At 42.1% G+C, this 121,896-nt stretch overlaps 2 pseudogenes across 2 annotated transcripts; both read right to left on the bottom strand.

Moving 5' to 3' along the window:
• Positions 1 to 285: 285 nt before the first annotated feature.
• LOC308609627 (putative helicase senataxin) lies at positions 286 to 62,040 on the bottom strand (annotated as a pseudogene). Its single transcript has 24 exons — positions 61,655 to 62,040; positions 60,184 to 60,394; positions 58,104 to 58,213; positions 54,372 to 54,591; positions 53,479 to 53,598; positions 50,646 to 50,817; positions 50,424 to 50,511; positions 46,765 to 49,926; positions 37,162 to 37,261; positions 30,268 to 30,441; positions 27,715 to 27,947; positions 26,487 to 26,654; positions 25,666 to 25,816; positions 20,403 to 20,501; positions 20,098 to 20,234; positions 18,828 to 18,899; positions 16,983 to 17,132; positions 15,698 to 15,805; positions 12,253 to 12,440; positions 11,543 to 11,635; positions 9,691 to 9,855; positions 6,138 to 6,236; positions 5,446 to 5,533; positions 286 to 1,443 (listed from the first exon to the last, which is right to left on the bottom strand). The product of its transcript is annotated as a putative helicase senataxin (transcript).
• A 16,700-nt stretch (positions 62,041 to 78,740) lies between these two features.
• On the bottom strand, positions 78,741 to 100,405 carry LOC308609670 (transcription termination factor 1-like; annotated as a pseudogene). Its single transcript has 10 exons — positions 99,200 to 100,405; positions 97,646 to 97,872; positions 96,347 to 96,532; positions 95,335 to 95,410; positions 91,923 to 92,053; positions 88,623 to 88,857; positions 85,801 to 85,890; positions 84,145 to 84,210; positions 79,846 to 79,931; positions 78,741 to 78,964 (listed from the first exon to the last, which is right to left on the bottom strand). The product of its transcript is annotated as a transcription termination factor 1-like (transcript).
• Positions 100,406 to 121,896: the final 21,491 nt, after the last annotated feature.

Raw genomic sequence — 121,896 nt, 5'->3', positions numbered from 1 at the left:
TGCTGACTACAATGGGCAGACAAACTCATCACAGAAATGTAACATCCTGTGCCAAGGTGCCTCGTCTAAAAAGGTGCAGGAGTGGAACTTCACCTAACAGAGCTCTGCTTCCCAGGGTCTTGCCCAGGACACTCCAGTTGGTTTAACAGGACTCTGACCCAACACATTGACTCACTTCTCTCAGGCCACCTGGGCTGTTAAAAACATCTGTTTGCTACAACAATCTCTGAAAGGAACTGCCCTGCTCCCATCTTTTTTTTTTTTTTAAATATAAGTTTGGTTCCGTTGAAAATGATTAACATTTTAAGCAGGGGAAAGAAAAGCTGTCTACCAGATTAAATTTTAAGAGGATTCTGTTATTTGCTATACAAATATACATTCCAACTTTTACAGCATCCTCTTAAAATCCTCCAGTCTGACCTTTCCTACAGAAGAACAAGAGATCAACATTTTAAGTCTTCGACTTCGAGGACATTATTACTGATACACAAATGCCTTGTGAAAGCTTTTGCAACTGACAAAATGTACTGAAGATGACCAAGAGGCCCATGTGTTAGGATACATTTTCTGTTTTCCAACAGCACACAAACTCCTTTAAGGAAAAAAAAATAATCTTATCTGGACATTCCTACTAGCTGGTCATCTGAAATGTGCAGTAATGCTTGTGGCTGACAGTCTCATTTGGCTCCACTACAAAAGCTTCCTCTTCTTCAAGCTACTGTCCTCCTCCTCCAGTCCCCTCTCGTCCCAGCCTGAGTTCCTCTTTGTGTGGTGGCTCAGAGAGCCACGCCTCTCCTGATCCCCCTTGGTGAAGGCCCTGGTCTCCCTCCTGTGGCTGAGTGCCTCCCCTTCCTGGGCACATCTTCTCTCACTCGTGGAAGTACTGGTACTAGCAGCTGGAGGATCACACTGCATATGAGGTCTGTGGTTGTTCACAGCAGCTCCCTTGGCGGGGGCCTGCTGCCTGATACTGGTCAGATCCTGGTGACTTCCGGGGGAGCCTGGCTCTCCAGAGGGAGGCGTTGCTCCAGAATACCGGGGGCTCGAGGGCTGCAGCTCACAGAGGCACTTCCCTTTGGCTTCACAGCCCAAGCCCATCCTCCTAAGAAGTCGTGGGTCCCGAAGCCAGTCCTGAAGGGGTGGCCTTTCAGGGTCCTTTGCAGTAACAGTGACAGTGGCTTCTTTGGACTCAGAGGGTGAGGGGTACAGGGAAGAAGCAAGAGACATCTTGGCAAATTCACTGTCTAGCTTGTTGCTGGGCACTCTGCCCTGGGGTCTGGACACCTCTGGGGTGATAGCAGGAGGGTGAGTCAGACTTCTCTGCAGTACGGGCCTGCGTTTCAGAATCTTCATTGCATCGTGTCTATAGTTTTTGTTGCAAGTCTTAATAATGGCACCACGCTTCTGCGCATCCTGAATCAGGTGGTTCCAATGATGGTTTTCCTTGAAACAAAGAGAAGGAAGAAAATTACATCCCAAAGAAACACTCATATGCTTGGGAAGCAGAGGTTCCAGCTTTCACTTCTGAACAAATAGTAAGTATACTTTCGTGAACAGATTCTCAAGAATCCATTACTTTTCAGACAAGGCTGAAAGGAAAAATAAGGTCGAATACAAAACTATAAAGCCATGCTGCTAGAACAGAACACTGGGAACCACCTCTAAGAAAGTACTTCCATCATTTTACCACTGATACTCAGGCCACGTGGTGAATTAGCTGTCATGCAAATCTGTACCAACTGCCGGTAGCCTCATGTAGCTCTTTAATCTTCAATTAAATAAAATTAAAAATTAATTTCCTCAGTTGCACCAGCCACATTTCAAGTGCTCAGCAGACACATGTGACTACGGTTAGTATCCTGGACAACACAGACACAGAAGGGCTCCGTCATCCCACCAAGTTCCCTTTGACACTGCTGACCCTAGAGTCTTGCCTGTCTCCGGCCAAGGCTAACATTCTGGAAGAGGAAGGCTTGGTTTCAGAAAGCTCTAACTCTTGAGTGCATGCTGACTGTTCTAAAAAGAGGACCACAGCTTGCATCAAATTCCCAAAGGCTTCCCAAACTCCCAAGGGCTAAACCATCTTAATCTGCTGAGATAACTATTCCAAAGATGTTGTCTCACTTGTGTCTCTTTTCTAGAAGAGCTTAAATTATGAAAAGCACATCTAAACGGAAAAACAAAACAAAAACCCAACTCACGCATCTCTCCTCTCTTCCTTTTAGAGTTTCCTCAGCAATAAATTGCTTCTTTACAACCATCAGAACTTGGGCCTCTTTAGACAGAAGAAAGAGAGAGTATGAGGGAGGAAAAAAAGACAGAGACTGAAGGAAAGAGAAGGAAAGGATAGCTCCCCTCATGGGGGCTCCTGCACTATTCATGAAGGTGGGTAAGGGTATAGCAGTGAAGCTGCATACATAGTACTGACCTGCTGTGTGACCTTGGTCAAATCACTTGACCTCTCTGAGCCTGTTTCCTCACTGTAAGGTATGAATAGTATTTTATTTAAATGACTCTAAAATGTGCGTTGAAATAAAATAAAATAAATAAAATGCACTTTATTTTCACATTCTACCATTTCTGACTTTAGGGTGCCTCTAGGCCAGACAGCAGTTTCCATGTATGTAATCCTGGAGGAATTCATGGCTGGGCGACTACAACCGCTTGACTTTTAGTCAACAAACCACTTCTAAAAAGAATGAGTCCTGGCTCTTGCCTGAAAAATCTTTCCACAGACATCCTCTGATAAGACAAGAAAGTACCAGCACTACAACTTGGAGAATGGAGATCAGAAGTTGGAAAAAACCCCGGGACCACAGTGGGGCCCTCTCATGACACGCCTCTGACTGCACAGGGAATGGTTCGAGCGTCAGCAAGGGTACATGGGATGGTGAATGGGGACGACCAGAGTGTTAGTCTGAGAGTGAGATGCTTTCAGGGGTATCTTAGTCTACCTATTTTGCTGTTTTTCCTAGGTATGAACAAGAGTGGTATGACACTGGGTTGGCCAAAAAGTTCATTCAGATGCTACAGAAAAAAAAACAAATGAACCTTCTGGCCAACCCAAAAAAATCTGTCTAAAGTCTAAAAGAGTTCTTTCAGTCACTATAAGACAAAAATTCTAAGTGAACATAAAGTGTCACAGTTCAATAGTGGAGCATAAAATAATGACGCACATTATATAACTATTGGCTTCTTGGATTTGATAAACTATGGTGGCAATGCAGACCTCACAGGGACTTTTAAAGTAAGTCACGTAAATCAAGTGCACGGTACGGTGACCGCATGCATCAGGAAGGTGCATGTAAGCAGTACCAGGCTCAGATCTTCCTGACTCAGGAGAGCTCTTGAGAGTCCTACCCTGTGGCTGGAAAGCAGATGTAAAGCAGATGGCCTTGCTGCTATTTCTGCCAATTCTACTGCACCTAAACTTGCTGTTTAATCCAATCCCTAGATCACAAAAACAGTTCTGAGAAGGGGCTATTAGTCTTGATTTCTCAGAGGAAACCGAGTGCCTTAATCACTGATTCTATCTCCATAAGGGAAACTGGGCTGAAAAACCAAAAAAAAAAAAAAAAAAAAAGAGGCTCGGGAAGGGGGAAGCCCAAGGACAAATATGCAAGTTGGATTGCGAAGTCCAAATGATAAACTGGAAGTTTTTCTACTCTGCTCTGTCGGTCTCTTTTTGTCACACTGGCTTCCCAGAGTGAAGATAATAACGTCTATACTGCAGCTAGACGTCAGTGGTCTTCAAATCTGCGTGACGGTGACTCTGGGGCTCACAGAGACTTACTCGGGGGGATGTGAGCACGTTTTCTGGGAATCAATTTCCAAACCTCAGCTTCCAAACCCCAGTTGCCTATGTCCTCCTGGGGCTTTTCTGCCCTTCCACTCCATCCTTCACAACCACAAGTCTCACCTGTCCCAAATCTGACCACAGGGCACACAGCTAGGGGAGGTAAACACGCCTGGGTGTCAAATAGAGGGGGTGGTAAACAGAGGGGTGCCCATGAAGGCTCCTGCAATCAGGGCATCTAAGAGACACAACTCTATAAACATTTTACTTTTCGGGTTTGAACATTATCAAAATTCAACTGTGTGAAAAGAGTAATTGTTAATATGTTACTCAACTGACAAGATATCATTTGTTAATACTCAGATCCTTATGGTCACAGGAAAAATATACTTTTTTAAAAAACTCTTCGAGGTAACTATACATTCATAGGAAGTTACCAAAACAGTCCAGAGGTTCCACACAACCTTCACACAGTTTCCCCAAATCGTTATGAAAACCAATTCTTTAAATTTTCAAATTTACATGTAAAGTTTTTGTGGCAGAAAAGCCTTATAGTCATATTAACAGAAAGCCTTTTAATTATGAAAATATATAAACTACCCCCACTGAATTTTATCCTAAACAGTATAAATGGCAATTCAATTTTAAAGAGCAGAAAGAATAGCACTGCTCTCTATTCCACTGGATATATTTAAGAGTGGCATAATGGATTTATTTTTAATAGCTTTCTTTTAAAATGTCAAATATTTACAATACATTAGAAACAAAATCTTTATCAACACTTAACGATGAAACATTTTCAATATAAACTTAAAAGCGGAGGATACACAGCTTTTAAACATTCTTTCAAGGGGCTACACAAACAACAAAGGTTGAAGACCACAAATCTAGGTAAGAGCTGAATGAGAAAGACTGTATTTGGGCGCCCTCTGGTGGAACTAACCAAAACAGGGGAAAATCCTACTGAGTTGGCACCTCTCCTGAGATAAAACAATGACTCTGTTAAATACAGAAATTAGAGAAACTGAGTTATTACACCTAATGAGGCAGGCAAATACATGCTTTATCTAGCTGTGGTTCACCAAATTAAGCTGTACTATTACTATTTGTCGACTACACATGTAAACTTGCCCCTCCTTCTACAGGAGTATCTGTACGCATGGATGAGCTCTGATGCCACTCACCCCTCAAGGGAAACAGCAAGCAGTGCTGCTCTAAGTGCCAAGACAGAAATGAAGATCCAAGCACTTTCCTGCAAATTCCCCCTCTCTCTGGCATTAAGCTAGGCTAATAGCCACATTTACTGAGTGTTTACTAAGTGCTAACCCATCTTCTAGCACTTTACATATATGGGTTTACATGTCTTCTTAACAATTCTACGATGTAGATACAATTTTTTTAAAGCTCATCTTGAGAGTACACTACGGATACCTGGGTCTTGGGCTAAGAAAGGGTGAGCGGTTTAGGCATTATAAAAGCTCCCAGGAAGAAGCTGCTGGAGGACAAAACAACCAGTGGGAAGAGGCTCATTATTGTTTGTAGCCTCAAAATCATTTCCACTTTGATGAAAAATAAAAACAAAACCTCAACCCGGTATCAGTCATCATGAGCAAACTCTGGAGTTCCCCGGTCCTCTAGAATGTACCTACCATCAGGGTCCTCAAATGTCCCAGGATGAAGAGGCTGTACTTGGCTCGTGTGATGGTGACATTCAATCTCTGCAAACTTGCCAGAAACCTAAGCAATAGAAGGAAAAAAAAAGAGTTACTTCTTTCTTCAGAAAGACTCGGCATGTCAGTGTAGGTGAGACACAGGCATTTCAGACAGCTTTTCTTGGGCTCCTGCTTTAAGCTCGTGGTGCAGGACCCGACACAGAAGCAATTCCCATTAAGGACAGCAAACAAACAAGAGGCCCAGTGCTTTCCTTCAAAGTGATGCATCTGTCTGTCGATTTCCTATTTTGACTTGGATGAGATATTGGAAATTTTAATGGTATGATTTTTAAGCCTTCAAAGATCCTAAAAATATGATAGTAGATCAATTATGACACATACCATGGAGAGGAGCATGCCCCTGCAAAATATACTGGATTCAATAATCTGTTTCACTCTTATCAAGTGAAACAACAGATTCACACTGTGACATGGGTTAATACACAAGGTACCAAGAGAAGCAGACCTAACAGTGGATCAACTTCACAACTTAAAAAAGAAACCTTCATGATATTACTCAATTTTTTATATAAGAAAATAGAGCAAATGATGGTATTCTCTAACAGTGATTAAAAAGATCTAACTCTGGATCATAAACAAGCAAAGAATCAATGATGACAGTTACCCACCCAATTGAGCCTTGCATGGCATTTGCTCTGACACATGTAACAATAATACAGTCTTTCTCACGACCCTGGAAGGCATCCACGGTATCTATTTCTGCTGGCCTATTTACGAAGAGAGAAACATATTTGCTGAAAAAAGATAATTATTAAATATACATATTTATACAGTAGTATTTCTTACTTTTGTAGTGCTATCTTTTATAACTGGAGTAGAATTCACATAACACAGAATTCACCATTTTAAAGCACTCCATTTGGTGGTGTTGAGTCCATTCACTACAGTGTGCAGTCATCACCGCTATCTAATTTCATAGCATGTCCATCACCCAGGAGAGAAGCCCTGTGCCTATCAGCCATCAGTCTCTATCTCCCCCTCCCCAGGCCCTGGCAACCACTAATCTACTGTCTGTCTCTATGGACTTTTCTACATGGGAAATTTCATATAAATGGAATCATAAAATATGGGACCTTTTGTGTTGGGCTTCCTTCACCTAGCATAATGTTTTCAAGGTTCATCCGCGTCGTAGACTGGTAACAGTACTTCATTCCTTCCACGACTGACTATTCGCTTGTACAGATACACAATTTACTTCTTACCTATGTACCATTTTGGGACATTTGGGTTGTTTCCACTTTTTGACTATCATGAATAATGCTGCTACGAACATTCATGTACAAGCTTTTGTGTGAACCCTTTCTCAATTCTTTCAGGTATGTACCTAGGAGTGGAATTGCTGGGTCACGTGGTAATTCTATGTTCAACTTTAGGAGGAACTGCCAAACTGTTTTCTGCAGTTTCTCATCAGCAATGTGTAAGTATTCTAATTTCTCCACATCCCTTCAAAAACTGGTTATTGTTTTTTTTTGTTTGTTTTTTTTTTTTTGTAATGATAGTCATCTTGGTGGGTGTGAAATGATATCTCCTCACTGTGGTTTTGATCTGCATTTCCCTCATGACAAATGATGTGGAGCAGCTTTTCATGTGCCTGTTGGATTTCTGTTTATCTTCTTTTGAGAAATGCTCTTCACATCCGTTGCCCGCTTAAAAAGTTAGATTATCATTTTATTAAGTTGTATGAGTTCTTTATATATGCTGGATATGACTTGTCAGATAAATATTTTGCAAGTATTTTCTCCCACTCTGTGTGTTGTCTTTTCACTCTTTTGATAGTGTGTCCTTTGAAACACGTAAGTTTTTAATTTTTATGAAGGCCGATTTACTTCTCCTTTGGTTACTGGTGCCTGGGTATCATATCTAAGAATCTGTTGCCTAATCTGAGGTCATAAATTTACCTTTGTTTCCTTGTAAGTTTTAAAGTTTTGTCTCTTAGACTCAGAGCACTCATTCATTTTGAGTTAATTACTCTATACAGTGTGAGACAGGGGTCTAAATTCATTCTTTTGCGGGTGGATATCCAGTTATTCCAGCACCATTTGTTGAAAAAGTATTATTTCCCCAATGAGTAGGCTTGGCACCCTTGTTGAGTATCAACTGGCCATGAATGTATGGATTGATTTCTGGAATCTCACTTCTATTCTATTGGTCTATATATGTCTACCCTTATGACAGTACCAGTGTTGATAGCTTTGTAGTAAATTTTGAAAGAGGGAAGTGTGAGCCCTCCAACACTGTTCTCTGTCAAGCTATTTAGGGTCTCTTGCACTGCCATGTGAATTTTAGAATAAGCTTGTCCATTTCTGTAAAAAGAAGGTAGCTGGAATTTTGACAGAGGTAACAATGAATCTGTAGATCAACCTGGGGAATGGTGCCATCTTAACAATATTAAGTCTTCCGATCCATGGACATGAAATGTCTTTACATTTATCTAGTACTTTAAATTCTTTCAACAACGTTTTGTCCTTCTGTGTATGAGCTCACACTTCTTTGGTTACATTTACTCCGAAGTATTTTGTTCTTTATGATGCTAGTGTAAATGGAATTTTAAGAAATTTTCCTTTTCAGACTTCTCTAGAGTGTAAAGAAATACAACTGATTTTTGTATACAGATCTTGTACCTTACAACACTGCTGAACTTGTTTATAAGGACCAGTAGTTTGCATAGATTTTTTTAGGTTTTTCTAGATGTAAGAGAATGCCGTTTGTTTTTTGTTGTTGTTGTTCTTAGCTTTTTGCGTGTGTTTTTTTTTTGTTTGTTTGTTTTTGGATTTTTTGTGGCCACACAGCATGCAGGATCTTAGTTCCCTGACCAGGGATCAAACCCATGCCCCCTGCGGTGGAAGCATGGTGTCTTAACCACTGGACCACCAGGCAAGTCCCAGATTATGCCATTTGTTAAGAGACACTTTTACTTCTTCTTTTCCAATATGGATGCCATTTATTTCCTTTTCTTGCTTAATTGCTCTGCATAGAACTTCTAATACAGTGCTGCACAGAAGTAGTGCAAGTAGAGAGTGGAATCCTTCCTCATCATAGGGGGAAAGCTTTCAATCTTAGCATCAAGTATGATGTGTTAGCTGTGGGTTTTTCATAGATGCTCTTTATTAGGTTGAGGAAGTTCCCTTCTCTTCCTAGTTTGTTGAGTATCTTTATCATGAAAGGTTGCTGCATTCAGTCACATGTCTTTTCCACATTTATTCAGATGATCACCATCATGTGGGGTTTCCCCCTTTAATACGGTATATCACACTGACTGATTTTCATATGTTGAACCAACCTTGCATTCCTGAGATAAATTCCACTTGACTGTGGTAAATAATCCTTTTAATATGCTGTTGAGTTCAGCTGCCATTATTTTGTTGAGAACTTCTGCATCCATATTCATAAAGGATATTGGTCCATAGTTTTCTTTTCTGGTGATGTCTCCATGGCTTTGGTATCAGGGTAATAATGGCCCCATAAAATGAGTTAGAAAGTGTTCCCTTCTATTTTTTGGAAGCATTTGCATAGGACTGGTGCTAATTCTTAATGTTGGACAGAATTCACCTGTGAAGCCTGATCCTCTGTTTTTCTCTGTTGGAAAGTGATTACTAACTCACTCTTTTTACATTTAATAGGTCTATCCAAAGTTTCTGGCTTTTCCTAGAGTCAATTTTGGTACTTTGTGTGCTTCTAGGTGCAGAAACTTTTGAGTTAATGGATTTCTAATATTTAATTTTTTATTTTACTGTTGAGGTATAAAGGAGACAAAAACATGATCTTCACCCTATACATGAAGGCACTAAAAGGGTTAAATAATTTATTGTAAGTGAAAATGTGAATACATGATTCTCAGTAGAGTTAGAATTCAGATAACAAGTCATCCAACTAAAGGTAAAGGCCTGAAGAATTTCTCAGTCACTTCCATTGTCAAGTGTAACGGTGATGACATTTGAACTGGCAGGAGGCACTCCATCTGCAGGGGCTACACGTGTAACCACACTCCCTCCCAGCACAAGTCTATGGAGCCAGGGTCCTAGTCTCCTTGTTCTATACTACCAGGGTCTAAGACCACTCCCTAGAGTTAAGTTTCCTTTGCTTCTTTCCTTCTATCCCCTCTTTCTTCTTTTTAATTCAACAGAAAAACTCAAAATCTCTGTAAAAATAGAGATGCCTCACCCTTTTCTATCAAACTCTTTGTCCAAATCCTTCTGAATCATCGTCTTCTGAGCCTTGTAATGGGTTATTATGCCAATGTTTCGGAAAGTAACATCCCTTCTTCTGTCTTTCATAAGTTTAATTATTTCCATTACCAGTTTTATTTCTTGAACATTTACATATGAGCTAAATAAGATGAAAACAAAAAAATACAACACATCAAAACTAATAGCAGTCCAATTGCTAAGTTAAGTTCCACTTTGTTTTCCACTACAGTAAAGGGTACATAGGTAGGTTTCATCTTTATTCAGTCAGCAGTGATTCAAAGAGGCTGTTATAATGACCATTAATATTGTACATATGAATAAATATAAAAATAACTGCCCAGTGAAACACAAAGTTGTAGGAGAGAAAAGTGGTTCGAGTTACGTGATGTTAAGGCACCAGTTTCTTCACTTATTAAAACAGGGATAACCACAGTGAGAACGAAAGTATTCATAATAATAATGAAGATATGACTAATGAATAGCTAACATTAAGGATTGACTATCTTCCCAACACTGAGAAAAGTGCTTCAGATGTACTACCTTCCTGCATTCCCCACCACAGGTCATGCAGATCATGCACCACATGACCGAGAGGATGGCAGCCACACGGATTGAATGTGACCCGGCTCCCAGAGATGAACAAACACGGGGCCCTACAGCAGGATCACGTCCTCTGTCCTTGCTGGCCTCATCCTGCACTCCCAACTCATCTCCTGAACTACAATGCGTTCCCTCATCACCATACCAAATGCAACATGTGTGCACACTGGGGGATGCCCTGCATGCGCAACTTTATTCCCGAGGCTACCTTATCTGTCTCACTTTAAAGCCTTAAATATTCACTATTCTAATTTCAAGACTTACTATACGGACAAGCCAGTCAGCTAGCTTTCTTTTCCATACCTGAAAGCTTTATTTGGTCACCTCTCAGGCCAACTCTCTTCCCGTGAACATCCATCTCCATAATACTTATGCGGTAAACTCTCAATCCCCTGCTCCATTCCAACAGACCCCACTACAACTTCCACAGTCCCTCTGGAATAGCAACCCCCTAGCCAACTGCTCCGTATTTCTAACTTCTTCACTGAGGGGCCCCTCCTTCCACCACTATTAACTAATATCTTATTCTCATGGAGGACACCACTTGCTTTGCAGCTCTCTCTTGACACAGAGGTGGAATTTCTATTTCTTCATACGTCATGATGCAGGGGTGGCATTTCTATCTGTGCTAACAAATGCAGCCTCCGGGCTCCTCCTCCTTTATTCTCTCACAAGAAGCCCTGGCTCCTCTGAGGTGCTTGCTAATTAGCAACCACTGCTCCTTTTGTGCTGTCATTCACAAACCACCTGATTCACAATCCAACATGCTGGAAGTATTGTCCACCCTCTGCCTCACACCTTGATTCAACTGTATCTGTACTTATCCGTCACAATACTTAACCCAACTGGAACCATTAATCACCACGGTGATGGCCTGGTTAATGTCTGTCTCGCCTGTTGGACCACAGCAGCCTTGCACTGGGGCCACGTCTGTTTTACTCACAGCTGGGATCTCAGCATGGATCTACTGAAGTGCTGACCGCATTTTAGGTAACATAACCCCCATTACCCAGTTAAGAAAAAAAAAATCAAGACTGAAATATATAAAGACATCAGTAATTTATGATTGAAAAGGTGAAGTTATCAACCCAGCTAAAAGAAAATGATTGTGCACTGGCACTAGGCAGAGAGATTTATATGGAAAGTATTTTGAATTTAAATATGAACAGAAACAATACAAAAATTCTGGGACCATCAGTGGGGACTGAAGAAAAAGGAGAACTTACTCATTATCCCGCTTTTCTGAACCATCTTCAACATCAAACACGAGGTAGGGTTGAAATGGCCAGTCAGATGAACACCGAATGGTCTCTGTCATTCTACAAAAGAGCAGCCACCATTTAGAATGCAAGTCAAATTACAAGAGAAAATGTTTTAGAATTATTATTACTATTTGTTCTTTCTGTGGAAGAGAGCAAGGGAAAGTTAAGAGGACAAGAAGGACCTTCTTTTTAAATAAAATTAAATACTTGTAAATAACATATTTTAGTGAGAGGTAGCAGGTGAATTTCATTTCTATTTTAGTACTAGGGAGAATGACCCATGTAAATTAAAATATAACAATCATGATTGGAAAGTTACTCATAATACGTAAGTGAAAAAAGCATGCTACAGTATACTATGTAGAGCATGGTGTGCTTTTTTCCTCCAGAAAAAGGAGAAAAAGTAAAAAAAAGATGTGCATAGTACAAGGACTGGAAGTAGATATAACAAAATGTTACCAGTGATTACTTCTGGGTAGTATCAATAGGGGTTGGGTTTATCCCTTTCTTTTCATTTATCTGCATTTGCTACAATCAATAGGACTTCTGTAATTAAAATTATTAAACCTTTGTGTTTTTAATAACAAGACCTAAAAGCACAACAAAAGAGCTATTCTTCCTAAGCAGCCAAACCTACAAATAAAACAGCTGAACATGCAATGAACAGAGCTCACCTATTTGTTTTCAAGTTCCTGTTATAAATGTAATTAGAAGGGAAGAGACATATGTCTGGGTGCATCCTGTACTGAATGGTGAGCTGTAAGACAGGCAGCCTGCCAATCACGTTGTGCTCCACGTTCTCTTCCAGAAGGTTGTAGAAGCGGGCCATCATCGACTGGTCATAGCCATACTCCTGGGCCTTCTGAAAGGAGGAAAACAAAACAATAATCTGCAAGAATTCATGTGTACTTTTCCCACTATTAAAAAAAAAATCACTGACCTCTCAAATGTACAAGGTATTACCAACAACCAAAGATTCAGAGAGAGAAGATATTTCCGACTCCAGCCCTAGAAAAGCCATGTAGCTTGACTACAAAAGTTAAGGTATTTTCCCCTTATTTAGAAAACCCACATACTGCTTATGAACGAGATGTGATCTTGTGAATGACCACAACTCTCGCTATTTTGGTGCTAACAAGGGTCACCTGAAAGAATCAATGATAAAAGCAGCAAAGAACTGTAACACAGATTTTAACAATTATTTCTGGGCTATGCTATCACAACTAGAAATAATGAATGCCATTGTAAATAAGCCTCTGAAAGACCACTTTCTTCATCCATCCATCATATACCAAGCAGCTAAAATTTGGGGTGCTGACAGTCTACAGTGAAGATCAAATGTCACAGAGCTTACATTCTAGTGGAGGACACAGGCAACTAAGTTGATTTCATAAATCCAAGAAAGGGTTACAAACCTGTGATCTGAAACACAGTGACTTAATTGACAAACGAAGAAAACTGTCTTAATGTTATCACGGTCGTGCCTTGGGATATACTTTTCAATGGTAGCATCATATCAAGATTCAAAAAGTATTACGTCTTAAATAATCTAGAAGCAAAAAATGTGCTCTGGAAAACCCACTAGGATGATGCAATCTTTATGAGGGACGTTGACAATATGAGCGTTGAAGATGTATGTGCAAAGTTTTAATAAACCTGTTTCACAAACTATCAGAGTGGAGAAAACAGGCGTTACTTCTTATTTATATTAGTTATATATGTGATTATTTACATATGTGATATTAAATAGGTTTGTATAATTAAAGAGAATATTTTAGTAGACATTTGGCAATTTCATCTATACCCCCCAAAGTTTATCTATTCAAGTTAGCTAAAAAACCGCATTTATTTCACTCTGTGAAAAAAGAAAGAGGTTTATATGAGGTAACACATCTACTTCCAGAAAAAAAACCTGAGTCCATCCTACAAAATGATGGAGATTTTTATGTTTTGACATGATCATATATCCCTGATCTATTTACTGACTGGAAAAAAAGGTAATTTGGTACAGACTGATTCTTCCACCTTTAAACAAGGTGAGAGCCTACATACAAGGCTTCCCTGGTGGCACAGTGGTTGAGAGTCTGCCTGCCGATGCAGGACCCAAGGGTTCGAGCCCTGGTGTGGGAAGATCCCACATGCCACGGAGCAGCTGGCCCCATGAGCCACAATTACTGAGCCTGCGCGTCTGGAGCCTGTGCTCCGCAACAAGAGAGGCCGCGATAGTGAAAGGCCCACGCACCGTGATGTGGAGTGGCCCACACTTGCCACAACTAGAGAAAGCAATCACAAAGAAACGAAGATCCAACACAGCCATAAATTAAAAAAAAAAAAAAAACTACATACATATACACAAATTTATACATTCCCTATAGCCATCTGACATTCTGAATCTAGTAACTTATTTACTGTCTGTTACCCACTAGAATGTCAGCTTCATGAGGGCAAGGATTTTTTTATTTTCTTTGTGGTATGCGGGCCTCTCACTGTTGTGGCCTCTCCCGCTGCGGAGCACAGGCTCTGGACACACAGCCTCAGCAGTCATGGCTCAGCCGCTCCGTGGCTTGTGGGATCTTCCCGGACTGGGACACGAACCCGGGTCCCCTGCATCGGCAGGCGGACTCTCAACCACTGTGCCACCAGGGAAGCCAGAGGCCAGGGATTTTTGTCAATTTTCGTCACTGTCATGACGCCAGAACTTAAAAACAGTGCTTGAATTAGCCTGGCACTCAATGAACACAGACTGAAAAAAAGTCAACACACATGCCCACAAACTGTTCAAATACTCACTAAACTGTTCATAGTACTTATCCGTAGGGTTAGAAAGGCATGCTGAGAAAATTAACTTTGGAATTATTTTCTGAATCTTCTCAATAAGCCTCTATTATTTTTGAAACAGTAAGAAAAGCCCAAATGGATTTTTCTCATTTCTGCTGTTCTTAATCAATCACCAAAGGAGACAGTGAAGTTGAGGCCTATCGACAACCCTTTTCACTAACCACGTGCTAAGGCCCTTCAGGAAGTTAAATCAGTAGGTTTCTGAAATACTGCAACTATTCAAAGAATGCAGGGCAGAGCTGGCTCCTCCTAGGTCTCCACAAGCAGAACCCCCCACAGCAGCTCTGTCCTATGGACAAGGTTTTCACTCAGGGACATGGGCGCTCCTAGGCTACTCCCTTGAACAGTCATGCACGAGTGTCCAGACGTCAAAGAACTGCACTATCATTTTGATGATTCCAAAGTCAAAAACAATACTAACCAAAAAAACCTGCTTTCTTTCCATAACGTAACAGAAATGCTGTGAAAATGGTCTGTTCTCTGGGACAGTTTATGCAGCCACTACTCTATATTTGTACAAATAATCTATGTATCAGTAAAATGCTCAAATTTCATTAAACTTCAAAACCGTCATCTAGACCTATGAAGATTACCCAAAACATCTGAATCCTGATTCTGCTGTGCATTTCTAGGAGCCATCTTTAGTGAGATTTAAGAAACGAAGTGAAGGGAACCACAACTTTGGTGCTCATCTTCCCACAAGCACAGCCCACAACCTCTTTCCTTTCACCACCTTCCCTTTCAGAGGATGTGAGGGACACCGGCATTTTCCTGTGCTATAGGATACAGAATCCTAAAATTGAAAACGTTACTGTAAGAATAATTTCTCTTTATACTGTTTTCCTCAAATTTGCACATATTGAAAGATAAATCAGGAGGTTGGATTCTATTCCCTGCTTTTAAAGTTTTTCTTTTATTATTGTTTTGGTGTTTATGTTACTAAAATAAATCAGATACAGCCCTTAGAACAGCTGCACACTGCCTTTCCCAAAGGAACAGCCCACTGCACATGGGACATCCTCCTCCTAAACTTCTGGTCTGTGACACTCACACTGCTCCTGTCACACACACATAAGCACATTATGAACAAAGGAACATTTCCGGAGACTTTCACTATGAAGGCTCTCAAGAGTGGTTCTCTTTTCTCAGCCATTCCCTATTTATCCTTGCAAATAAGAGATGATGATCCAAGAAAAACCGCCCCACCGCCCAAAACAAACAAAAAAAAAACCCAAACAAGCCCCTTCCACTTTAAAGCAACACGAATGTGAACAAACATACCATAGAAATGACTGTGGGAGGGAGCTGCTTAGGATCTCCTACAAGGATGAGCTTGTTGCAACGATGTATGAGTGGAGTAAGAGTTTCAACTTCACAAGACTGTCTGGCCTTGGTAAGAGAGTACAGAATGGAGACATAATCAGAATTATCTCTATTATTTATTTATCCATATACAGTCTATCCAATTCACAAGTGTCCTAACCATTCAGAAACATACAGTTTCTCCTTCTGCACCAAAGATCAAAAATAAGAACTTCCTTTGGTTAGAAAACAAAACAACAAAAACATTCTAAACGCCGAAGCGGGGGAAAAAAACCCACACACGTTTTGAAGTCAGCCACCACTCAGGTGCCACTACCACCTGGGAAGCAGCCCATAAGCAAGAAGGGCCATGTCATGTCCCCAGTTTGTCTTCTTTGTCCCTGCTGGGTACATGGCTGGGGGGACTGTGTGTCTGTGTGCCCCACCCCCTCTCTCTTCCTTGCTCCTAAGTAGGACACTTCAGTTGCAAGACTCAAGCTTCTTTTCAATTCAATGACATTTCCTTCAATTATTTCATCACTTCCATCTTTTCTATTCCTTCGTTTTGGTGAATACTGGATCTTGGATCTCCTGGATGGGTTCTCTGTACCTCATTTTCCATCTCTTTTGTCTTCTGGCTCTACATTCTGGCAAACAGTAGGTACCCAATAAATGTTTGCTCAATGAATGAAGTAGAAATAAAGATGTTAGCTGAAAATACGGTGGCTCAGAGCTGTCCAGAGTTATATTAAAAATGCTTCAAAAGGTCACCAGAGGGCTTCCCTGGTGGCGCAGTGGTTGAGAGTCCGCCTGCCGATGCAGGGGACACGGGCTCGTGCCCCGGTCCGGGAAGATCCCACATGCCGCGGAGCAGCTGGGCCCATGAGCCATGGCCGCTGAGCCTGTGCGTCCAGAGACTGTGCACCACAACGGGAGAGGCCACAACAGTGAGAGGGCCACGTACCGCACAAAAAAAAAAAAAAAAAAAGGTAACCAGAGATATCCCAAGCAGGAGCTAGAATAATCCTTGGGAGGGATTTTATGAAGAACAATCAGGAATCTCTAAGACTACAGTCCCAATACTGAAAAAGCAATTTTCATCGTGGTGGGTCATTAGCAGCGTATTTCAACATAAGAGAATACATATGTAATGGCAGGTCAAAATCAGATGCAAAGACCACTTTGTCAACATCTCGGCAGCCACTCTTCATCTAAGACTTACTCTTTACTCCTAGCAAAGCTGTATGGCCGACTGCTTACTGACCTCATCAACAATGACACAACTAAAGGGGACACCCCCTTGCCCACGGAAAGCAGCCTCGAGCAGCAAACCACCACTCGTGCTCAGTGTGCAGCAGATGATGTGGGACTCTAAGATGATGATGTTCTGTGTCTTTTGTGGGCATCCTTGAACCTAAGAGAATAAAAGTTCATCAACATTCAGTTGTATATAAATTCTTAACTACACTTATTATGTGGCAGAATAATGTCTAGTAAATGTTAGGTAGGAACCTCAAGCCTAGAAAAGAGAAGAAACATTCAAGATAATCAGAAGCCACCAGAAAGAACACTTTGCAGTGGAGTCTAATCTCAGAACATGAGTTAATAATAAGCACATTAAGAAAAATTTATTCAGGTTTAATTTGGTCGAAGTGGATTACAATTCTTACAGCCTGACGTATGAGGGAAGGTATCAGAATAAGCAAAGATTAAGTAATTCTACTGAGTTGTGAAGCAATTATCTGAGTAAAACCAGGATCAGAACTAAGCCTGAACATACACTTTGCTGTTAGTTTTTAAGTATGTAATATTGTTCTTTTATAAGGGATAGTACCAACAAAAACGCCTGTGAAACTGACAAGCATTCTAGTTCCACAGTGGAATCCAACAACCTTGGTCCAGACTATAATGGAATAAACTGTGATGGAGACTAACAGTATGAATGACACCTCACAATGCATATCATTCAGTGTTCAAATTAATAAACTAGTACTCTCATCATAGATTCAGGTAGCCTATCTCCCCTCCTGAAAAAGCTGTCGTGAATCATCCCTGAACATGTGATAGATTCAACCATGGATGCCAAGGCATGTATGTGAAGAGAGGGTGGCAACTGTGAGCTTCTGGTGCTCACATGTTAACTGTCACATACCTCTCCTTTCAGCTATCTAATGAGTAAAACTGCCAAGCACAATTAATTTAATGGCCCACAGAACAATGTGATCAGCGGCAAAAACCATAATACTGGTAAACATGGACTTCATCCTTAAATGTGGGAAGATTAATTTTGGGCTCAGCTTAAAGTTTTATTAAAAAGCTTTCCACATAACTTTTGATTTAAATAAACAAACTGCTAGTGGAAATACACATTAAGTTCAATTATATTTATTTAGTCACACAGAGAAGTCAATAATACATTCAAGAGGAAAACCTCAGCTCAAATATACAAATACCATTACCGGTTGAGTATTACCCTCTCTTTCCCTGACTGCTAATTCATTTCATTAAGGGCTGCATACTGGTGATGGGGTACACACCTGGCATTCTAGCTTTGACCAATATAAATGTTAGTTGATATTTTTATATCCAAAGAAAACTGGGAAAAGTTATACATGTTATAGAAGGATTTTTTGTGATCAGAAACAAGGAAAAGGAGTGTATGCTTTCAGCCAAAAACTGAGAAAAAAGGTGCTTATATTTCTTGGGCCACATCCCAGCCACTGTCACTCTACCTGAATTCAGATGTGTATTTTTTTTTTCCTGTATCTTCAAATAGTTACTTATTTATTTATTTATTTGGCTACGCTGGGTCTTAGTTGTGGCATGTGGGATCTTCCCGGCAGCGTGTGGGATCTTTTAGTTGCAGCATGAGGGATCTTTTAGTTGTAGCATGCGGGCTCTTAGTTGCAGCACATGGGATCTAGTTCCCTGACCAGGAATCACACCCACACCCCCTGCAATGGAAGCAGAGTCCTAACCACTGGACAGCCAGGGAATTCCCCCAAATTTTTAAATGTAATTGAGAAAAGACCACAGGTTGTCTGAACTATTTCATAATTTTAAAAAAGAAAAAGTAATACCAGTAAAGTGCTACAGGTGAACTACTTACCTCTTTAATTTTAGAAGAAAGCTCCTGCCTTTCTTGTGAAACTTTGGCCATTTTTTCATCTAATTCTTGCCTCTGGAAAAAATCAGAATGCCATCATTAAAATTAAATTAAGCATTTTAAAATGCTTTCCAATGGACTGCCTCACATTTCAAAAGGGTGAGCCAGTACTTTACCAATGAAAAACTGATTCGCCCAGTGTGTTTTCTCTATACCAGTCTTTCTGTATTGCTGTGTGTCAGAGTTTAGCTAAGCTACTCCATGGTACTGATGCCCTGGCATCCATTTTGTTTGGCCAAGCAGCCTGCAGAGACCCCAAACTAACACTAGGCCCCTTCACACACATGCACGCCCTAGATGGCAGCCCGTGGAGTCACCGGCCCACCAGCCAACATAAGCTCTTGTGATCAACAGTCTCCTCTGCCATCCAGTGCCTTCCCCTTATATGCCCTTTAGATAAGAGACCCTCTAAGCTACTTACCAAAACCCTGCTCTTTCAGTTAAAATTGGCCAATCCAGCCCTAGCCTGGGAACCCCAAAGTACTCCACGCATGGACTCTGATAATGACATGTGCGCCAGGGCCTGCCTCTCTCTGTCTGCACTCTCCCTTGACCTGCCTGTCATGCCCCACGAGACATGCCTTATACCTTCCTCAAGACCTGTGAAAATAAACTTCTCTATTTCGCTTTCTCTTGTGGTCTGTTTTTAAACATCAGCTCATTGTCCAGCAACCCGACAACCAGCACCCCATGCTTCAATCAGTAGGTGTTAATTTGATAAATTCTTTTATTTTTTGTGGCCCCCCTGTGCAGCATGAGGGATGCTCATGAGGAACTAGGGTTCCCTGAGCAGGGATCAAACCTGAGCTCCCTTCAGTGTAAGTGCAGATTCTTAACCACTGGACCACCAGGGAAGTCCAATAAATTCTTAATAGTGTGTATGATTCAGTTCTGTTCAGAGTACTGCAGGTACGCTTTCTGCTTAAGCAGGCCAACCCTTGGGGCATCACTTACGTGTTATCTACTCTGCCTTCATGCTACTAACAGTGGCGTTCAGTGGCTAAAACAGACTGCACGTGGCCTGCAAAGTCTGAAATACTTACTATCTTGTTCTTTTAAAAAAAGGTTAACCCCTAATGTAAGGCATACCATCTCTGTGTACATTTCTGTACACAAATTATGCTATTCCACAATGAAAGAATGGCATCAAATACTCACCAACTAGTTTATCTATGAGCTTTTAAAAAACACTGATCAAGACATGTTTAGATACCTGTAGTTCCCTTCCACCTCGGCATAAAGCACGCTGGCGAGAAAGTTCATCTAGTTGATGATCTAGAAATTCCTTTCTTCTGTGAATCTCATGAATATGAGAAGGTAAGTCTTTTTCATTAAAAAGAAGATAAAAAGCTGTTGATTCTAACAAATACACACATATGCATACAAATGAGAAGGAAAACTAGCTTTCAAAACTAGACTACTTCTAGGGTCTCCAAATTACCTTTAATGCCCATGCCATTTTCTACCATACAAAAAGAAACAGAAATCAATTTATATATACCTTTATTCAGTACTTACTCATTCTGTGGTTAACCTGGCTCTCCAAACTGAATTTTAGGACCTCAGTATTACACTTTTCTGGACCTAGACGTACTAAATTTATATCTCCACAGTTTCCTGTTGATAGAAGTCACACTTAGAGGTTAATAAGAATGCTGTCAATTTCTGTACATAATAATTATTTCTAAGCAAATATATTAACAATCAGAGAAAGGAGCTAACATGAACTATTAATCAACCAAATACCTGGAACTGCGCTAGAGGTTCCACACACATTCTTTTAGATTTGCTTCATAAGAATCCTATAAGGCAAGGATTTATTTCCACCTAATAAAAGCTACTGAGGTTGCACAAGCAGTACACTGCAGAGTTGAGATTCTATTACACTAATGCTTCTCAAACTATGTTCTATACATCACTCCATGGTAAAATGTATTTGGGAAATGGCGAGTGAAAATAAAACAAATTTCTTGACCATAGGATATTTCGAAGATGAAGACTTTTCTCTATTAATGCAGGTCTGAATTCCCCAAACAGAATCTTACAGGACCATCAAATGCTTTTCTGCAGAATACTGAGAACCACGGTTTTGAAACACTGTTCCACATCACAATGCCACTCCAGGATCTAAGGGACACAAGATGCTGGAAATTCTGGAATATGGTAATTCCAAAAACTGTCAGCATCATTTAACTGGTTTATTAACCACATTTTAATTTTAGGTTAGCACATTTCAGATATTATTTAATCTAAAAGTCTCCCAATGCTTCACTGAACTACTAAACTATAGCAATCATGCAGCGTTTATTAGCACTTATCCCAATCTGACATATCACATACTTGATTGCTATCTCCTTCCACTGAATCCAAGTCCCATAAGAACCAGGTTTTGTTTTGGTCACAGCCTAGAACCGCAGCTGGCACGTAAGTACAATAAACATACACTGAATGAATAAATGAACTCATTATACAGCTGTTCACACATATTTTTGTTCCTAGTTCAGCTCATTCTTCTAAAATTTGAAGCCATCTTCTCTGACCAACATTTACTTGAAGGTGTCAAAATTGCTAACTTGTGTTTCTACCAGAAAGGTGGATGAGATTTATAGCCACTATAAGCATCTAAAAATGCTCCAGAAATTAAAACAGACATCCTTTAAATTGCAGGGTGAGCTCAGAAGGATGTAAGAGAAATTCCTAGGGGCCAAAAACAAAGAGAAAGGTGAAAAACAGAGGTGAAAGCCCCTGAGCTGCTGTGGCTTCCCTGGAGGGAACAGGGTGAGGGCTGGTCACTCTCTAGATGCTTAGGTGTTTGTTTTTTCATTTACATACAATCAAATGCAGAGATTTAAAAATCCTTAGTTCTACAGAGTTTGACAAATATCTACATCAGCAAAACTACCATTCCAATCAACATATAGAAATTGTATAATGGGGGCTTGGATTTTAACGTCCACTAGAAAGCAAGAGGGCATGGAAGTGGTGGAGGGATGAAAAAGACATGAATCTATATTGGCCTGGGCTTAGCTGGGAAAAAAAACTCTCTTCTAGGACTTTCCAACTATAGGCCCATGCCACATGTGGACTTAGAGCTTAAACACATAATACAGAGAATGACAAAGGTGACCCAACCAAAATACAGTTGAGATTTTAAAAATGAGAATACAGTGAACAATGTTATACCAATATATTTGAAAACCTAAGGTGAAGTGGAGATTTTTCTTGAATAATATGAATTAGCAAAACTCACTCAAATGTAGAAAACTTGAATAAACCAACAATTAAAGACATTCAGCACACAGAAACTTACCCATCTGTCAAAAAACAGACAAAAAACAAACAAACAAGAAGCCCCTCAAAAAACAACACTAAAAACAAATTAACCTTCAAATAACAGGTAATTCCCTGTCATATATGAAACATCCCAAATAAATGTCTGTATAATTCCTTTTTTTTTTTTTTTTGTGGTTCACGGGACTCTTACTGCTCTGGCCTCTCCCGTTGTGGAGCACAGGCTCCAGACGCACAGGCTCAGCAGCCATGGCTTATGGGCCCAGCCTCTCTGTGGCACGTGGGATCCTCCCGGACCAGGGCACGAACACATGTCCTCTGCATCGGCAGGCAGACTCTCAACCACTATGGCACCAGGAAAGCCCTGAAAACTTCATTTTTAAAGTCTGTATAACTTCAATACTAAAACCAAAGATATGACAAAGAAAAATTATAGGCTGCCGTCAGTTAAAAAAATCAATAGCAATCCAGCAATGTGGTAAAAAAATCATAGTACACAACCAAGCAGACCTTATTCTAGGAATCAAAGATATTTTCAAATTAGTAAAGCATTGTAGGGAATTCCCTGGCAGTCCAGTGGTTAGGACTCGGCACTTTCACTGCCATGGGCCTCGTTTCAAACCCTGGTCGGGGAACTCAGGTCCCTTAAGCCTCAGGGTATGGAAAGAAAGAAGAAAAGAAAGAAAAGAAAAGGGGCTTCCCTGGTTGCGCAGTGGTTGAGAGTCTGCCTGCCGATGCAGGGGACAGAGATTCGTGCCCCAGTCCGGGAAGATCCCATATGCCGTGGAGCGGCTAGGCCCGGGAGCCATGGCCACTGAGCCTGCGCGTCCAGACCCTGTGCTCCGCAACGGGAGAGGCCACAACAGTGAGAGGCCAGCGTACCACACACAAAAAAAAAAAAAAAGGAAAGGAAAAGAAAGGAAAGAAAAGAAAGAATGAAAGAAACAAAGAAAAGAAAAGCAGAATTCCCTGGTTAGGACTCTGTGCTTGCACTGCCATATGATGAGGGGGAGGGTTATATGAATGAAAAAATACTGCATGCAGTAAAATTCAACACCCATTAATTAAAAAACTCTAATTAGGTGGGGACTTTTTTAACCTGATAAAAGCGTATATACCAAACCCCAGGAACAAACATCACACTTAATGGTGAGATGTCCAAGGTATTTCTGTAAAGGACACCCAGGACCACTGAACATAGTGAAAAGAAGCAAAAACGAAAGTACTGAATAAGAAGAAAAAAGCCGTCTTTACTGACAAGAGATGTCATTTTCTCTCTAACAAAAATATTAAAAATCCAACCTAGACACTACACTTGTGCCACCTTCGTCCCAGCCTTCTCGTGTTGTCAGCCCACACCTGAAAAAGGGCTTATTACCCTCCCTCAGGGAAAGGAAAGTGAAAACCACACGGGAACTGTTCTCGGTTGTATAATTTGATACAACTACTTTGGAGCAGAACCGGGCACTATCTAGAATCAGCACAAATCCTTCAACCCAGCATTCTCATTTCTAGGTATATATACAGTAGACCAGTGTTTTTATAAACTCTTTTGACCGTGATCTATTGTATGAGGTACACTTCACATTGAAAGCCAGTACACTCATACCTCACCAATAAAACAGGTTTCACAAAACAATACTTTACCCCTCACTACCTACACTCTAATCTTTTCTGTTCTCTTCTGTTCTATCTTATCTTGTGTAAGTATGCTGGTTCTGATCTCCCTAAACTGATTTCACAATCCACTAACTGGTCACAAGCCACAGTGTGAAAGCACTGCCCTAGCAGCCTGTATGAATACTCAGGAGACGTGAGTAAGAACACAGTACTCCAGTGTACTCCCTTCAGCTGCTGTACAGTACAACACAATACAACTCAGTCACTGCAGTAAACGTTTTCATCCTGCACTGGAGAAACAGGCACAAGTACAGGAATTAAGTTTGAAATAACAAAAAAAAAAAAGGGAAAGAACTTACATTTCTATCAATGGATAACGAATGAACTGTGCACTCATAGATGAGACAACCTATAGCAGTTAACATGAATGACCGTATCCATATACAGCGATACATAAAGTCATAGTTCTCACAAACATAATGGTGAGTAGAAAAGTTGCCGTTCACAATGCATTTTCAGTTTTAAAAGCAAATGACCGCTAGATGTAGCTAATACATGTGCAATAAAAGGGGAAATATGTGTGATCCTTGCGAAGACAGACGACACATCCTGGCTGCTCCGCAGCTGGTGTGGCCACGGGACTAAGTTCTGGCCAAAAGGAAATAAGCAGAGGTGCTACTGGCAGCGTCTCAGAACTTTCCTTAAAGCACAGCTAGTATATCTGTCCCTTTTTCCTTGCACTTGCTAGATGGGAATACTGGTGCTGGAGCAGCTGTTTCTGACCATGAGGTGCACTAAGGAGTGGGGGGTCCCACGTAGTGCAGCAACAAGGTAGAAAGACCCTAGGTCTCTGAAGACTCGGAAGTAGAGTCATCACGCCAGTATCATCCCTCAGCTGCCCATCTCTGGGCTTCTGAGTAAGAAGGAAATAAACTTCTATCATAGTTAAGCCACTGTAGTTGGAGTGTCTATTATTTGCAACCCAATTGAATCTTAACTGATTTAGGTCACTGCCAGGTAACATCAAGGAAAATAAAATTTGCTTAGGGAAGACGAGATACATGTGCTTAGAAGAGCAGCCCGACCCAGAGCCATAACCACGCCACTCAGGATGGCTGGTGTGAGAGGAGGTGTTAAGGTTAAGTGCACAGAAATGACTTTACACATTCGCTCAAGCATTCCGAATCCTCGGTGGCAATGCTCTTCAATCTGTCAACTGTACTGCAAAGACTTGTCCCTGTGGTATACTTTACATCTCAACTCCTCAGCTTCTCCGCCTATAAAATGTAGATAGGTTATTTATTGCATGGCTCAGAGGATTACTCTGAGTACTGACACATAGTGAGCACTCGGTAACCATAAGTGATGACTGCTCTAGCTTTTGTGTCACTAAACATCTACTAAGTCCCAACTGAGTGCCAGGCACTGTTCCAGGCATGGGGGTTACTACAATGAACACATTTTTAAAAGCCCTTGCCTTGGTGGAGCTCGTTATATTCTAGCTAGACTGAACCATCCACGGTTCTCTGGCTTCTGGTCCTTTTTATGTACAGTAAGTTCCACCAGAGTCCTCTCCCCACTTCACTTCCTCATTGCTCTTCCACGTTTCATCTTAGATATCATTTCCTCTAAAAGTCTTCCCTAACCCCTACACAACTGAATCAAGGGCTGCTCTAAGGTGTTTCAAACGGCACAGGGCCTGGCACAGAATAAATGCTCCAAAATATTCAGTAAACAAAGCAGTAAGTACACATGGGCCACAGCCTCAAGTAGAAAAAATGACCAGAACTGGCTTGCTCTTTGTCATTCAAAGTTACCACACTAAACACTGAAAACAAAAACAAATGAAAAGCCCACATAAGTATCATACCTAAAGGATTCTTCTTGTCTTTACACTTCTCGTTGAATTCAAGCATAATTTTTTTTGTAAGTTCATCAACAGCTGTATTGGAAGGTGCACACACAAGGACACGGTTTTGTTTGATTTTGGCATTGGAGTTCTCATCTGAATGCCCCCTCCTCTGGTTCGACAATTTGCAACAAATAAACAAACAAAAAAACAAACAATACTGATAAGCTCTATTGTGCAGTGTTATAGTTCTTCTCTACTGTCACATATATTTGAAAGTTCCCCTAATAAGTAGTTAAAAGTAAATAAAAGCACCTACATCTTACACTGATGTTAAAAAATTAACCTGGCTGGGAATTCCCTGGCCAACGAGTGGTTAGGACGCAGTGCTCTTACTGCCAAGGGCCCAGGTTTGATCCCTGGTCGGGGAACTAAGATCCCACATGCCGCATGGTGTGCCCGAAAAAATAAATTACTCTGGCATAAAATCTAACTTCTCTGAGCCTTACCTTACTATCCACTTATTTTATTCAATGTTCAATCCAAAATGTAACCCAGGAATACATTCAAGATTGTCTCCTGGGATTAGCCGTGACCTATAATAAAGCCCGAAGACCACTATTCTAGCCCTTAGAATTAGTTTCACACAAGATAACATTTTCTGTTCCTTTTATTTCTTATAACCTTCTCTACCTCTGCTACCGCTTTATCTGATATAGTTCCACACAGTATCAAAAAGATACACAGAAGTGAAGGGAAAAACACACTTTAGTACTTATTTACACGTTAAAGTAAAACAACATACTCAATTAAGGGCACAGATGCCCTCGTGCACACTCTACCTCTGTCAGTAGGCGGTACAGGAGGCCCACAATGGTTTTTGATTTTCCTGTCCCGGGTGGTCCATGAATCAGACAGATCTTGGCAACTGCTGGGGAGTGTTTCACCATGGCATATGCAGTTTCTATCGCTTTCTTTTGGTCTTCATTGAAATCTTTTAGGTAGGCAATCTATACAAAAGACACTAGTGAAAACGAGCGGTTCTTCCTGGGATGGCACAGGAGAGCGAGAGAGTGGAAGACATCTGTTTGAACTGCTGCTGACCTTTGTCAGACAGAAGCTTTGGTGATGATCAGGCAAAACCCCAAAATGACCCTTAATCTAAGAACCACTTTCACTACTGGAAAGAGCTACTGATGAGTCTACAGGCCTCAGTCCACCTACAACCACAACAACTATATTTTTATTTGTGATTCTTATAAAGATGATCACAATAAACTGTTTTGTACTTTTCTTCTTTTTATTCCGTGGTTCTTCCCATTTTAGTCAATCCTCTCTTTAGACAGTAAAAACATTCCAAGACTTCCTTTCCTAACACAAGTGATACAGTCAAAACAACAGGGATTTGGGGTCAGATCTGAGTCTACACCTCAGATTCACTCAAACGCTAGGTCTCTAAACTCCTAACCTCTCTGGGCTTCAGGCTTTGACAATCATTAAATCTGGGATTCCTTAGAGGGTGGGAACTGACTGAGAAAATGCATATGAAAGTCCTAACACAAGACAGGGGTTCAAATAACATTCCTTTCCTTCCGCCTGTCTCTGTGTTAATTTCCTGGAACTTACACCCAACTCTTACAACAATGAGAAATATGTGTTCACACAAAAATCACAACTTCGTCGTCACACTGACAACAGTACCAGTCAATGCTCCACTGATCATTCAAATGCAAAAGTCATTCCATTAAACCTCCTCTTACTCCTGTATTTAATTACCTAACAAACAGTTAAGTAGGATGTTCACCTCACATTTTAATGCTGCTCTGCAAGCATCTTTTCAATTCCTTTTTGGACTCTACCTTTTTTCCTGAGGTAAGCTGACTAACTTAACACAAAGAACTACTTTGCAATATTAAAGAAAACTAAGCACTAAAAACGTCACTGGGCACACATGGTGACTATGTCTTTGTTGTAGACAACAGGGAATGTGTGACAGATAAAAATAACATGCTTTAACATCTTGACATGAAATGTTCTGACTTTCCCTGTTATCAAATGACTGTCACTCACAATTCTCTCAGATGCTGTAGTTAGTAAATCTTTTGTACAGAAGTCCATGGGGTTTGGATTCAGAACGGCTCTGGCCAGTTGGTTCCGACCACTCAGCAAAGACATGGCTTTCAACTTCCTCTGTGTAGTCACCAGAGAGCTGATTACAAGACATTTCACGAATTCATTTAAATTGACTGGTAAATTATGTTGAGTCTGGATGGAAAGGGAACACTCAGATTTCCCATTACGCACTATTATCAAGAAGGAGAAAAAGCAATTTCAGTTACCAGTGAATAACAGTGTCCAGTTAAAAAGGTTATTCAGAACAAGGTGTTTTGTAACTTTTTTTTGTGTGTGGTATGCAGCCCTCTCTCAATGTTGTGGCCTCTCCCGTTGCAGAGCACAGGCTCTGGACACGCAGGCTCAGCGGCCATGGCTCACGGGCCTAGCCGCTCTGTGGCACGTGGGGTCTTCTCAGACCGGGGCACGAACCCATGTCCCCTGCATCGGCAGGCGGACTCTCAACCACTGCGCCACCAGGGAAGCCCTGTAACATGTTTTTTATACATCATTTAAATAATTTTCTCAGTAAGTATCTACTGACTGCCTCCTAAGAACCAGGCAACATTTCTGTCCTCTGGAGGCTTATTTTTTAGAAGAAGGGGGCAGATAAGCAAATAAACATGTCAGGTGATGGTAAGTGCTAGGAAGAAAGCCGAGAAGGGGGATGAGGAAGTGATGAGGGTTGTGAGGGAGTGTTGTTGTAGACAGGAGAGTCAGGGGAGGTTTTCCTGATATGATATTTGAGCAGAGCCATGGCATTAAGTGAGTGAGCCATGCCCGTAACCGGGGAAAGTGGGTTACAGGCAGAGAATCAGCAACTGCAAAGACAATGGGGCAGCGAGGTGCCTGGATTATTTTCACAAAAGGGAGAAGGCCAGAATGGCTAGAAGGAAAAGCAGGGAGAAGCGAGCTAGAAGACCAAGACGGTAAATGCAGCTACACTTCAGAGGGCTCTGCAGTTAACCACTCTGAACATGACTCTGAGTCAGGTCAAGAGCACAGGACAGCTCCGCGCAGGTAAGTGACACACGCTAAGTCACACATTAAAAGAATCACTTATTGCGAATGAAGAATAAACTGCAATGGAAAAAGCACAAGAAGACAACTTAAGAGGCTAAAATCTAGGTAAAAGTGAATGGTCACGTGGGCCAGGAGGCAGCAGGAGAGGTGGCACTTGGATGTAGGATATATGGCTAAGGAAGATCCGACAGGACTTCCTGATGCATTAGATGGAGCGTGCGAGGGAAAGCAGGACTCAAGGATGACTCTGAGGTTTTGGGCTGAGCAACTGGAAGAATGGGATGGAGGTCCCACATGCTGAGTTGGGAAAAAACGGAGCAACAGCAGGTGTCAGGCAGTAAATCAAGTGCTTCCTTTTGGAGTAGGTTTGAAATGTCTAATAATCTCCAAATGGAGACGTCAGGTAGTTGGATGCATGAGGAGTTCCGGGAAGGAGACAGAAACCATTGCTAAATCTTAGAAACAGAACTTTGGCAAATGTAACCACTTGTAAGAGTTGAAAGCACAGATGAAGCTAGATATCCCTGGTGCTCAATGCATCTTGCACAAAGAACTGAGCTCTGACCACACAATAGTGGATATGGCACACCAGTTAGGATGCGGCACGATGTTAAACTCTAAGAGCTTTGTTGCTATTTTTAAGATATGATACAAAAAGGGGAAGGAATAATGATCACATATTCTCTTCCCGTAACAGAGACTAAGAGAGCAGCAATGTCAAAAAGGCAGCTTGGCATATATCAAGCATGTGGACTTCGTAGTCAAACAAAATTAGGTTTCAATTCTGGACCGAGTGTTTTAATAGTAAGGATGCCTTTGGATATGTTACTTAACATCCCTGAACTCTGATTTCCCAATGAGCAGGGAACAAACCATTCTGCTTTGCAGGGCTCTGGGAAAAGATGATAAATGTGTACAGGAAGGACAGGGCACACTGGCTGGCACACAGTCAGTAGTCCTTAAATTCAAGCTAACATTATTTTTGTTATGCTACCTTAGGGAGAGAAGTCCCTACACCACAGTGGATGGGAGTGATGAAACAGTAAACCCCTCCAGTTGCCTTACAATTAGTTCTGTGTTTGGTCTGCTCATCAATAATTAGCCCCCAAACCAAGGCTGGAATGTGATTTAACAAACAGATGGTTTGCAAACTGTCTGTTTTATAACAAACACACTGACAGATGAAGGAATTTACTAGAAGGAGAAGACATTACAAAAGAAAGCTTTAAAATCCTAAGTCTAAAGCAATACGTGCTGGGCCTTTTCCAGCTGAGTCTAGAAAAACTAAAAGAGGACTCTGAATGGTAAGTAATCAACCTAGCAAATACAGTCTGGTAAACATAGAGCAAACATACATCTGGTAAATGGACAGCAAATAGAGGGCTGGTAAATGTATAGCAAATACATGGCTAGTAAAGCCTAATTTAGAGGGAGATGAAAAGATGAGCTGCTGACAGATTTCTCTTCCATGTCTCATTAGGTACTTACTGACTGAAGTGCGGCGGAACGTATGAACATAGCCACAGTAATGTTCACGGGGAACTTGCAGGCGATGTCTCTCTATATCGTTCTTCTCTCCATTTAGTCTTTCAGGAACCAAAAACACCAAATCATTTTCCTTTGGATGAAGCTGTTTAGCTAGTTCACATTCCTCAAGATAAACTATAACACAAGAAGAAGCCAGCATTTATTCTAACAGAATTATTTTACATGAGATTAAAGGATATTAAACGCTTGTACTAAGTTCAAGCAAGTATACAGCACTAGCGGACTTTGTACATACTTCAAAATGATAGTCTAAGCTAGTCAGCATTGACAAATATTGATCACACAGCATTATAAAAGTCTTCTTAAAACCTGCTACAAAGCCAAAATAGATGAAGTCATAATATTCAAAAGTAGCTAATACATTTCTTTTCCTTGAAGTTTACCTTAGTTTTTAATCAAGGAATTTTCACTTTTGTGCCCTGCTTTCAAAATCCCGAGAGAAAATCTGGAAACAGATCCATGTACACGTAAGAATTTTGAGCCTACTAGTGGCATTTCAAACAAGGGGGAAAGGACAGTAGTAAAATAAATGGGGCTGGGAAAACAGAGCAAGCTCTAAAATTAAAAAAAGTTCAGTACCAACTGCCAAATCCAGCAGCAACATACTGAACCAAAGCACGAAGTACTAGGATTAAGTAGACTGAACTACTAAGTCTAAAAAGAATTTTAAAAATGCATCATGTAAGAAATGTCTATTTGAAGGCATCAGAGAGCAAATACAACAATGAAGAATCACTCTGTTGAGATCCAGAACAAGGTGGAGATCCGTAAGGGTCAGCCCAGTATTTTCCCTAGAAACATCTGAACTCTTCAGGGAGTGGCAGCCAGGAATTTGAGCAGTACCTGGGATAGCCTTGTACAAAAAAAGAGACAAAAACTGGAGTCCAGGGCCTGCATAGATAAAGTAGGCATCCTGGTAGCCCTCAAGCTTCAGGTAGGGACCATGAAGGACTACACCCAACAATGAAGGCAGCTTCAATTCACCCGAGTACTTCAGGAAAGCTCAATCCTTTAAGCTGATCCCACATTGCTAGTACTCCCAGAATCCTGGCAGAAGCAAAGAAAAATCCTCTCTGGAAGAGGACATCCTATCATCCTAGGCCCCTGATTATTTTTTAAATAGCTTTCCAAAGACAATGACCAACATATTAGAAATAAGCAAAGCACCAGGAGAGAATACATGAACTACTAGAATCAACAAACAAACAAAAAAGGGCTGCACAAGGCACTACACAGAGTACAGTCCTTGAATTGGTTCTAGGACTCCCGCAGGCACCAAAATCCTCAGATGCTCATGTCCCTTATGTAAAACGGCATAGTATTTGCATATAACCCACGCACATCCTCCAGTACACTTTAAATCATCTCTAGATTACTTATAATACCTAATCCAATGCAAACGCTATGGACATAGTTGTAAATCCAACATAAGTGGTATGTAAATAGGTGCTGGTGCATAGCAAACATGTTTTTCTGGAATTTTTTTTCCCTGAATATTTTCAATCCACGCTTGAATCCGATGACGCAAATCCCGCAAATACAGAGGACCAACTGTATGTATAACACAGTTTAAAATATAGAGTTAAAATACGTAACAATAATAATATACAAAGTGGAACAGATAAACAGGGTTAAAGTTTTTTAAGATTTTGCCTTATCTATGGAGACACTTAAAGTATCGATGAAATCTGTAAACTTTGAATCATGTACGCTCTAAGTTTTCACCTAAACTACTAAATGGCAAAAGAGGTACAAGTTGACGTATAATTTCCAAACTAAAAGAAAAGAAAAAATGAATGGTTCAAAGGTCTCACATATATGTAAAGAGTACACTCTAGTTCTATCAGTTTTTTCTTTATATATTTTATTAGGTATTCAAAATGGTCCTATCTTCTGTTCACTGAACTTGCTATCATTGTGAAATACTCGCTTTTAATCTCAAATAATGCTCTTCTGCCGTAAAGTCTATTTAGTCTGGTATTAACAGAGCAAAACAAGTTTCTTTTAGTTGGGTTTGCATGAGTAGCTTTCTCCAATCTTCCTCTTCTAACCTTTCTGTATCCTTATGTTTACATGTATTACTTGTAAACAGCATATAACATGCCAATACTGATCTTGAAATAACTTTTTCTACCCAAAGATACTACGGCTACTTAGAAAATTGAAAGCTCACATACAGGATAAAACATATAGATGGTATCGGTTACATCAGGTAGCAAGAAAGCTCTCAAAGACTAGCCTGTCTAAAGGGCTCAGGAGCCAACTTGAAGAAACCAATTACAAAGACTTGAAACAAGTGTATTTAAGTCCATGTGTTCATAACGAAAAAACATTTTTTTAAAGTTCACTGGTCAACCCAGCACTTGCAGAGAATTAAGTCATTATTTTGAAAACTGGTCAGGAGTCAAGTATCAATACTTATTCTACCCTTCTTTATAAAGTATACTACTGAGTAATCAAATAAAATGGAGCACTTTTTCTTTACAGAACTACAATAGCAAATAAATGAAGAAATGATCAAATAAAAATATCACCATTTTGTATCCTTTAGTAAAATAATTAATCTAGGCATTAAGGATCAACGGTTATAAGTATTACAAAAAGAGAAATTAGAGATCAAGCACCTCCTGATAAAGGAACACACCAACCTCAGCTATGAACTAGTTTTGCCAAAAATATTAGGTCCAATGAAACTGATCAAGCCTCTAGATCCAACTATCAATTTACAAAAAGTACAAAGGACTGAAAAACATACTAAACACCACCAGGGGGATGCTATCAGCAAGACACAGACACAGACCCTGTAATTCTACAGTGTCAACAACACAATTTCTTCAAAAAATAAATTACAAAGCGGGAGGGATCCATGAAGGAGACAATTGTAATTGAAGAAGACATATTAACAATGTCAGTGAGTGGACCTAACTTGGATCTTAATTCAAGCAGGCTGAAATAAATTGTTCTTTATGAGGAAACGGAAAACTTGAACACTGTCTAGCTATCTAATATTAAGAAATCATGGTTCATACTTTAGCAACAAAATAATGAATTATTAGCACAAATACTATGAATTTTTAGGTCCATCTCTATTAGAGATAGTCACTTAAATAATTATGACACCAAAAGAAAAAAAATCTAACCAATGATGATCTGCAAAACCTCTCCCTAGAAAACTGTAAAACATTACTGAAAGTAAACCTAAATAACTGACAGTATGTATCGTATTCAAATCAGTATTAGAAAGATGTCAATTCTTAACAAATGTCCACATCTTTTTTTTCTCTAAAACTTACATGGTAATGCAAAGGGACAAGAATAGCCAACGTACTCTTAAGGCCAAACAAGGTAAGCAGACTTGCTCATTAATGTTTATAATAAAGCTTAATTAAGTAAAATTAAGCAATGTGATATGGGCAGAAAGGTAGGCAAATGATCCAACAAAGAAGAAAGGAGTCCAGAAAAAGGCGAGTGCATTAAATGGACATTAGATTTGTAACAAATATGACACTGCAGACCATGGAGAAAGGATAATCTTTTCAATAAACACTACTGGGGTAATTACATCTCCATTAGGGAAAAAAAAATGAAACATGGCCCCTACATCTTACTCGTGTACAAAATCCATTCCAGGTCGGCAAAACAGCGAAGCCTCTAGAAAAGGGATTGGCAAACTTTCTGTAAAGAGCCAGATTTTTCTTTGCAGGCTACACATGGTGTCTGTTGAATATTCATCATCATCTTTTCTTCAAAAGCTTAAAAAAATGTAAGAACCTTACTCTTGGGCAGTATAAAAACAGGATACAGGGTAGATCTGCAAGCTGTGGTTTGCTGACACCTGTTCTAGATGTTAAGATAATATATTTATGACCTGCAGCAGGGAAAGGTTTCTTAAACCTTTGGCACAGACCATTAACCATAAAAAATACACAGATGCATTTGTCATGTTAAAAAATAAAGTCTAAACAAGAATAAAATAAGAATTTTAAAGACATCACTAAGAGAGACATAATGCAAGCCAAAGTGGGAGGATGGTTTATATCCAGATTGCATAAAGAACTTGCTACAAATCAGTAAGGAAAAGACAACTAACAGAAAATGAACAAGAGTCTTTAATAGGTGCTTCCCTAGAGAGGTTACTTGAGCATCTACTAAATATATGAGAAGGTGCTCAATCTCACTGATAGCCAGGATATTACAAAATAAAACCACAAATGGCCATCAATACACACACACTACAATGGCTAAAATGAACAGCACAATCAACACAAATGTGTTGGCAGAGACATGGAGCAACGTGACTTCCATACGCTGGTGGGGTGTGTCATTCTGCATGACTAGCTTGGCATTATCTACTCATGTTAAGCTCATGCATAATACCCTGAGACTCTGAGACCCACTTCAGGAGACAGACTCCACAAAAATGCCCTCGCATAACACGAAGAGACACATGAATGACCATAGTAGCATTATTCATAAAATGCTGTGTGTAGAAGAAGGCCTGAGGCTGCTATCATTAGAAAGGCCTGCTTACAAGGTTGGCCCCCTTGGAATCTGGGAACTTGGTTTTCCAGACAGCTCTCATCATTTGCTGATGACAATGGCTCACTGTACCTTACCTGTTTGCCAAATTTTTTCTCTACAGCTTATGTCAAACACCCACTTTACTTGTGAAAGTCATGAATGTGGGCTAGGCAGAGGGTGTTTTAGGCACTGGGTCTCTAAGCTTCCCTGGTAGATAATGTGTCACATGGGTTGTCGCAGCCCACTACTGGGAAAATTAAGTGTGTCCTGTGTGACTTCGCTGGGAAATGACTCTTGGAAACTTGCTCCTGGTTTCCTTTTTCCCTTTGCTGATTTTGCTTTGTATCCTTTTGCCATAGTAAGTCACAGCCATGAGCAGGAATATAATTCCTGTGAGTCCTCCTAGCGAATCACTGAACTTGGGCATGGACTTGGAGAGCCCTGACACACAGGCCTAAACTGCAGAAAAAATGTCCATTAACGGGAGTTCTCTGGCGATCCAGTGGTTAGGACTCGGCGCTTTCACTGCTGTGGCCCGGGTTCAATCCCTGGTCGGGGAACTAAGATCCCACAAGCTGCATGGCACTGACAAAAAAAACTTCTTTAAAATAATAATAACAAAAATGTCCATCAACAGTAAAATTGTGACACAGTCACATATTGAAATACCACCACAGCAATGAAAAAAATACCAAAGATGCACACAAATTTGATGAATTACGAAGACATGTTACGTGAAAGAAGTCAGACACAAGAGTAAATGCTATGTGATTCTATCATACCATCAAGATAAATGGATGATAAATCAGTGATTTAAATATTAGAAAGAAATATAAAACTACTACAAGAAAATATGGAAGTATTTATCTGATTTCTAAAACCAACTGAACAGTAAAGAAATAAATACGGTATTTTTGAACATGTGAAGATAAAAATTGTCTGCCTCAAAAACTGCATGTGAAACTGAACAGCAAATAATGAAATTGAAAAAAATTAACAATGCATACAAGTAAGAAAATAACCTCCCTAAGAGAAAAAAAAAGGACAAAAGGCATGAACAGACAATTATCCGCCCCCCCCCCCAAGAATATAAAAGACCAATAAAGATTTGAGGACAAAAACTACAACTTCAAATGAGATACATGTTCCATATAAAACTGGGGGATAAGTTTAAACTAGCAAATGAGAAGAGATACATTCTTACATTCTTATGTCAGAAGTGAAAATGGTATTCTTTTTGGTAGACAGAGGCAATATGAACCGAAAGTCTTAAAATGCACACACTGTTTGATCTAGCAAAGGGATTTATTCAGTGTAACAGTAAAAAATCATAAGTAATGTACATGTCTAACTAGAAATTACTGGTTAAAGAGAACTATGGAATACACTTACAATGGAATAACTACAAACACTGAACATGCTATTATTATTTATCTCTGAAAAGACATTTATAATAGACTAAATGAAAATAAGTCAAATGTAAGCTTCACGAAGGTGGAATTTTATGTTTTCATCACAGCTACATACCTAGCATCTAGAATCATACACTATCAGGTAGTATAAAGTCAGTAAATATTTGCTGAATAAATACATGAAAAAAGTCACTTAGGTAAAATAACCCTACCCACCCACCCTTCACTCAGATGAATAGGAAGTCTAGCAGTAAGATATACAATACTATGTTCATAAGATAATCTCTGAATGATGGGAACTGTGAGTGATGTTTATTTTACTATTGGCTAATATTATCTGAATAATCTACAGTGAACATATAATACCTTCCCCCCAAATATATGTACACGCTTTTTTTCTTAAGTGAATCTATGGAGTGGGATGGACTGCAAGGGGGAAGGAGACAGACGGAGAATTTATACTTTTTATTTTAAAGGGTTCTAAATGCTTGGTTTATTTATAACTAAGACATAACTGTGACACATGCTCCAGACAACTCATGAAGTGAGAGCAGAGACGGCAGAGAGATTTACTCAGAATCTGTACGCACGATCATGTCAACACCCCCTCCGCCCCCGCCAATCAAACTCCCTCACTCACCTTCTCTCTCCCTTGCCCAGCATCTAGGGACACTTTGGCCTGTGGTATTCTGCTAGCACAATGGTTAAAACCATGAATTTTATAACTGTCCCAGTAATTATCCTCATTAAGTAAAGACTTTAAACATACTCTTTGTAAGAGCTTACAAATTCACCTCAGGAAACCTATATCCCAGAAAATTCAAGCAATTATTATGTTCCCTCAAATAGCAATCTCCAATTATTATATGATAGAGCCCAAGTTACATAAAAAAGAACTTACAAACAAACTCCCAGTATTTTTTATAATCAGCAGGAAATTTTCGTAAATGCAACTGATGGAATTTCTCTTTGTTTGGAGAGCTGTTCCATTCCTGTGCCACCTACGCAAAGCAAAAAAAGCAACTTAAGAAAGCAAAAACATCTGAAAAGCCAATGTTAAACGGCAAAATTTTCCAAAGTAAGCAACCATAAAATCCAGAACCTAGAACTCCTGTGTGACACAAACATTAAAAATTAATTTGGGACTTCTGGTTTCCAGCTTGGCATGTAAGGAACTTAGAAGTCGCCACTCCATCCTAACAAGTAAAAAGAGACAAAAAGGTGGATACAGACAATCACAACTTGCCAGCGCAGAAAACTCTGAAGTAGAAACCTCCATGCCAGGAGGAAATCCTGAACTGGATGCGACAAACTGTTGGAGGCTCAGCATGACCTCTCTTAAAAACTCTAGGGGGACCCAGTCATAAAAGGGACTCCACACTTTGGTGAGTCTTACCTCTAGGAGCTCGAACAGGCCCTCACAGTGAACACTGGAGAAAATTCCCTGTGTGCTTCCAGCGGGGGTGGGGGGTTGGTGGGGACTGGGGTAAAGGAACCATTGTGTAATACACCAGAGCATTCTTGACCTTCTTAACAAGGCCTGATCTATGAGATGCTATTTTTCCGGAGTCAAAGTTGCTGGGATTTTATCAGAGCTTAAACTACTTGAGGGAAGAAAACCAGCTCCAGCCCATTCTAACCATCCTGTCTCACCCAAGGAGGTGGGGGGAAACTAAGAAGCATGTGGTGTAAAGTTCTTAGTCCAGAGGAAAAGGCTCACTAAAAGAGTGACACCTTATCATAGGACTATGGAATGGTCTTCCTTCCCCCATACCTCATTTCTATATCACTAAAGGCCTATTTACTGCTGTTCCTTTTACTTAGTAGATTACGTCTGCCTTGCAACAAAAAATTACAAGGCATACTCAAAGGCAAAAAGCACAGTTTGCACAGAATAAAGAAGCACTAAAACCTGTCAGATATGGCAGGAATACTGGAATTATCAGACCAGGATTTTTTTTATACTATAGTTAATATACTAAGAGTTTAATGAAAAAAGGAGGCCATGAAATAATAGATGGGTAATGTAATGAATGAGATGGAAAGTAGAAAGAATCAAAAGGTAATGCCAGAGATCAAAAACACTGTAACAGAAATGAAGGATGCCTCTGATGGCCTCATTAGTACACTGGACATTGCTGAGGAAACAATCTCTGAGCTTGAGGCTACAGCAATAGAAGCTACCAAAGCTGAAAAGCAAGGAGAAAAAAATGGGTAAAAAAAACCACACCCCAGAATATCCAAGACTGTGAGATAATGACAAAAGATGCAGCATACACATAATGGAGATACGAGAAGAAGAGAGAGCGAAAAAGCAGCAGTATTTGAGGTATAATGACTCAAGAGTTTTCCAAAATTAACATCAGACACCAAACCACAGATCCAGGAAGCTCCAAGACCAAGCAGAATAAATGCCAGAAACTACACCTAGGCATATCATATTCAACCTTCAGGAATATGAAATATCAAAGATAAAGGAAAAATAATTCATGAAAGAAGCCTGTGGGAAAAAACACCTTATCTATAGAGGAGGAAGGATAAGAATTACATTTAACTTCTCCTCAGAAACCATGCAAGCAAGGAGAGAGTAGTGAAATATTTAGACTGTTGAAAGAAAAAATCCTACCAATCTAGAATTCGGAATGCTGAAAAATTATCCTTTAAAAGTGAAGGAGAAGGGCTTCTCTGGTGGCACAGTGGTTAAGAATCTGCCTGCCAACACAGGGGACACAGGTTCGATCCCTGGTCCAGGAAGATCTCACATGCCACGGAGCAACTAAGCCCGTGAGCCACAACTACTGAGCCCGCATGCCACAACCACTGAAGCCCACATGCCTAGAGCCCGTGCTCCATAACAAGAGAAGCCACTGCAATGAGAAGCCCACACACTGCAAAGAGTAGCCCCTGCTCGCTGCAACTAGAGGAAGCCTGTGCACAGCAATGAAGACCCAATGCAGCCAAAAATAAATAAACTAAATTTATTTAAAAAAGAAAAAAATAACTCAACAGTAAGAAAACAGACAACCTGATGAAAAAGATGTGCAAAAGGCCTGGACAGACACCTCACCAAAGTAGATATACAGACCGTAAATTAGTATATGAAAAAATGCTCCATATCTTATGTCATCAAAGGAATGCAAATTAAAACAACAAGATACTATTACACACGTATTAGAATGGCCAAAATCTGGAGCACTGACAGGACCAAATGCTGACGGGGATGTGGAACAGTAGGAACTCTCATTTATTGCTCGTGGGAATGTAAAATGGCACCATCACCTTTTTTTTTTTCTTTTTTTTTGCTGAGCCACGTGGCTTGTGGGATTTAGTTCCCTGACCGGGGATCGAACCTGTGCCCCCTGCAAGTGGAAGTGCAGAGTCCTAACCACTGGACCACCAGGAAATTCCCAAGATGGTACCACCACTTTGGAAGACTGTTCGGTGGTTTCCTATGAAACTAAACATATTCTTACTGTAGGATCCAGCAATAGTGCCCTCACTATTTATCCAAATGAACTGAAAACTTATATTTATGTTAAAAACCTGCACATGGATATTTATAGCAGCTTTATTCATAACTGCCTAAACTTGGAAGCAACCAAGATGCCCTTCAGTGGGTGAACGGATAAACCAACTATGGTACAACCAGACAATGGAATATTATTCAGTGCTAAAAAGAAATGAGCTATGAAGCCATGAAAAGACACAGAAGGACCTGAAATGCACATTACTAAGTGAAAGAAGCCAATCTGGAAAGGCTACATACTGTGTGATTCCAACTATTTGACATGCTGGAGAAAGCAAACTATGGAGACAGTAAAAGGATGAGTGATTGCCAGGGTTGAGACTGTGGAGGGGTGAACAGGCAGAGCAGAGAGGATTTTTAGGGCAGTGAAAGTACTCTGATATTAGAGGACTGCTACATGTCATTATACGTTTGTCCAAACCCTTAGAATATACAAATCAAGAGTGAACCCTAATGAAAACTATGGACTCTGGGTGGTAATGACGTGTCAATGTAGGTTCATCAGTTGTACGAATGTACTACATTGGTAGGGGATGTTGATAATGGGGGATGCTATGCAGAGTTCCTCTAGCTCGCTGCAACTAGAGAAAGCCTGTGTGCATCAACCAAGACCCAACCCAGCCAAAAATGAATCACATAAATTTCTATATATATTTAAAAAAGATAAGTACTGAGTACTATCTCCAAAATTTACGCCCAATGAATTCACTTCTCTTTATTTCCATAGCTACCACCTAGATCAAGCTACCATCATCTTTCTCCTGGGCTATTATAATAGCCCCCGACAGGTCTACTGCATCTATGCTTACCTTTCTACAGTTATTCTCTAATGAGCAACTAAGAATGTTTTCTTTAAAACAAAAAAGTAAACTATTACATATTGCTACTCCCCCAGCCTAAACACCAACCAACTAAAAATCCTCCAACATCTTCTCACTGTACTGAGAATGAAACCCCAACCTGCACTTACAGGGTTGTATACCATCCAGCTCTTGACTGATTTCTGCAATCTTACTTCATTTCCCTTTACCTCTAAGTTACCTCACTCCAGTCACATCAGCCTAATCTCTTTGCTCACATATGCTCAGTTAGGCCTACTTCAAAGCATTATAGTCTTGACCCTCCCCCCTCCTCTGCACAAAACCCTCCTCTCCTGGCTCTCAGCCCGATCTCAAAAGCAGCCTCCCAATGTCGCTCATCATATCAACCTGTTTTGTTTCCTTCACAGAACAAATTATAACAGGAAATTAGCTAAAAATGGTGCACTCTCCCTATAAGGGGTGTGGGCACTAAGAATCACAGCTGGTACTCCAGAAGGGCCCCCTTTCTGCCTGCTCCTTGTCTACACAACCTAAAAAGCAGCTGCCAATTACACTCTGCATACACGTGCATGCACACACAGGTAACCGAAGGGGACTGCAGACAGAGCCAGCAAACCAAAACTTTAAGAAAATAGAGTATTTGCCAAAACTGACCAAAAAAATTGGTCCCTGTCAAAATAGTGCACATTTATCTAATATTTTTGTGTGTTAAACCTAAGGATTAAAAACTAATATATCCTCTATCAGTCACATCAGTACACAAAAGACTCATATTTCTTTTTTTCCCCCCACACACTGTATTTTATTTTTACAAGAGATAAATAAACTGACACCAAGCATTGCAAATGGATGACCACAACAAAAGCAACAATGATTGCAATTACCAAACACGAAACAGACTCATACTATGTCATAATATTGACATTCAGTCCAGGAATCCTCCACTGTAACAGCTCCTTTACTTTGTTGTGAAAATTGACTTGTATACTTTTTGCCTCTGAGTCCTGTGGGATTTTTTTTTTATTCAAGAGACTCATATTTCTAAAAGTTGAATTTGCTCGTTTGCCCTTTGGGGCAAGGGATAATTCTACGCAATGTCATTGCATTCCACCTGCAATAAGACATAAGAACTGGATAACCAAACACTGCGTTTCATGTCCTAAATAGGATACCAACCACATTTCTGTCAAAGGACTCTAAACACACTTCAGCATTCCATTAACAAACAATATTACGAAGTCAAATTACATCCAAATGAGGATAAGAAGCCTTGGCCCAAGACTGTGGTTGATGCCACAGTCTCTGGCTTATAAGAAAGAATAAACATTAAAAGTAATCAAGGTATCTGAGAATTCTCTGGCAGTTCAGTTGTTAGTGCTTTCACTGCTGAGGGCCCAGGTTCAATCCCTGGTCAGGCAACTAAGATCCCACAAGCCACACGTTACAGTGGGAAAAAAAAAAGGAATCAAGGTATATTAATAATACCATTAATAAATGTTGGCCTATATAAACTAGAAATGCTAAAACAATGCTGTTTCACTACATGGTTAAAGAAAAAGAACAAGATTGCAAAAATAAGAAAAAAAGAACAAGATAAAACTTCACGGTAAAGATGACAGATTGAACACAGGCATTTCCTTTCATTCCCCTGAAACCCCACTAAAACACCCAAGGGATTTTTCACAACAGGATTAATTCATTAGGATGAAGAGAACAGAAGACGAGGCAAGAGTATCAAAATCTGGGAAGCTGGTAAGCAGATGGATGAATGGTTAACTAACTCAGCAAGTCCAAGAAGCTGAACTCTAAGAAGGAAGTGTCTGACATACACCTCTAGGAGGAGGAGGGCTGAAGGGAGACTGCCCATCCCTGTTCCTAGCAAAAAGCTAGAGTGGTTTCACTTCTATAAAGTGTGACCGTCTCTGCCTGTGGGGCAGCAGATAGAGAGGGGATACTGTACTTAAAAAAAAAAAAATGTGGTGGGGGGGCGTCCCTGGTGGTACAGTGGTTAGGCATCTGCCTGCCAATGCAGGGGCCATGGGTTCTATCCCTGGTCTGGGAAGATCCCACGTGCCGTGGAGCAACTAAGCCCATGCACTACAACTACTGAGCCTGCGCTCTGGAGTCTTTGAGCCACAACTACTGAAGCCCTCGCCACAACTAGGGAAAAGCCCACGTGCAGCAACGAAGACCCAACACAGCCAAAAATAAATAAAATAATTTTAAAAATAAAATAATTTTTAAACAGGGAATTAAGCAAATATTTAGATACTGAATGCCTGGACCTTTCCCTCTGCCCCCACCCTCACCCCACAGTCAGCTCCCCATCAAGCCTATGCTTTCCAGGCAATCGATCTGAAGATTCTTCTTGGGGAAATCTGACCTCACTAAGAGGGGAAAAGAAAAGACTAAAAACAGTGACATGAGGGTGGGGATGAGGCTTCCCAATAAAATGCCAAATGGTCAACAAGCCTATCCCTTTCACTCAGAGCTTCTAATCTGTTTTAAAATCTTACATGTAACAAAATATAGATTATAACTATACCCAAGCATGTAATCTTAATATAAAGAATGAAACTAATTTGGATTTCACCATGTGATGGTGTCCTTCAGATCACATTTGACTTCCACAGTGCAAATAATAAAGGACCATTTTAGTACAAGTATCTCTTTTCCTAAGCATCTCTTTTGACCTGTCATTATTTAAATGCATCCTCTTTTCTTATAGCATTAAAAAGTTGAGATATAGTTCACAATATAAAATTCACCACTTTAAAGTGTGCACACTACAGTGTGTTTTTAGTACATTCACTATTTTGTGTAACCATCACCATTATCTAATTCCAGAACATTCCCACCATCCCAAAACAAGCCTTACACCTATTAGCAGTCAGTCCTAATTCCCACACCCCTCCCTCACCCATCCCCTGGCGACTACTAATCCACTTTCTGTCTCTACGGATGTGCCTATTCTGGAAAATTCGTATAAATGGAATTACACAATGTGTGGCCTTCTGTACCTGGCTTCTTTCACTTAGCATAATATTTTCCAGGCTCATCAAAGGACAGGTAAAAGTACATAGAACGGGTCATTCCTTTTAATAGTAGACTAATATTCCATTGTAGGCATATACCATGTTTTGTTTACCCATTCATCTCCTGATGGACATCTCGGCTGTTTACAACTTTTGGCTATTATGAACAATGCTCCAATCTGCTTGCTAGTATCCTGTTCTTAAATGTGAGTAAACCAACAAAAATCATTAGACATGTGAAGAAAGGAGTTAACATGAAAGGTCTGTAGACACTAAAATGAATAGGAAAAAAGCAACTGGGAAAACAGGGACAATGAAAGGAGAAGAAAACTTTCAACTAACTTTAAACTTATCATTAATTAACTTCAGGTAGTAAAAAATACTGTGCACATGAAGAAAGCACACAATCCTATAAAAAGGAATAATGAGAGGACAAGAGTACTGTGAAACTAAAAATATGCTCAAAAATTTTTTCAATAGACTTGGACGCTGAGAAAGTCTCCAAGGAAGGAGAATGACGATGACAACAACAAAGACAGAGATGGCAAAATAGAAAGAAATTTTAAGACATGCAAAGTTTCAAAATTTATCTCCTACACATTCTTTTCTCAGGAAGCTTGAAGGATGTGCCTTACTAAAATGAGAGGGTGACAAAAACAGACAACCCTGGGTACAGGAGACAAAGATCCAACACAGGAAAGAAGGAAATGCAAGCCCTAGGATGAGGATGGTGAGCACTTCAGGTTAACCATCCTAAACCAAGAAGATGAAATTTATCAACTATCTGATGTGCCTGATCATACTGAGAGGCCTAAACATCCAAGAGACAGCCTGAAGCTAAATTAGTAATACGTACATAGAAAATTAAGTAAACAATAAATCCAGAGAAAGCAAAGAGTCGGAAACGAAAAGTAGTTACAACTACCACATGACTTAGTCGCGGACACTTTTGTTTTTAATTCAAAGACCTTATTCTCTTTTGTTTAAATTAATTTATTTTTGCTGTGTTGGGTCTTCGTTTCTGTGCGAGGGCTTTCTCTAGTTGCGGCAAGCGGGGGCTACTCTTCATCGCAGTGCGTGGGCCTCTCACTATCGCAGCCTCTCTAGTTGGGGAGCACAGGCTCCAGACACGCAGGCTCAGTACTTGTGGCTCACGGGCATAGCTGCTCCACGGCACGTGGGATCCTCCCAGACCAGGGCTCGAACCTGTGACCCCTGCATTAGCAGGCAGATTCTCAACCACTGCGCCACCAGGGAAGCCCAGTGGACACCTTTTATATCGTCAAAATAATAACAAATACTGACCTAAAAATTACAAGACTACTCCATAGTGAGGATGGGAAAACAGGAGAGGTGTGTGTGAACACAGGGCTGGGAAGAGAGGGTACTTCCTGTAGTGGGTAATTACAGAAAATGTCTAGTACTGAAAACTTAACAAGTCAAAATAGTGGCATGTTATTTAGAAATATGGAAGTAAATAACAAAAGGATCCCTCAAGGATCAAAAATAATTACTTGGGGAGGTGAGAGTGGCTGATTTTTTTTTTTTTAATAATGGGCCTTCCACAAGTATTTGACTATCTTAAACTTTGTGTATATACAAACGGAACTTGTGCTCATTCTGCTTTGAAAAGGTTCTAGCTACAGAAATGTCCTGAAGGAAGAAATCTTAAAGATAAACATATAAATACTTCTGAACTAAGGGAAAAATAAAATCACAAATGTGTCCTAAATTTAAGGGCTATGAATGGCCTCTAAGCAATTTAGTGTTTTCTGGAAAGGATAAACGTTCAAGAAAAAAGTAAGCTCCAAGATGAAGAAAATCTCTGTATATTCCCCAGCTTATTTAACTGTATACACTGTTCACTGAACTAACGATTTTGTAAGGTAAGAAAATCATTCTTGTAATACTATTTCACATTGTTCTTAAGGAGAGAGACTGAAGAGCCTTTATCAGTTAGTTGTTTCTAATGGTTCTGAAACACTAGTAAAATAATTCTTACGACAATGGCTGAAATTTAGGGCATAAATTGACACCAACTTGCCTCTTTGTGCAGTACATCTCCTTTGCCTTTAACAATTCTAAGCTGGATCTTTGCAGTCTCTCTGCCTGCGATATACTTCCTATGGCCAACTCCTTCTGCTCACTCTGGTCTCGGTGTGAATACCATCGCTCACAGAGGCCGTCTCACCTTTCAGTCTCAAGTGCCTGCTCCCTTTTGTTCTAGATCATTCTAGAGCACTCTAGAGCCTTTTGTCCCGATCTGAAATGATCATTCCCAGAAGGCAGAGGCCTTGTCTGTCGTGTTCACCACTTTACCCCCGCCAGGTCTGTGATAGTACTGGGCAAGTATCAGGCACCCGAGGATCTGCTGACTGAATACGTGGGTATTTACCTCAGTGCTCTTGGTTTTGAAGAGTCTTGTTGCACACTCACCTTTTGGGTTTTTGTTTTTTAACCAATTTGAAAAAAAGGAAAAATCGACCTGCTGTGAGAACACCAAAAACATCCTTCAAAGTGCAGGTGGATGTTTACACTAAAGAATTACTGTTTTTCTGAGGTTCAAATTTAACTGGGAATCCTATATTTTTCTTGGCAATCCCAGTCAGGCAGTAAGAAAGAGAGAAGAACCAGAATGGGATGTGTTGGGGTAGGGGGGCAACTAAAGGCTGCTATGAGGCCTAAGAAGTTGGGAAGACAGATGAGAAATTTGGGATTTACTGCTTTGTGCTGACCAGTGTAACTTGCCCTTTGCTACCTCCTCAAGAAAACTTCAGTAAAGGTTTACACTACTTTTCAAAAAAATAAACGCAGATGAGAGACTATGTCCTCTGAGAAGTCTTCCCTTATTTTACACCGAAAAACGTTTCCTCCTCCTGTGCCACCTCTGGACTTGGTAAACTAGCACTCTGAATTGTGTCTGTAAGCTCCAGAAGGGCAGAGTTTAAGGGTTTCCTCTGTATCACCGGCATCTAGAACACTGTGGGGCACAATGTCTGTTCAACATGAAATCTACAAGCTACATCTAAATCAAAATGCGATCAGTTATTTTAGCCGTACTCAGCATGGTAAAGAAACGTAATTTCAAAGTCTGAAGGTATACGATTAGAACATATACTTACAGTTTCAAAAGTATTCAGGATCATCAAAGGGAAAAACACATTAAAATATTCTCTACCATCTTGAAATCTCACAGGCACAGGTCTTGTGATGGACTGACAAAGAGTTGAAGGGGGTCCGCACTGATCAAAGTCCACAAACATTGCGTATTTCCATTTTAAGACCTCTTTAACGAAGGTGTCAGAGATGGACTGTGCTGACAAGAAAATGTTTACCGGAGAGGAAGGTGAAAAAGATCTGTTTTCACAAAATGGAACTTTGTAGCCTTGCCTGTTGGAATTATTTGGAGTATGACACTGGAGAACGTTGCACAAACCCTTCATTTCAGCCACTGGCTTCTGAGACACCACAGAGACTGGCTGTGGTACTTTCAAAGCAGATTGTACCCCACTTGACTTATTTTGCAGAGTTGGTAAGAGCGCTGACGTATTTACCAAAGACTTGTAAAGACCAGCAATTCGTGAAGTACTACTGGAGGTAAATATCTTAGCAGTGGGAGGTCTCGAAGGTTTAGATGAAGAGAGAGGCAAGCCAGGTCTACGAAATGTATCTTCATCTGCTGCTTTAGCTTCAGAGTGTTTGGAACAGTATTCACCCTGGTTTTCCAGTGTTTCCACACAATCTTTGTATTTACATTTTGTGCTACTCCAAGATTCCAACTGAGGCCGACTCACAGAATCTTCTTCTACTTGGACTCTATCTTTTCCATGAACTACTTCAATGAGTTCATCATTCTCTTTCTCCATTTGTGAACATAAATCCATATCTTCTGGATCACATTGTGTTAAAAATATATTATCCTCCTCTATGTCACTGTTGCATTCAGGTTCTCCCTCCTTCAAAGCTGCCTCTGCTGCTTTTTTAATGACCTCTTCAGGTACATAAGCTGGACCATAACCCCAATCATCTGTGATATCCCCTACATGAGTCAAGCACGAATTCTCTTCATTCTCTTGAACTGAATTCTTGTTGTCTGGTCTCTGATCTTGCCGAACTGAAAACACTTCACATGGACTTTCAAACTCAAAAAAATGAGAATCCGATTCCTCAAACCGCAAAAGGGACCTTGTATTTTCTTCCTTTATTACATTCTGTTCCACATTTGTGTTAGCTATTGAAGTATGATGCTCTGGACATCCTTTCTCAATGCATGTCTTACCCTGTTTAATGTGTTTCTTAAAACCCACAATTCTTTCATCATCATCATCTTCATCAGATTCTGAAATAATAATGACGTGTCCAGAGCAGGTTTCCCTGACACTATTTTGGTTGGCTGTCAAACATCTTCTATCATCTTTAACTTTTCTTTGTAGCTGGGATAAACTTCTTTGGGTTGAACCTGATGGGAACTTAATAACACTGGCTTGAGCTATTAAAGATAATATGTGGAGGTCTCTGTCTATCTGAGAATCTGTTAAAGGGTCAGACTTAGGACTGATGCTAAGGACCTGTTCTCTTAAATCAGAAGAAAACTCAACAGTACTCTTGCTAATTCCCGTATCTCTTGATTCAAGTCCAGTCACAGGATCTTTAAAGGGAGGTGTTTTCTCCACAAAAATATTGGTCATTTCTGTGAATGAGACCAAATCTTTATTACCAACATGACATTCTAGTATTTGACAACTGATATCAGGGGTGGAGAAAATGCCCAACTCTTCTTCCTGTACTTGTTTCTTTTTCAGCAGTAAACTGTTTTCAGGTTTTTGTTGTCCATTTTTATCATCCAGAACACCACTAGGGCCTAAAGAGAGATTGTGTATGAAGCCATCTCCTTTCTGAGCTCCTGTATCTTTCTGTGAACAGAAACTTTCAATGCTAGATACAGTCAGGTTTTCCTCTAAAGTGGTACTTTTCCTGTCTTGCTTTTTCATTACATGCAATAACTTAGCACAGATTTCATCTTTATGTGCCTTAGTGTTTGCTTTTGAGGTTTTGCCAAGAGCATCATCCTTTAAAGAGAAATCCTCATCTGATGTGGACACTTTTTCCAGAGAGTCATTGCTAGAATCAGTCAACAAACCTGTTGATGTGATTATTCCTCTGTCAAATACCTTTTCTGGACCATTTCTTGAAGTACAATTCTGTGGGGTATATGAGGAATTCTCTTTTACAGACTTATGCTTCCCTGTACTTATTTTAACTTGGCCTCGAGCTCTTTCATTCACAAGCCTTTTACTACTCGGCTTCAAGCACAACTCAGCTGAGAGATGGTCTTTGAGTTTCAAATCTTTTAGATAAGTTTGCTCATTATCCTCTTCTATGGCATTATGTGCCTTGCTGAAAATACTCTCTTTCACTTGACATGCATCAGCTTTCATCGGTTCTTTAGAGAATGTTGGGCTGGAGTTTTCCAGACAGTGCCTTTGTTTTTTAGACTTCTTCCCTGTTTGTTCACTTTCTTCTTTATTCTAAGATGCAGGAGGTGTTTTACATGGAGGAGTCAGATCCACAGAAGTGCTACACTGAGGCACTTTGAATTTTATGTTTCTAATACTTTGCTTTAAACAAGTTTGTAACTCATGGGTTTCCTGACTAGTCAACTGCCAACCTAAAGATATATTTCCTCGTAGGTATAAGTTGAGCTTATCCCAGAATCGCTTACAAAGAGTCTGCTGCCCAAGCTGATAGCCTTCTTTAAGGAGACTTCTGATCAGCTGCACACAAGCAAGTTGTACAGAGTTAGATGGCACTGAATGCAGTGACAGAGATATCATTGTTGTGCCTTTGGAGCAGTTTCCAGATGACTTCTCAGAACTCCGAGCAAACGCGGTAGTGGGAAGCTTGGCACATTTTACGATGGCTTCCACCCACTGCTGGGAACTAACCCACAGCAAATGCAAACACTTTTTATTTCTATGCACTTCAATCACTGACACCAAAATCAGAAGGAAAAACTCAGTGACTGTGTCACACACGGCGTCCGTCTGGTTGAGGACGTCTTTGACTTCAGAATGCAGATGATGAATAACCTCCACTATATAGGCCACACCCAGATCCTTAAGATCCATGAGGGACTGCACAAAGGGGATGAACCACAGAAACGTGCTGTTATGAACACGCATGTCTTGACCGATATCTGACTGAAGCACATTAGCTAATGTTTCCATTTCTTCATACATGTTAGGACAATAATCTGGGCAAATGGCTGATCTCCACCCTGAATCCTAAAATGAAAGAGATACTGACATTCAGATAAACAAGCACCATTCATGACAGGTTTAACACAAAAGTTGCCAACAAGAAAATACACTGCTCAACTTTCCTGTGTTGATGTACATATATGGACCCCCAAGAAATTGAAAACAGTCCAATTTTGAGGTGAAGCTTTCATGAAAAGGTTAAATTTACAAAACCTCCATGTACTCTGGACCTCTTTCCTTCAGTTGGTTTTGATTTCTAGTCATGTGATTTATCTCCCTCATGCCATAAATGTTCTACCCTTCCAAAATGTACTTAAAAATTAATCTCTCAAACTGTGCATGCTCTCATTACAGACCATTTTTCCTCATGAGCTACTGTTCAATCAGAAACTGTTTTATGCAACAGTTGATTTAGAATAGCTACATATCATAAAATCAGCAATGCAACTAACCACGTAAAACACTGACTATACAATATAAAGGCAATACAATATCATCTGAATTCTCAAAATGTTTTATACCTTTTTGGTCTTTTCAGGGTTATAATTGTATACCATCTGGCTGCAAGTCACCATATCATCTAAATATGACTCCGGTTCTGACTTGGTCCTTAAATATTAAGAACAAATAGAAATTACTGAAATGAAGGGTAAAAAGAAGAGAAAAATCCTACTGTTAAAGTCAATTATAGTAGACTTCCTCATACAGATTGTCGGAAATCCTGACACAGGAACTGAACGAACCTCACAGAGCTGTTCCGTATGTTCTGGATCTCTTTCCTGTAGCTCACATTGTTGATAATGGATTGAAATGCCTCAATAGGATCAATCAGTTGACCCCAGACCTTAGATCCAAGACGATCCAGAATCACCATGAAACAGTGTAACGCTGGCCAGAAAGGATCCACACTATCATCTGAAACACAATGGAGTAATTTGCCAAATTACAACACAATTAGAGAAAGGGACTAAAATATATTGAGAATTAAGCATTCTTTACCTGGGTAGCAACAAAACTGAAAGCAAAGCAGGAAGTAATTTAAAGTAAAGTGTTGTCAACTACAGGTTTTAGAAACCTGGCAAACTTTTAAATAATGTCTGCATTTTTTTTTAAAGCAATACACCTCTGTTAAGAAATCTTGTAGTGTGGAACAAACTGAGATAGTCCAGATAAACTCAACTTTCTCACCCTATTTGCCAACCTGAAAGAATCGTTCCTCCTCTGCTTCTTCCAGACCTTTATACTCCCATCCTTCAAAAAATAACAGAGGTAAAGTAGAAAAAAAAAGGGAGAGAAAGAAAAACTTGGTATTTTCAGATCTAAACAAAGTCCATGATATGAGAAATCCTGAATTGTGTGTGTCATTCGGTTGGAATAAAGGACTGAACCCCTCATCCACTGGATAAGCAGAGATACATACTCTTTATCCATCCATTCTCAACATGGCTTTGTTGTTATCTCCATTCCATCCAACTGGCAGGAATTCCCATTACTCACACACTCTTATGCCCGGTCCTTCCCCTCTTCTCTACATGCAGGGGCAAAACACTGCCCTGCTCAAAGACCTTCACTTGCTCCTTAATGTCTTCTAAGGAAATTAGAAGCCCTCAGTCAAGCATCTGTAAGATCTTACTCTACTCTTTCTTTCCAGATTTATTTTTGACACTCACATAAAGATACACCACCTACAGAAAAAAACAGATAGCTGGCTTTTTCCAAGTGAGAACCAGAATGGCTTCACTGTTAGCACCACCTGTCATCTTCCGCAGTATTCTTAGGAGGCAAGTGCTCTAACTCACCCAATTACTGTCAGCCTTAGAACTTTCTGCTTTATTTCCCTCAGGGCTCTTAGAGTCTACTTTTTTTTTATCATAGTCGTTCGTGTAGAACTGCTCATATACTTTTTTATCCTCTACTGAAGCTGTCTTATGTCTAGGAAGCTCTCAAATAAGGAAGAAAGTCATTAGTTAGGTGAAGACAATTATGGAATGTTTCTTAAAGAGGGGACTTCCCTGGTGGTGAAGTGGTAAAGAATCCGCCTGCCACAACATAGGCAGAACACTCTATGACATAAAAGACCCTTTTTGACCCACCGCCTAGAGACATGGAAATAAAAACAAACAAATGGGACCTAATGAAACTTCAAAGCTTTTGCACAGCAATGGAAAATATAAACAAGATGAAAAGACAACCCTCAGAATGGGAGAAAATATTTGCAAATGAAGCAACAGACAAATGATTAATCTCCAAAATTTACAAGCAGCTCATGCAGCTCAATATCAAAAAAATAAACAACCCCATCCAAAAATGGGCAGAAGCCCTAAACAGACATTTCTCCAAAGAAGATATACAGTTTGCCAACAAACACATGAAAGGATGCTCAACACCACTAATCATTAGAGCAGTGCAAATCAAAACTACAATGAGGTGTCACCTCACACCAGTCAGAATGGCCATCATCAAAAAATCTACAAACAACAAATGCTGGCGACGGTGTGGAGAAAAGGGAGCCCTCTTGCACTATTGGTAGGAATGTAAATTGATACAGCCACTATGGAGAGCAGTATGGAGGTTCCTTAAGAAACTAAAAATAGAACTACCATACGACCCAGAAATTCCACTCCTGGGCATATACCCTGAGAAAACCATAATCCAAAAACAGTCATGTACCACAATGTTCACTGCAGCTTTATTTACAAGAGCCAGGACATGGAAGCAACCCAAGTGTCCATCGACAGATGAACAGATAAAGATGTGGCTATACATACAATGGAATATTACTCAGCCATAAAAAAGAAACGAAATCGAGTTATTTGTAGTGAGGTAGGTGGACCTAGAGTCTGTGGTACAGAGTGAAGTAAGTCAGAAAGAGAAAAACAAATACTGTACGCTAACACTTACATATGGAATCTAAAAAAAAAAGGTTCTGAAGAACCTAGGGGCAGGACAGGAATAAAGATGCAGACATAGAGAATGGACGTGAGGACACGGGGAGAGGGAAGGGTAAGCTGGGACGAAGTGAGAGAGTGACATGGACTACCACATGTAAAATAGCTAGTGGGAAGAAGCCACAGAGCACAGGGAGATCCGCTTGGTGCTCTGTGACCACCTAGATGGGTGGGATGGGGGTGTGGAAGGGAGACGCAAGAGGGAGGGGACATGGGGATATATGTATATGTGTAGCTGATTCACTTTGTTATACAGCAGAAACTAGCACACCATTGTAAAGGAATTATACTCCAATAAAGATGTTAAAGAAGGAATCTGTAGACCCCACTCGCTGCAACTAGAGAAAGCCCATGCACAGCACCAAAGACACAACACAGCCAAAAATTAATTAATTAATTTTTTCAAAAGTAAGTTAACTTCCTTGGGCTTCAGTTTCTTCTTTTATGAAAGTAACGTGCTGAGTTAAACTCTGAAGGTCCTTTCCAATTAAAAATTCTGACTCTGTGACCAAAACCATAAAACGGTCATTCTTTCTTTCCTCCACATCATACACCCAAGTTCTTACCGTGACACTAGTATTTTCAAAGTGCACCATCATCACAATAGTCAGCAAATAAAGTTTATTACCATCTGATTGCCTCTCCATGGCGTGAAGTATTGATTGCATAAAATCATTCTGTTTGTTTGAGCCCAACAACAGTGAATCCATGGTTTGCTCCTCAAGAATGGTCAGCAACATGCAGATACCTGTAAGATCACGTATAATTTTCTTGAATTGATTAAATAAAACTGTTCTAATGTCTTCTCCAGTTTAGTTGGCAAAAAGAATAACAAGGCAGTAAGATGAAACCAAACAGTATCCAGTGCCTCAGACATTGAAGTCTGAGATATTCATATACAACTCCTCCTCCTAAGAACAGAACTTTAGATTGAATAAAAAGGGAAAATGGCACGAACCTGGTTAGAAAACCATTTCCAAAATGACTACCACACAATTTGCATCTCATAATATCAAAGACCCCTTAAATTTTAAGATCACTATATTTCAAGTACCAGTCACTGCCAAATATACACATGACTGTAAGACTCTGAATCAATGAAGTAGGACAGAACTACTTTAAGTCAATATACAACTTGATGAAAACCAAAGTTAGTATCGCTTTCTCCCAGGAAATATTTTACAGATGGGAAAAGAGGTATTAAACCTCTGTTTCAAGAGATCAAAACCCTATTAAGTTCAGCTGCTGTGCTAATACGGTAACATCTAATACTGCCTTAAATAAAAGATCTATTTGCCATACTTGAAAATGTACCTCTTACACAGATGATTTCTAGGATAAGAAATGTTTAAAGACAAGATGTTGTAATAGTCAATTTAATGACAGAACAAGAATTGTGAACTATGAAATCCTTTATTTAGCAATTTTGATCAGATTACCAGAAGAGATCCCTTCCCTTGCAGGATAATCGTAAGAAATATTGGAAAATACTAATTATATGTGTGTAGGAAAAATACTCACCTAACCAATAGTTTTTGTAGTTGGCAGTATCATACATGTGTGAAGGCAGAAGAATCAGTTTACCCTTCTCAAGGACAGAAGAAGTATCAATGTCTGGACTTTCGAAAAGCCCCAACTCAATAACTTTAAAAAGGCAAGTCAAAACCTCCTGTAAGTCATAATAATCATCTCTGTTCACTTTCCCCAAGTTTCTTGCTGTCAGGATAGCCCAACGTGAAACCTAAAAGTGTAACACATTCATTACTTCATTTAACACACAATTGTCTACAGAAAGAATACAGTTAAAATAAGATTCTCTACAGATTACAGAGGACACAAGATACATCAAATACTTTAAAAAAATCATTGCACCGTATATCTTAAACTTATACAGTGCTGTATGTCAATTATACCTCAATAAAACTGGAAGAAAAAAACTATCATATAGAATAAAGTACTTTAGGAAAAATACATGATTTTCAGACATTTAAAGGAAATAAACCAAAAGGTCCATGATGACAGAAAAAAAAAAAGACGGAAGATACTAATTACAATTGAACTTTGAACAACACACAAGGGTTAGGGGCACCTACCCTCTGCATAGTTGAATACACTAATATAATTCGAATATAACATAGTTGGCAGCCCTCCATATCCTGGTTCTGCATCATGGATTCAACTAACCTCGAACTGTGTAGTACTATACTACATGCTATTAAAAAGAATCTGTGTATAAGAGGACCCATGCAGTTCAAACCCCTGTTGCTCAAGGGTCAACTGGAATGCGACATGTGAACCTTACTTGATCCTGATTTGATCTAACCCTGATAAAGCATTTTTGAGAGAGTAACTTCCACTCAAATACTGACTAGAAATATATTATTATTATTATAAGTGTGTCGATGTAATTGTTCTTTTAAAAGAGCACTTACCTTTTTGATACACGAACTAAAGTATTTTATGGATGAAATGCTCTGATGTCTAAGATTTGTGGTAACTAAACAGGAGTAGAATATTGACCACATATTGATAACAGATGAAGCACAGTGATGGATATGTGGGGGTTCACTACACCAATCTATTTTTGTATGTTTGTAATGTTCCATAATAGAAAGTTAAAAAAGGAAAAATGAAAAGAGAAACCTCAGAAGAAATCAAAGGTCACCTCTACATGGCGATATAGCATAGGGAAGTGATTTTAAATTTATTCTGCACTACAAACTGAATTTAGTGATCACAACCAACCTTAAAAACTAAATAAAATTTAAAAAAAAATTCAGTGGGCGTCCTTCATAGTAACAGTAAGTACTGTTTTGTGAAATGTTTAGGTCACGTATGTCTATATGTGTGTGAACTCGATGAAGAATATTTTTACTTAGGTTATGGGCAGAAAAGTTTGCAAAACATAGAACTAGTGGACAAAAGAATGGGCTCTATGCCAACATAATTAAGTAATGGATTTTAAGCTATCGAAAAAAAATACAAAGGAATCAATGAGTCTATAACTTATGATAAACAGATGAATAAATGAAGAGCAGGGAAAATGGCTCTTGATTATAGTATAATCAATGTCAAGTGCTGACTGGTAAACGTGTAAAGTGCTGGGGTTGAAACTATTTTGCAATCTTAGAAAAACTGGCTCAGGGAAGAACCATCAGGTAATGCTAAATTTAGGAGAACATTTTGGTGAGGAGTAAGGTATTTATGTGATCTTAGAGTACTTAAGAAATAGACATTGTACAGTGAAGAAACTGGACAACACCTCAACTAGATGATCAAAATTAACATCACCATGAGAGGCCGGATGATATGGCATGCCGTATATCTGACAGCCTGAGAAGGACATAGCATCCTTCACTTATGTAGTATTCCAGTTGGAACGTATAACCGAAGCCTAACCATGTGCAAGCATCAGACAAACCCAAAATGAAAAGCATTCTATTTTTTGTAAATGGGAGGGAGGCAGAAATGACTATTCTTCAGAAATGTAATTGTCATAAAAGACAAAGATAGGCTGCGGAAATGTTACAGATTAAGAGAGACTAAAGTAACACAACTACATGTAAATCCTGATCCTGGTCTGGATACTGGAGTACAGGGGGAAAATGCTACAAAGTACACTGGATCACACGACACAACTGGAAAACAGACCTTACTGTGTCAATGTTAAAGTCACTGAAGTTTATAATATTGTGAGAATATACTTATTCTTAGGAAATATACACTGAAGTATTTAGGGGCAAAAGGCTATGATACATGCAACCTACTCTCAAATGGTCAGAAAACAAACAGCTTTGTAGTTAACTGAAAGCAAATGATAGAACAAATGGAGTGAAACATTAGTAATTGGTGAATACAGCTAAAGAATATACAGGTGTTTTCTACTTTTTTTTTATTTTTGAGAATTTTCTGAAAATTTTAAAGTATTTTCAAATAAAAACTTTAAAAAAAGCATTAGGGCTCTGGATCAGGCTGCCTATATACAAATCCCAGTCACCATACTAGCCTGTGTAACTGTGGTTAAGTCTCCTGACTCAGTTTCCTCACCTACAAAAACACATATATAATGAAGAATACAGTCATTCCTGGCCCTGCAGACCCAGTCACCCAGTCTGCAAGTGCTTGGCCCAGGTCCTGGTTGCTCAGCTGGACCTGCTTCCTCTACTGCTTTGCAGCTTTAAGAAAGCCAGTCCCGGAGAGCAGCTGGCTGTACTTTCTGTCAGTCTTCTTTCACAGGCAGGAAAGCCCCACCCTTATTTTAAGCACAGGCCTCGACTCTGGTTCTACCCTTGCCTGGAGTAGACTTGTAATTCTTATTATCATGCACAAACTCAGTCCCCTGCTACCTACAGCCACCCAGGCCGACATACAGGTTTCCACCATGTATCACTTTGTATTTCTGTTCCATTACTGGTCCAAAGAAACATTTACCCTTTAAAAAGTGGGACTATACCTTTTAGAATTCCACTTTTTGAATTCTTTTCTATCATTGTTTGGGTTTGGCACAAAGGAGACAGAAATTCACCAACAGTCTGACTGGAAACCCCATTACCGTGTTCTTTCTTCGCCACTTAAAAAAAAAGCCTCTTTACTATCCTTCTATTGGCAGAGCAACCCTTCGTGGCTATTGTCTTAACGTTGTAACTCAGTTCTAGAGGCCAATGTGCACAGGTCCTACTGCACACGCTGCCTCGCCACATGATGTTAAGTCCTCAAACTCGAGCAACCAGCTCAAAGTCAGGTTCCAAGCCTCTGGTGTTGCTCTCTGCTTCTGTCTACCTACTGTTCTGATTCTCATGTTCCTCTTCCTGTTTGGCACCTAAGAACTGAATCTCCTTGTTCTCCCCTCTACCCCATCACCTGTTAAAAATCTCATCTATTAGCAAAATAATTATTTCAAGTGTTTTAACTGGTATTTCCATGTGCTTGGAGCGGGGCAGGCAAGCAAGAAAAGCAAGAGAGAACTCTCCTTCTTCGTTAGTTCAGGTCAACACACTGAAAGTTCAGATTATTCCCTCATTTGTCTTTTAAACTGAAGCATCACCTGTCAGAACTGTTTCCCTACTCTTTTAACCCTCTTCTTTGAGCCCCCCAGCACCCCCTCCTGAACTACAGTAATGTTACAACAACAAGAGAATAACTTTGGCAAATATTTTAAACAAAGTACACATCAAAAACCTCTATTATAGTTATCTGTAATATAGGTGCAAAAATAAAATATCCCCTCTTCCACTGCCTAACACTCACACTCACCATTTCATTGGGATGGACCAAAAACAAATAGATCCCTGGATGTTTGTCAAAAACCTGAAAGGAGCAGTTAGCTTGTTCCATCCGGCAAAGTGCTTCAACGCATAATTCATCTAAATAGAAAAAATAAGGCAGTAAACATAAGACATAAATCTTATCAACGTATCAAGATTCCCTAAATTTGGCTCCTTCAGTTGCTCTGTAAGTAAATGAAAAGTTGCTCCTTTTTTTTTTAAAACTGAGGCATAAAAATGCTGTAAATGTAGGAATGATATTTAGCTGCTGAAAGACCGGTAGGTTGATCATAGTGTGTGCCTATGAATTGCTCTGACTTTCCTAGTACAAACATCTTTTTTCACACTGGGCATAATTATCTCCAGAGAGCACCTTCTTAGAAGTATGGCTATAGGTCCAATTCTATTAGCATTTTACATTTTGATCCATGAGGACTTTATCTTGTACCACAGGGATAAAATCAGCTTTGCCCCACAAATGGCTATTTTGTCCTACTCTCAGTTACTGAGTAATCCATTTTCTCCACTGGTTTGAAATGCTATCATCAGCAAAGAGTAAATTCCCCAAATATATTCGGTTTACTTCTGGAGTCTCTACACTGCTCCATGAGTCTATCTGTACCAGCACTATCTTAATCCCTGTTGCTTCATGGAAATTTCTTCATCACTCTTTCAAAAGTATACTGAATAGACTCATACGTTTACCATATCAGATGAATCAACTTTATTTTGTCAAGCCTCAAAGAATATTGTAGTGACAGTGGTTAGCTTTGGGAAGGAGGGACAATGACTGGAAAAGTAAGAGGAGAGCTTCTGGTGTGTTGATGATGATTTGTTTCTGACCTGGGTGCCAGCTACACAAGTATGCTTAGTTTATGAAAAATCAAGCTTATATAGTTTTCTGGATATGGTACTCTTTAATAAATGTTTGAAAAATGACTTGTTCGAATTTAAAAATCTAGTTATTTTAAATTTATTTAGAAAGAACTGATTTATCTAATAAATCTTTAGATATACTTTTCAATTTACTGAAAATACAGAGGATAGAGAAACAAGTCAAATAACATGACAAGGAAGAAATCAGAAAAGTCCAGGAAGCACATTATTCTTTAGGGCAACCATCTGGTCTCAGCAAGTCAAAGTTATGACAAAAAAAATCTATCTATCTATCTATCCATCTATCTATTTATCTAACTATATCTATACCTGTGCACACATACGTAAAAGTAAACTATTCTGGATTAAAAGAGATGTAAGAAATATGGAACCAAATGGAACCAAATGCACAGTCCCTGATTGGACTCTAATTTAAATAAATCATCCTAAAAACACATTTTGCAACTACTGGGAAAATCTGAATGTGGACTAGATACAGTAGTGGGTGCCTTAAAGGTACTGTTATTTCGTTAGATTTGACAGATCAGGAAAATGTCTTCAAGAGATTCATATTAAGAAATGCAAATATAAATGGCCAAAATCTAGGCAGACATAATATGCTATGCCATTGTGATTACTGAAAACTACTACAGACCAGTGGTTCTCAACCTGGCGATTTTGTCCCCCACTGGCCCTGACCCCCAACTCCCAAGGGACGTTTGGCAATATCTGGAGACAATTTTGCTTGTCACAACTAGGGTAATGGGGAGAGCAAGTCACTACCAGCATCTAGTGGAGAGAGGCCAGGGATGCTGCTAAACATCCTACAATAAACAGCATGTCCCTCACGCACCAAGATTTATCCAGTCCAAAATGTCAACAGTTCCAAGTATGAAAAACCCTGCTACAGACAAATTCCAAGAATGAAAATTAATTGAATGGATAGAAGAATAAATATGTGATAAAGCAAATACAGCAAGATATCAGCAGCTGTACAATCTATGTGGTGTGTATATGGTATTCACTGTGTAATTCACTTTTCTAGGTTTGGAAATGCTCAAAATAAAACGTTTGGAAAAAAATGTATCCTAAGTATATGTTTAAGAAACAGATTTTCAATATAGATAAACCCAAATTCTTACAATTCTTAAAATATAAAAATGATACAACTGTGAAACACCCAAGATACTCACTAACACGCTCATGTAAAAGCAAATAAGGATATTTCAGTATTTCAAGAAGAGCAACTCGAAGCTTATTTTCAAAGTCTTGGCCAGTAAGGTCAAACAGCTGTGCCTCTCCATTGTTGTCTACTATATATAACTCGTCATCGTCTCCAATTTCTCCCTTCATGGCCTTTTCAAAGTGATTTATGAGACGTGAGGTTTCTAATTCCCATAAAACCTACAGGAAAAGAAAAACGGGCAGTGTGCTTTATATCTTATTAGCAACAAAATATACTGGATATGACGATCCTTCTAGAAAGCCTTTTCCTAAGCATAAAAATTCAGAAGTTTAAAGAAGTACCAGGGTTTCCCTGGTGGCACAGCAGTTGAGAGTCTGCTTGCCGATGCAGGGGAAACGGGTTCGTGCCCCAGTCCGGGAAGATGCCACATGCCGCAAAGCTGCAGGGCCCGTGAGCCGTGGCTGCTGAGCCTGCGCGTCCGGAGCCTATGCTCAGCAACGGGAGAGGCCACAACAGTGAGAGGCCTGCGTACCAAAAAAAAAAAAAAAAAAAAAAAAAAAAAAAACGACTCAACCTCTTATATTAGATTTAAAGAAAACAGTCACTGAACATAAAAGTGGCTTTTATGATACATGAACATGAGTACATAGAGCATGAGATGTTTACAACATTGCTCTTGCAGAGTTTTGTTATCAACAGCACTGTCAACTATACTCTATTGAAAAGGAAATGAGAAGTTGGAGCTTCTTTACACAAGCTGGGCCTTCTCTGACTTCCCTCCTACGTTCCAGCCATAGGTAATTACCTTGAAACATCAGCTTTAGCATAAAGGCATTGGTTAGCTTCATCGCTAGGCAACTTTGTAAACGTAAAGTTTTCCTCAAAAGGTTCATAACTTATCATCCCCCTCCTCTCTTCTATATTATTATAGGTAACTCTATGGTCTGTATTCCATTTCTCACCAGATAAATATAATAAACCAATATTCAAAGCCACATATTTAAAATTATATGTTTCACTTTGGTTCCTGTGAATGAAAAAAATGTTTGTCTTTATTGATTTATAGCACTTAACATTAAAAAATGAAAAGAGGGGAAAAAAAGAACTATTAGCCAATAAAAGAATAACCCAAGCCATTCAGATACCTGGCTGTTAAGAAAGTCAAACACAACGACATTAAAACATGAACCCAAAAAAAACCCATACGTCACTTCATTTCATGAAACTCTTTCACATCAAAATGTCTAAAAGTGGAGGATTATAAAATTCTGCTTTAGATTTCAATTCAATTCCATCAATCAATAAGCATTTATTCAGCACCTACTATCTACCAGGCTATGAGTTACATACTACACGTATATTAGCATTCACAGTTTAAATCACGTTTTCAGTTCCCTGAATGCTTCCAACAGAGTTTAAATTTATTCTCTTCCTAGTTATCAAGCTCTGAAAAATACTGCCCAATTAATGTAAAGTACCTTATGTAAGAATGGCAATTCATCCCTTGCTTTGTGGTATTCCGCCACACATTCTAAGCAGTAGCAGAGGTCTTCATCAGCTGTTTGAAATTCACTGGAGTGGGTCTTGGATGCATAGCGTTGCAGGAAGTCAATGGTGGAAATACCACCTGGTGTACACCAACAACATGTGCTCATTCTGTACCTGTATCCAGAAAAGAAGACATGGAAAGACTAAAGAAAAAAAAAAAAACACACAACACTTCAGGCCTATTCTGGTGGAGAATGGGTACATTTCCTACTAATGATCATGTCTTCAACTTACAATGTGCCTCGACCACATCCAGAACATTCTGCTGGCCAGCTTATCAATCACTGGCTAAACTCAATCTGGGCTTACTCGTAAAAACTTTACCTGTGACACATGAAAAATAATGAAAAATAATGAAACGAAAGCAGTTAGTAATAAACATCATAAGGCAACATACAGCTGTGTTATAAAGCCGGCTCAAAACTATACAGTACTGATGGGAAATTATACACAGAGACATAGAATTATCAATGTTTTCAAAGTACAGATTTTGGAGTGTTCTAATCATGTACTGGAGTCAAGTAAAAAGCTCAGGAAACCTTTCACATTCCCTGAGGCCCTGCTCCCGAAATCCCTGGAAACCTTAGAAATCCCCAAATATTAGTCCATACCAATAAGAAAAACTCATATAGAGAAGAATTTTCTCTTGGTTTGGAAGTATATATACACATGAATTTGCACATGTGTGTATGAACTGCTGCCCATAACTCACTGCTCGTCAAGGCAGTATAAACTGTAATGGCTGCAAATATAATAGCTACAAACCTATTCCTACTAAGTTTGAAACGTACAGTTTTCAACTGTCTCCAATTTGGGGTTTTATACTACCATCAGAGCCTCCACCATCCAAACTCAAGTAAAAAGGGTTAAATGAAATTAATTTCAGAGATTGGTTCAAGATGGCGGAGTACAGGATGTGCATCACTCCCTCTTGCGAGAGCACCGGAACCACAACTAACTGCTGAACAATCATCAACCGGAAGACACTAGAACTCACCAAAAAAGATACCCCACATCCAAAGACAAAGGAGAAGCTGCAATGACGAGGGGCGCAATCACAATAAAATCAAATACCATAATTGCTGGGCTGGTGACTCACAAACTGGAGAACACTTATACCACAAAGTCCACCCACTAGAGTGAAGGTTCTGAGCCCAATGTCAGGCTTCACAACCTGGGGGTCCGGCAACGGGAGGAAGAATTCCTGAAGAATCAGACTTTGAAGGCTAGCAGGATTTGATTGCAGGAATTTGACAGGACTGGGGGAAACAGAGACTCCACTCTTGCAGGGCACACACAAAGTAGTGTGAGCACTGGGACCCAGGGGAAGGAGCAGTGACCCCATAGGAGACTGAACCAGACCTGCCTGCTAGTGTTGGAGCGTCTCCTGCAGAGGCAGGAGGGGAGGTGGCTGTGCCTCACCGTGGGGACAAGGACGCTGGTGGAAGAAGTTCTGGGAAGTACTCCTCGGTGGGAGCCCTTCCAGAGTCCGCCATTAGCCCCACCAAAGAGCCAGGTAGGCTCCAGTGCTAGGTCGCCTAAGGCCAAACAACCAGCAGGGAGGGAATGCAACCCCACCCATCAGCAGATAAGCAGATTAAAGTTTGACTGAGCCCTGCCCACCAGAGCAACACCCAGCTCTACCCACCACCTGTCCCTCCCATCAGGAAGCCTGCAGAAGCCCCTTAGGTAGCCTCAGCCACCAGAGGGCAGACAGCAGAAGCAAGGAGAACTACAATTCTGCAGCGTGGGGAAGGAAAACCCTATTCACAGAAAGACAGACAAAATGAAAAGGCAGAGAGTGCTTTGTACCAGATGAAGGAACAAAATAAAACCCCAGAAAAACAACTAAATGAAGTGCAGATAGGCAACCTTCCAGAAAAAGAATTCAGGAAAATGACAGTGAAGATGACCCAGGACCTTGGAAAAAGAATGGAGGCAAAGATCGAGAAGATGCAAGAAAGGTTTAACAAAGCCCTACACGAATTAAAGAAAAAACACCTAGAAGAATTAAAGAACAAACAGAGATGAACAATACAATAACTGAAATGAAAAATACACTAGAAGGAATCAACAGCAGAGTAACTGAGTCAGAAGAACGGATAGGTGATCTGGAAGACAGAACGGTAGAATTCACCTGCTGTGGAACAGAATAAAGAAAAAAAGAATGAAAAGAAATGATGACAGCCTAAGAGACCTCTGGGACAACATTAAATGCAACACCATTCACATTATAGGGGTCCCAGAAGGAGAAGAGAGAGAGAAAGGACCCAAGGAAATATTTGAAGAGATGATGGACGAAAACTTCCCTAACATGGGAAAGGAAATAGCCACCCAAGTCCAGGAAGCGCAGAGAATCCCAGGCAGGATAAACCCAAGGACAAACACGCCAAGACACACAGTACTCAAATTGACAAAAAATTAAAGACAAAGAAACATTACTGAAAACAACAAGGGAAAAATGACACGTAACATACAAGGGAAGTCCCATAAGGTTAACAGCTGATTTCTCAGCAGAAACTCTACAAGCCAGAAGGGAGTGGCACGATATATTTAAAGTGATGAAAGGGAAGAACCTACAACCAAGATTACTCTACCTGGCAAGGAGCTCATTCACATTCAACGGAGAAATCAAAAGCTTTACATACAAGCAAAAGCAAAGAGAATTCAGCACCACCAAACCAGCTCTACAACAAATGCTAAAGAAACTTCTCTAAGTGGGAAACACAAAAGAAAACGACCTACAAAAACAAACCCATACCCATTAAGAAAATGGTAATAGGAACATACATATCAATAATTACCTTGAACATGAATGGATTAAATGCTCCAACCAAAAGACACAGGCTCGCTGAATGCATACAAAAACAAGACCCATATATATGCTGCCTACTAGAGACCCACTTCAGACCTAGGAACAGTTACAGACTGAAAGTGAGGGGATGGAAAAAGATATTCCAGGCAAATGGAAATCAAAAGAAAGCTGGAGTACCAATACTCATATCAGATAAAATAGACTTTAAAATAAAGAATGTTACAAGAGACAAGGAAGGATGCTACACAATGATCAAGGGATCAACCCAAGAAGAAGATATAATAACTATAAATATATATGCACCCAAAATAGGAGCACCTCAATATGTAAGGCAACTGCTAACAGCTATAAAAGCGGAAATCAACAGTAACACAATAATAGTGGGGGACTTTTTTTAATGTTAATTTATTTATTTTTGGCTGTGTTGGGTCTTCGTTGCTGCGTGCTGGCTTTCTCCAGCTGCAGCAAGCAGAGGCCACTCTTTGTTGTGGCGTGTGGGCTTCTCATTGCGGTGGCCTCTCTCGTGGAGTACGGGCTCTAGGTGCGTGGGCCTCAGCAGTTGTGGCATGCGGTCTCAGTAGTTGTGGCTCTCAGGCTCTAGAGCACAGGCTCAGTAGTTGTGGCCTGCAGGCTCTGTAGCGCAGGCTCAGTAGTTGTGGCGCACAGGCCCAGTTGCTCCGCAGCATGTGGGATCTTCCAGGACCAGGGCTCGAACCCGTGTCCCCTGCACTGGCAGGCAGACTCTCAACCACTGAGCCACCAGGGAAGCCCGGAACAGAAACAACGTGCACAAAACACAAAAGGATGGGGGCATGTCAAAGGGACATAATAGACACCAACCTGAAGAGCTCCCAGCGGCCAAAGCTGAAACAATCTGAGTAACAAAATAATGTAATATTGGATTATAACCCACAGTATAAATATACATGAATCCATACTGATACAAATGAATGAATAAACAAATGTGGGGGAAGGAACAAACTTTCCTTATGGAAGAATTGCAAATAATATATACAGATACTCCCCGTTCCAGGAAGTGGAGCTTAATCCCACTCTACCTTGAGCGAGGGCTGGACTTGGTGAAACACTTCCAAATAAGAAAGGATGCAAAGTGAAAATCACACTTGTGGTGGAGACACCTGGCAAACACAACCTCAAACCAAGTGATCAAGGTTAACATCACCAGTGGTTAAGTCATGTTGGTAACCCCTGACACAAAGTGATGAGGCAGGAACTTCAACTCTGCAGTATGCTTCCCCAAACCCACAACCCCAGTCTATTCATGCGAAAAACATCAGACAAACTCAATGTATTAGCCAAACAGCTATTAGCCAGTCTTTGACAAAAATGGAGAAAACCACACCCAAGGGAAATCAAACCAAATGTTCTATCATATGGAAACATTTTATTGGTAATTGGGCCAGGAAATTACCCAACAAAACCGGTCTTGAAAACTTGACCTTCATTATCTAATGAATGTATATCAGCCTGATGGGAAAAAAGTTACAAACCCAACTGTAAACCCAATGAAGTTCATTGCCTAACTGGATGATCCTAATCCATGCATTCTCATCAGGAGTGACATCATCCTCAAGGAGATGAAAACTGGTTAGTGGAACACATCCTACTCTTTTTACATATAAAGCACAGGTATATGGACATTACGTAAAGAAGTATATAATATATATTGGTGGGATTAAAATTCATGGGAAATTCATAGGAAAGAAATGTCTTAAACGTTTCCTTTCAGAGAGGGAGAAGGGACAATAAAAGGTTAAGAAACATGACCCAAGTCATTGAATACTTGGGTACAGAAACTTGACAATGTTACATTTTTGAATGCATTACCACCCAAAAATTCAGAGTGCATAATAAGCTCTGCTAATGGGAAACTGATCACATCTTGACAGTATTTATAGTTTCTGTACAATCAAAAACATGGATTTGTCTTGTGAACTGATTTTTAAAATTTATTAAATATTAACTGTATACTTTCTTCAGGCTTCTGAAAAGAATTCAGGGCAGCTTTCAACATTAAAGTATAAAGAAAAAGACATTTTCGAAGGCAATTTAGAAAGGGAGAGAAATCAAAACTTATGTAGAAGAAATTTAATTTCAGTAAGGCCTAATTTAGGAGCTTCCTGAAAAGTAGAGCAGAAAAATAGTAAGAGTTACACAGTCCTTGTGTGAAAAATTAAAAAAAAGTAATATGCTAGTTCGGCTGGAGAGACCTGCCCTTTCCTAACACTAATTCTAATTCAATTACATTTTTTAAGGGTGCTGCAAACTAGGGAATATGAAGTAACAGAATAGACACTATGTTTCTGCAGAATATAAATTTCACTCAAAGAACTTCTCATACTTGAAAAACCAGTAATATAATACCAGGAAGTTAAAAGTCTGCAGAAGCTGTGTTTTTCCAGTGATGTAATCTAATTCAACAAGTTTCACCCTTCTAGACAATGCAAGGACAGAAAATGAAACTCAGGGAAGATTTCTCAAACATCAGTTGTTTCAAGCTTGACTTGAGCAGGAAACAAGACTGCAGTCAACTGCAACTTTGAAAAAATCAAGGTACTGAAGTACAAATAAAATGTTGTATACATTTTTTTTTTTTTTTTTTTTTTTGCGGTACACGTGCCTCTCACTGCTGTGGCCTCTCTCGTCGCAGAGCACAGGCTCCGGACGTGCAGGCTCAGCGGCCATGGCTCACCGGCCTAGCCGCTCCGTGCAGCATGTGGGATCTTCCAGGACTGGGGCACGAACCAGTGTCCCCTGCGTCGGCAGGTGGACTCTCAACCACTGCGCCACTGGGGAAGCCCAAAATGTTGTATACTTTAAAATAATTATTAACAGAGAAGTTAGTTACCAAAATAAACTTTCTAGTAAAAAAAAAAATTATGGAGGCTGCTTTTTATTTCACTCACTCAGAGAGCTGGCTTACTTCCACATTCCAGAAAGCAAACTAAATGTTCTCAATGTAGATAGGAGTTACTGCCATATAACAGGTAAGTGCCATGGAATTTAGAAAACAGAGAGAACAGTGCTACAGCAAATCAACAATAGAAACATGTTTCCATAGTTCTCTCAAAGGCCATAAGTGGGTGTGGTTATGTTCCTAAAACTAAAATCATCATTGGCCTGATAGCTAAGCCCAAAAAAATCTGAACAGGGTATACTGAAATTTTTCTTTTAAGGGAAAACTGCTGGTAGATGACTATGAATCTTGCAAATTTTTGTACAATTCAGTTCTTCTGGAGGACAGTTTTGTTAAGTTCATCAGGGTTTTTACTGCTTGGAATCATTACTGAACCACAAATGGGGGAGTCCAGGGAATCCTCAAGCTGCATGACAGAAGTAAGAGCGGCTCCTGTGCATCAGAGAGACAGTATTTTTGCCAATAACATAGGATGCTTCACCAGAGGTATAACTGTAATTTTCTATTGACTTATCCAGGGGATATCATTTATCAATAATAGCTGGCCAGAAACTTCAAATAACAATCACTTTCTTCTATCCTTCCTAGCTAAACTTTTTGAAAATTTATTTATTTTAAACTTCTTCACAATTGCTTTTATTTATTTTTTTCCTCAGCCACGCTGAGCGGCTCGAGGGATCTTAGTTTAGATCCCTGACAAGGGATTGAACCCGGGCCACGGCTGTGAAAGCGCCGAGTCCTAACCACTGGACCACCAGGGAACTCCCCTTGAAAAAATAATTTAGATTCACTTCTTTAGCTCCTTTGCACTCTGGCTTCTACCTTATGTTTCACTGAATGTTTTCACAAAAGTCCCTAATAATCTCTTTAATACCAAATCCAGTAGGTTCTTTAATGGACTCCTCTAAAGCATATGAAACTGCTAAGCATGTATTCCTTAGCTACGACAACACACCATTCTTCTCTCACTTCCTCTACCCAGCCCCCATAATCATCTGTTCCTTTTCCCCCTGCTTCATATCAACATTTCCAAAGGTTTGTCCTCAGGACTCGAACCCTTCATTCAATATCCTCTTTGTGGGTGACAATTCAACCTATTTCTTCAACTACTATTTATAATGAAGCTTCCCCAAAGACTGAGAACGTAGGTAAAACTCAATGCCATGTTTGTGTTTCAGCTACTCAATAAATGATAGCCTAGCCTAGAATTCCACAAAGATATACAGCTGCCCTTCAGTTTCTGCAGGGGATTGGTTCCAGGAGTACCCCCCATGCACACCAAAATCTGCAGATGCTCAAGTCCCTTCCATAAAATAGTGGAGTACAGGGAACACAGTTGGCCCTCTATATCCACACATGGGAAACCCAAAGATATGGAAGGCTGACCGTACTCAATATCCAACTGTACAGTGAATCTATACTCACTTGACAGTTGCCTCAAAGTAAACAGGACCAGAACAGAACAAAGTCCTTCCCGTCAATGTGTTATCTGTCCTGTATTCTCTGTATCCACGGTATTACCATGACTTCACTTTTCAAACCAGTAACCTGTGAATTCTCCTATGCTATCCTCCCTTAGCCCCCATCTCTACAAGTTCTATAGAGTCTACCACCTTGATTACCTCTGTACTTTACTCTCAGTGAGACTGCCATTTCCTTAGTTCAATACATTTTCATTATTTGTCTGGATTACAGAAGAAACCTAAATGATCTGCCTCTTGTTTGATCCACCATCAATTCTTCCTCCAAAGTGCTGCCAAAGGCCAAAGCCAAAACCAGACTCTAAAAGCACAAATGACTCCTCTACCTTTGGCCGATAAAATTAAAATTTCTGACCTCACCACACAAGGCTCTCCATGACCTGGCTTCAGCATCATCTCTTGACATTCCCCCTCACTTGCACTTCCTAAAATGCTTCCTGGTGTTTGGCATTACCTGCCTTTATGGAAGCTCTTCCATCTGCCTTGGACACCTACTCTTCATACCTTTGCCTGCTTCTTAACCCTGGATGTGCCTCAGACTCACCAAAGGAACTTGGCAAAAAAAGTTAGCAAAGGCACATGGTGAGATACCACTGAGAAAATTCAGATGCGTTCTAAAGAAGACTCCACCAGTACGTCTGATAAAAAGCCAGATTTGGGGGACATCCCTGGTGGTCCAGGGGGTAAGACTCTGCACTCCCAATGCAGTGGGCCGGGGTTCGAGCCCTGGTCTGGGAACTAGATCCCACATGCATGCCGCCACTGAGAGTTCGCAAGCCACAACTAAGACCCAGCACAGCCAAAATAAATAAATAAGTAAATATTTCGGGGGCGGGGGTGGGAGGAGCCAGATTTGAGAATTACCTCTGAGCATCATCATGCCTGGAGGCTTGTCTGACTCATTCCCTCCCTTCCAATCTGTCTTTGATGACTTTTTTCTCTATCCCCTCAGGACTTTGTACATGGTCTCTATCACTGCATTTACCATGTTAGGCTGAGCTGTTTACTTATCTGTCTCCCACCTACAAGCTCCATCCTCAGCAATTCTGCGTGTGTTAGGGGGCAAGGATCCGTTCTGTATTTTTTTTTTCTTTTGTCTTACTTCTCAGTGCTTGGCACATATTAAGTGCCTGAAGAAAAAAGTCTTAAATGTCTATTTAACAAATAACTGCCGACACTTCCCTGGTGGCACACTGGTTAAGACTCTGCGCTGCCAATGCAGGGGGCCCAGGTTCGATCCCTGGGTCTGGGAACTAGATCCAACATGCATGCCACAACTAAGATTTCGCATGCCACAACTAAGGAGCCCGCCTGCTGCAACTAAGACCCAATGCAACCAAATAAATAATAAAACATGTAAACATTTAAAATTAAAAAAAAAAACAAATAATTACCTGGGGTAATGGCCTACAGCGAAGCCATCCTTTCAGTCGAGATTCCTGGGTTTATTTGAGAATGGGTGAGGATCTGCATTCATATATAACCAGACTCTGGCCCCCAACATTTCTGAAAAAGCAAAACAAAACAAAACTGAGGAAGTGGTTTTTAGACTCGCTCTCTCACCTGGGCTTCACATCAATCCTTATAAAGAACCACCAATATTACCATTTGATGACAGGGCTCAAGCTCCCAGAGGTTAGACAACATGCCTGTGGATCTAACAAGGAATGAAGAAACAGTGCAACTGCCATTCTGACTCCACAGGGGGAGTGGCTCCACGGGGGACCTCGTCCCCACGCTGGGGACAGCGAGGCACTTTGTCATTAAGTCCCGCAATTAGCAGGTGAGTTCAGCCCTACGATCGTCAGTAGCTAACACCTCTGCCGCTTTGACTGACCAGCCAAGGGTTCTTCTTCCTTCGAGCCTCGGGCCCGATTCCTTCTGGGCCACACAGGTCTTGGCACATCGTCGCTCCTGGAAGGTGGGGAGGACGGCAAAGGGCCCTCTGGCTGGCTGTCAGCGCTCCATCGCCTTCAGGTGGGGCAGGGAGGGCTCAGGTGGCCACTCGGGAGGGGCACACTCTCCAAAGGCACGAACCCCAGCAGGAGAAAGCAGGGGGCGCCGAGCGGACAGAGACTTTCTGTAGTGAGACACCCCACTCACTCCCACAGAAACTACGCAGCGCCCAGACTCAGAAGAGCTCACACGGGACGGCACTGCAGACGACGCGAAGGGAGAGGACCGGAGGGCGCCCCAATGGGCGCCGCAACTGTCCTGAGGGACGCGGCCGAGCTCACGCCGCCCCTACCCCACCCGCCCGGGCCTCACACGCTGCGACGGTTACACCGTGCGCACTCCCACGCTCACCGGGCCAGCAGCCGTGAGTTCAACGCTCTCCTCACCCGTCTCGGCCTCCCCCCGGCCGCTAACCAGCCTCCGCCTCCGTGCCTCAACTCAACAGTCCGCCGAGAACGGAAGTGCGGGCCTGCGATCAGTCGCCAACATTCGTAACCGACCACCCAACCGAAGAAGCCCCGAGCGCAGGACCCGCCCTCTGCGTGGCGTCGGCCGTCCGCAGGCCCCGCCCCGGCCGCCGCTTTCTTGTTTTGGTGCCCCGAGGGGCGGGGCTTGGGAAGAGACACGCCCGGGCTCCGCCTGGAGGCCGGGAAGCCCGGCGTGGCGTCACTTCCGGGCTCCCAGGGCCGCCCAATCAGGAGCGTCCGTGAGGGGCGGGGTCTGGGGGAAAGCTTGAGGCCGAGGTTCCACCACGGCCTTGACCCGGATTTCTCCGGTAGCGGCCGCCCACCGATGCGCCCACCCCGGGCGACCTGGACGCTTACCCTGCTGTCTTTTCCGCCCAGTCCTTTTTCTTCCCTTTTAGACGCCTCAGGAGTTTCAGCAGGGGTGTTACGGGTTGCGAAGGAATTGTTTTTCTCTTTCGATTTCCTTTAGAGACCTAAAATATAATATGTAATCAACACGTACTTTGGGGGAAGTATATACTTTGTATCATAGAAAAGGGATACATTAAGTATTGGAAAGAGGAAAAACAGTACAGAATATAACAGTAAAACCCCCTGGGAAGCCTACCCATTTTTTGTTTTTTCTTTTAACGCTTACTGCTGACTTCGACGATGAGGCGTCACCACTAGCTTATACTCTAATAGAGGAGACAGAAAAACAAATAATTACTAGTTCTGATCAAGGCTCTAAAGGAAAGCAGAGGCTGAGTTAGGCCCGATCCAGACCGGTCAGCCAGCGATGATCTTACTGAGCAGAAAACCCTAACCAAAGAATGAGAAGGGGTGAGCCAGGGAAGAAGTGGGCAGGGTCCTGCTGAAGAACATTCCAGAAAGAGGGCGTGGCTTATCGGAAAGCCCCGATGCCTGTTATGGAAATTTAACAATCCCAGCGGGAGGCAAAGACTGTTATTCTCGTTTCTAGATTTTTCTCTGTCAGGCGGACTGTGTTGGCCAAATTCAAATCCAGTGTTTAAATACGAAAGTTACAAAACTGTGCGGAACTATATTGCACTATAAATTGCGTAGGTATCCTTTTTAAAATAATATTAATACTTTTGTAAAATAGGGATCTGGCTGGCTATTAAAAAAAAAAAAAAAAAAAAAAAAACTTTTTCTGAAAGAGAAGATGGAAAAAAAATCACCGGAATCTCTATTTCCCTGAGATAACCATTTTAATGTGTATCCTTGAAGAATGTATTACATACGTTTTTATTAAAGTAGCCATGAAAGGATATTTATAAAATGCTAAGCTACTCACCACAGTGTAAGAAACGGAATATTACCGTGAATCCTGAACAGAGGGGCTCCTCCATTTTACAGGGTAGCTTGGGCTAGGGACACACAGAAATGTTTTAACTTCTTATAAAATCAGAAAAACAAGTGGAATATTACGTTGAAGAAAATCTTTTAATATTTACCATTTATTTGTCTTTACACCAATACAGTCATAAAATATAAATTTTGGTATTTTTAAGGAGGAGAGTGCCCCTGAAGGCAAAAAGTGCCTAGGGCCACTGAAGCCATAATTTCATCCTGCTTTGGAGCCCGCTGTGGGTCTTTCCTTATAATATTACCACGTTTGTCTTTAATCTGTAAATATTTGAAGCTTAGCGTGTTTTTGAGCTTTATCAAATTAGACTGAATGCATTTTTCCGTGAATTGCTTTTTATACTCAGAGATTCATTGACCCAAGGTATGCTCAGGAGTTGTAGAGCCCAAAGTTTACACAACTTGAGGGGTGTCTTTAATATTTATTTGAAATGAATAGCACAAATTACAAATTTTTTAAATGGACAAACCCCACAAATACTAAAAATTCAGAAAAAAAAATATTTAAGCTGCAAACACAACTCTATAAAAGTTATATATTTGGGCTTCATACACTTTTATCTCAGCAATGAGGTTGAAGATCATTTTCTATACAAGGAACACAAATGTAATTCAGTCTCTTTTCTAGTAAGATTGATGAAATTTTATTGTGTTTATGAACATTTCAAATTAATACTTCGTTTGATAATATGCACATTTTAGGATTGTCAAGTTTAAAAAATTTGGATCAAGCCTTTTTTCACAGATAAGCTGTAAGAATTCAGAACACATAAAGTTTCTGGTGTAATGATTGAACCTAAGTACTTGGAATTGATAACACATTACTACTAGGTTGTCATAGATTTTCTCATTTTTAGATACAGATTGTGAGTTTTATATGTCAGTATTTTATGTCAAAATTTCAGTACTTTTTCCAGTTTGATCATTTGACTCATTACTCATCATTATTTGGATCATCAACAATCCAAGAACATGTTACACATTATTTCTATTTGAAATGGATCTGTTCTTAATGAATTACTAACATATTTGTTATATTATAATTTCTATTGACTTCATCATCATTAACCTTCATTGTAGCCTCTTAGTCCATTATTCTGTCAACTTTATATAATTTATATACAATTATACACAATAAGTACACATTTTAGGTGTATGGTTGAGAGATTTTAACAACTCCATAATTTCATGTAACCATCTCTAATCATGATATAAAACATTTTCTTCCTGCCAGAAAAGTGCCCTTGGGACACTTGGCAGAAAATCTTCTCCCCATTCACCCAATGGAAACATTGATTTGACTTCTATCAACATATCTATCATCATAGATTAATTTAGACTATTCTAGAACTCTATCAATGGAATTATACACTATGTATTCTTTTGACCATCTGCTTTTGTTCAACAGGAAGTGTATGAAGTCCACAGATGTTACTGTATGTATCAGCAATTCATTTTTATTGCAGAGAAGGGTGTCATTCAATGAATACACCACGATTGGGTTTTTTTCTTTTAGTCATCTACTGATGAATATTGGGTGGTTTCAAGTTTTCCACTGTTAATAGATAAAGCCGTTGTGAACACTACTGTACAAGTCTTTTTATGCTCATATGTTTTCATTTAACATGTATAAATATGCAGGAGTGGAATTGCTGGATTACAGGGTAGGTGTGTCTTTAACATTACAAGAATTTACAAGCCATTTCCAAAGTGATTTGACCATCTTCAATTACCATAAACAAAGTATAAGACTGCCATTTGCTCCACATCCTTGTCAATACTATCCCTATTGTAAGTATTTTAAATTTCAGTCATCCCAATGGGTTAAAATGGTGCCTCATTTGTATTTCCCTAATGAATAATGATGTAGAACATCTTTTCTTTTCTTTTCTTTTGTGGAATGCGGGCCTCTCACTGTTGCGGCCTCTCCTGTTGCGGAGCACAGGCTCCGGACGCACAGGCTCAGCGGCCATGGCTCACGGGCCCAGCTGTTCCGCAGCATGTGGGATCTTCAAGGACTGGGGCACGAACCCGTGTCTCCTGAATCGGCAGAAGGACTCTCAACCACTGCGCCACTGGGGAAGCCCTAGAAAATCTATTCATGTGCAGATTGAGAATTATTGTATCTTCTTTGTGAACTGACTGAGCTTTCAGGCAGAGCACAGAGGATTTTTAGGGCAGTGAAAGTACTCTGATATTAAAGGACTGATACATGTCAGTATACATTTGTACAAATCCATAGAATGTACATATCAAGAGTGAACCCTAATGAAAACTATGGACTCTGGGTGATAATGACGTGTCACCGCAGGTTCCTCAGTTGTAACAAATGTACTACACTGGTAGGGAATATTGGTAATGGGGGATACTATGCATACGGCGGGGGGCAGCAGCGGGTATATCAGAAATCTCTGTAGCTTCCTCTGAATTTTGCTGTGAACCTAAAACTGCTCTGAGAAACTAAAGTCCTTTTTAACCTTATGGTCAAACAGCTCAGACGTTTGAATGGAAATAGCAGGTAGGTAGATTAATATTTTAGCCTGGAGTTTGGGGGAGAATCTGACCTATAACTACACATTTGGGAGCCATCAGCACATAGATGTTATTTCGAGGCACCGGGAGAATGTGAAGAGTCCAAAAAGTCTCGAGGAACATGAGCATTTAGAAGATGGGGGCAGTTGGGGGAGTGTAGCAGAAAGTGGTAATTGATTCTACCTGTATAGAATCAAAGATAGCTAATACTGGGCTTCCCTGGTGGCGCAGTGGTTGGGGGTCCGCTTGCCAGTGCAGGGGGTGTGGGTCCGTGCCCCCGTCCGGGAGGATCCCGCATGCCACGGAGCACCTGGGCCCGTGGGCCATGGCCGCTGGGCCTGCGCGTCCGCAGCCTGTGCTCTGCGGCGGGAGGGTCCGCAGCGTTGAGGGGCCCACGTACCGCAAAAATAAAAATAAAAATAAAAAAGATAGCTAACACCATGGCTTGTTTGTATGGTGATAACAATGCAGAATAGAGATGACAATTGGGAACAATTGTCCACAGGGGTATTTACCCTTTCAGCCATTTAAGGCAGGTTGAGCTAAATCCGAGCTCCAGACATGAGCCCAGATGGGTTGAAGACCATCCTATTTTTTGTGGCTACAGTGATGGCTCAGAGTTGGGCACAAGCTCTAATTTGGGCACTGGGAACGAAACCCAGGACTTAAGCAAGAGCTATTGTTCTCTTCTCTGAATGGCATCCTCTATTTAAGTAATAATAAGGATGCTATAACATGGGGCTCTATGAAGGCACCCCTCAGGACCAAGGGGCCCCTTGTGTGGATTGAAGATGAAGTGGACTCTGGAGAAGGGAGAGCTGAGAATCAGCAAGAAAACACATTTTGGGGACTCCGAGTAGCTGGATCCATCCTCTCCCTCTGGATTTTCAGTCTGAGAGTCCCCAGATTCCTTTGAGCTATCTGAGTCTCATTTTCTGGCACTTGCAAGTCAAGACTTCTAACCTATAAACTCACAATCCCACTCCCCGGAGAGAACCACTGTCAACACTTTGGGTTTAATTCCTCCGTTACTCTGTAATGCATCTCTATTTACACATTTTTTTTTCTTTTTTGGCTGCACCACGCGGCATGTGGGATATTAGTTCCCCCAACAGGGATCGAACCTGTGCCCCCTGAATTGGAAGCAAGGTGTCTTAACCACTGGACCACCAGGAAGTCCCTATTTTTTTTTACTGTTACAAAATTAAGAAGATAATATGTACACTTCTGAATGAAAAACAGTATATATTTTAGTTGATGATACTGTTTACCTTGTATGTTAAAAAAATCTATCACTATCATTATTTTTTTTTTAATTTATCTATTTATTCATGGCTGTGTTGTGTCTTTGTTGTCATGTGTGGGCTTTATCTAGCTGCTGCGAGCAGAGGCTGCTCTTTGTTGTGGTGCGTGGGCTTCTCATTGCAGTGCCTTCTCTTGTTGTGGAGCACGGGCTCTAGGAGCGTGGGCTTCGGTAGTTGTGACACACAGGCTCAGTAGTTGTGGCCTGCGGGCTCTAGAGCGCAGGCTCAGTAGTTGCGGTGCATGGGCTTAGTTGCTCTGTGGCATGTGGGATCTTACCAGACCGGGGATTGAACCCATGTCCCCTGCATTGGCAGGCAGATTCTTAACCACTGCATCACCCGGGAAGTCCCTCATTATCATTCTTTAATTACTGCCTAATATTCCATTCTAGGAATACACCATCATATATAGTAAATTTCTTATGAAAGAACATTCATTTTTCTAGTTTCCATATTATAAATGTGCCATTCTTTTACACTAGTTCTGTTATTTCTTTAGGTCCTAGAAGTGAAATTGCTGGACCTCAGAATATGTACATTCTTAAGGCTTTGATGTATTCTACCGGATTGTCCTCCAAAAGGAACATGTAATTTATATTCCCATCAGCCTGAAGATTGGTATGTTTGACAGATAGAAGGAGGTGACTAAAGGCAAGATGCTTATTAAAAAGAAAATATTCATTTGTTCTGGGACTTCCCTGGTGGCGCAGTGGTTAAGAGTCCGCCTGCCAATGCAGGGGACATGGGTTCACCTCCTGGTCCAGGAAGATCCCACATGCTGCGGAGCAGCTAAGCCTGTGCACCACAACTAATGAGCCCATGGGCCACAACTACTGAAGCCCACATACCTATAGCCCGTGCTCCACAACAAGAGAAGCAACCAGAGTGAGAAGCCCGTGCACTGCAATGAAGAGTAGCCCCTGCTCTCCGCAACCAGAGAAAGCCTCTGCAGCAACGGAGACCCAACACAGCCAAAAATAAAGTAATTAATTAAGTTTTAAAAAGAAAATACTCATTTGTGCCCTGAATATTTATCGAGTGTCTATTATTTGCACAACACCATGATAGGTGCTGTGGATATACTGGTGAATGAGGACTCCTAAACTTGTTTCTCTCTATTCTTCCTTCTCTGATGACGGCAAGCTTGGAAACATGTCTAGCTTTGTGGATGAATTAACCAACATCACACAGCATGATGCTACACTCAGGAGACAAGGGTGCTGCACCTTGGCCCAGAGGGTGGCCTCACTGTATGGGATATTGCTCACCCACACCTTCCTTTCTATGTTCTCCCCTGTACAGATGAGGCTAGAAGCCTGGGCACTTTATTCCCCTTGCCAGCAAGGGAAGTCTAACAGAGGCAGTTTTTCCAGAAGCAATGGAAGAGACTGCTGGATTCTTTGTTTTTTCCAGTTAAACACCAGAAGAATTCTGTGACTGGCTTTGAGAGGGCATCTTGTATGAAAAATACTTATCTTTAAACACTAGAATCACACTCGGGAAGATGAGATACGCACACCATGACAGGCACATGGGAACCGAAACCAGCTTCCAGGAACACAAACGTCCCTGTACCACTTACCTAATACGCACACACACTAAAATATACATCTAAACAACTGAAACACAGAAAAAAATGGCATGCATTATTAAAATTGTTAACATTCTCTGTTTTGCTGAATGCACGTATAGTTGAATCCACACCATGAAAATGTTCATTGGGGAATTCCCTGGCGGTCCAGGGGTTAGGACTCTGCGTTTTCACTGCTGAGGGCCTGGGTTCAATCCCCGGTGGGGAACTAAGATCCCATAAGCTATGTGGCACAGCCATAAAAAAAAAAAAAACAAAAAGAAAATGTTCCTTGGACATGACTACCCTCTGCTGCCATTAGAGGGACTTGGGATCCTGTTGTTGTATGAAAACCATTAGTTGTAAGTATTTTCAATATGATAATTTTCAATATAATAGCACAGAAAATATTAAATCAACTCATGTACTCGCCTTTCTTTTCACATTCAGACAAACTTGAATATGAAATGTGAATCAATTTTTAATGTTCCACAGTATGTTATTATTTTCATACCCTTCCTTTGGCTGTTGCACCTTCTTCAGTAAAATCAATAGTGGAAATAGCATTATTGACATGTACATAAACACAACCAGACCTAGAAAAATGGACAAGAGAGTATCAGCCGCTTAACATTGTTCATCTCCGTCTTCTCCCTCACTGTCATCGTCACAACAAAAGATGTCTCGAAACAGGAAGACTGGCTTGGGGGTTGCCAGAGTCTGGATCTCAGTCCCGTTTTTCTCCATCTTCTTCTCTAATTTTTCTTGAAGCAACGGTAGACTAGTCTCATGAAGGTAGTCTATAATCTCTAAAGAAAAGAAACTGAATCTTGAGATGATCTGACAAAGCCTCTTCCCAAGGTCAAAGGACGGATGGCACAGATGATGACAATGCATTGTTACTGGCACTACTGTGTGCAAGACCTGGCTCTAACTGCTTTATTCATAGTCACTCATTCAATCCTCTCAAAAATGCTATGAGGTAGGCACTATTGTTCACCCGTGTTTCAAATGAGGCATAAAGACATGAAGCTCATCCAAAGTCATAGAGTCAGGAGGGCGAAGCCAGGATTCAAACCCAGGAAGTGCTGTCCGCTGAAAGCAAGGAGCATTTTGTCACACACTGCAGGGTGCAGTGTTACCCGAACCAGTGGTTCCCAAACAATGATGCTGGGCAGGCCACTGGCGACTCATCTGTGAGCTTGTTAGAGAAAAATCTAGCCTCTGGACCCAGACTAGAGACTAGGATCGACTGGGTCTGGGATGAGACCCAGGTATGTATCTTTTTTCCCAAGTTCCCCACCTGACTCCGATAGTCCAGGTTTGGGAATTACATATGTAAACCACCTACAAATGGCTGCAGAGAAGAAACTGTACCTCCAGTTTTTTGTGGATCAGTGTGTGTGCAGGCATGTGGTGTAAGCATGTGTGCTGTGCAATCCAGAAGCACTCGCAGCTCCTCACCCAGTGCTTGCTAAACGCCCGGCCGCCTGGTGACCATACTTCTCAAGCTCATTATCTCATTTAGTACTTTTGAAAGTCCTGTCAGGTAGGGGTTATAATTTGCCAATTTTTACCATTTTCCATTTGAAGAATCTGAGGTTCCCAAAAGTCACTACCCAAGGTCACACTACCAGCGTGTGTCCCCATATGCTGCGTTTTTAACTATTCAGATATCGAAAATACTGACCTGGAAAAGTCTTCTTCTGCCAAAACGGAACACAGGAAGCTTTCAGCTTATAAAATTTACTTTGGACGTAAGATGGAGGAACACCCCTTTAGAAAGGAAAAGGTGTCAAAAAGTTAGTGGCAGTTTAAAAATTAATCATTTCAGTCCTGTGTACTAAGTGCATTGATTGAGGGGTGGTCTACAGACCTAAGCAGCTTCCTTAATCCTCATGTCTACACATGTGAGAAAAATAAGACACGTATGAAAAGCTATTGTTCATCTGGTTAAACACACACACACAAAAGGAAGAAAAACAGAAGTACAACAACACGGATTCTGTCTAAACTAGAATAATCTAAACTACCAGTTGAGAAGACAAGGTGTAACACTAGCTCACAGGGGCTGATGCTAACATTGTCTTCAGCCCCACCCTGAGGGCTCTCCGCAGAGCAACAAATAACCCTCACGACCACTCTGTGTGGGGCCTCCTATGCTTATCCCTCGTTTTGGAGATGGGGAACCCAAGAGAAGATGCCCAAGATCTTACAGTGAATAGGGGGGAAGGGCTGGGACTTCAATTGGGTCCACTCCAAATTCTACTTTTTTCTTTCTTTTTTTTGATATCAGTGTTTTTTAATGGAAGTATAGTTAATTTATAACGTTGTGTTACTTTCAAGGGTACAGCAGAAAGATTCAGTTGTACATATATATATATATATATATATAATTTTTTCAGATTTTTTTTTCCATTATAGATTATTACAAGATATTGAGTATAGTTCCCTGTGCTATACAGTAGGTCCTTATTGTTTATGTATTTTACATACTGTAGTGTGTATATGTTAATCCAAGCCTCCTAAGTTATCCCCCTACCTCCCGCCCGCTAACCCTTTGGTAACCATAAGTCTGTTCTCTATGTCTGTGAGTCTATTTGTGTTTTGTAAGTAAGTTCATTTGTATCAGTTTTTTAAAGATTCCACATATAATTGATATCCTATGCTATTTGTCTTTCTCTGTGTGGCTTATTTCACTTAGTATGATCATCTCTAGGTCCATCCGTGTTGCTGCCAATGGCAACATTTCACAAATCCTACACTCTTAACCACTACCTTCAGGCTAACTATATATTTGTCACAATGCAAAGGCAGGGGTCTGGATTTTTTACTTTACAAAGCTAAATAAAGTGGATGCTTACGATATTCTGGTGAGTCATATCCACTTTTCATTTACAATAAGTAGGACAGAAACAACCACATCTTAAATATTTTTTTTAAAGTGAAAATCACTAACTTCACTTCCTGGGCACTCACTTCCTAAGCCACAAAAGCGTGGCATATTTGTTTCAGTAATTAATTAATCTAGTTGTTATATGATTAGTGGGAATAACTGGATCTGCTAGGTATGTGGAAGTACAAGATGGCTGGGCTCTCTCTGCCTCCTCATGGCAGCAGCTGCCCGCCGCGTGTGCATGGCATGACACGCACTGTCTCCTTGCTGTCGTCGTCATCACGGTGCTGTTACAAAGCTGCACAGATGAGGAAACCGTTACGCAGAGGCAAGTGAGGGAATGACCTGCCCAAGGCTGGCTAAATTATGAGCAGAGTCCCAGGACTTGACGCCCGGTCCACCTGACTGCAAAGCCCAAGATCTAGGGCATCTATGCCTTCCCTCTTCCCACAGCGCCCCACACACAGGTTGTTCTGCAGATCAAAGCTCAGGCTTCAAGAAGTAACAATAACTGACCTGGACATTTTCAAACGAAGTAGGTGTTACATCTCATTAGGTGGAGATGCTTTCTTTAAAATCCTGCCTAAACAATTCACAAGGGAGGCTTAAAGAACCTGAAGAGACCGAACTTCTAATTTAATTATTTTCACTGTTTTAATTCGTTATTAAAACTTTGAGGATGTACTATTTCCAATGGTATTTGACTGGATGCCATGATGTCTGTTTTACAGTTTTGAGATTTCTAAACCTTAACCAGAACAATCAATATTTAAGTATATAATTCTACTTAAAATCATTAAAAACCCATTTTAATTTAAGAAATGTGATTTGTGGCAATGTCACAAGATACACAAACATTTATTGGAAAAGTCAGATTTTTCAAAAGGGGTTTGATATTACAAAGGGAGGGACCTGTCGACATGAATACTTCTTAGGATGGGAGTTGGTGGGGTACACAGCAGGACAGCCTTCCTTCAAAGCCCCTAACACCCTCCCCTCTCAGGGACCCACACCCAAGAGCTGGTGCCCCACCCCTGAGACGAGCTAGAAGAGGAAAGGGTTTGGAACCATGGGCATGTGTCTGTGACTCCCAACAGGGCCTGCCACGAAAAGATTCCAATTCTCCAAGTTAAAAAAAAAGGACTGATTGTTCTTTGTCCATAATCCCAAGGTGTAAATAACTAACCAGCAGAACCAGTTTACACCCTTCCTAATGGATCAGTGACAACCTCACGCCAGCAGCCACGTTTCTGAAAGGCAGCCAGGTTGTGGCAGCCCTGTTCCCCTCAGCACCCTTCCCGAACTAAAGGCCAGACAGTCCCTCAACATCCCCACCTCCCAAAGCCCACCAACCCCTGAGCCCTGTGATGCTCAACAGTTTGCATTGCTTAGAGGGACTGTGCTTTGCCAGCCAGCTCTCTGTTGCTTGGCCAGCAGTGAACTCAGGTCTTCAGAGTGATGGCCTCTCCTCCAGTGGCAGGAACTGATTGAAAATGCAAGGACCATAGCAAAGAAGACAGACAGTGACAACCGATGAAATCTCACTCCTCGGAGGAGAAATGCAAAGGAACAGCACACCAAAACCACTGAGGCAAATCCGAAGAGGAACAGGAGCTTGATGTGGTCTCAAAATATCTCCCCGTGGCCGTTTCTTTTCACCAAGAGAAAAACTTACTTTTCTACAGTGGGGCAGTGTGGCAGAGGCCGCCAGAGCCAGGGGATCAAAATCAGAACCACATGCCTCATGATGGGATGTGACCTGGTGACACAAACACAGCCTCCCCCGTGACTGATTCCCGTGTAAAATACAAAACCCGAATCTAACAGTGAGGAAGCGTCTGACAAACTCCCCAGCTGAGGCAAGTTCTCCACAATGACTAGCCTGTATTTTCCCACAATTTCAACATCGTAGAAGACAAAGGCATTAACAGATACACACTACTGTATATAGAATAGATAAACAACAAGGACCTAGTGTATAGCACAGGGGACTATATTCAATGTCTTGTAATAACCTATAATGGAGGGACTTCCCTGGTGGTGCAGTGGCTAAGAATCTGCCTGCCACTGCAGGGGACATGGGTTCGAGCCCTGGTCCAGGAAGATCCCACATGCCGCAGAGCAACTAAGCCTGTGCACCACAACTACTGAGCCTGTGCTCTAGAGCCCACGAGCCACAACTACTGAGCCCACGCGCCTAGAACCCGTGCTCCTCAACAAGAGAAGCCACCGTAATGAAAAGCCCGCGAGCCGCAATGAAGAGTAGCCCCTGCTCGCCCCAACTAGAGAAAGCCCACGCGCAGCAATCAAGACCCATCACAGCCAAAATTAAATAAATAAGATAATAAATAAATTTTAAAAAATCTATAACAGAAATCATTTTGCTGTACACCTGAAACACTGTAAATCAACTATACTCCAATAATTAAAAAAAAAGAAAAGAAAAGGCAGAACAACTCTGCTGTTTAGAAGACTCTAAGGAGACAGATCCTGGACTGGATCTTAAATCAGGGGGAAAGTGTTATAAAGGACAGGACTGGGACGCTGGGTGAAATTTGCATGGGGGCTGTGTTTTAGACAATAGTAGTGCATCAGTGTCAGGTGCCCTCAGTACGATCACTGTGCTGATGCAGAATAACAGCCTTGCTGAGGACATGGCGTCCACCACTAACACTGAAACGGTTAAGGGAAAGAATTCTATTCCCTTGTAGAAGGGAGCGGAAAAGGGAGGGATGATAAAGTCAATGTGGCAAATGGTAAAAGGCTAATTATGGGCAAAGGGACCATGGGTTCTTCATCCCAGTCATAGCTGGTGTGCTCCATGAAGCTTTTAAGAGACTCTGCACACATTTCATTCACTCTTCTCAGGTGTCTTGGGGTGGAGGTGGTGGTTGGAGCGGAGGGAGGACTGGTCTGATTTACCTGGTCTGGTACGTAGACAGGGTGTTCCCAATACATATATACACAAATACAATTTATAGATGAGTTCCATAAGCAGCAGGAATTTCAGTCCTGTTCTTCAAATCTGAGAGGCATTTATTAGAACTCCTCTCTGATTTTTTCATTAGATTAATATTAAACAAATGGCCTTACCCTATGGTGCTAGCAAGATCTTCCCAGTCTATTTCATTAACATCTTCCACATTTATTTCATTCAACCTATGAGAAAAAATAAAAATTAAGTTTTCAAGCCAAAAATCAACAGGATCCACATCTTCATGGGCTCACAGAATATTAAGAGCTGGAAGGCCTCAGCGTCTTCACCCCTGCTCCAGCTCCCCTGTTACACAGGCCCAGTGTCACTGGCATGCTAACCCAAGGTCAGCCCAAGGTCTTGGGGTGAGCTACAGACCAAAAAATCACCCTTCCTCCTCCTGAGCCCTTTGCATCTCCCACCAAGCCTAGTAAAAAACACAACTTCACAAGGAACTATATTAAATATGCTGTGATAAACCATAATAGAAAAGAATGAAATATGAAAAAGAATATATATATGTATAACTGAGTCACTTTGCTGTATAGCAAAGGTTAAACACAACATTGTAAATCAACTATACTTCAATTAAAAAAAAAAAAACACAGGGACTTCCCTGGTGGCACAGTGGTTAAGACTCCACACTCCCAATGCAGGGCGCACGGGTTCGATCCCTGGTCAGGGAACTAGATCCCACATGTATGCCACAACTAAGAGTCTGCATGCCACAACTAATGAACCTGCCTGCTGCAACTAAGACACGGCACAACCAAATAAATAAATACAATATTAAAAACCAACCAAACAAACAAACCAAAACACAACTTCACCATTCAATGTAGACACACAAGAGTAGTATACATGTGTACTCAGCACTTACTAAGTGACAAACACTGGGTTAAGACCTTGATACCCACTAATCCATTTACCCTCAACACCACCTGATGAAGCTAGGGGATTATGTCCTTTCCACAGGCCAGGAATCAGGGTTGAGAGCTCGGGTCATTGGCTCAAGGTTTCATGACTCATAGGTGGTACCCACATTGGAACCCAGGCCTGCCTGACGTGAGATGCCCTCCTTGGCTCTGCTAGTCTCTGCTGTCCCTGGTAGAGGAGAAAAACCCCAGCCACGCCAGCGTGGAGAACGAGGAAGCCCACCAATGAAGGAGAAGCAGGCTTCCTGACAGAGCGGAAGAATAATGAAGCTGGACAGGGCGGCCAGAATCCAAAGGTTTCTTCTGCTCTTTGCTGTTCCTCATTGGACATGAGGCCAGGTCCACTAGACTCGCAGTCTTTGTAAAACAGTTCTGTGTCTCCCTGTCGATCAGGGGAGGGAGGACTCTGCACGGACCAGGAACTCAAAGACAAAACTAAAGACCAAGCAGCAGTGACGCCAACTAATGCATGCTAGAGAGCAGTAGGGCTCGGCCTGAAGTATTTACCTCCATTTTCCAATGGACAGAAGTAAGCAATGTCTATGTGAAAGCCTTAAAGACTCAAAGAGCTATGTTTATTGAGTGCATGCTACGTTTTGCATGCATTTTCATTTCTTCGGCCAATAACACTAAGAGGCAGGTACTGTTATTATCATCCTCATTTAAGATGAACAAACCAAGAACTAGAAAGGCAGGAAACACATCCAAGGTCATGCACATAGAAAGAGCTGGAACAGGAATATGAACCGTGGTAATCTTACTGCAGATTCTGCTGTTTAACAATTACTCTTTGGCTAGAGAGGAAAACGGGTAAAATATCGTCACTTTCTATTTCTGTACCTTTCAATGAGGTTGATCTTGGCCTGTAGGGCATTAAGTCCCCGGTATACGTCCCGACCATTTGTCCTCTTCTTGGTGAGAATTTCCATCCTACATTGAAAGAAAGAAAAACAGTTTATTTTCGGGGTAAAGTTTCCATTAAAATGTCCTTTGTTTTCCTCATTTAAATTGTCCTTATTCAGAACCACTTTATAACTTTTGCAACTCATCACAGCTAAGATTTACCACCATCAAGAATATACCTTTTTAAAAGTTTTTTAAAGTGGGAGAGGGTAAATAAAGAGATAGAAAGTTGATGGTTATTGAAAATGAGTGATGGATACAAGGAGTTCTAAGTTGGTGTGTGTTACACAATTTCCATAATAAACAGTATAATAAAAGGGAGGAAAAAAAAAGAATAAGCCTGCTTGCAGGTGCTAAAGGATGCTGTGTAGACTCAATTTATTTTTGCTTGTTTATCAAACAGAGAGATATTGCTCTTATTACCATTATAGCTGCTGAAACACCAAACTACACAGATTTACTAAAGTGATCAATGACTCCATGATTCCTCTAAGGCCCCAAGTTCAAGGCTGAGGGAAAGGGTTCCCTGAAGTTCCTAATGAGAGAAGCAGCCCAATTAAAAATATTTAAAAAGTGCTTCTCTTGAAGAGTGAAATCTGTCACAATCTGATGGACAGATCATGAGCTGTGACATTTACTTTCTTGAGCAGGGAGGTACATGAGGCACACACAGAGAAACTGACAGTTTTTACGAATAGCCGCCCATGTTCACTGGTTTGAAATGTACCCGCTGATGCCATTTCAATGTTTCATGAAGTAAACCTATGCTCAGCATTCAAGTTTCCTACTTTTTTCTGCAAATTAAAAAAGAACCCTTGCATGTTATTTAATTATGCTGATTCTGAAGCACGGCTCCCCTTCATCATTTCCTTTTTAAGACACTGACATATCATCTTCCAACCGAGGCTTTATAACCCACTCCTTTTTTAAAAGTAATTAATTAATAATTTATTTATTTTTGGCTGTGTTGGGTCTTCATTGCTGAACGTGGGTTTTCTTTAGTTGTGGCGAGCAGGGGCTACTCTTCATTGCGATGCATGGGCTTCTCATTGCAGTGGCCTCTCTTGTCGCAGAGCACGGGCTCTAGGCAGGTGGGCTTCAGTAGTTGTGGCACACAGGCTCAGTAGTTATGGCTCACAGGCTCTAGAGTGCAGGCTCAGTAGTTGTGGCACATGGGCTTAGTTGCTCCACGGCATGTGGGATCTTACCAGGCCAAGGATCGAACCCGTGTCCCCTCCATTGGCAGGCGGATTCTTAACCACTGCACCACCAGGGAAGCCCGCACTCCTTTTTTTTTTTTTTTTTTTTTTCGGTACGCAGGCCTCTCACTGTTGTGGCCTCTCCCGTTGCAGAGCACAGGTTCTGGATGCACAGGCTCAGCAGCCATGGCTCACAGGCCTAGCCGCTCCGCGGCATGTGGGATCTTCCTGGACCAGGGCACGAACCCATGTCCCCTGCATCGGCAGGCAAACTCTCAACCACTGCACCACCAGAGAAGTCCCCACTCTTTTTTTTAAGCCTAAGATATAGGGGTAGAAAGGGCTCTGGTTCCTCCATATTACACACTTCCCCCCCAAAACATTATCTGTCCTTATTTCCTGAGGGTAGTCTTCTAGTAAGATAAATATTCTACAGCAGAACGGTAAGGTATATAAACAATACTCAGTATAATCTAGCAGTTTGCTTTTAACGTACAACATGCCCACTCTGGATTTCATTCTTCTTTAATGGTCAAGATGACGGAGCCCCCTTTATGCAGGATGATGGAGCCCCGTTTACACAGGAGACCTGGGTCGTGGGCTGTAGAACCACTGCTTCAAGCTGTCATGTTGCAGCTGAAAGTTAGCTCGGAATCCCTCCAGGGCTGGGAAAAGCTACGTTGGGCAAAGAACATGCAGCAACATCTGGACCGAAACTACTTCTTCATGATGGATGTACCTAAAGATGTTCTAGGATGAAAGAGTATGACTGCCCTGCTTTGGATGAAGACAGAGGAACTGCTGAATTAGAAAGCAAAAGTAAAAAGGTGGAGGTATTACTGATCACTACACTTGTGATTTCCCTCCTAAATATCCAGACGTTAATTTTGTATTTCTTTCATGCTATAAGTAGGTAACAATCTTGTTTTATGAAGAAAGGGACAGAGTGAAGAAATCAGAAGTCAATATTCAATATTAAAAAGATTCAAGTTCTGTTTACAAAACAGAAACAGACTCACAGATACAGAAAACAAACTTATGGTTACCAAAGGGGAAAGGGGGCAGGAATAAATTTGAAATTGCAGATTAGCAGATACAAACTACTATATATAAAATAGATAAACAACAAGGTCCTGCTGTACAGCACAGGAAACTGTATTCACTATCTTGTAATAAGTTACATTGGAAAAGAATCAAAAAAAATAATATATATGCACAACGGAATCACTTAGTACACCAGAAACTAACACAACATTGTAAATCAACTCTACTTCAATTAAATAAATAAATAAATAAATAGAATAAAAAGGTCCAAGTTCTTTATGAAGAAGCCACACAATGAATCAGGGGTGGTTAAATGCTAACTTAAATCAGCTTTCGATATTGAAGTGGTTGGAGCAGCGGATTAGAGAGGATCATTCTTGACCTACTGTAAGGCTTTCCACGTGTTAGTTACAGATATTCTTAGTAACCTCAGCAGTCCACCCCTCTCCGGAAGTTGCTGAGAGAGGGGCAGGGAATGCTTCTTGTTGAAATTTATGTAAGAAGCCTCAAACTTACCACTTACTTTGACACTGCATCCAATTCCTGGTTTCCACTTTTGCCTCCACTTCTACCCAGGATATGCCTTTGTACAGTTTTTCCCAAACAACTGACAGGCGACCTTCAGGATTCTCTTGGAGTTTAGAATCCATCTCGTTTAGCTCCTGGGGAGACATTTCCTTTAGAATCACTTCTTCAACAGCCTTGATTAGTTTCTGGGTGTCCGTCTTGCTCCAAGCACCATGATTTCTTTCTGTTGACATAAAAGGATGGTCTTGAAGTTGCTCATCTATTTGCTTTCAAACACAATATTAACAACAAAATGATGATGAGGGGTATCTGTCATTTGACATCTCTCCAAACCCACAGAAGCTACAACACCAAGAGTGAACCCTAATGTGGACTGTGGACTCTGGGGGGTTAAGATGTGTCAAGGTAGCTTCACGGATTGTAACAAATGGACCACTCTGCTGGGGGTTGTTGAGAATGGGGGTGTGCCGTGCATGTGTAGGGCAGGAGATAAGTAGGAAGTCTTTGTACCTTCCTCTCACTTTACCTGTGAACCCAAAACTGCTCTAGAAAAATAGTCTTTTTTTTCCCTTAATTTATTTATTTTCTTTATTGTTTTGGCTGTGTTGGGTCTTAGTTGCGGCACATGAGATCTTTGTTGAAGCACGTGGGATCTTTTGTTGCAGCGCAGGCTCTTTGTTATGGTGCACGGACTTCTCTCTAGTTGTGGCGTGTGAATTTTCTCCCTCTAGTTGTGGTGCATGGCCCCTGTAGTTTGTGGCATATGGGCTACAGGGTGCGTGAGCTCAGCAGCTGTGGAACACGGGCTTAGCTGCCCCGCGGTATGTGGGATCTTAGTTCCCCGACCAGCGTCCCCTGCATCTGAAGGAGGATTCTTTACCACTGGACCACCAGGGAAGGCCCAAAATAAAGCCTTTATAAACAAAAAGGTAAATCAGACACTTTTCAGAAGACAATGGGCAACATCTCAATTACACAAACATAAAACTATCAGTTATGCACTTCCCTGGTGGTGCAGTGGTTAAGAATCCGCCTGCCAGTTCAGGGGACACAGGTTCGAGCCCTGGTCCAGGAGGTTCCCACATGCCGGGGAGCAACTAAGCCCACGCGCCTCAACTATTAAGTCTGTGCTCTAGAGTCCGCGTGTCAGAACTACTGAGCCCTTATGCCACAACTACTGAAGCCTGCGCACCTAGAGCCCGTGCTCTGCAACAAGAGAAGCCACGGCAATGAGAAGTCCGTACGCCACAACAAAGAGTAACTCCCGCTCGCCACAACTAGAACAAGCTCGCGCGCAGCAATGAAGCCCCAACGCAGCCAAACAAAACAAAACAAAACCAAAAAAACTATCAGTTACATGCAAATCAAAATGAAACTACGAAAGTGGCCATAGATTCCTTTTAAGGACCAATCACACTCACACACACATACACACACACACACACATACACAACCAACTGCAAAGAAAACAAATCCTTTCTTAATGCAATCTTTTTTTTATCTTCGAGAAAGCTGTTCTTCCTGTTTCTAAGAGTAATACCTACTGCAAGAAATTGTGAGGTTCCCAAACATTTAGTGGAAAGAGAATAACCAAACGACTTTCATGTTATATAAATAACTCTCCCCAAGAGTTTCTGGAGTGAAATTAACAGCTACAATGGCGTCACCACAGTACTTGATGAAGGCACCTGTGAATTTCTTTTTTTCTTTCTTTTTCTAACATATTGCACTCATTAAGCTATTTTTTTTAATTAAAAAAAATTATTTGGCTGTGTTCGGCCTTAGCTGCAGCACGTAGGACCTTCGTTGTGGCACACAGGTTTCTCTCTAGATGCAGAGTGTGGGCTTAGTTGCTCTGCAGCATGTGGGATCCTAGTTCCCTGACCAGGGATCAAACTCATGCCCTCTGAAGTGGAAAAGTGGATTCTTAACCACTGCACCACCAGGGAAGTCCCAGCACCTGTAAATTCCTAAAGCCAGTCCTTGGTGCAGGGCATCAAAAGCTTCTATGATTCGCTCTTCTTGTCTACATGCTCACAGTCATGCTAAGGAAGAGGCCGCAAGCTGGAAGGCTACAGATATCTTCGATCTGGCCTACAGAATGTTATTGTTACTATTTCCCCAATAACAATTTGGATGAATATTTAAAAATCAAGAGAATCCCAAGAGGGTTTTCCCTGGTAGGGCAGTGGTTAAGAATCCGCCTGCCAACGCAGGGGACACGGGCTCAATCCCTGGTCTGGGAAGATCCCACATGCCATGGAGCAACTAAGCCCATGCACCACAACTTCTGAGCCTGCACTCTAGAGCCCACGAGCCACAACTACTGAGCCCATGTGCCACATCTACTGAGCTTGTGCTCTAGAGTCTGTGCGCCACAACTACTGAAGCCAGCGCGCCTAGAGCCCATGCTCCACAGCAAGAGAAGCCACCACACTGAGAAGCCCGCACACTGCAACAAAGAGTAGCCCCTGCTCACCGCAACTAGAGAAAGCCCGCTCACAGCAACGAAGACCCAACACAGCCATAAATAAATAAATAAATAAATAAATAAATAAATTTATTTATTTTAAAAAAGAGAGTCCCAAGAAAAAAAAGATCTTGATTTCACACACACGTGCAAATCCAGATGTTTGCTTTACTTCTTGGAAACTGGCAGAATTGGCTGTGCTGAGTCTTCGCGTGGCACCGGTGGCCAGAGTTGGTGGCACAAAAGGCGTGGTCTCCACCACCTCAGAGTTTACCACGTGCGGACATGCAGACGCCTTGCTGGGACCCGCTGCACGGCTCTGCCTGCAGGGCCGGAGCATGTGAGCCTCTGGGCTGAAGCTAACACCCACTAAGGACTGTCTTCTGAAAGCAACTGGGGACTTTTTAAGGTGAAGAATATAACCAAGGAAGCTTTTTATGAAAGAAGAGAACAGACAAGAGACGACTGACACTGGCTTTGGGAAACGTCCCTGACTAACAGGCCCTCCCTTTGATGGTTTCCCTGGTCACCTGGGGGAAAGGACCTTGGTGGCCCAGGTTCTCCTGCCCACCGGCTGAGTGGGTTTCAGTTTACCTGGCAGTTGGAGTCACACTGAAAGCTACTGACATAACGTGTGGCAGAAATCAGTCTGGTGAATAAAGGCTGCATCAATATGCATGAAGAAATAAATGAATCAGTAAGAGAATGGCTGAAAGAGTGATGACTCTCTCAGAAGACAGGCCTGCAGTGATGCCTGGGCCCTGGGCCACTGTGGGCTGATTTGTTCACCAAAGTGGTCTCTAGAGACCACGACTTACAACTGCTGATCTGGGAGAACTTCAGGGCCACAGAGAGGCTACTTCCAGACATCATCTCGCCAATCTTTCTCCAGTCGTTTCCATGGAGGGACTGGTATATCTTTAGCTTCTCGGTATCTCCTTTGCTATACCTTAGAGGAAGGGAAAACAGATCACAGCTAAGCGTTAACCACAAGCTTAAAACCACTATTCTCACTGCAGCACGCTGCGACGCTGGGAGAAGCTGTATAGGGCGGGCTGTCAGGAAACCTGCTCAGCGCAGTCCTACCAAGGTCCTGAGCCCAGATACTTCCTGTCTCGGCATCACAACCATGAGCATCCTGTAAGTCAGTCACCGCAGTCCCTGGCTCACTTACACAGAGGCCAGGACAAATAATCTGATCATGCTATTCCCCAGCCAAATCCATAAAGGCTTCACACAATAAAACCCAAACTTCTGACTGTGCCTGCAAAGCTCGGTGCTCCCTAAGTTCAACCCTATTGGTCTTATCGGCCTTTCTCACCTCAAAGCCTCTGGACCTTGGGTGGGAATGGCCTCCCTCCACTGCTGGAAAGCTCCTGCAAGCTCTTCAGAAGCAGCTTAAATGGTGCATCTTCAGAGAGGGCTTCCCTGACCACCTGGTTGGAGGTGTCCTGCTGTCCTCTCCCACAGGACACTCTGCTGCTCTCTCGCTGCCCCCGTCACCACTGGCAACTGTACGCTCGTGGCTTCCCTGGTTTATCTGACCCTTCGTCTAGGCCACCACTGGCCAATGGAAATATGAGCCACAGATGTCATTTAGAATTTTCTAGTGGTCAGGTGAAAATTAATTTTATTAATTTTTTTAAAGATAATTTATTGGCTCAGGCAATTGAAAAGTCCAGATACAAGTGGGCCCTAGGGTGAGCTTAATCCAGGAGCTCAGTCAAATCACCAAGGACCACTTTCCACCATTCCACTCTGCCTTCCATGTGTTTGGGGGTTTTATTTAGTGGCAGCATGTGGCATGTGGGATCTTAGTTCCCCAACCAAGGATCAAACCCACACCCCCTGCAGTGGAAGCACGGAGTCTTAACCACTGGACAACCAAGGAAGTCCCTAATTTTATTTAGTTTTAATGAATTAATAACATATCTTGTTTAACTCAATATACTAAAAATGCAGCCATTTCAACATGTAATTAGAACCTAAAAGTATGAATGAGATACTTTACACTCTCTTCTCCACACCAAGCCTTCTAAGTCCATTGTATACTTCACTCTTCAGCGCATCTCAGCTTGGACTAACCATAGTTCAAGTGCTCCATGGCCACATGAGGCTGGTGGTCACATGGATGGACAGCACAGCTCTGGAGGGGAAGTCCTCGGAGGGTGGGGACCCTGTCAGTTTTCTACACTTTGGAACCCGGTAATGCTTGACAGACAACAGGTGCTCAATAAAGATGAGACAGGGACTTCCCTGGTGGCGCGGTGGTTAAGAACCTGCCTGCAAATGCAGGGGACATGGGTTCGATCCCTGGTCTGGGAAATCCCACATGCTGTGGAGCAACTAAGCCTGTGCACCACAACTACTGAGCCTGAGAGCCACAACTACTGAAGCCCGTGCGCCTAGAGCCCATGCTCCACAACAAGAGAAGCCACCGCCATGACAAGCCCACAAACTGCAACGAAGAGTAGGTCCTGCTCGCCACCACTAGAAAAAGCCCGTGTGCAACAACAAAGACCGAACACAGACAAAAATAAAAGATGTGACAGATGCCTTAGCACAAATCGGTCACAGTTTAAGGAAGTTAAGAGGCAGCAATCCCACATAAAAGCAAATACATTAAAAGAAAAGAACTAAAGTGCACTATAATATATGCAGATTTTGAGATTAAACATCTTAAATGTTTAAGGGAAAAAAAGCCATCATTATGACATTTTATAATTCCTTTTTGGTGGGAAGGAAGAGGGGTCAGAAGTGGTAGTTTATGTTATTACTAATGCAACACAAAAGCAGCCCTAATAAAATACTAACCATTTCTAATGAGGATGATCCACAACTACCGGGGGACAGTAAGATCCTAGCATTCTCAGAAATGGATCTAAAATGCAGAGCATGGTGAACAGAGATGTGAAATCCTTCACCATTAAGAATCAAGCTTTTTAGCAGTTTCCTTTATAAGGCAAGCAGGGTCTTCCTGAGATTTAAAACAAGACTTAAAAGTACCCTTGAAGCAACAAAAAAGAGGACATGAGAGAAAAACAGAGTGTACGAAAATGAGGAAACAGGTGTACTGACCTCCATGGCCCCTTGGAGCCTTACAATTCTTTGATTTTTGACTTTCTATGGTTTTTTCACTTAAGAGTTCCTTAAGTTGGAAACATACTTTAAGGGTAAATGGTCAGCACAACACAAGTAATATGGTACCAGTGAATGAACTTTATTATCAGAATGACAGACCTTCATTATTTGAAAAATGCCATTTCCCACAGTGATGTAACAGGTAGAAAAACAGGTTACTTCATTCATTTACCAAAAGCATCATTTTGGTCCCACTTAAAATGTCACCCTTAGTGAATTTCCTTAAAGTACATGGCGGGGGCTTGGGAAAAAGAGAGGGCAGGTTTCAGTCTGTGTGGAGGCGCCTTTCCTCTACTTCCGGTTTATTTCTTTTGGTAAAAATTTTTAAAAAGAAGCCGAGGTCATATCAATGTTACGTTCTGATAGTACCTATGTCCTGATTCAAGATCACGGCGCTCAGTAGGACCCAACTGGCCGTGACAGATTCACTCCATCTGCCTCCTGGAAGTGAGATCAGTAGTTGAGCCCTAGGTGGCTGTCTGGGCCCTCAAGGGTAGGAGCTGATGCTTTCTCCCTCATCCCTTTGTCCTTAAGCAGAGTGCTTACCCACCACTGACGCTCAGTCTACATTTGATTTATTTGGAATGTTGGAAACAGAACATAATTGGGTATTTTATTTAGGAAAAAAGGGAGGACAGAAAGGCTACCGCCACATGAAGCTCTGCATTGATGTTACCGAATCACACTTAAATGACCTCACACAAATGCTCACCCCCACCTTCAAATATTTACTGAAAACCCAAAGCACTGGGCTCAGTGCTGAAGGACACACATCACACTTAGAAGGAACGTCTGGGTTCGCAAGGAGCTTACAACTTAGGAGACTGCCGAGAAAACTGCACAGGTGACGCTAAGAGGCAGCGCGTGGAGAATGCTACAATTGACAGCATAAAGTAAAAGCCAGGGATTTAGAAAGGGGAAGATGACAGAAGATTTATTCAAGAGGTGGAAACTGAAAGGGACTTTGGAGACATACACCTGATGGCACACTGGTTTCACACACGAAACTCTTCACGATTTTGTTGTGTACGTTTTGATTTACAGTATCAGCAAAGACTAGAGAAATGCTCTGCTCAAGTTTTTTCTTACCTGCCTTGGTAATTGTTGACATCAAACATCTTTGCTCGACAGTATATGAGTTTCCAGGGCCAGGCAATGCCCTTACCTAAAGTCGGAAGAGAGGTGGTCAGAGGGACAACCAGAGCGTGGCATGAAACACAGTCGCAATTATAAAAGAAACCCAGAAGGGCCCCTTTTTACAGCACACGCTATCCTAGACCCCAGGTGGAGGGTGCGGTTTCCTATGTCCTGCAGAAAGCCGTCTTGGGGAGCAGATATACAAAATCCCCAGTTTCCGTGGCCATCTCTGGAAACTAGATGCTTAGTATGTAGGGGCTCTAGCTTCTGTTCTGCTAAATTCACGGAAAAGACCCTTATTAGGCAAAGAGCTTTTACCGTAATCTGGAGGTGGAGGACACACTCCAGCAGCTCCCCATAAGATAAACAAAAAAACTTTGCAATTGAATAAGCTTCTTCCTGCTTTGCCACTCTAAAGATGAAAGGATCCCCCAGCAGGGGCTCACTGTTCTGTTTTCCTTTGTGCATTTCACCTAAGAAATTATCCTCTTTAAATTCAAGAGAGATTTTTTTTTCCAGTCCAAACCTACATTGCTTCGTGACCTTCTAACTTCCCCAGGATACCTCCAAGAGGAGGGTTCCAGCTCAAAGCGCAAAAATGGCTCTATTTAAAAAACGTCTGAGACTCTGGTGTATACCAGAGTACTTTGTGCAGTGTATGCAAAAAATACACAGTAGAGGTCAAGAAGAGAAACCAAAACCGTAATTGTTACCAAGTAGGAAAGCTGGAAGCTGATCATCTAATTTGTTAGAAAATCTGTAAAAGCACTATCCTTGGGAGACGTGAACACATTCCAAATCCCTGAACGTATAGGCTGGCAATAAAAATACTATTAACGTAGCAGCGGCTAACATGCACTGCATGTACTGGACGGGCCAGGCATTGTGTTCAATACTCACCATGGTTATCTGTGCAAGGCTGGAAGGCTGCAGATGGTCAAAGAGGCCACAGTTCTAAACTTACCAACGTGCAATCTAAACGAGTATTTTCTTTTTAAGTCGGTGATTAGAGATTTCTCCTCTGGGTATCTGTCTGTGTACAGCAGCATGTCTGCATTCTCGATTCCTGTCAGAGACAGAAATTCTCGCACATTTTTCTCTAACTGCTTATTTTCCTTCACGGAAATCTTGCCAAATTTAATAGCGACACCTAGGATTTGGGGAAGGAGAAAAAGGTACACAACTGTCAACAATGAATGAAAGCGAACCACCGTTTTGTCTTTAGCAATCACAACAGCACCCGTCAGCTCCTCCCCACCTATCGGGGAGCAGCCCCTGCTTGTGCCCTTGACATTGGCTCTCCTGCAGAGTTCGGCCAAAGCCACACTGTCCTCCCAAAGTCTTCCCTGGCCATCCTACTCCAATGTGACCTTTCTTGTGTCATCAATTCCTTTTTACACAGTTATTTAAGAAATAAATTAACAGTAATAGATATTCATTAAAAATTCAAACAGTGTTGAAATAAAAGTTTAAAAGAAGCGCCCCCCCCCACACTTCACTATCCTCTGCCCCTCCTCCCCCCAAGGCAGTGCTGGGAACTGGCTGGCACAAACATGAACATGTATATTCTCTACGAATATATGTTGGGGGGAGGTGGGGACAATGTCACTGCAATTTACGTTCTATTCCTCGTCATAACTCAAAGCACTCAAGTCTCATTATTATTGACTGCATTACACAGTACATTTTCCTAATCTTAAACTTATTTTAAAAATCTTTTATCACTTGCAGTACACAACCTTACATTTGTAGTTCATTCTGAAACCCAATAAGCTTTCTGGGAGGTTCTTGTAACACAGTGAAATCAAGAAGGAGACCAAGCTGGGTGTTGCCTGAAGCCATGCCCACTACAACCAGCTCACCCTCAAATTAATATCCTTGAAATTACACCTCATCAAAGCTGATGATGTTGATATGCGTGTTTTAATTTGATTTCACTTGTGCCCCCCTCCCAGTGTCTCAACCACTTAACCTCCTCCCCCTCTTCTTCCGGGCTTGATCTTCTAGTCTGTGGATCACCTGGATCCATTAGTCCCGTTTTTCCTCGCCTCCCCTACCAGAAGTTGGGCACAGAGGAGGAAAACTAGTGCACTTCAGTTTGGTAATTTTACAGTGCAGATAATGATTCTGGAAGGAGATAAAGCTGAAAGTAGCTAAGGGATGCTCTTTGTGAATCTATAAATATGAACCACTCACAAAAGAAAGTCAGGGCTAGTTACGCATATAGAAAAGTTCAACAAATATTCAAGTCCCACAAGCTTACCCTGGGCTTTAAATTCTTTAAAGCGTCCCAAGTCATCCCGATATATTCACTTAATTGTAGTGGCAGCCCTCTCCTTGATATCAGGGAGGAACTCCTGGAGCTGCCTCACAGTGGAATCCAAATCCACGTCTGAATTATCTGAATCTCTCGAATCTTCAGATAAATATTTCGTTTCAGGATCTATAGCCGACTCCAAATTGCTTTCTTCTTCATTTGTGGGTTCTAATCTAAGGAGAAAAACTGGATTGATTAACACTGACAGGTCACGTGCCCTAATGGCTTTCAGATTCTTTCCTTACAGTGACTCTCCCTTTGACTACGACAGCATTAAAGCTGGAAGGGATCTTGGAGTTGATTCCGTCTGTGATGTCTGAACTCTTTAATGTAGCTTTACTAACTTGGATACACCTCAGAGGCTGCCTGGAAGGTAAACATGTCGCCTTAAGCCCTATTTCCCCCAGGCATTGCTTATGTTACTATTTCTCAACTGTATTGTTTCAGATATTGACTTCCTCATAAGCTCAGCCCTCTTCTACACCCATGGATACTCAAGACACCTCCCCCCCACCAATGAGTTGTTTTATAATAATGGTTACTAATTAGTTAAGTCAATATTCAGGGTTTACATCGTTACAATTGCTTCCTTGCAGTTAACAATGGCCACATATTTTCCCCTTGGCAGTATAAAGAAAACATAGTCTTCTATGTATCTATCACTAATTCATTCCCACAGACTTTCTGCCAGATGTGCAAAGGTGTTCTTAGCCAAGGGCATCAGCTAACCACCCAGACAGGAAACTGAAACAAAACAAAAACAAAAACAAAACTGTACGCATTTGTCTGCGCAAAGGGTCAACAGCTTTCACAGGTCCACAGCCCCATACAAGTTAAGAACCACAGGCCGAGAACATTCCTGCATCATGATCAGTGATCTAAAAATGTCCCCAAAGAGAGGGCACAGAGGATGATGTGAGTTGGGCCCTCTGCCATTTAACTTCTATGTGAAACTATTTTAAGCCAGGACAATCTAGCAAATGTAAGAACGTCACAGAGTAGAAAAGGGGAGAAAACCTGTCCCAACTCCCAGGAACTGAAATAAAGTGCTTTAAAAAAATTCCTGCATCTATTCATCGGCCAGTATACTTAAATGATAATTATATAAAGAACGATATCTAAGTTTCTTTTATTTAGAGAACCCTAAGTCAAGTTTTTTTCCTGTTCTGTAGCATTCTAAGTTCTCTGATCCTTTCTCCTCTCTCTGTACATATAGACAAGGTAATTGTGGGGTCTTAAATTCTTTTTAAACTTATACATAGAATTTCAGGGCTGGAATAATTCTTAGTGAAAACAGACTGTAACTGCCTTATTTTGTACATGAAGAACGCAAGGTACCTGCCAAGTTACTCAGTTAAATGTGCACAACATCCTATACATTCGATGGTCTATCTCTTTATGATTTCTGCCACTTCCTATGGCCGTGCTGAACAAAGAGGTAACGGGCAGACTTCACACCCAAGACGCACACCATCAGAAGGCTCTACACCCACACGTTACCTCTGCACCTCTTCCGAACAGGCCTGGGGTTTCTCCTCTTGTGGCCTGGGTTTCACACTTTCTTCAATCAAGGTACCAGTACCTTCCACTGAATCAAAGCGCGTGTCCTCAGAGCTCGTCCTGAGCACTGAAAACTCACCAGCAGGTGCCACGGCAGTATCAACAGAAGATCTTCTCTTCCTTTTCTTAGACTTTTTCTTAAGGCCACTGGACTCCTGATTGCCCCCTGCAGTCCCGACCTCACCAATCACTTGAGATCCCTCTGAGTATATGTTCTCAGCGCTCTCAGGCGCAGGCAAGGCCTCGAATTCCTGGTCACTTGGACGCTTCCTCTTTCTTGTCTTAGACTTGCTTTGATCTGCAGACACTGGTAGTTGTGCGATTTCACCTTCTTGGCCCATGGGAGGCTGGGGTTCCTGCTCTTGGGATTCTGATCTGGGCAGGGTGATGCTTGCACTCAGACTCTCCTGGACAGCATCACAGGACGTGACTTTCCTCCGATGTTTTTTTATGCTTTTTCCCCCGAACTTTATCATGCAGTTCTGATTCATTTTCACGTGACTTAGTAACTAAATGTGCTTCAGGCCCTTTTGTTGACTTTTGCCGCTTGCTTACATCAATGTAAATGACATCGACATGCTTTCTAAAATTCTTGGGTGTGTTCACAATATTTTCTTTTTTTTTTTAAATTCTGTCTCAATTATCCTTTATTTGTAGTTTACCTTGAATTACTCTGGTAACCTATTGAGGTTTTTTTTTTTTTTTTTTCCTCCAATTCGCGCTGTCTCGGCGCACGTACGTGTCACCAGCTCTTTTTTTTTTTTTTTCTTTTTGCGGTATGCGGGCCTCTCACTGTTGTGGCCTCTCCCGTTGCGGAGCACAGGCTCCGGACGCGCAGGCCCAGCGGCCATGGCTCACGGGCCCAGCCGCTCCGCGGCATATGGGATCCTCCCAGACCGGGGCACGAACCCGTATCCCCTGCATCGGCAGGCGGACTCTCAACCACTGCGCCACCAGGGAGGCCCTTTTTTTTTTTTTAATTTATGGCTGTGTTGGGTTGGGTCTTCGTTTCCGTGAGAGGGCTTTCTCCAGTTGTTGCAAGTCGGGGCCACTCCTCATCGCGGTGCGCGGGCCTCTCACTATCGCGGCCTCTCCCGTTGCGGAGCACAGGCTCCAGACGCGCAGGCTCAGCAATTGCGGCTCACAGGGCCAGCCGCTCCGCGGCATGTGGGATCCTCCCAGACCAGGGCTCGAACCCATGTGTCCGGCATTGGCAGGCGGACGCTCAACCACTGCGCCACCAGGGAAGCCCCCACAATGTTTTCTTTATGCACCAGGATGTACACAATACCTGTTTCCTTATAGACTCCCAAAGCACATTTTCTTCTCTTTTTATTCTTTTTCGGTATAGAAGTGGTCTTTTCAGGCTCATCACACATTTCTGATTGTTTCAAAGCAGAAGAAACAAGATGCTGGGCATCCTTTCTCTTTTTTTTTTACCCTTAGTTATGTCAGCCGGTTCCTTTGCCAGGGAGGAGTCTCTGAATCTTTCATGGGGATGCCTCCCATGTCTCTCCTTATGTACAGAATGCTTGATCTTTTTCTAGACGAAAACTGGAGTGTGGGTTTCCAATCTGCTTGATCCTCCTTCCATTTTACTCCTATAGGGAAACAGAACCACATGGTTTCTTTTCGCAGAGCATTTTAAACATTAGCCTCAGGAGGAAAAAAAAAATCACACAAAAACGAAACTGCAGGACAAATGGCAAGCCTGGAGTCATGATTATAAGTTTTCCATTATTCTAAATGTGTAGCAAGCTCACTGTAATTCACTTGTCTGGTTCCATTGCCTTTATGATATGGAAAAAATATAGTTAATTGAGAACAGTGCTCTGCCATGATCGGGCCCTTGTTCCCCCACGGCCTCATCTTCTACCTCTCCTCTCAAACTCTGTTGCTCCAGCTACACGGGACTATTTTTTTTTTCGGTTCCCCAAACATGCTCCACTCCTTTCCCTGGCTTGAGGTCTTATAAATCACGACTCCCTCACTCTGGGCCGCTCTCCGCTGTCTCCTACCCCTCCCTGCCTCCTTTCATCCTTCAGAGCTTGGCTTGAGCATCGCTTCTTCCAGAAAGCTTTAAAAGAATATAAACATTATGATACCATGCATCCTGAGTTAAGACAATATAAATGTTATGATGCCGTGTATATTGAGTTAAGAGAATACATACATTATGATGCCATGTATATTACATTCAAAACACAAAATCGTTTCATGTATCTTTTCTGAATGGATACATATGTAGTAAAACTATGAATAGAGCATGGGGAATGTAACTGGTAAATTCAGGGATTAGGGACAAGTAGAGAGCCAGTTACTCTTATATCTTCAATCTTTCATTTCTTAACTGGAGTAACGAGTACAGGGGTATTTGTTATATTTTTGTCTACTCTTATTTGTCTACTCTTTTAAAGAGAACTGAAATAGTTCACTTTCTAAAAAGCAAGGGGCAGAACAAGAATACAGACTCCTTTCACTGAAAAATAAGCATTAAGGACTTCCCTGGTGGCGCAGTGGTTAAGAATCCACCTGCCAGTGCAGGGGACACGGTTTCGAGCCCTAGTCCAGGAAGATCCCACATGCCACAGAGCAACTAAGCCCTTGCACTACAACTACTGAGCCTCTGCTTTAGAGCCCATGCTCCACAACAAAGAGTAACCCCCCGCTCGCTGCAACTAGAGAAAGCCTGCGGGCAGCAACGTCGACCCCACACAGCCATAAATGGATCAATAAATTTATTTTTAAAAAATACAAGCGTAAAAACAAGCAACTGAAGGATGTAAACATACTGTTTCAAGTATTTACCAAAAAGAGAGAGAGAGAGAGAAAAGAAAGAAACCTTTCCTGACCCTTTGAGCTTGGTCCATTCCCCAAATGCTATACTTTCATAGCAAACTATTTTTCTTTTGTAGCATTTAGCCCAGCTGTGGTTCAGAGCGGGAACATCAAGTATCCACTGACCTCAAACTAGTAGATCGCATCTTTGAGAAAGAGGCTGAATGGGCCTTGTTAGTGTCCAACAAAATGTCCAAGTTCTGCAATAAGTTGGAATGAAGTTTAATAAGGCTCCAATGTCAATTCTTATACAGAGCACGTGCATCCTGGAGTTTAAGTACAGGAATAGAAATGTACTTCACAAAAGACATGGTTAAAAATATAATTTTACAAACACAGCTTACAACTCTCCTTGCTCCGTATTGCTTCTGGGTTTCAATTTTTAAGATTTTATTTCTCTGCGACTAAAAGTAATACTAAAGGTAATACGTTTACATGGTTCAAACATCAAAATAATCTGTCCTTATTTTCCCTCCTTTCTCACAGAGAAGGCAGCATCTGTATATTCTGATCTGCATTTTGCTATTTTCACTTAACAACAGATCCTGGAGACCTCTCTGTGTCAGTGGTCTTTCAAGTCTGAATGCTTAAGCACCTTTTCTACCAGAAGGTACCTACTTTCTCCTCGGTAGTCAAGAAGCTATAAGAATTGTCTAGCTGGAAGGATGGGGAATAACAAACATATGGACTGATACCTATAAGCCAAAACTACCAGCCTCAGGATCTCACCTCCAACGGAGGCAACAGGAGCTTTGGTTAAGGCCTTCCTCCCTGGTGTCACCCAGAGATGCACAGAAACACCTTCTTAACCCACTTCTTTGCAGCTTCCATCTCCAAGACACGCCCCCTGAGACTGCTCCAGTTAGAGTGCCTATGACCTTAGAGCCACTAAATTCAAGAGATACTTTCCTGGCCCATCTTTCAGGATCTCTCTCTCTCTCTCTCTCTCTCTCTTTGGCTGCACCACGTGGCTTGGCGGAATCTTAGTTCCCTGACCAGGGATCGAACCCGTGCCCCCTGCAGTGGAAGCACAGAGTCCTAACCAATGGACCACCAGGGAATTCCCTCAGGATCTCTCAATAACAATGAACAGAGCAGATAATTCCTTTTAGTATTTTTACCTTCCATTAGTTTCTTTCTTTCTTTTTGTAAATACCTTCTATGCTTCTCCTTCTGGTCTCTTGAACTCAGCACCACGTTGTAAATATATAGTCACGTCCCACTAAAACCTTCTTATGGCTTCTCCATTATTCTTTGTAAGTTTATTTATTTTATTTTATTTATTTTTGGCTGTGCTGGGGCTTCGTTGCTGTGTGTGGGCTTTCTCTAGTTGCCGCGAGCGGGGGCTACTCTTCATTGTGGTGTGCAGGCTTCTCATTGCCATGGCTTCTCCTGTTGCAGAGCACGGGCTCTAGGAGCGCAGGCTTCAGTAGTTGTGGCGCACAGGCTTAGCTGTTCTGAGGCATGTGGGATCTTCCCGGGCCAGGGCTCGGACCCGTGTCCCCTACACCGGCAGGTGGATTCTTAACCATTGCACCACCAGGGAAGTCCCTCCATTATTCTTAAAATAAAGTTCCAAATCCTTACAGACCTACCATGCCCTTCATGAGCTAGTCTAGTCCATGCCTACCCCTCCACCGCTCATTTCTCCCTGGGTTTCAGACATCCTGTCTTCTTTCGGTTCCCAGAATACACCGTGATCCTTCTCGTTATCAGGGACTTTACAAAAGCACCTCATTTCCCCAGGAATGCCTTTCCTCCGTTACCTTTCTGCGCTATAACTGGTCTAAGTTTGAAACTCACTTTCTCTCATCACTTCTGGGTCCCGCCTTCTCGTTACAATGTTTCTCAACAATCCAGCTGCTTGCCTACTGCACTTCGCTCCGTTGGGACAGAACCGGCCTCCTAAGGGCTGGGATCTTCTCGTCCGTCTGGCTCCCAAATGATTCCCCGGCATTCGATATGTATGGATATACATTTATTCACACTTATTCGGAACATACCACTTCCCGCCTTTCAGGGACGTGCCCAAGCCTGGTCCCGATCCCCTCCCCACTTTGGGGTGCCCTGGAGACGCTGCTCTGCCCCGAGGTGGGCGTTCCGGGGCTGAGAGGGAGGAACGAACGAGAGGTTCCCGAGTGGAGGGGCCTGGAGCGGCTGCGGAGAAAACAGGCGCCACCCTCATCCCTGGGGACCTGGGCCAAAGGCAGGCCTCCGGGGAGGTGAAGACAGCAGCCACACACCTCTCGGCTCAGACACGCCAACTGGGAAAAAAGCCGGAGCAACTATAAGGCGCTTTCACTTACCTTCCGAACGCGTGGCCACCTGCCTTCCAATCCGGAAGTGCTGGTGTGGCGAAAGCGGAAGTGGGTGTGTCACTTCCGGCCCGCCCCCTTCGGCATCGCCCTGCCGTAGCAGCTCGCTGGCTGTGGGGCTGTGACTCGCGTCGTTTTCTGCCCAATTTGCTCCCGGGCTTGTTGCGAGTGGGGTGGGACAGGGTAGAGCGGGATCCTAAAACTAAGAAAGTGGGACAGAGCCCTTCCGCCGACTTGCTTATTCGTGCATGCATGCCATTTATTCAACAGTTTTTTTTGCTGAGGTCCGTCTGCAGTCTAGGAGTGAACAAGATGCTGAGGGCTAACCTGAGGAAGACAGAAAACAAACTAATCAACCAAGATAATTTCAGATTATCCTCTAAGGAAAATAGATCAGAGTAATGTGATAGGGAGCGACTAGGGACAGTGAGAGCTAGGTTAGATAGTAAGGAAGGCCCTTGGACGAGTGACAGTTGAGTTCTAAATGAAAAGGGTGAAAAAAATCGATGGAAGAGTGTTCCAGGCTGGGAGCAAATCCAGGGGCCCTGAACTTGGTTGCTGCAGGAACTGAAAGAAGGCCAGGGTAGCGGGAGCACCGTGAGTGACGGGGACAGAGGTAAGGGGTGAAGTCAGGGGATGGCAGGGGGTCAGTGGTGTGGAGTCTAATGCATATTGAACTTAGGTGGAGGTTAGAGGTAGAAGAAACCTTGAAGATCTATTCCGATTCTCCCATTTCCACTGAGTCCTGAAGAAACTTAGCTTATGATTAAAAGTAAAGCTTTAAGCAGGCCATCAAGTCGAGGCCAGTATACATGCCACCCAAACTTTTAGTCTTACTGCATAGTGAAGACAATCACACCAGCAAAGAGATTTCTCATGGAATCCTATAACAACCCCCTGTTTTAGGAAATCGTTATTAGGTAATATCAGCCTTACTTTGTGGATGAGAAAACTAGGGCTTCATGTAACTTGTCACCGGGGAACTTATGTGGCCCCAGCTAGGATTCAAACCTGTGATCTTCCTACTACTGCAGTATCCTGCGCCTTGCTGCACCACCTGACTTCCTCTGTGTGAGCTGCCAAGCAGCTTTGATTAAAAAGTGCACAACACGCACTTATGTGAAAGTCTGAAAGTGAAGCAGACTAGAGAAACCATAAAGCGTACATCATACACCTGTCACCACCCAAGGGCCTCTTCAGGCCTTGGATGGACAGTCGGAAGTCTGTCTGATTTGCTCTGGAAAGGCAGTGCTGGTGTTGTCCACTGTTGCTGTGCAAGGCCGTGCAGTGAAGGTTTGTTGCCTGTGCAACTTCTCTGTGGTGAACCCTTTACCCAGAGCCTTGTGGATATCTGCACATTTAATGAAGATGATAATGATGGGTGAATGACGGCACTAAAGGCTGGAACTAGAAGGCAGACTAGGGATCATCCAGGCTAGTGGTTCCCAAAACACTGCACCAATCACTCAGGAAGCTCTTAAAAAGTGCAGATTTCCCACTTTGCATACAGACTGCATACCAGGCACCATTATTGTGACATTGAAATCCATAGACATAATAGCATTGTAGTTCTGTGTGAGACTGTCCTTGTTCTTGGCAGGTACATGTATTTAGGGTCAGATATGATGCTGTCTGCAGATCTTTTCAAAATGGTTTAGCAGTGTGTGTGTGTGCATGTTCACACACACACACAGAAAGTAAACGTGGCAAATACTAAGGACCAGTCAATCTAGGTGAAGTCTATATGGGTTTTCCTTGTACTCTTCTTTCAAAGTTTCCATAGCTTTGAACTTAAAAAAAAAAAATCCAAAGGGGAAGAAGGATTAAAATACAGATTCTCAGATCCCATTTCCAGATATTCTGATTCAGTGAATCTGTATTTCTCAACTTCCTTTTTTTCTGTTGCACAAAGTTGGGTACCATTGATTTCATTCAACTCTAGCCTTTCCCCCCCTACACATTTCACAGAAGAAAATACCGAGGACCCAAAAGGTGACTAATTTGAGATCACACAGTGGTTTAGCTGTAACATCAGGCTTGGCATGCGGATTTCTATTTCATTCTGAAACACGTAATGCTCCGCCCCGGGCTGTGTGTGTGTGTGTGTGTGTGTGTGTGTGTCGCTGGGAGAAGTGGGAAGGGGCGGCGAGAGGGGTCGTGGTGAGTGGGGGGGTGTATGTGTCTTTGACTTGGAAGTCAAGTGTAGCTGGCCTTCTAGAACTCCGTCGCTTTTAACACAGCCCAGTGGTGATTCTTGGGTTTTTCTCAGGTCTACTTAAGAAAACTCAAAACACGTCCACTTAGGTGGCCGCCAAAAAGTTTCCTGAAAGTAAATCGACCAGCCCTGTTCCAGTGCCATTGGTCCCCTGTCACCATGGAAACGGACGGTTCCATTCTTCCTCAAGGGGTGGTCGTGATTTTCTCTCCTTTTCGAATCCACAGCGCAGAGCCCAGAAGGCGCTCTCAGGAGCCAGAGGGGCTTTTGTAGGTCTTAGTGCTCCTTGCTACGAGGGGGCGGCGCGAGGTGGGCGTGCCTCGCTCCGGAGGGAGCCCGGCGTCTGGTGTCCACCCCGGCGTCCGGGTGGTATGTCCCGGGACCGGCGGAGGGCCCCTCCGAGTTCCGCACCAGCCCCCCACCTGGGAAGGCCGCTCGATCCAGCCGGCTGGTCGACTCGCCACGATCCCCAGGATGCCAGAGGCCAGGACCTCCTGCCACGACCTCACGCGACGGAAGAAGAAGCAGCCGGTGCGCCACACCGTCAGCCAGATCTGCCTGCCCCCGCGGCGGCCCCTGACCGTGGCCGACATCCAACCGGCCATGGAGAATGAGAGGCTGGGGGTCGTGCGGGATTCCATGTTTCAGAACCCGCTCGCTCATCGTCAAGGTGAGCCGCCCCCACGCCCTTCACCCTCTTGCACTCGTCCCCTCACTGGGCACCCACGCGGCCGGGGGTTTCCACCCATCCTGCCCCAGCCCCACCGCCCCGCTCCAAGCCTGGCACTGGGAGCTCCAGCTGTGGTCCAGACAGACCTGGACCCCCAGGCGGTCATGGGCAGGCCGCATCACCTCGCTGAGCCTCAGTTTCCTCATCCTCAAAGTGGGAGGATAATGGCACTCATTAAAGGGAGTGACTGGGAAGATTGTATAAGGTAATCCCTGCGAGATCCCTGACACGTGGTAAGTGCTCCACGTTGGCGGCTATTTGCATATGTATTCACGCAGGGTGAACCCCCAGGGTGACAGACAGGTAGCAGCACCCTTACCACCAGCTTCCTTACCACCAGCCAGCCCTCGCAGGGTGCAGGCCGCCTGTCCCGATTCCCCTGCATGCCTGGGCTGCTGTTATGTAGCCAGTGTTCTGTACGTCCCTTGGAAGCATCACATCACACGCTAATTTCCACCCAATCATACTCTTAACCAGAAATACGACCCTAAGAGACAAAAAGCGCGAATCTCTGCCCCAGGGGTCCCACAGACACAAACGAGCGAGGGAGCCGCCGTTTCCAACTAGGTCGCCGCCTCTTTGATCGCACGCTCCCTTACATTAGTCACGTTTCGGGAATGGTGATCACCCAACGCTGGCGTGGCATCTACGCCCCTTTCCGGGGCCTCAGGGAAGGTCAAGTTGAAGTTTGGAGCTTGGGAAGCTGGTCATGGAGCAATTTTACCTTGCGCCACTGGAGGGCAGTGTGCCTTTAAAAATGTGTGCAGTTCCCCAGATTCCGGGGGTGGACGGCACAGGTGACAACCGTGGATTCAGTAACAATTATTTATCTGAACGCCAGGAGCTGTTTAGAGCCCAGAGGTTTTGGTTGTTGTTAGTTTTTTGTTTGTTTCGTACAGGGAACCTGGGCTTTCTTAACATCGTGGTAGAATTAGCTGAGTTAACTGGCTCCTGTGAAAACATGGATTCTCTGCTCTTGCCCTACCCAAACTGTTTCCTGGACCAGCAGCTGGGAGAAGCTGGCTTATCACACTAGGCACCCTTCCATCTAACACCTCCCCTTCCTAGGCCTCCCAAAGTGGAGCAAAATCCTTCACTTATTTATAGGTGAGAAGAGCCACTCTCAGAGGACAGATGGCACAGACAGATGGGGTTCACCACTCTGGGATCAAGGGGAGAATCAATTTCCTCACCTCTGATCATTGCTTTTACTCAAGCAGTTACTGGGGGACCAACGCCTTCCTAGTTAAATACAAAATGGACAGTGTAATGGAGTTATTCTCCATGGTGAATTAAGTGTGATGCACACCCCAAGCTATAACATAGCCATAGAGACACATACATACATATAGGTATATGCCTAGATATATACACATTGTATATACACATATGTATGCACACATACACACATGTGTATGTACAATATACATGTGTTTAACATGTATAACATACATCTCTAAGTAAACATTTCCCCTCCCATTTTTCCTTTTGCTCGTGCTGCATATCAAGAAAGACAGTATTTGGCCTCTGGATGGCACTAGCTGAACAGCTTCCAGATGAATTCAGTCCTAATTCCTGAACTTGAACTTTGGGTTGGAAAACGTGTGGGAGACACTGACCCACCACCGAGGGTTCTGTCTTCAGAGCATGTGACACAGAGCAGGGCTGCCCCGTCAGCGGTGACTCGGCTCAAGCAGCAGGGGGCGCCCTGGTGATCGTGCCCAGCTTGTCTCCTGTCAGGAAAGCAGGTGTTTCCTTTTTTCTTTTCTCCCTCCAGTTCTTGGTGGGCCGTAAGATAGTTTCAGTAGTAGTGAAGATTATGTCCACATTTCAATACTGACCACCACCACCAGATTTTTCTACTAAAATCTGGCCTAAGTAAAAGCTGCAGAAACATTGAGAGCAAGGAGTAACCTTGATTATTACCTTCTTCAGACCCCTCCTTACACTGGCGACGCTGAGGAGGTCTGTGGTGGGTTCTTTGTGCCAGGTTCTGGCAGAGCCAGGGGTATAAGCTTCGTTCACTGGCTCCCAGCCCAGCTTTACTTTTACCACTCCAAAAAGCTTCCTCTATTTTAAAGGAAATTTAAATTATGAAAAAAAAAAAACTTTGAGGTTTTCAGCTCTCAAGAAAAGAAGATTGAAAGTATCCAAGATGGTGGAGCCTTTAAAAAAATCTTTTAAAACAATAATGTATTGCTGAAATTTCTGTTGAGGCATGGCTTGTGGATTTCTTGACTGTGGCATGTCAGTTTCACAATCCCAGATTTTCAAACCCTTGTTTCTGTGCGAGTTCTCATTGTGTGCAGCAGAGGTGGGAGTGCCCTCTGCCTGGGGTGTCTGCAGGAGAATGATTGGAACTGAAGTATATTTTGGTTTTGTCTCCGTCTGAATCTGAACGTTGCATCTGTATTGGGGGAACATAGCACCTGAGAAAGAGTCATTGACTCCCCCATGTTGGGAGGTTGTTGCTCAGATTGTTTTCTCCAGTGAATAGGATTGCAATTTTCTTTTTCATTTAAAATGCAGACACACTGCCTGAACGAACACAACACTGCTGTTTCACACCCATGGAATTTACCGGGACGTACACACATCAGTTATTCAAGAACATGTCTGCCAGATGTCACCGTAACCAAGTGAAAAGTGAAAACCTCAGACATCCAAGCAGATATTTTATCAGCAAGAGCTCAACAACTCTTTGCCTCATTTAAAACCAAGCCAGCTGGCTATTGAGTGGGGCTGATTGAAACAACTGCATGTTTTAATGTGGCCACAAGAAGATGCAGGTGTTTTCCATTAGAAAGGGCATCTATTCTATTGTATAAAGTGACGTGTGGTTAGCCAGTTTTCCTTCAAATGTGACTCTCTGGGAAGAATAAAATTAAATAGAGAGAGAGCCAGGCTTCTCCCTGCTTGATTCTCATTTCCCCAGAACTCTGTGACTCAACAGAGGATTCTGCGACAATCGCCTTCAAGGCTCCTTTACAGAACCTGTTAGGGTGCACCCTTCCTGCCATCAGAACTCGACTGATATCCTGTCAATACAATTGTGGGGAGAGACTGTTTGGTTTGCTCCACTGACAGCCTTGAATCTTCTGTTGCCCTGGAGAGGCAGGCTAGGTACAGGGGTGGAATTTATTGAATTGAGCATCCTTAGAGTGTGCAAATGATCACGGCACCCGATGTTTTTCATAATTTCTCACCAACTCTGTTTTTCGGTGGGGCTTTGTGTCACAAACAAGAAGCGTGTACATTTGTAGATAGAGCTATAGAATCACGTCATTCTGGGGTTGGAAGGAAGCTTACAGCCATCTAGTCCAATTCCTTTTTTGAGGCTATTAAGACCCAGAGAGGGGAAGAGACTCACCCAAGGCACTACCCTGACCTGGTCACAGAAGTGGGGTGAGATTTATGTCACCTGACTTCCAGACCCATGCTCTTTGGCCGCGATACACAATTAGTTAATGAATGACAAGCCAGATTGGTTATATCTCTACATCAGGCAGTCAAAAAAATGTTCATTGCTGAATCCGGTTCCATTATTGTTTCACTCAACATTCCTTCCAGAGTGAACTCTGCTAATTTCTTGGGATTGGTTGACAGCCAAGAAATATTTATTGAATGTTTACTGAGTACTCTGCACCAACCTAAGCTCTCTTGGGGGCATAGAACCAAGTTCAGAACTTAGCTCTTTCCCATAAGGAATTAATTATCTAGCTGGGGAGACAGAATATCTATCTATATCATTATATATATGTATTTCATATGTATGACATATATATTGCTTTGCATAGCCCCTGCATCAAAGAAAGCTCTCAGGAAACATTAGCTCTTACTCTTGTGCATGCGCGTGCACACACACACACACACACACACACAGATAAGACAAACAATGTCATGGGTCACCCCCCTGTAAGTTTCAAGTTTCTGCACTACCCAGAAAGGTTCAGATTTGTGGGGAGGAAACCCTGAGCACGACTCAGGAGGCTTTATAAAGGAACAGTCCTGAAACTGGACCTTGAAGGGTGAAAATGAAGACTCTGATCAGGAATGGAGATTGGGAGAAACTCAGCCCTCTGGGGCCAGATGACTCGCCCCTCCTTAGATCCTAAGGTTTCATAGACTTTCACCCCAACCCGAGTTCTATTTCCTAAGACTCAGCACCGCTGCTGGGATTCTTATCATCGTCTTCACGGGGAAGAATTTATTTAGAGCAAGTGTGTCCAAATTGGATGCTCTACAAAATTAGGCAACCACACTCAACCACACTAAGAGCCTAACATCTCTAATAAATATTGAGGCTGGTGAACATTGGCACATAGGTAGAGACAAATGCAAAGAAGGTGGGCAGACAAACACACAGTCGGGCAACAATCCATCGTAGGTCAGTATTTTTTTTTTTTTTTGGCTGTACGTGGGCCTCTCACCATTGTGGCCTCTCCCGTTGCGGAGCACAGGCTCCGGACACGCAGGCTCAGTGGCCATGGCTCACGGGCCTAGCTGCTCTGTGGCACGTGGGATCTTCCCAGACCGGGGCATGAACCCGCGTCACCTCCATTGGTAGGCAGGCGGACACTCAAACACTGCGCCACCAGGGAAGCCTCCGTTGGTCAGTATTTTTATCATGTTTGAATGAAATGGGAAAACGTTATATTCCGCTATGTATTGCAGAGAATATGCCTTTGATTGCTCAAATCCTTTTATGTTCAATTTACAATGTAACTGGAGAAGGTAAAACACAAGGAAGGGGGGCTGAAACTGAGCTACCCACCTTAATGACCCAGTCTTGGCAGGCTGGTGGGCAGTTTTCATTTTTCTAGGGAAAGCTATGTGGTTGTCGATCCCTGCAACTCTTTCTCTCTCGGTCCATTTTTTTTTCTTTTTTCTTCTTTTTAAATGAAAGATTCCAGCTTCCTGGCGCCCAGGCACATCCTTCGGTGAGCAAGGGTGAGCAAGCAGGGGCTGCAGCAGTGCCCAGCCCTGTGGTCGGTTCAGAAAGGAGACCTGCTCCCTACCAGGCTTTTTACCACTGGCCAGGGTGGGGGGGTGGGAAAGATCTGCTGGAGGAGGGGCCCACCTTCCTCTTTGTTTCTCTAAAAAAGGGGGGCTTTGGCTTTGCAACGTTAATGAAGACCTCAGAATGTGGGTTCCTGGGGGATGAGCTCAGCCCCCTTTTGAACACTCCTCACAGATCAGTGGTGGGAAGGCCGTTCCTCCAGGAAGAATTCTGAGTCCTGGATGAACAAGTCGGCAGTGGCTTCCAGACCTTCCAGAATCTTCCAGGCTCAAGTGCTGCTCATAGTAGAATTTAGGCCCCTTTTCCTGTATTTGAAAGACAAAGTTTTCTTGCTTTATGACTGGGCCTGCGGACAAAATTTCAACCCCCTAGTTCTTTCTCTTTTAAAAGAAAATATATATTTATTTATTTTTGGCTGCGTTGGGTCTGTGTTGCCGCGTGCAGGCTTTCTCTAGTTGTGGCGAGCCAGGGCTACTCTTTGTTGCTGTGCACGCGCTTCTCATTGTGGTGGCTTCTTTTGTTGCAGAATACGGGCATGCCGTGTTATAGTCATGCTGGCTTCCACAGTTGTGGCACACGGGCTCTAGAATGCAGGCTCAGTAGTTGTGGCATGCGGGCTCAGTAGTTGTGACTCACAGGCTCTAGAGCACAGCCTCAGTAGTTGTGGAGCACAGGCTTAGTTGCTCCACGGCATGTGGGGTTTCCCTGGAGCAGGGCTCAAACCCGTGTGTCCCCTGCATTGGCAGGTGGACTGCTAACCACTGCACCATCAGGGAAGTCCTTGATATTATCTTTAAAGCGATGAGGAGTTTCGTGGGAGGGGTGTCATGACAGAATTTGTGTTTACAAGACACTCTGGCCACAGTGTGGAAGACAGAGTCAAGGGGACTGGAGTAGAGAGGAGGAGCCATTTGGGAGGCAGTTGGAGTAGTGCAGGTGGGAGGTGATGGCTATTTGGTGTACGGTATATTGGTGGAGAGAGGGGGCAGTGAAAGTATTTGAGAGCCACGGGGATGGGTTGACAAGGAAGAGAGGACGAGGGGTCAAGGATAAGCTTTGGTTTCTAATTATGCAGCTGGATGCATAATGGCCCATTTACGAGTCAGGGAACAAAGAACCAACAAGAAAATCATGGCTTTAATTTTGGACTTACTGACTTTGACATATTATTGACAAACAGGCAAGGAGAGAAGTGGCTTGAGATACACATTCCTGTGTCACCTTCATTGAGGTGGTAATGACGGTGCTGAGGGAGAAAGCGGAGGGTGGCAAGAGGAGAGGGGCTAGCCTTGAGCTTAGTGATTCTCGAAAGCTTAAAGGCCTTGTAGAGGAGGGTGAACCTGCAAAGGAGGCGGAGGGGCAGGAGGAAAACCAGGACGACGCTGTATATCACGAAAGGGAAGAGAGCACTTTCAGATGAAGGGACTGTTCAAGAGCATCAGATGCCGTTGAGCAGCCAAGCGAGGCGTGACTGAAAACTGCTCATTGTGTTGAGCAGCGTGAAGGTCATTGGTAATGTGAGAGAGCTGCTTTGTGGAGTGGAGGGATTGGAAGGCAGATGGTGGAGGAGGGTAAGAATAAGTGGGCAGTGGGGCTTCCCTTCTGGCACAGTGGTTAAGAATCCGCCTGCCAATGCAGGGCACACGGGTTCGAGCCCTGGTCCGGGAAGATCCCACATGCCGCGGAGCAATTAAGCCCGTGTGCCACAACTACTGAGCCTGCGCTCTAGAGCCCACGAGCCACCACTACTGAAGCCCATGTGCCACAACTACTGAGCCCACGTGCCTAGAACCCGTGCTCCACAAGAAGAGCCCGTGCTCCTCAACAAGAGCCCGTGCTCTGCAAAGAGAGGCCCACTCACCACAATGAAGTGTAGTCCCTGCTCGCCACAACTAGAGAAAGCCCACGCACAATAACAAAGGCCCAACACATCCAAAAATAAATAAAATAAATGAATTTATATAAAAAAAGAGTAAGTGGGCAGTGACCATGTAAAGACAGAAGGATGGATAACTCCTTTGGGAATTTTGGCTGTGAAGGGCAGGGGAGAGACAGCAATGGGTAGAAGAAGGAGGACTGAATAAAGTGATTTAGTTTTGCTGTTGTTTTAATGGGAAAGACTTGAGCATGGTTCAGAGTCAATGGAGAGCCTCCAGTCAGCACTGAATGCACAGAAGAGAGGGGATACTGTATTGTTTAGACCCAGGGAAGGGCAGAATGGAAGTGTTCGTAATAGAGGTGGACAGAACAGCCTTTGACAGGAGGAGAAACACCACATCTGGCCCTTCGGGGGAGGGCGTGGATAAGACATGTGCCTATGGAGGAAGTTTTGTACTTGGTGTCAGGAGGGCGGGGGAGTGTAAGTGGATGACTTGAGATGTTATCAGTAACTTATAAAACAAGAGTGCCTAGTGAGAGTGAGGTTTGAGGGCAGCACTGAGATTTGGAGAGGCCTGAAGGAGCTTTGAAATAGTCATTGTGAATCATGAGAGCGAGAAAACTGTTGGAGACTACTAAGGGGATCCCAGGCAATTTGGGAGTAGGTCATCATGACTTTAGAGTTAAGCCACAAAAGCTGTTTTGTGATTTTCTCCAGTTACACTTGATTACCACCTAAAATATGGGGTCAGCCACTTCAGTTTGCTAGGGCTGCTGTAACACAGTACCACAGATTGAGTGGCTTAAACAATAGAAATTTGTTTTCTCTCATTCTGGAGGCTGGAAGTCCAAGAACAAGGTGTCAGTGGGGTCGGTTCCTTCTGAGTTCTGTGCGGGAGGGAGGTGTTCCAGGCCTCTCCCCTTGGCTTCTAGATGGCTGACTTCTCCCTGTGTCTACACGTCTTCCCTCTGTATGTGTCTGTGACAAATTTCCTGTTCTTACAAGGACACCCGTCATATTGGATTAGGGCCCACCCTAGTCATCTAATTCTAACCTAATCACCTCTGTAAAGACACTATCTCCATATATGGTTCCATTCTGTGGTACCAGGGGAGTAGGATTTAGCATATGAATTTCTCTGCAGGGGGGGTTCAATTCAGCCCATAATATACACACGTACACTCAAGTTTTCAGCTAAGAATATAAAAAGTAAAATTGTACCGGTGTTAATAAAGGGAAGGAAGCTGAGAAAGGGAGTCAGTTTATGAGGGAAAGGTGAAAGGAAAGAAGGGAATCAACTGTTTATGTCCAGGATGAGATGTCCAAATGACCTATTTGTTGACTGGCTACTAATACTGCAAATTTGGAAGAAGATAATGCCATGGGAAACACACCACACTTACAATGATAGAATAGCAAGGAAACTCTATCCTGAACTTTATGGTGACATGATTTATCATGGTCTCCAGTCTTTATTGTATGAGGAAGATCAGAGAGAGACGCAGACAGAGACAGACTGACACACACCAACAGCAGTGTGGCCACACTTAGAACCCAATGGGCCAATTTTTACCCCATGCCGCTTCACTTTACCTTCGGTTTTACTTCTCTATCAGTAGGCCTGGGATACAAATGAAGAATATCTCTTCAAAGCGATGGTGTCTTTCTCCATGAGAAGAGTTCCCAACAGAGAAGCAACTGAGTAAGTAAGCAATGAAAAGTCTAAATTGACTGTTTGCAGTATTATTTGAGACAGAACGTTCATTGAAAACTCAATCTTGAAAATAGTGTATACCTCGAATTTTTAGGGACTCACTTTTTAATTTAACATTAAAAAGAACCTTTATAGTCTTGCTCACCTTATAGTTTATATTATGTTCTAACAATGCTCTTCGTTCAATAGGCACTATGAAGATAAGTACAAAAATTTGTAGTTACATGTCATAAGCTTTCTACATTTATATATATATATGTGTGTGTGTGTGTGTATTTTATATATATATATATATATATATATATATATATATATATTTCTCTTGCAGATAGATAGAAAGAAACATAGATAAAGATAGCAAGAAAAGAGTTCGCTTCTCATTCTATTGGTCTGCTCTGGCTGCCATAACCAAATACCACAGACTGGGAGGCTTACACAACAGAAATTTATCACAACAGAAATTTATTTCTCACAGTTCTGGAGGCTGGGAACTTGAAGATTAAGATGCTGACAAGGTAGGTTTCATTCTGGGGCCTCTTCTTTCAGCTTGTAGGCAACACCAAATCTTTCTATGCTCACATGACCTCTCCTTTGTTGAGGGGGAAGTGGCAGGGGAGAGAGTGAACATTCTGGTGCCTTTCTGGATGAGGGTGCTAATCCTCTCTATCATGGCTCCACCTTTATGACCTCATTTAACTGTAATTATCTCCTTATAGGCCCTATCTCTAAATATTAATACATTCACATTTGGGGTTAAGACTTCAACATGTGAACTTGGGGGCAAGGGGATAAGTGCACAGCACTCCTTTTGAAAATAACTTACATATGTATTGGTTCATCGCACTGTTGGTATCTGTCACAGCACCTTGTTTATTTTCTTCAGAGCCTTAGTCCAACTTTTAATAGTTTTACATTTGAATCTGTTCTTCTGAAGGAATCTTCCCTATTTGTGATGTTTCCGTCCATCTCCATTTGTGATTAGGGTAACACTCCTGGTTTCTCTCTACTCCCTTACTTCACTCTTCCCTTGAGAGGTGAAATGACTGATTTGATTGGTGGGCTGGAAGGATAAACGGGGCATGGGTTCCCTTCTCTTGAGGAGCCGGCCTGCCCTCTGCACACATTTTTCTGTGCTGCTCCCCACACTAAGTACAGAATCAAGCCCTGCCTGGGCAAGCTCACACACCCACATGGTTGTCCGTGCTGTCTGTAGCTGTAGACTGTTTAGATTGGTAGGGGCCAGATCCTAAGGTGTTAAATATCTTGCATATTACACCAGAATATCGTGATACCTGCCTCGGTTCAGCTCTGCCTGGGTCAGTGTAGATGAATTTATCTCATCACAGGATATTTTTAAAATTAGGAAGGAAACTTGCCCGCTGATAAAAGTCATATCCTCCAACGCAGCCTTTTATTGTGGTCTCCTGTCTGCTTCATTCTTTGTCTTAATTTTATTGAGAACTTGACAAAGAGGGTTTCTATTTATTGTGTTCTTCAGACTCAAAATGTATCATGCGTGGACTGTGAATATAAGGGATAAAAGAGAAGAGTAACATTTGTGGGAGCAATATAAACATATGATATGTGGATTTGTGTGTACACAAACACACACATATATACACAGCACACGTTTATGTATTTTAAGATATGTAACATGCTCACATGATTCAAAAAATTAAAAGAAGGAGGTGTAAGGTAAAAAACAAATGATGCCCTACGTGAACTTTACTCCTGTTTTATAGATTTTTAGAAAAGATATATTTGCCTTTATCTTATGCTTTAAACAGAAGCATTCTTTCCAAAACAATTTATAATAATCTTTTAAAAATAAAAAAATGAGAAGGTTGCCTTCCAAGAAATGAAAAAGGGAAAATACAAGGAGAAGAGGGAACCCATGTACACCATTGGTGGGGACGTAAATTGTACAGCCTGTGTGGAAAACAGTATGGAGGTTTCTCAGAAAACTAAACATAGAACTACCATATGACCCCGCAATTCCATTCCTGGGTATATATCAGAAATAAAGAAAATCCCTCACTCAAAAAGATACATGCACCCCAATGTACACAGTGGTGTTATTTACAATAGCCAAGACACGGAAGCCACCTAAGTGTCTATCAACAGAAGGATGGATAAAGATTATGTGGTGTACACACAAACACACACACACACACAGAGACACACATACGCATACACATACAATGGAATACTACTCAACCGAAAAAAAACGAATGAAAACTTGCCATTTGCAACAACGTGGATGGACTTGGGAGGCTATTACGCTTAGTGAAATAATAAGACAAGTACTGTATGTTATCACTTATATGTGGAATCTAAAAAGTAAAGTAGTGAGTATAAGAAAAAGAAACACACTCAGATATAGAGAACAACCCAGTGGTTCCCACCGGGGTGAGGGAAGGGGGAGGGGCAAGATAGGGTTAGGGGGTTAAGAGGTACAAGCTACTATATATAAAATAAGTAAGCTACAAGGATATATCATACAGCAGAGAGAATAGAGCCAGTATTTTATAATAGCTATAAATGGAGTTATAGCCTTTAAAACTGTAAATCACTGTGTTGTACACCTGCAACTTATATAGTATTGTACATAAACCTATACCTCAATTTTAAAAGATGCAAAAAAAAGAGAAGAATATAAGGAAAAAAGCCTCTGGTCATCTCACAATGCTAGCCCCTCAGCTAGTCTCTTTTTATCTTATTGTCATGTTTGATCAACAGATTTTATACATTGCTGTGTTCATTGTATTTTACTTCCTCTTAGTACCTAAATTACACCTTGTAACTGACTGTGTTATATCACATTTCCATCCTTAGTAAAAGTTAATTTAAATATGTAACATTTCAGATTAGTTTTGAGGAATTGACTTTGGGAATTTTATTTTTCGGAACCCAGACATTGTAGGAGTCTGTGCATATGTAATCTGGTTTATTTGCAAAGGTGTTTTAATTGGAACTGGGTGCATAGGCTATATAGAGGCTTTTGTTGCCAGTGTCAGTTGAAAAATTGAAAAGTGCAAACCTAGATTGGGGTCAACAAATTGTTTTCCTGCGAACGCTCAGGCAGCTGGAGTCCCAGCAGCACTGCGCTCAGGGGGCTGGGGGCTGAGGGCTGAGGGCTGCCTCATGAATCAGGATGTGTTTAAGATGCAGTACACGTGCTGCCCCCCAATAGTGGCTGCTTCTTTACATGAGCAGGTTTCCTCTATGGGAAAGGGCACCACAGGATGCAAGATGAATTGGAAACAGCTTCCCAGACAGGCTGGCTCTCCCGAGTGTGGTGGGTAATAGAAAGACACCACTAGCTTGGCAAATGGATCAGATTTTAAACGTGCTTTTCAGAGGTCTTTTGGTGCCAGTGTGAGGCAGAGTGGATTCTACAGGGTGGGAAGAATGCCTGTTAGGATGGCTTTAGACATTCAAATCTTGAACATTGGCCGTTTTTTTACATCTATTTTTTCCTATCCTGTCACTGCTTATTCTATGGATACTGCAGAAAACTCAGACCTACTGAGATGGGCTGGGTGGAAGATGTAAAGAGTAACTCACCAAAGATAGTCAAATAATGAACAGAGTAATGAAGACTCTCCGTCCCACCTTTCACCCAGTCCTAACTATGGTATCTCCTATCGAGCGTGATGACGTCCAGTGACACAGGGCTCAGTGTCTCCTCTGCATATTTGGGAACCTACCGCCAGCCTACCCTTGACCCAATATAAGCTGGATTGACTCTGCAAGAGGGTGTTGTTTCTAAAGCGAGGTCCTGGCCACATCCATGAAGGACTTGCAGGAGAGCTGAACGGGTGCAGTCACCATGACCCCAAGCGGGTAGTGGAAGAGAATGTCGATGGTCCGAGAAGCAGAGGGCGAGGCCCTGCAGAGAGGGTGTGGTGTGTCCACGGCCTTCCCCACAGGACAGGGGCGGGGATGGGCCCCAGTGTGGGTGCACCACGCAGCCGGCTGGGAGCTGACAGCTGGGTCCATATGATGAGTTAGCGCCCAGGCCACACTAGTGGACCCCTTGCGTGTTCTCCTGCCCACCTCAGGTCAGGCAGCGCTGCTAGTAGAGAGAGGAGCCGTCTGTGAGAGGAGAGAGGGGCACATCACTCCCCAGCTTGCAGACGTTCCCAGGGCCACTTCCAGCTGATGCCACCAGAGTAGCAGCACCTGGAGCGCGAGCCACCGTGATGGTGTCCCCAGCCACTGAGACTATCCCGTGGGTGGAACAGAAACTGGCGCCTAGCTCTTAGCATGAAGCATTTTGATGAAGGGCATGGTGCACTGTGATGACAGGGTTCTTGGAGAATTGAAATGAAAATGGGCATGGGACATTGTGATTACAGGGTCATGGTGCTTTGTGATGACAAGGGCATGGAGCATTGTCATGACAAGGGCCATGGTGAAGTTTGATGACAAGGTCGTGAAGTATTGTGATGACAAGCGCATTGAGCTTTCTTTGACAGTGGACATGGAGCATTGCGATGACAAGTGCATGGAGAATTGTGATAACAAGAGTCTGTAACATTGTGGTGAAAAGTGTCATGGTGCATTGTGATGACAAGGACGTGGAGAATTGTGATGACAATACGCATGGAGAATTGTGATGACCAGGGCATGGAGCATTGTGATGGCAAGACCGAGGAGCATTGTGATGAAAAGACCATGGATAATTTTGCTGACGAGCGTCATGGAGCACTGTAATGACAAGGGACATGAAACTTTGTGATGACAGGTGTCATGGAGCATTGTGATGACAGGGTCATGGAGCATTGTGATGACAAGTGTATTGTGCATTGTGATGACAAAGATCATGGAGCATTGTGATGACAAGTTCATGTAGCATTTTGCTGACAAAGAAATGGAGCATTGTGATGACAAGGGTCACGGGGCACTGTGATGACAAGCGTCACGGAGCATTGTGATTTCAGGGGTCATGGAGCAATGGGATGACAAGGTCATGGAGCATTGTGATGAGAAGGCCATGGAACATCTGATGACATGTGTCAGGGAGATTTGTGATGAAAAGTGCATGGAGCATTGTGATTACAGGGGGCATGGAGCATTGTGATGAAAAAGGCATGGATCATTGTGATGAAAAAGGCATGGAGCCTTGTCATGACAGCGTTCAAGGAGCATACTACGACAAGTGTTAGGGAGCATTGTGATGACAAGTGTATTGAGCATTGTGATGACAAATGCCATGGAGCATTGCATTGTTCTGAGAAGACCATGGATAATTTTGATGGCAAGCATCATTGTGCATTGTTATGACAAGTGTTCTGGGACATTGTGATCTAAAGGGTTTGGAGCATTGTGATGACAGAGGTCATGGAGCATTTTGATTTCATTGTGATGACAATAGCATGAAGCATTATGATGATGGGCATGGTGCATTTTGATGACTGGGTTCATGGAGCATTCAAATGAAGAGGGGCATGGAGCATTGTGATTAAATTGGTCTTGGAGAATTGTGATGACAAGAGCAGGGAGCATTGTAATGAGAAGGCCATGGAGCATTCTGATGACTTGCGTCATGGAGCTTTGTGATGACAAGGGCATGGAGCATTGTGATTACAGGGGTCTTGGAGCATTGTGATGACAAGGCCGTGGAACACTGTAATGGCAAGGGTCATGGAGCATTGTTATGACAGGGGTAATGGAGACTTGTGATGATAAGGGAATGGAGCATTGGTCTGAAAAGTTTCATGTCTTACTAGGATGAGAGTGGGCAAGGAACACTTTGATGACAAGGGCACAGAACACTGTGATACATGGGTCATGGAGGATTGTAAGGAAAAGGGCATGGAGCATTGTGATGAGAAGGGCATCGAGCATTGTGATGACAAGCGTCATAGAGCTTTGGGATAACAAGGGCATTGAGCAATGTGATGAGAGTGTTCACGGAGCA

Source organism: Mesoplodon bidens, assembly GCF_964165515.1.
Source record: "Mesoplodon bidens genome assembly, chromosome: Y".
In the NCBI taxonomy this organism is placed as follows: Eukaryota; Metazoa; Chordata; class Mammalia; order Artiodactyla; family Ziphiidae; genus Mesoplodon; species Mesoplodon bidens.
This window is presented reverse-complemented; position numbering and strand designations above follow the sequence as displayed.